Raw genomic sequence first — 137,243 nt, 5'->3', positions numbered from 1 at the left:
AAGGAGAGGGAGAGAGAATCTCACTTAAACTGCGTGCTGAGTGTGGAGCCCAATGTGAGGTGTGATCTCACGACCCTGAGTTCACGACCTGAGTAAAAACCAACAACAGACTTTTTAATTTAATTTAATTTATTTATTTGACAGAGAGAGATATCACAAGTAGGCAGAGAGGCAGGCAGAGAGAGAGAGGAAAGCAGGCTCCCTGTTGAGCACAGAGCCCAGTGCAGGGCTCGAACCCAGGACCCTGAGATCATGACCTGAGCCAAAGGCAGAGGCTTAACCCACTGAGCCACCCAGGCACCCCAAAACCAAGAATAGACTTAACCAACTGAGCTACGCAGATGCCCTGAATTTGGGAGGGACTTTGTAACAGCCACTATGGAAAGACTACCATGGAAATCTGACTTCTGAGGCTGGATCAGGACAATGACCCAGGTTCTCTCAGGATAATCGTTCTTAGAACTCAGCTGCCACAATGCTCAGGCTGAAAAGGAAAGGAAGGGACTTTAGGTAGGGAAAGACTAAGGGTCCCAATTAGGTTCTGAGGGTATTTCAGGTATCCGGACACTGGGACAGAACAAAAATAGAGATAAGGAAGAAAAACCAGAACCCTTATCCCAACTGCTAGGGGTAACATGTTTTTCTAGTAATTACACTGTAACCACAGAAAATAGAAATTAACCAGAAAAAATGATCGGGCCTCAAAAGAGACGTTAGATTAATCAGACCTAGCAAAATAGATCTATAGATCCCAGATGTCATAAGAAACAAAGACTCTCATACAATGTATAAATGTCATGTCTGGTTCCAGACCCACTGACCTAACTAACCACTGGCAAGTTTCCTGTGGCAAGTTGAGTCCTAATAAAAGGCCAGAGATGAAAAGCCCTCACTGGCAACCCTACCGGGACCCCTCTTGCTCTTGAGTGCTTTTTCTGTATCTTTGCTTAATAAAACTCCATTGCTTTGCTCACCCTCCTTTGTCAGCAAGACTCATTCTTCGACTCCGTGAGACAAGAACCTCACTCTCCCGCTTCAAGGCTGCACGTGGTACCTGCAGGGAGGTATTCCTGGGAACAGCCATGGTGTGGGTTTCAATCTACAACCAGCAGCAACTGACAAGATGTGTGAGGGAGCAAACCCTCAGAAGATTCCAGCCCCAGCCTTCCAACTACCCAGCGACCAGAGCCATGAGCTTTCCCTGCCCAAGTGCTCAAACTGTAGATTGCAAGGCAAATAAATGTTGTTTCAATCCTCAAAATCTTGGGGTGGTTTGGGACTCAGCCACAGTAACTGGAACAAAGTAAGTGTTAATACTTACATCTTTTCTTTGAAGGAGCTATTACAGTTCAAACTGCATTTTGTGTGTGTGACTATTTGATCCCTATCTTTCTGAAAACACTGAGACCTCTATGAGGGCAAGAGTCTTGCCTGTTTTGTTCACCATTCCAATCCTGACACAGAGCTTGGCAAACGATGCACTCCCTGCCAAGGTATTCTTAGCTTTCCCGCGCTTCCTCACATATAAAAAGAAATGCCATTTGGTCATTGTGTGAAAGTTCATTCATTTGATAAATGTTCACAGTTGTAGCTCTCTATCAGGAATCTGTGTTAGAGTTGAAGCACAAAAAGGAGGTGATGGGGGTGGGGCGCCTGGGTGGCTCAGTCGTTGGGCGTCTGCGTTTGGCTCTGGTCCTGATCCCAGGGTGCTGGGATCGAGTCCCTCATCGGGGCTTCCTGCTCACCGGGAGGCCTGCTTCTTCCTCTCACACACCCCCTGCTTGTGTTCCCTCTCTCACTGTGTCTCTCTGTCAAATAAATAAAACCATAAAAAAAAAAAAAAGAAGAAGAAAGTGATGTACTGGGGAGGGTGGCAAGGGTGGGGGGAGTAAATTAAGTTGTGCTTTGAAGAATGCATAGGACAGGGCTTCTGACAAGGGAAATGGTGTGTGCTGACCCATAGGGCCAGGGAGCAGCCAGGCTGGGCACACAGAGAGGGTAGGTGGAAAATTCCATAAGAAAAGATTTGTAAGGGCCAGGTTCTTACTGATGTGGGAAAGATGTTAGGGTTCAAGAAAGAATTTTTTTTTTTTTTAAGATTTTATTTATTTATTTATTTGACAGAGAGAGAGAGATAGCGAGAGAGGGAACACAAGGGAGCCTGCTTCTCCCTCTCCCAAGAAATAATTCTTGAGACAGCTTTGGTGCAAAACAGGTGAGTTTATTAAAGCATGGGGCGGGACCCATGGGCAGAAAGAGCTGCCCTCTGGGCCAGGAGGAGTGGCTGATTATACACTTCCAGGTTAGGAGGGGGTTAGGGATAGCATAAGTCTCTAAGGAATTTTTGGAAGCAAGTTTTCCAGGACCTTGAGGGGGCTGGCTATTGCTGGGAAAGTCATTTATTACATCTAATAGAATCTGAGTCATGAGACCCTTCAGATGTATATTGGTGGGTCATATGCTTGGGATGATTGCCTACATGTATCTTGGGGGTTAAAGATAAAGGAAGTTTCCAAAGGAATTTTTATATGTTAAAGTAGACTTACAGGATCCTGGGGATTAGGCTAAGACTGCTTTTTGCCCTTAACAAAGTAGTAACATTGAGACAGTTGAGTTCCTAGAGGAAGTTCACTCTGCCTGTTTCAAGGACTTGTCAATAGGCTGTAAGTATTTGAGAAATTTAGTAATTTTTCTTCTTAAGAGGTTCCTGAACTGGTTCACTGGGGAAATGATGTGATCAGGGCTAATGAAGTGAAGATAGGAGAAGGGAACTAAGTCTAGAGCCAGTTAGCAAAAAGTGCACTTGGCAAGGCCCTCTGTAGTACTGTGTGCCCCTGGCCCGTTGTCAGATCAACCCTTTATAAACCAGGGATCCACAAATATTTTTCAGTAAATATATCAGGGTCTGCACATCTTAGGATCTGTCACAGCTACTCACCTTGCTCTCATAGTGCAAAAGTAGCCACAGATGATAGGTACACAAGTGGGTGCGCCTGTGTTTCAGTAATATTTTAGACACCGAAATTTGAATTTCAGAGATTTCACGTGTCACGAAATAGTCTTCTCTTTTGAAATTTTTCTATCTTTAAAAAATGTGAAGACCGTTATGAGTTCGCTAGTGGAGCTGGGCAAAAGCAAAGGGCAGGTCTCAGTTTGCTCAGTTGCACTATATAAGGAATTGGTTAGCATTTCAATTTTGGGAGTAAGACCCCGGAGCAAGTCCTACAAGGAGCCACGCCCCTCGTGACATCATCAAGCCCCGCCCCATAAGGGGCGGAGCCTGCGCGTGCGCGGCCGGCCCTCGAGCGGGGGCGGGGCGGGCCGCGGCTCCGACTTCCAACATGGCGCACGCTGGCGGCGGCGGCGGCGGTGGCGGCGGCGGTGGCGGCGGTGGTGGCCCCGCGGGCCGGGGGTTGAGCGGCGCCCGCTGGGGTCGCTCGGGCTCCGCGGGCCACGAGAAACTGCCGGTGCACGTGAGTGCTGCCCTCACCCTCCCTCAGGAACCCTGTCGTCTGGCCCCCGGGCCGATGCCCCTAGCCCGGGCCCCGCCCGGCCCCGCCTCGGCCTCTACTCCGCACGGCCCCGGACCCCAGACCCCTGACCCCTTACCTCAGCTCCTCGGAGGCTCGGCCCGTTTCCCTCCCCGCCAGGGACCCTTGTCCTCCGTCTCCTCCTCCGCCGACCCCCGCCCATCGGGACCCTCCCGCTCCCCGCAGGTGGAGGACGCCCTCACCTACCTGGACCAGGTGAAGATCCGCTTCGGCAGCGACCCTGCCACCTACAACGGCTTCCTGGAGATCATGAAGGAGTTCAAAAGCCAGAGGTACCCGCGGGACCCCTCCTCACCCCGGGGGGCCGCCCTGGGCCGCGATCCGGCTGAGCGGAGTGGGAACCCCCCATCCCGGCTGCTTCTCCGCCCCAGTCGGGTGACCTTGCGCAGGTCGTGGAACCTCTCAGAGCCTCAGTTCTTTCTGAAGAACGGGAGTGGAGAGTACCCCCCTGTGGAGCTGTTGTGGGGATTCCTGGAAGGAGAGCAGGGATGGGGTGAGGAGAGAGCAAGAGAGAGAGAAGTCCGCAAGCAAGAGAGTCTGGTTCTGTCTTTACTCAAAATGATTTTTAAAGGAATTTTGTTCACCAAGGATCTTTAAAATTAATTTTAATTTTTTTAAGCACTACATCAGAATGTTATTTGTCTTGAGTATTGAGTATTTTGGCGCTCTCTCCCCATTAAATCTTGTCAGCAAGCTGAGTGCCTCACCCAGGGGCACCCCAGTGCCTGGCCTGTTGGACAGTAATGCGCATAAAATGCTCTGTAAGGGGCCTGGCACATAGAAGGGGTTTAAAACACATTGGCTGATTTTGTAGGCACACAGTCAGGAGGGTTAGAACTAGGTGGGAGACCTAGTTCTAACTAGGCATGATGGGGGAGATCATGCCGTCCTCTGACAGGAGGCTCACTTAGGCTTAGAGTGGGCCAACTGCTTGCCCAGACCAATCTTAGGGGCAGTCAGGACTAGACATGGGCACTCTGACTCTTAGATTCTCAGTGGTCACATCCCCAACCAGGCTGCCCCCCCCCCCCACACACACACACTCTGAGGAAACGTGGCAGGGCTGGCCTGGTTTCCTTCCAGGAGAGACAAGCTAAAGCCTTGAGAGGGGTCTCCCCTACAGCCATAAGGGAGACCACTGGCATTGTTGTGCAACCCCTGCTTGCAGGGCCTTTGATATTTATGCCTTGCTGTCACTTGCTGGGATTAACGCCTGTGTCATAGTTCATCACCTTGCTTAGAGGGCCTCCTGCCACTGCTTGGAGTCCCGGCCTTTCCCTTGGTCTCCTGGCATTTTCAGAACTGAGGGTGTGTGTGCTTGGAGTGTCTGGGGGAGATGTGCCATGCAAATGTCCTGTGGTTCTCGCTAGGAAGGCACAGGGAGCCCGAGCCTGGCAGCTGGGGAAATAGATGACACATTGGCTGAATCACACTGGTCACGTTGCAGGGTGCTTTGTTGTCCTTCAAGAAGCTCATTAGGTGGCACTCTCAAGCGAGTTGGGAGTAGATTTGGCTTTCCGTGTGCTCCCCAGGACACTTCTGCCCACTCTCCCTCTTTTTCCTTCCAGCATCGATACGCCTGGAGTCATCCGACGCGTGTCGCAGCTCTTCCACGAACACCCTGACCTCATTGTTGGATTCAACGCTTTCCTTCCCCTCGGGTACAGAATAGACATTCCCAAGAACGGCAAGTTAAACATACAGTCGCCTCTGTCTAGCCAGGTATGCCGCTCTGGTGGTCTGAGGGATGTGGTCCTGACACTTCAGCCCTGGTACTCAAGTTACCTAGCTCAGGCAGCCCGTCTTGTGTCTTACTGCCGGAAAGGCAGCGAAGATCCAATCTTTGACTAGACACAGTGCTCGCTTCTAATGCAGGTCAAAATAGATCAGAGTCCCTACCCAGCCACCTGTTTACCCCACACCAATCCCTTTGGAGGATTCAGATCAAGAGTGGATGTGGTTGTTTGTGTCTGGGGGGCATTGTCCTAACAGTTCTATGTCCTGTCAAAATAACCACCCACCGTCATCGGCTCTTACCCTGATGCTCTCCCTGTGAGTGCGCCAGGCAAGCCGCACTCAGACTCGGGCGTGGGGTCTCTCTGATCATCCCAGGTACCAGCCACACAATAAAGCAGTTGAGATGCATGTGAGAATAGCCGTTTTGTCGTTGTTGGGCTGCATTTCGTTGCCAGTGGGGTCCTTGGCTCAGCTTCGGCTTGTGGCTTTGGTTCCTTCTGTCTCAGGTGGCGGCTTGCTGCTTCCTCTGTCCGTGCAGTCCTTTCTTGCCCAAGCCCACCAGATCCCCTGAGAAAACAGAAGTCTGTGTGAGCTTTACTCTTAACAAAGTAGCCACTGCCTTTCCTCCCCCTTGGCCCCCGTTGCCGAAATGCTGTTGGGGGTGGGGCGGCTATCCAGTGCGCCTGGAGATGTGTACAGCATCCCTGACTCCACCCACAAGGCCCTGGCCCCGCGATGGCAGCCGGATACATCCCCAGACATTGCCAGATGACTCCTGGGAACCACATCGCCCCCATCGAGAGCCCCTGGTCTCCGTGAACCAGCTCTTTCAGCCTCATCTGTCTCTGCTCCAGGGCTTTGGGTTTTAGCGGGGAATATTAAAAAAAGCCTACCCCAGGAAGCGTTCTGTCCATTTGGCCTCTGATGAAGGAGATAGCAGTTTCCTATCAATGCAGGAGTCAAATTTGGAAGAAGAATGGCCACAGGCAGTGTGACCGTGACCGCCCCCTCTCTCAGAGGGACCTGCATGTAAATTCTGCCTTCTCTCTATGCAAGGCAAGCTCTGCCACCAGCATGTTGCCTCATTAAAGCCAAGGAGAGCATCTCCGTTTTGAAAAGGAAATCGGAAGCGCGTGGCTGCTGACCTCCAAAGAGCTGCTTCCATTTCACATTTACAAGTGGAGCGCCATGATCCAGATGTAGGGCTCGTTGCTCCAGAAGATCAGCAGCCTTAGCGGGGTTCACCTGCGGAACCATGGCGGCTGGGAAGAAGAGCAGGCTCCTTGGCAGCGGTGCGCAGGGCTGCGCTTGGACGAGTCGAGTCTGTACAGGGGTGGGTCATGACCATCGCTCCCTAAGAAAGAGCCAAGGTCGGAGACCTCACTTGTGGAAATTGCCTTGCTCGGTCCCCAGCTGTTGGAGTAATGCAGCTTGCGGGGCTGGATCTCAACGCAAACTGCTCCGAGGTCTCGTTTTCCGGTCAGTAGCCACAAGGCCCCTGCTGTTGTGCTCACTCCATGGAGACATGCTACGGACCCAGCGAGACGGGACCAGCCCTGTCTCCCCCTGACTTCACCACACAGCCATGTGGTCTCGCCAGAGCCCCGAAGCCACGACGTCTAGGGCCCGTTTCCTGCTGCCCACTCCATTTCTGTCCACATCAGTTGACCTGCTGGTTTTCCTGCCCGGCTTTCAGCACTCCTTCCTGCCAGGCATAGACGAGATGTCCTGGAGTCCTTGGAGAGGCCACAGTAGCCCGAGAACTTCTCAGGCCTCCCTACGTGCCACGCCCCAGTGACTTTTGTTTTGTTTTGTTTTACTGGTTTTTCTAGCTTCTGTGTTTCGATGTACACCTTCGATGTTTTTTTTTTTTTTTCATTTCTCATGTCCTCGTGAGTCCTGTCAACTCCAGGCAGGGAGGGAGTAGCTCTGAGGTACAGAGGAAGAGAAGTCAGGGGAGTCCCCGGCTGTGGGGAGCCCTTGGTGCAGGTTTCTCAGCATTGGCTCTGTTGCCCGTGGGACCAGATTGTTTTTTTCTGGAGCAGGCTGTCCAGTGCCCTGTATGGGGCTGAGCAGCAACCCCGGCCGCCTCTGCGGCCGTGTGTCAACCTGGAAGTGTCTCCGCACATCGCTAAGTGCCCACTGCGGGACAGAATCAGCCTCACTGAGAACACAAGTCTAAGAGGAAGACAGACGTGTGCCATGATGTGGGGCGTGTGCCCCCAGGAAGGCCAGGGCGGCATGGTGGGAAGAATGTCCCCTTGCTGGGGTTACAGCCTTCTGAGTCAGCATCCTCTTGGAGCTGGTCAGCGGGCCTCAGTTGTAACGTCACTCCCCAGAGACCCCTCTGCTCCCACTCCCCGTTGTTCTCGTGTCACCCAGCTTTGTATATTGTAAAATGGCAAAGCTAGGGTTTGAAATTCAAAACCTGCTGTGTCTTGATCTGGCTTGCCTGGCAGACTGAGTCCAGATCAGGCAGGACCCTTGTCTGGCTGCTTCACAACCGTGTCCCTCTTCCGGGGCGGTGCGTGGCAAGTGTTAGAGGAGCAAGACGCAGCGTGTCGGTGGGAAGGTGACGGCTTTCAGCTCCGGGGTTCCGTTCAGAGCCACCCCTGCCTCCTGGGAGCCTGTTCTCCCAGGGTCAGCTGCAGCAGCAGCCAGCTTGAACACAGATAAATGTTAAACCCTTAGCTCGTCCGATAAGTGATCCCTTTACATTCAGAGGCTGGCCTGCCATGGGGAGGGTCATCTGGAAGTTCAGTGAGTCCCTGTTGGGTCGCCTCTTGTATTTGTGTCTTAGTCTCTCACGGAGCCGGTGTCAACCACCTCTTCTGCTTCAGGCCGGGGTTTATCCAGAGTCCCTGCTCTTGGGCATGCACACATCAAAGCAGGGACCCTCAAGATACAGGTAGACATGGGGCACCTGGGTGGCTCAGTGGGTCAAAGCCTCTGCCTTTGGCTCGGGTCGTGATCCCAAGGTCCTGGGATCGAGCCCCACATCAGGCTCTCTGCTCAGCAGGGAGCCTGCTTCTTCTCTCTGCCTGTCTCTGCCTACTTGTGATCTCTGTCTGTCAAAAAAAAAAAAAAAAAAGATACAGGTAGACAGACCAGAGATACATGAGGGACTTTAGTGAGGGAAGGGGGCCAGGGCTTGAGGGGCTGAGGGCAGAGGCCATGGGAGAGATCAGAACCCTGCCTGTGTCTTGGGGCAGGGGTTTCCCAGGCCGGGTATGAAGGCCTGAGGTGATGAGTGAGTGCTGCTTAAGAAACAGCCAAGGAGCCTGTGAGGTTGGGGGAGGGGGGGATACAGGGGTGAGTGTAGGGGAGAGAGTCAGGAGAGTCTGGAACCCGTGGAGAGTTCCAGAAAGGCCACTCTGGCTGGGGTGCCAGAAGTGGACTGGGGGGCAAGAGAGGATCTGGGGGCCAGGGAGGGGTCCTTGGTGATCCAGGCAGTGGGCAGCGATGTGGCCCTGGGGACGAGGAGTCCGTGAGAGTGGGAAGTGCAGGGAGATTCCAGGATGCCTCAGCCTCTGGGTGAAGGTGGCAGCACCTGCGGTGAGGGAGGCCTGGGAGCAGTGGGGGCAGCAGGGAAGCTGCTCTGCGTTTGGAATGTGCTCTTTGATGAGGGGTCTCACACGCGTCCAGGTGGGGCTGCGGCCACTCAGAGGGTGGTCTGTGCACGGTTGCTCCCTGGTGTCTAGTAGGACTATACCAGACTATGCTTGAATGAAGCCACTCCCGGCAGACACTGATGAGAAAAATCTGGATTATTCTGGAAGGTTTAGAGCAGGGTTTGGCCCAGGAGCCAAAGCCAGCTTATATTTGTATGGAGAGTGGTTTTTACATATTCCAGAGATTATATTAAAAATTTTTTAAATTGTGACAAGATTCATGGTAACATAAATTGTTTTGTAACTGAAGTATATAATTCGGCGGGTTTGCGCATACTTACGTTATCTTACAACCATCCCCCCCTCAGTCCCTGAACATTTTTATCACCCCGGAAAGAAACTGTATCTCACAGTTCTCCTCTCCCACCAGCCCCTGGCAACCACTAATCCACTTTGTCTCTGCAGACTTGCCTGTTCTGGACATTTCGTTTCAGTGGAATCCTATGTAACTTCTTGTGTCTGGGTTCCTCCGCTCAGCGTCATGGTGTCGAGGCCTCACTGTGTCACCCTCACTGTGGCTTGTGTCCGAGCTACATTCCTTTCTGTAGTTGAAGAAATGTCCATCGCAGCGATGCTGCACGTGGGTTTATCCATTTCCGGTAGCCGTTTGAGTCGTTTGCACGGCTGTTTGCGATTCTTGGGTCCATACCTGAAAGCGGAGTTGCCGGGTCACATGGTAACTATGTTTAACTTACAGAGGAACTGCCAGGCTGCTGGCCAGAGCAGCTGCCCCATTACCGTCGGGTCCTCGTTGCCAAGCCCTGGCCGTGCGGAGGCTTCTCCATCTTGTCCCCACGCTTCGGTCCAGGGTGTGGGAGAGGGGTACGCGGAGCTTGAAAATGCCCCCCAAGGAGGGGTGTGGAGCTCCAACGAGCTCTCAGCCTCCTCTGAAGCAAATCTCCACCCCAGGGCTGCTCCCTCTCCCACCTCTCCCTGGCTCCTTCTAGCTCTTTCTGCTGCCAGGCCAGCACACCTGGAAGGAATGTGGTAATCAGCAAGACAGTCCCCAGAGGGCCTTAGGATGTATCCCACTGCCAGGGAAGGTGGTGTTTAGAGTTGTAGCTGCTGTGGGTCTTTTGTGTCTCTGCTTGTCTTGCCTCAGATTTTTCTAGAACGTCTCTGTACCCACAGTTCAGGCTGAATTGTGCCCTCTCCCCAACTACCGCCCCCAATCCCAGTTCATATGTTGAAGTCCTAACCCTCAGTACTCAGAATGTGATTGTTTTTGGAGACCTTCACAGAGGTCATTAAGGTAAAATGAGCCCCTTAGGGTGTCCCCTGATCCAGTCCGACGGGTATCTTTATAAGAAGAGGACATTTGGACACATGGACCGACCCGACCCTCCAACAGAGGGACAACCATGTGAGGACACAGAAGATGGCTGCCCACAAGCCACCTCTGCTGAACCTTGATCTTGGACTTCAGCCTCTAGGACTGTGAGGAAATACATTTCTGTCGTGTAAGCTGCCCAGTCTGTGGTGTTTCCTTATGGCAGCCTGAGCACAGTCGTACACACCCACCCCGGTGAGAGTGAGTGTGCCCAGCTAGTGCATCTGTCCTGATGACAGCCCTGCTCCTTTGTGCCCGCCGTTCCCCATCCTGCTGGAGCCTTCGGGTCCGAACTTGGTGCCCTGTGCCTTCCAAGCACGAATGGAAGCACCAGGCTGTTTGTTCCTTCATCCGTGCGTCTGATGATTCCCAGCAGTGGCTGGGGCCCACTCTGTTCCAGACACTGTTCTGGGCATCTGGGCTATGGCAGTGAACAGTGTGGATATTTGCCGTCTGGTCAGGGGTAGACAAGACGAAGACAAAATATGTGTGTGTGAGAAGGTGACATGTGCCACAGAGGAAGATGGAGCAAGAAAGGGGCTCGGCGTGCTGGCAAATGGAGGCCATTTTGGTTTGGTGCAGATCGTTCTGGAAGACTTGCTGAGAAGGTGCCCTCTAACAGACCCCTGGAGCTGTGCTGGAGGGTCCCTGGCCTGCTCCAGAACCAGCCCCTGTGTGTGTTAGACCTGCAGGATACTACGGGAGGTGGGGGGCACCCCTGACAGCCCAGTTGTGGTTTGCAGGGAGTCATTAGAACCACACATGAAGATTCAGTTTAGAAACAAACACCCCCTCCTTCAGGGACAGTGGGGTCAGTCCCACGCCAGATCAGAATTCGGGGTGTCTAGGAGAGAGACGTGTGTGTCTGTTTTCTGTCTTTGGCTAGAAAAGACTGCAGAGGGAGGGCAAGCACGATGACCAGTCAAGGCCTGTCTCTTCTCTCCAGTGACTACCCCTGATTTAGCACTGCGAGTCCCATGGTCCTGGACAACCTGGGCGGTGGGGGCCCCACTCACCTCCAGGGTCCCCACTTGCCCGGCACTGCTGACAGCAGGAGCCCCAAACTCCACTCCAGGGGGATTAAACAATCCACTTGCCGTGTGTTTCTACCGCCTGCTCATTGTTCAAGGTGTTGGGTGTCATTCGAACTTCATGGTCTTGGATCAGGTGGAGGTGGGCTGGTGAGACTCCCCCAGGACAGTGCAGACGCACAGTGTGGTGAGGGAGGCGTCATCTGCCTCTGTGTGTGTGTGTGTGTGTGTGTGACCACCCCCCCAACTTCCCTCCCTCCAGGCCCCCACAAGGAACGTTCTCCTGCATCTCATTAAAAACCTTGGCTCTGTGCTGGGTGCCACTTGCTCCCAGGTGGGCCGGGGCTCTGTCCGGCATTCCTCACATCTGTTCTCGGGGTCAGGACTGCCAGTAACTCACTGTCGTGCTGTTGTCAGGAGAATTCGCACAACCACAGCGACTGTGCGGAGAACTTCAAGCCGCAGATGCTGTATAAGGAGGACAAGCCCCAGGTGCCCTTGGAGTCGGATTCCGTGGAGTTCAACAACGCCATCAGCTACGTGAACAAGATTAAGACCCGTTTTCTAGACCACCCAGAGATCTATAGGTCGTTCCTGGAGATACTGCACACTTACCAGGTAAGAGGCCCACGTGACCCTGGCCGGGGGCCGGTGGCGCCAGCCCACTTTCAGGGTGCGTTGGGGGCATTCACATTTTCCGGTCTGAATTCATGAAATCCTGTACAATTCCGATGCGTTTTTTATTTAGCCTGTTTGTTTTTTCTTTACTGTGATAAATTGTACATAACCTAAAACTACATTTTAACTCTTTCAGAGTGTCGCATTCTGTGGCATTAAGTACTTTCACATTGTGCAACCTTCCCTGCCATCCACCCCCAAAACTTGTTCATCGTGCAAAACCGAGACTCCATCCCCATGAGACAGTAGCTCCCCCAGCCCCTGGCACCCACCATCCCACTTCCTGTCTCTCTGAATTTGACAACTTGAGGGACCTCCTATAAGTGGAAGCATACAGTACTCGTCTCTTTGTGTCTGGATTCTTTCACTCACTGTGATGGCCTCAGGGTTCATCCATGCTGTATCCTGGGCCAGAACGTCCTTCCTTTTTAAGGCTGGAGAACGTTCTGTGGCGTGGATGTACCACGTGTGTTTATCTGTTCCTCCACGGGTGGGCACCAGGGTTGCTCCCATGATTTTGGCTCTTGGAAATAATGCTTCTGTGAACACGGGCATCCAAATACCTGTTGGAGTTCAGTTTTGTCAGGATTTTAATTTGCTCCGTGAGGCACCCCTGCATCCCAGGAAGTACTAGGAAACGCACGGTACGGGGATTTAAAAAGAACCTGAGAAGATGGTCTTCTCTTTGTAAGATGGCTTCGCCAGTGTTTTGACAACACAGCAGCCCTCTGTTGATGCTGATTACAAGTGGATTACAAGCGGGCTCCACGCCAGGCAGTGGGGCAGCAAAGATGAATGGTTCAGTCTGGCGGTGGAAGAGACTTAAGAGGCGTGGGGTGGGAGAAAAGGGAAGCGGGTAGAAGTCTGCCCAGATTGCCAGCCCTGACCACGGACTGCAGGGTGTCAGGAAGGGCAGCATTGGCCTGAGTCCCGAGAAATCAGGCAGAGCCATCAGGCAGATGAGTATAGACAAAGGGTGGACTTTCTTAGTGCTGGGAACATCCTGTGCAAAGTCCCGGGGGTCAGAGTAGACAGCCGGCTTCCGGGGACCTGAGGAAGGGGAGGGCAATATTATGGGCCCTTGATGGGTCGTCTCATTCCCTTTACAGCCGTGGAGTGGGAAGCCCGAGCTGTGTGCTCGAGCCCCAGCTCCACCACCTCGTGCTCTGTCACATTCTCGGGTGTGAAGCTGACAGGGACTTACTTCTAAAGTTGACAGGGACTTCCATCCTGAGTTCCTGCCCTCCCGACCTGGGTCCCTTTTGGTCCTCATCTCCTTTTTGTCCTTTCTCCTAGTGGTAGCAGGCATGGGCTCTGCCAGCCCATTTTTTGTCTCGTGAGTCATCCCTCGGTCTCCTCCACAGTGGGATGCCTGAATGTCAGCAGCCTGGGGTTCCTCTATCCTTGGCTAACTACTCATTTTCCCTTTCCCGAATTGGCAGAAGGAGCAGCTGAGCACGAAGGGGCGGCCTTTCCGAGGCATGTCCGAAGAGGAAGTGTTTACCGAGGTAGCCAACCTCTTTCGGGGCCAGGAGGACCTGCTGTCCGAGTTTGGACAGTTCCTGCCTGAAGCCAAGCGGTCCCTGGTGAGTATAGAGGGCCCACCCCGGCCTGAAGGCCACCTTCCTCTCAGCTGGGACCCTGTTTCTCAGTGCAGCCCCGAAGACCAGGCTGGGCTTATTTGTGCCCGGGACATGCCAGCTTCCCCCAGAAGCCACACAGCGTGCAGACACCCCTAGGTCCCCTGTGCAGGCCCACCGCCATGTCCTGTTGGAACAGATCCTGAGGGGGGCCCCTCTTTCAGACAGTGTTCGGGGAGGTGAGGGCCAGCTGGGAGGAGACCTGTCTGTAACCAGTGCCCTGTGGGAACGTGCCTGTCGGGCACTGTGAGGCTTGCCAGTGACCGCAGGGTTGGGGGTGGAGGGCAGAGAGGATGAGGAGGGGTCGGGGTAGGGGGGTCGAGGGTGCAGGCTGCATCATCAGCCTCGTGCCCCCCCACCATCATGGCCTGAGGCCTGCTGGGTTGTGCTTTCCATATCCTTTCCCTTGTATTTTCTCCATAGCTTTCTTAGAAGTAGAAGCGAAATTCACATAACATGAAACACACCATGAAAGGATAAAGGATATAGGTCAGCGGCATTTGGTACATTCACCGTGTTGTGCAGCCGGCACTTCTGTCTAGTTCCAGACCATTTTTATCACCGCAAAGGAGACCCTGTCCCTGAGAGCAGTCACTCCCCACTCCCCCTCCCCTAGTCCCTGGCAGCCACGAATCTGCACCTGTTCTGCACAGGTCACACACGGGGGCTCCTACACCATGTGGCCTTAGCGACTGGCCTTCACTCAGCGGGCTGTCGGAGGGTTCACCCGCGGCATGGCGTGCGTCGGTATCATGTTCCTTTTCCCAGCCGAGTCCTCCTCCGTTGTGCAGATGGACCACAATTTGCATATCCCGCCATCCATTTGCGTTCATTTGGGTGGTTTCTTCTTGGTGGTTTTGGGTGAGGCTGCTGCGAATGTTCGTGCGGGAGGCTGTGTTGGAGTCCGTGTTTCCAGGTCTTTGGAGTCTGTACCTAGGAGTGGAATTGCTGAGTCAAGCGGGGACTGTGTTTCACTTGTTGAGGAAGTGCCGGACTGTTTCACAGCAACTGCGCCATCTTCTGTTCTCACCAGCAAGGTGCTCCACAGTGTCACCGACGCTGGGTGTTTGGGTCTGTTTTTCAGTTATGGCCTTGTTGTTGTGAAGTTGTATCTCACTGTGGTTTGGATTTCCATTTCCCTGATGACTAAGGATACTGAGCATCTTGTATGCCTTTTGGCCTTTTGTGTATCTTTTTTGGGGGAAATGTCTATCCTTTGCCTATTTTTTAGTTTATCTTTTTATTATTAAGCTGTAAGCGTTCTTTATATATGTGTGTGTGTGTATATGTATATATATACATATATATATATATATTCTGGATACCAGGCTCCTATTAAAATTTTTTCTCCTTTTTGTAGGTTGTCTTTTCATTTCCAGTGTCCTTTAACATACACAGGTTTTTAGTTCTGATCAAATCCAGTTACCTGTTTTTTCTTTTGTTGCTTATGCTTTTAGGTCTCAGAATCTCTGCCAGATCTGAGGACAGGAAGGTTTCCTCCTGTATTTTCCTCTAAAAGTTTCTATAATTTTAGCTTTCATAGTTAGGTCATTGGTGCATTTTGATTTAATTTTTTTGTGTGTATGGTGTGAGGTAGGGATCCAACTCCATTCTTTCCTGAGGGGAGAGCCAGTCTTCCCAGCACAGTTTATTGAAACGACTTTTCTGTTCCCGTTGAATGGTCCTCGCACCGTTGTTGAAAACCAGTTGAGCATAGTTGTATGGATTTATTTCTGGACTGTTCAGTTCCAATCCATCGACCACCCCCCACATGTCTCTTCTGAGGGCAGCACCACATTGTCTGGATTACTGTAACTTTGCCCTAAGTTCAGAATGCGATTTGAGTTGTGTTCTTTTTCAAGATTATTTTAGCTAGTCAGGGCCCCTTGGAATTCCATATAAACTTGAAGATCAGCTTTTCCATTTCTGCAAAAAAAGGGAAAAAAGCCATTGGGATTTTGATAGGGATTGCCTTGAATCTTTAGATTGCTTTGGGGAATATTCCCATCTTGATAATGTTAAGTCTTCTGATCCGTGAACATGAGGTTTCTTTGCATTTATTTAAATCTTTAATTTCTTTCAGCAACATTCCTGGTTTTTGATGTACTTGTCTTGCACCTCTTAGGTTAAATTTATCCCAAATATCTTATTCTTTTTTTTTCTTAATTCCATTTTTGGATTGTGCATCATGAGTGTATACAAATACCACTGATTTTTGTGTGTTTTGCTTCCTGCGACTTTGCTGAGTCTGTTTATCAGCTTTAATAGCCTTTGTATATTCACGAGGATTTTTTTATATGCATGTTACCATGCCATCTGCTAATAGAGATGGTTTTCTTTCTTTTCCATTGTGAATGCCTTTTCGTTCCTTGTCTTGGCCTAATCGCTGCAGTGGAGCCTTTATTACTGAGCTGAATAGAAATGGTGAGAGGAGGCATTCTTGTCTTGTTCCTAATCTTAGGGGAAAAGCTTTCCATCTTCCACCTGAGTGTTCCGGGAGCTGTGGGCTTTTCGTAAACACCCCTTTGTCAGATGGAAGAAACACGCTTCTGTTCAAGTTTATTGGCTACTCCTTTTCCTCTTTATGTTCTTCTCTGCTTTGGATGGTGGTTTGGGTCCTGTGCACACGAGCGGTCCTCCCCCACTAACGCCGGCCCAAGGGCATCACTACCACCTCTCCTGGTTCTGCTTCTAAAGGAAGATGCGGTGCAGGGGGGACAGGGCTGGGGAGCAGCAGGAGAGGCTTGGTGGGTGCGTACAGGAGTCTGGGTTTGGATCATCAAGAATCACTTGGCCTTCCAGCGCCCATCAATGCCACCTCAAAGTCAGGATGCCACCCGGAAATACTTCCTGACTCAAAGTCAGAGAAGCTCTGTGTCTCTCCATAGGGTTGACGTCTGGTCCTGGAGCTGTCGCCTGTCCCTTCACCCAGAATGTCCTCTGGGGCTGGAGGGCTAGGCAGGGCCCTGGGAGCACACAGCCCAGGCTGAGACGCTCACTCCGTGTCCGCAGGCGCTCAGGAGGGCTTGAGCCAATGCCCTCACTCATGTCCCAGGCCTGGTTTCCTTCTCTTTCACGTGGGGATGAAGGCCTTCCTGCTCCGACTCGGCAAGCTGTCATCCTCTAAGCGCTTTTGCGTGCAGCCCAGCACGTGTGCAGTGCTCCAGAAAGAACAGCTGGGAATGTTCAGGAAAAGCAGGCGGAGGATCCAGATGGATTGTCCCCATCCCCTCCCAGTGCCAGTGTTGTCCGTCCCCCCGCCGGCCTCCCCGAGTGTCCACCCAAGCGGCAGGGCCTCCCTCTGCTTCCCCAGGACCAGCCAGCCTGTGGGAGGCCCCTGGGGAGTACCTGGGGAGGGAGGGCTGAGCAAAGCCCTAGTGTGGATTTCCCGACCTCCTCCCCGGGGAGGGGGGGCGGTGCAGGGAGCGCACCTCCACCAGAGGTGGCTGCACTTCCAGCTGAGCCTAACTCCTCATGTCCCCACCCTCCCGTCCACTCTCCGCCCCCTTCCCCCCCAACCCAGCCCCGAAGCACAGTGTCCCTCCTTGGGCTTGGCCTCCTTTTCCCAAATAATGTTCTGTGCCGTCCTGGCATCACTCCCATTTCTTTCTCTGCTTGCCAGAGAGCCTCCTCGCAGGCTCCAGGGTCACAAAGACAGGAGCGGAGGACTCTCACTGTCACTGCCTCCTGCCTGCCACGCACCCTTGTGTGGGTTGCGGGCCCTCAGGCCTCCCTCCACGTCCCCCAGGAGCTGCATGGCGCCACATGCCGCCTGGCCCTGACTCTGAGAGGAGGAACTGAGGCTCAGGGAGGTGACCTGCTAGGGCCCCTCAACCATGCACCCTTGCTCCGACGGCTGCCCCCCGCCACCTCCTGTCCAGGCAGGGCTGCGATCTCCAGCCTCCTTGGGGTGTGGAGAAAGGACACGCTGCTGGCCCCTGATCTCTGTCAGAGAGGGGAAAGCTGGCCTGAATTTGGCCAGGCCTTTCTTTCCCCGGGGCGCTGCCCATCTCCCCTGCTGGGATGGAAGAGGTAGATCCAAGGGGACAACGGTCAGACAAGCCCCAAACACGCCATCCCAGCTGCAGCCTCTGATGGCGCTCTTTTCCTGAGCCCAGTCAGCAGTGGTTGGCCTGGGTGAGGCGGGCCGAGAGCAGAGCACCTTCGGCCACAGCTGTGGGGGGCCGTGTATAGCAGATACTCAGGCTTGGGAGCTCTGCGGGGTCTGCTCCAAGGGCAGCCTTACTTAATTCCCTCTGGAGTTTTCCTATCAGTGGTGGCCAGGTTGCCGCAGGGGGGCAGCTGGGGTCGCCTATCCTCTGATTGCTGTGGTCGCTGCGCCCCCTGCTGGACACCCAGCACTTGCGAGGCTGGACCCCGACAGAGCCGGCCTGGGAAAAACAGGGGTCTCCCTCAGAAAAGCTCCCACTGCCCAGTTACTCGCAGTAGCTCCTGTTACCTATTCAGCAGAGTGCGTTTACTGGAGCATCTTGGACGTTTTTAAGCGATTGAATCAATTTTTTAAAAATTATTAAAAACACCCACATAGAATATGTTGTATAATTTGAGCTTTTTTTCACTGCCCTTTATATTAAAATTTGAAGTTCTATTAAAACAGAAGGAAAAAGGGACGTCGGGGGGCTCAGTTGGTTTAGCATCTGCCTTTGGCTCAGATCATGATCCTGGGGTCCTAGGATCGAGCCCTGCGTTGGGCTCCCTGCTCAGCAGAGACCCTGCTTCTCCTCTGCCTGCAGCTCCCCCTGCTTGTGCTCACCTTTTCTCTCTCTGGCAAATAAGTAAAATCTTAAAAAAAAAAAAGGTAGGAAAAAAAAACCAAAGATGAAATTTGATACTTTCCTAATTAAACATGACCACTTGGCTTAAGTCGGAGTTGACAAACTTTTTTGTTTTGTAGAGGGCCTGATGGTAAGTGTCTTGGGCTTTGCAGGCAATTGGATATCTGTTACAAAGACCTGGGCGCACGGTTATGGTGGGAAAGCCCCTTTGGCTTGTGAGCATGGCTATGTGCCAATAAAACTTTATTTAATAACAGGCCCAGCATGGTGAATATGTCAGCCCCTGCCCAAAGGGTCTTTGAGGGTCCATCTAGCTCACACGTTTACAAATGGGGACATGGAATCATAAAAAGTAAGAACTGTCAGAAGTGTCAGGAAAACTGATAATCTGGGTATCCGGGTCTCTCCCTTAATCAACACGGACATCTCAAGAGCCAGAGTCGCCTCACATGCAGACAGGGTCCCAGCCTGTGGCAGGCAGCATTCACTGGGGCCATGGGCTGAGCCTGAGGTGATTTTGCACACCCATACGCACCAAGAGCCAGTACTGAGGCGCCCAGCTGTACCTCTTCAGCACTAATCACCTCCCGTGTTTGTGTTCTTAGTTCACAGGAAATGGGCCATGCGAAATGAACAGTGTCCATAAGAGTGAGCATGAGAAGAACCTGGAACACAGCAAAAAGCGCTCTCGGCCCTCACTCCTCCGTCCGGTGTCTGCACCAGCCAAGGTAACCGTCAGCTGTGCACATAGATGTCCCCCTCTGTGGACCCCCAGCAGCCTCCCCTCTCTGTAGATGACCTAGGGAGCAGTGTGCAGGAGCTGTAATACTAGTTGGCTTTCTACCCTGAAGAAGAGCTTTTTCTTCGTCTCTTTTTTTATTGGGTGACCTACTCTGGGTTGTAATCCGTGACTTGTTCATCTTGGCGTCTAAACTGGCTCAGATTTGGCCGGTGGAACCCCTTCGAGCTGGCTTCTGTGTCCTCTAGACATATGCCCTGCATTGGGAGATGGTTTTGTAGGGTCTTCAGTGCCTCAAGCAAGCAGCCAGGTTCTGGTCCGAGTCCAGCTTAGAGACAAAACTCTTCACAGAGATTTAAAACCAAAGTTTCTCTGGGCTCATCTTGTTCTCGTCCTGTTCTTGCCCTTGCCACCACCGTCACAGCTTACAGGACAAAACGGGCAGGGGGGAGAGGTTTCTGATCCTTCTTCAAGGGATACCGCTGCCTTCCTCTCCCAACTTCACAAGGCTCCTGCCTAATACCAAAGCCCTAAACTGCTGAAATTTAGAGCCCAGGTAGTGGGTGGCACGGAGCCTGAGGGGGTGGTCCCGAGATTTCCTCCACAGGGGTCCTGGGCAGACCCCAGCCAGTCCCTCATGACGGCTGCTGTCGGGAGAGCTCAGCGTCGGTGACGCTGTAACTCTTGACAAAGACGCCCGGGGCCTTCACAGCACAGAGTTTCTCTCCACAGAAGAAAATGAAACTCCGAGGTACCAAAGACCTGTCCATTGCTGCCGTGGGGAAGTACGGCACCCTGCAGGAGTTCTCCTTCTTCGACAAGGTGAGCCGTCGAGGCTAGCCTCAACAGCTCGGGTGTGCAGGACGGGAGCCCCCGGGGAGGGACCTGGTAGGCTGGGCAGCGGCTGGGGCAGGCTGGGGACAAGGGACTGGCACCAGTTCGCACGGTGGGAGGCGGTGCCGGCAGGAGGCAGCAGAGCTTGGGGCCCACGCAGATCTGAAGGCACACTTTGGTCTCCCCGAAGCTGTGCGGCTTTTCTAAAGGCCGGTGGCTGTGGGGCTCCCGCCCGGGGTCAGCTCGTTGAGCCCAGTAGCTACCAGGAGGCAGCGAGCCAGTCTCATGCTCATTCCCTCCAGGCTGTGAATTAGTTGTCTGGAGACATTGCCTTGCTGACCGCAGCCGTCACTTAAGAGCACGTGCCTCGGTGACTCCGTGTTCACCTAGTGGGGCCTGAGCCAAGTGAGGGCAGGGGGTGGGGAGTGCGGGTGGGGCTGGCCCTCGAGGGGCCCCTCACCCGCTCTCCCTGCAGGTTCGCAGGGTGCTGAAGAGCCAGGAGGTCTACGAGAACTTCCTGCGCTGCATCGCGCTCTTCAACCAGGAGCTCGTGTCCGGCTCCGAGCTCCTCCAGCTCGTCAGCCCGTTTCTGGGGTGAGTGGCCCTTCCCGGGGCTTCCACGCAGGTGTGTGTCCGTAAGCTCTGTCTACCCTTCTGTTGCTTGTTGCTTGTGGAAAACGGTAAATGCTTTCTTTGATTTCTGTTTGTAAGTTGCCGTGGTGGTGGAGGTCATTCTAGATTGAGCCGCAGTAGAGAGAGAAAGAACACAGACAGGTCCTGGCCCTGTTCTCCCATCGTGGCGGCCCGGATGCTGACGCTGCAGAGTCCGCCCGACTTGTCAGGTTTTCCCCTTGCGTGCAGCTCCGTCCCCTGCGAAGTTCCTGCGCCCACCCCAACGGTCAAGATACGGCTTCAGCAGCACAGGGATGTTTGTGTTGACCTGTAATAACCACACCCATGTCCGTCCGTCCTGCGCGCCACCCGGATGTGGGTCCCACACCCCTGGCAAACCCCCGATCTGCGCTCCAGCTCTGAAACTTACACAATGGAAGTGTTCCGTGGGAGGAATCGCACCGTACAGAACCGTTGCAGACTGGGTTTTCTTCACCCAGCATAATCCTCTAGAGATTCCCTTTGATACGTGCTTTTAAAAATTCTGCCAATCAGAAACTGCCAGGAAGAAAGAATCGGCCACTCGGCACCCCTGTGGGCCTCTTTCTGGCCTGCTGCCGGTAGCCTGTGCCGTAGGGTGTGAGCAGGTGGACAGACCCCGGGGGCTGGGGAGGCTGTTGGGGGCGCAGAGGTTTTCCAGGAGGTGGATGCACGGGCACTGTGCGCTCTAAGAAGGGAGAGGCCCCAGCACCGCCTCCTGCTCCTCAGCTCTCACATGTCGGACAGGTTTCTTAGACAGTCTTAGTTTTCCTCTTACGAAATGGGGATTTCTAGAGCTACCACACACAGCTTCACAGCGCTGCAAGCAGGCCCTATACATAAGACCTTTAAAACCGCGTCCAGAACGTGGTGCGTGCGCGGTATGTAATGACTGCATAGGACCTTTATTCAGCCCTAAAGTCATCCCCAGGGACAGGTGCGTCCTGAGCCCTTTACTCTTAATTAAGAAACGTTTTTTAAGTTTTCTTTTTAAATATAAAATAAAGCACAGGTTCAGGAATCCGAATGACGGATGACTTCAGTCATTTTTAGGCAAAGCCCCTTGTGCCCACCACCCAAGTCCCACACGGACCTTCGCCACCCCTGGGGAGCCCCTTCCTGTGCCGTCACATCACGCTCCCTCCCCCCTCAAAAGGATCCCTTGGAAGTGAGCACCTCCCCCCACTGAGGTTGGCTCAGGTGCTGTCCAGCATGGGGCTCGCTCTGGCCGCCTTGTCTGGGTTTGGTTTGGTTTTAGAACATGTCCGTGAGTCTCTCCCTCCCACCTCATTGCCTGCTGTCTCTGTGCTGGCACGCCCCAGCCCTGCAGTCCTGTCCTCCATGTCCCTCTGTCCATCAGGGGGCGGTGGTGTCCACATTCTTTCTGTGGCTCGATCGTGTATTTATATGTTCTCTGCGGGTTGCAAAAGAGAGAACCTCAACAGCATTTTTCACCTTCTGGTGGCCCAGAGTAGATGTTTGATTTCTCCCTTTATTATAATGGCTGGCTGACGAGTCACACTCCTGTCCTATTCGGATCCATTTTTTTTTTTTTTCTTAAAGCATCATGTGGGCTCATGGACACATTTGATGTGTTTTGATTTTTTTTTAAGATTTTTTTTTTTTTTTAATTTATTAGAGCATGAGTGGGAGGGGCAGAGAGAGAGACTCAAGCAGACTCCCTGCTGAGTGCAGAGCCCGAGTCGGGGCTTGATCCCAGGACCCCGAGATCACAACCCGAGCCAAAACCAAGAGTCGAGTCGGATGCCTGACCAACTGCACCACCCAGGCGCCGCGGTTTTTTAGTACATTCTAAGGATGAGGAGCCTAAGGCTCAGAGTGATACTTCTCACTTTGCTGAGAGACCGCTCTTCAGAGAGAGCTTTGCCGTGGTGATGGGGGAATCTAGGGTGGCCCAGCCCAGAAGCCGGCGCTCTGCCCTCAGGACAAGATGCTGTCAGGCTGGGCTGCAGCGGCCTCTTTTTTTTTTTTTTTTTTTTTTCTTTTTTAATTCGGTAGATCTTGGATGTCTTTCTCGAATGTCTTTTGGTGTCATCCGTGAGCCTACGTGATTCATAGCGACTGCGTGCTATTCCCTTGCTTGTACGAATCGAGGTTTTCTCAGCAGGGTCTGTAATGAAGGACGTTTGTCTCCAGTTTCTGCAGTCAGTGCTACGGTCATGCTCCATAGGTTGGGATATTAGAGGTTAAGTTAGGGTCATCAGGCAGTGCTTCCTGAGATCTGGAGGGGGTACACACGTCAGGGTGTCCCTTTCCCTTGGGTTCACTCTCCCAGGCTAGTGAGGATCTCCTGACACTCTGAAAAATGGCCCCAGCAGCACAGTGCCGTTACTCACCCTTGGCTGAACCGTGGCTGGCTTTTTGTGTGGACTTGGATTATGTGCTCGTTCCCCACAGCAGTGTGTGTGTGTGAGCTCAGAGGCAGAACCCTGGGTGTGGGTCCTGGCCGAGGAGTGGGCGCGGTTGCTGGAAAGAGGACATTCTGTGGCGGGCGAGGGGTCTGGGGATGCCTGTGCGGGGCGGGCGTGCCGAGTTGGGTGCATCACCAGCCCCAAGTCTGGATTGGGACCCTGCTTCCTACCAGCACATCAGAGTTTCTTTGTTTGCAGAATGGCCAGACCTAGCTCCTGCAGTTGGCGGGGGCAGGGGTGATGATTAAGGGAGAAGAATAAAGGAGCTCGGAATTTCAGGTGCTGAGCAGGGGGGCAGTGTTGGGTTGGGGTCCGCGATTCCCATTTCCACATGCCGAGAACGGTGTGGGGGGAGGGCCTCGGGTGTGCGGCGAAGAACTACAGCGGGCCTCTTCTCACTGCCTTGCTGTGACGCCTGGCTGGGCTAGCAATCACCCTGACAAGGCCTCTTCTCGAAGTGTGAGCCTCCATCTGGGTCTGCGCGCCCAGAGGCAGCCAGGGAAGGGGGTCTGGAGATCGGCCACCTGCCGACGGCACAGCCAGGGTCAGGACTGGAGTGGGCTGTGTCGGAGGGACCGTTCCCCCTTGGAGCGTTCACAGTTGGCGTTTATCACAGCTGCAACGTCAGATGTCGTCTGCATGGGTTTGTTGATGTCTTTCCACCCTGTGTTTCTGTTTGCTCATGGGTTTTCCTCATGAGTGAAGTTGGCATGGGGTCCCCACGGCCAGGGCACAGTGGACAGCCATCTCAGGAGGGGCCTGATCGTTCACGAAGGAAGGGAGCTGCGGGTGGCAGGATCGCCGTGCCCCTGTCAAAGTAATGCATCCTTGCAGTGGGATTATTTTATTTTTTTTAGATTGTTTTAAGTAATCTCCGTACCCAGTGTGGGGCTCGAACTCAAAACCCCCAAATCAAGAGCCACACGCTCCACCGATGGAGCCAGCCAGGCGCCCCTCAGTGGGATTTCATACTCCTTTAATCACAAATCCAGGTGACATTGGGGAACAGTTGTATGAAGACCTTCCCATTGCATGACCATGACATTGTGACTTGTGAGATCGCGTCTGCAGGGGGTTTTCCTGGGAGGGACCTCCCTCAGGGAGGAAGACTCCGGAGCAAGAGTTGGTGGACTTTATCTGTCGAGGGCCAAGGGGCAGTACTACTGAACCCTGGCCTTGTTGTGCAAAAGCAGCCACAGGCAATAGTAAGCAAATGGACACAGTGGTGTACCTATAAAACTTTATTTGCAAGGACAGGCACGGGCAGCTTGGTAGTAGCTTACCGACCCCCAGCCTGATGCCTGGCCTTTTTTCAGCGAAAAAAACCTCACTAATCCAAGCTTCTGCCAGTCTGAGTTGTCTATTCCAGCATGTTTCAAGGCTCGCCTGTTAGTGTTGACACGTGGCAGGTGACGGAGGGGTGGGAGGCAAATTTACTCACACATTTGAGTATAGGACACACACCTGATGCTTGGTTCCCCCTCACCCCTGACCACCATTCCCAGGTGTCTGCAGGAAGCCATTCTCAAATCGCTAGGTCCCTCCCAGAAAGCCCCAGGGAAGCCAACTTACTGTTTGTCTTTGTTTCTGAAGGAAATTTCCAGAACTCTTTGCACAGTTCAAGTCCTTCCTGGGGGTGAAAGAGCTGTCATTCGCCCCACCCATGAGCGACAGATCCGGGGATGGAATAAGCCGGGAAATTGACTACGCGTCTTGCAAGCGCATTGGATCCAGCTACCGAGCGCTCCCCAAAACCTACCAGCAGCCCAAGTGCAGTGGGAGGACGGCCATCTGCAAGGAGGTAGTGCTCCCCGGCGGCTCCTGTCAGCTTACGTGGTGCATCACACCCATGTTTTACATGAAAGAACTAAGCTTTGACCCCACCCCACCCCCCAAATACTGAGTAGTAGGTGCTGGGATGTGGTAGCAGACAAAATGCCTGAGCTGAGACGATGGCTTCTTCCCTGCGGTAGCTTTGGCAAACCACAGAGCCTTGGCTTTGGCCTTGGCTTTGGAATACTCCTCCCTCTAGGTTTACATGTATTTCTGCTAGGAGCCTGCTCTGTCCCAGATTTGGTGCCCTTGGTATGTCTCCGTTTAGCTTCACCATTTGAATACCTTTTCAGGGTTAATAAGCTGTTACTCTGTTTCCAGAATTCAAGAGTTCTTGCTGGATTTCAGGATACATAGTCCAGGGGTCAGCAAACTAAAATCCAGCCCTATGCCTGTGTTTGTAAATAAAGTTTTATTGGCACATAAGTATGCTCATTCATTTACATAGTGCCTGTGGCTGCTTTGCCAGGACAAAGGCAGAGTTGGATAGTCTGCCGACAGGGGGTTGGCCCACAAAACCTAAAATACTTACTATCTAGCCCTTTACAGAGAAAGTTGGCCAACCCCGGAAATAGTACAGTTTGTTTACTTGACCAAAGTCCTGTTTTCTCCTTAAACTACTTTCAAACTAAGGTTGCTCTTGGTTTGAGAAGCTAATTTCCTGTAAAATCCGGATTATATGACTTGTCTTCATATCTTTGATGCTGGACGGCATAGTAAATGGTTCTAGCCACTGAAGCCTCTGCACTGGTCATAGCATTTCCTCTTGGTGCAGGTTCTGAATGACACCTGGGTCTCCTTCCCCTCGTGGTCAGAGGACTCCACTTTCGTCAGCTCCAAGAAGACGCCCTACGAAGAGCAGCTGCACCGCTGTGAGGACGAGCGTTTTGAGGTGTGTGTGCTGGTGTTGCTGGGATGAGGAGGCGTGGGGGCCGAGCCTGTCCCCTCTTCTCCACTTTACTCTCTCTCTCTCCACCCCTGGATGTACCCCCGTCATCGTCCCCACCCACCCTCCCCAGACTCTTTTCGAGTATCTGGGATTCCAGCAATTTCCAGCAGGGGGCGGCACCCAAAAGTATTTCCCCCCCCCCTTTTTTTTTTTTGGTAGGCAAATTCTGCCATTTTTTTTTTTTTTTTTTAATTTAATATTTTTTCAGTGGCCAAAAGTGTCCCTTTTCCGACTTGCTAGCCTTCGGGCTGGCTAGGCAGTGGTACTATTTGTTTCCGTTTTAAATAGACCTACTTATTTTTCCATCGGAATGCTTACTGAGGTCTTGTATATTCACACGCAGCAAGTGATCCCGGGGAGCCTTCTTCCCAGTGGTCACAGCTTGTAAAATCACGGGCACAGTGACACACCCTGAGATCTTATTCTCATCTTCACAGTTGAACTTATATTTGTGTGTGCGCACGTGTCCACGTGTGTGTGGTGTTCTCCACCACCAAGATACCGCACTGCTCCCCCAACCCCTGGGATCCCTCCTGCCGCCCTTGGTGGCCCTCCCTGCCTCCCTGCTGACCCCTGGCAACTACCTGTCCTCCATCACTGTCACTTTGTCATAAGTGGAATTCCAGTGTTACCTTTGGGGACCAGCTCCCCATCAGCCCTGTAGAGTCATCCTCAGGGCTGTGAATACCGCGAGTCCTCCCTTTTTTATAAATGCCATCGATAGCTACAGAGTGGGTCAGCCTGGGGCCCATTGCCCTCCCCAGATGGGTCCATCTGTGTTCTGGCCGCTGGATGTCTGTGCAGTGGTAAGGAACCCGCAAGTCCTTGTTCTGTGGGCCCAGCCCTGTAACCAGCCGTGCTCGCTAAGGGCCCCCAGAGCCACCGCATCAGGGCCGCCATGGCCTGGCACCCACCATCATCTCCTCAGGGACGCAGAAGTTAATCAGTTCTGTCCACACATCTCTTCTGCCTACTCAGGCCGGTCCCCAGGGCCCCACTGCCCCCCGACAGCTGGCCCCTGCCTTCCTTTCCATAGTTAGATGTCGTCCTGGAGACCAACCTGGCCACGATCCGCGTGTTGGAAAGTGTGCAGAAGAAGCTCTCGCGGATGGCGCCTGAAGACCAGGAGAAGTTCCGGCTGGACGACTGTTTGGGGGGCACGTCGGAGGTGATCCAGCGCCGCGCCATCCACCGCATCTACGGTGACAAGGCACCAGAGATCATCGAGAGCCTCAAGAAGAACCCAGTCACTGCCGTCCCTGTCGTCTTGAAAAGGTGTCCTCCAGATGCCTGCTGCCCCACCTGCCATGGGCAAGCCCCGTGGAGCTCATTAGTGTGTTGTTTATCACAGTGTGATTGGGAGGGGCTCCCCAGAACCTCAGGCTGGCTTAGTGTGGTTTCCAGTCCTTCTTCATTGCCCCCATTCTACTCCCAAAAGAAAAGCACAACTGAGCAACTGTCTGTGTCCTTCTAGAACTTTCCACCATGCACATAATCATATCTGAACATGAAAAGTAACTATTTTAGAGCACAAATAGGATTGTCCTAGCTTGCCATTTACTTAGTTACACATTGTGGGAATCTTTTGTGCTAGTGAGCAGGTATTAATTATTAAGTGGCTGCCTTTGACCATGCGCTGTCCTCAGCCCTGGGGTTGCAGAGCTGAGACAGGCTGACAGTCCCTTTTTTGTGGGGCTTGCAGTCAAGCGATTAAGCCTAGTGACGGATCCAGTACCTACCCAGAGTGTGTCAGTGCCATGGGCCAGGCCAGGGAGGAGGGCAATGGTATTTGAGAAACTAAACCAGACATTGGTTCTACAGAGCCACTGCTCCCTCCCTCCCTCTTTTCTTTAGCACGGAACCCATGGGCCAGGCTGGGCACCGGCTGTCCCGAGTTTGGAATGCGTTTGGCAGGGCCTGTGGGTGGATGACAGACTGCCCCTGCAGGGATGACGGGTGGGGGCCTGGGGTTGTCCCCATGCTGAGCCCCTCTGGCCCTGCAGGCTGAAGGCTAAGGAGGAGGAGTGGCGGGAGGCCCAGCAGGGCTTCAACAAGATTTGGCGGGAGCAGTACGAGAAGGCCTATCTCAAGTCCCTGGACCATCAGGCCGTAAACTTCAAACAGAACGACACCAAGGCCCTTCGCTCCAAGAGCTTACTCAACGAGATCGAGAGCGTCTATGACGAGGTGAGGCTCTGCCCAGGACAGAGCGGACCAAGGATCCTGGCTCCGCCTCTGGCTCTCCCAGTGTCAGGCAGGCTGCCGGCTGTCTGTGCCTCTGTTTCCCCAGCATCCGTCTTGCAGGGCTACATAGGGGCCGAGGGGATGTTTCTGTGGCACTCAGCCTTGAGTGGGTCCAGGGGGAGGACTGTAGCGTTTCCCCTGTGGCTGGTGGGGGCTCTCCCCTCCCTGCTTACCCCCGGGGCCTTGATGGACCTTCCTTCCAGTGACTTCAGCTTTCATTTCTCCGCTGCCAGCTGTGTGCCCAGCACAGGTAGACCCTGAGAAGGAACATTCCATCTGACCCATACTGACAAGACCTTGTTATGCGGCACCAGCATCCTGGGTTTAGCAGCGATGAAACAGGTCTGAGACGTGGCCACTTACCGAGGCCAGTTACAGGAGACCAGGGCTGCGGACCCTAGGGCTCTGCCTCTGGCCTCGCCCTGCACCTTCTTGCCAACTTGCCAACAGTCTGGCTCTTGGATACTGAACCACAGAACTGAGGATTTAGGCTTCGAAAAATGCGTGCAGGGAGTGAGCTACTTGCGAGAGCCTGTGATAGGAAGCCCCTTCCCCCCTGCCTCCCTGCCGCCGGCCACCCTCAGCCCTGCAGGGCCCACCTGCTGCTAAATTGGTTTCTTCACTTGAATCCTCGAGTCGGTGGTCCAGGCCTGAGAGCGCTACCGCCACTCCCCCAGATCGGGTCCGTGGGATATGATCAGAATGAGAGTCGGTGACGTGACCCGTGAGGCCCATGGTCACCACTGAGTTCCTTTTTCATGGGAGCCAAGAGGAAAGGGGCACAGCACTGTTTGGGGCCAGACGTTAGCCCATCAGCCTGGCGAGCCCTGCACGTGCAAGTCCTTTGCGCATAGGGAAGTGAGCCCCTCGCCGTTGGCCGTTAGCAGTGTACAGCTCTGGATTCCGTGCCGCAGAACTTGCTCTGAGGAAAGGACTTAAAAAGGTTTTCGAGGGCATTTGTGGCACAAATGAGATGGGAACTCAGAAAGCAGTAGGAAAGAGGAGGTCACGCCAGAGCCAGGAGCCGGACATGCCAGCTCTCCGGATTCCCTGCCTGCAGGGGAAGGAGGTCTCGGGCTGCAGCAGAATTCAGCGTCGCTGAGGGAGCGCGATCTCTGGTAGAAAGAGAGTCGCCTACCCTAGAAAGCTGAGGCCCTGGCCTTGCACCTGTTTTCTGTCGGTCACTCCTTTCGTGGCTGTTGGAGGAGTCCCCTCAGTGCTGTGCCCTGGGCTGGTCACTGAGGGGTGATGGAGACCTGGCCCTGCCCCTGTGAGCTCCCCGCCCGCGGGGATGGCATCCACGCTCACCTTTTCCAAAGTGGGTGTGTGTAGCCTTCGTGCCTGGTGCTGGTGATCGGTGCCACCCAGGAGAGAACGTCATCCGGCCTGATTCAGCAGGCAGTTCAGGGTAGTCTGGAGGGAACATGATCATCTACAGATTCGCAGGAAGCAAAGTCATGAGCTGGATAAAGACTGAGCAGAGGCTGTGGTTTTCCAGGGCCAAAGAGCAGAGGGACACGTGCAAAGGTCCTGCACGCAGCAGGAGGGAGCTCAGCAGCCCTAAAGCTTTGAAAGAAGTCAGGTGTGGGGGCTGCAGGATGACATGCCAGGGACTGGGGTCCTATCTTGAGCAGTGCAGGAAGGTCTAGGGGGCTGCAGTAGGGGTGACTGTGCTCCTTTAAGTCCAATCACTCTAGACCCAGAGAGGATAGTGGTTGGAGGGGGCCAGGGAATGGGACCAGGTGGGAGGCTCTGGGCTGCACCCAGGACCAGAGTGTGATGCTTTTAGAGCCCTGTGGCCTTGGGGCCCCCATCTCTTGAACTTCTCCCAGCTGGTCATTTGTGCCTAATGGCTGCCTGTCCCTCCCACCCACCCACCCCCCAGCACCAGGAGCAGCACTCTGAGGGCCGGAGCGCCCCCTCCAGCGAGCCACACCTCATCTTCGTGTACGAGGACAGACAGATCCTAGAGGACGCGGCCGCCCTCATCAGCTACTACGTGAAGCGGCAGCCAGCCATCCAGAAGGAGGACCAGGGCACCATCCACCAGCTGGTGCACCAGTTCGTGCCCAGCCTCTTCTTCTCCCAGCAGTTGGACCTGGGGGCGTCTGAGGACTCCGCCGACGAGGGCCGGGGGAGCCCCCAGGGTCAGGGTGCCGACGCCGGCGACCGAAAGAAGCCGGCACCGGGGCCGCAGAGCAGCCCCCCAGAGGAGAAGGGGGCCGTGGGCGAGACACCGGCCGCCGAGCAGCCGCCGCCGCCACCACCGCACAAGCCCCTGGATGACGTGTACAGCCTCTTCTTCGCCAACAACAACTGGTACTTCTTCTTGCGCCTCCACCAGACCCTGTGCTCCAGGCTCCTGAAGATCTACCGCCAGGCGCAGAAGCAGCTGCTCGAGTACCGGACCGAGAAGGAGAGGGAGAAACTGCTCTGCGAGGGCCGCCGGGAAAAAGGCAACGACCCTGCCATGGAGCTGCGGCTGAAGCAGCCAAGTAAGGCCTTGGGCCCCCGGGGGTGACGCACGGGGGCTCCCCTCCACCGGCCGGGCGGGGACGCAGGTGCCGGAACCTCGGGCCGAGAACGAGGACGTCCGTGGCGGGAGGCGGCGTGCCACAGAGATTCGGATTCATCCCGGGGAGGGCCACGCGTGTCTCCGGCCCTGGGTGACCGCTGTGCCCGCCCCTCAGGTGAGGTGGAGCTGGAGGAGTACTACCCGGCCTTCCTGGACATGGTGCGGAGCCTGCTGGAGGGCAGCATCGACCCCACGCAGTACGAGGACACGCTGCGCGAGATGTTCACCATCCACGCGTACGTGGGCTTCACCATGGACAAGCTGGTGCAGAGCATCGCCAGGCAGGTGAGCGCGGCGGCGGGAGGCCTCGAGCCCCTCCGGGAGAGACCCTGCCTGCCCCGGCCCTGCCCGCAGCCCGTGCTGTGCGGAGGGCCCCGGGGTCCCCATGGTTTTTTCGTTCTTTTAATCGAAGTAGAATTCATGTAACACAGAATTCACCGTTTTCAAGTGAAAATGAGTGCAGTGGCATTGTCATACCTGTTTCTAGTTCCAGAACATTTCCGTTGCCTCAGAGGAGACCCTGTCCCCATGCGCCGTCACCCCTCCCTCATCCTCCTCCCCCAGCCCCTGGCAGCCACCAGTCTGTCTTTTGTCTTACGGATTTGCCTGTTCTGGACGTTTCACATAAATGGAGTCTCAGCAGCGTGTAGCCTTCCCAGTTTGGCTCCTCTCGAGCTCAGTATGCTGTTTCCAAGGTCGACCCACATCTAGCCTTGTCAGAAGTTCATTGTCTTCTGTGGCCAACTCCCACGCCATCCTGTGGATGGACCATGGCTCATCCACTCACCTGCGGACGGGCACGTGGTTGTTGCCACCTTTTGGCGACCATACAAGGATTCATTTGGCTCCTTGTCGACACACCGTTCTCGAGGGTAGCAACATGTAAGGAACCAGAGCCCGCTCCTCCTGGAGGGAGACTGTCGGCCGGTTACCCGCAATGCTGAGAACAGGAGAAGGTACCACAGCTGTGTCCACGGGAGGAAATCAGGCACGTGACTCAGTCGCGTTATTATAAACAGCGAAGCCTCTGATGAGGCAGACGTGGTCTGGGGATGTGAGTCCTGCTCGGTCACCAGAGTTGTTACTGGTCAGCCTGACTCGGTTTCCTGTTTACCCAGGAAGGCTATTTATCATAAAGCAAAAAAGCCGAGGAAAGAGTAGTGTCCTGACTCTCCCACCCAGATACGGCTGCTAGAAATGGCATTTCCTTTCAGGTTTCACAGACTTCTCATCAAGGCAGAAACACACAGGAGCATGCAGCTCGGTGGGTCTTCCCAGACAGCCCCAGCCCTGCCTCCTTCCAGCCCTCGCCGCCAGCAGGCCCCTGCAGCCTGGTCTCTGGCTCGGGGACACTCCCCTGTGCACCGGCTGTTACGGGGCTGGGCGTCCAGTGTGCCCCCAGTGGGGCCCCCATTCTGGGGATGGCAGCTTCGTCTGTAGCACCCCGACAGTTGGACCAGATCGGACACTCTGATGCACGTTGTTTTTTCTTTTTAATTCCCTGTTCCACAAATATCTCCTGTAGAACTCATTTTTTTTTTTAAGATTTTATTTATTTATTTGACACACACACAGAGAAATCACAAGTATCAGAGAGGCAGGCAGAGAGAGGGGGGGAATCAGGCTCTCGGATGAGCAGAGAGCCCGATGCGGGACTCGATCCCAGGACCCTGAGATCATGACCCGAGCTGAAGGCAGAGACCCACCCCACTGAGCTGAGCCACCCAGGCACCCAGAACTCATTTTTTTATATTTGATTTTATTTTTATTTATTTGCAAGAGGCAGAGAGAGGAGCAGATTCCCTTCTGAGCAAAGAGCCTAATATGAGACTCGATCCTAGGACCCTGAGATCATGACATGAGCCGAAGGCAGACACAACTGACTGGGCCACGCAGACGCCCCGAGAAGTCTTTTTTTTTCTTTTTAAAAGAAAAATGGAGCTATTTAGCTGAAGCCCTGGTTGGGCCAGGATGCCCTGCCCTTAGCTCTCCACTTACCAGCAGGCCCGATGCTTGTGGAGCCCCATCCGTGGTGCCATCGGCAGCCTGCAGGGCCGAGCTGTCGCCCTCTGCCTCTTTCAGCCTATTTGTTGAGCATTTCTTCTTTTTGGTGACAGCAGCCAGTGCTTACTGGGATCTCGCCGAGTGGCCACACATTGTGTTTATTCACCAGAGCAGCCACAGGGAAGGCCCTGGGTCTGTAGGAGCCTGTCTTGGGGCCACGGGTGGTGCCCAGGGGTGTCGACTCCCGCCCGCTCGGCCTGACCCCGCTGCCCGGCTCCCTCGCTGCTCTCTTCCTGCGTCTGCGTTTGTAGGGATTACGGGAACTGTGTTTACAGCCGAACGCCTGGGGAGAAGGTACTTGCCACGGTCACATCTTCAGGCAGTCACTGTCCCTGTTCTGGCGCTTGTGCTCTAGTACTTTCTCTGTGCGTTTCTCACGCCCAGGCAGGGCCTGCTGGTCCAGTCCGGTCTGCTGGGGTCTGTGCTGCTTTCTGATGTGGTCTGGTGCCATCAGCCCCCGGCGCGGCCCCGCGGACCGACCTCCCCTCGAGGCCTTGGCTGACCTCCTCTCCGGGCGAGGTGCGGCCTCCGGCGAGAGGTGGGCAGCAGCTGTGCCTCCCCCCTCCCAGGGGGCGTGCGCGCGGGGCACCGACTGGCTCTCCCTCCCCACAGCTGCACCACCTCGTGAGTGACGACGTCTGTCTGAAGGTGGTAGAGCTCTACCTGAACGAGAAGAAGCGGGGTGCCGCCGGGGGGAACCTCTCCTCCCGCTGCGTCCGCGCCGCCAGGGAGACCAGCTACCAGTGGAAGGCCGAGCGGTGCATGGCAGATGAGAACTGCTTCAAGGTGAGGGGGTGCTGCTCTCTGCCCCCCCACGAGGCTGGGGCTGCAAGGAGGGCACCCGCGACGGGGGAGGAGCGGCCTCGCTCGGTGTGGTACCCCCACTCCTCTTACTGGGCCCCTGCAGGCTGGGGAAGGCCGTCGTAGGTGACCCGTCAGCCTCCGCCTGGCTCCCCCCGCGGCTTCAGCTGCTCACCCCTCCCTTCCCCAGGTCATGTTCCTCCAGCGCAAGGGGCAGGTGATCATGACCATCGAGCTTCTAGACACCGAGGAGGCCCAGACTGAGGACCCCGTGGAGGTCCAGGTGAGAACCCCCGTCCGGACTCTGCACCTTGAACACACTGTGGGGGTCAGGGGCAGCCACAGGCAGCCCTGGGGGGCTCCCCACCCGCCACAAGCCCTGGGCACACGCTGGCCGAGTACAGGCTACAGAACGTCCCACCCGGAGCGGCCTCACTTGGCAGCCCCAGCGCGGTCTGTGGAAGCCTGACGGGGGATGGCAGCTGCACGTGCGCCCCCCGGAGCCACTGGGGTGTCCCGGCGCAGGAGGCCATGTGAGAGCCCGGCCGCCCTCCCCCCACAGCCCTGTGCCTGCCGCCAACACTGTGATGTCCCCCTGGAGTGCGTGACCCCGCACTCCCCGGGCGCAAAGCTCAGAGCCCCAGCTTCCGGTCATGCTGCCCTGGAAGAGTTCTCTAACTCTTGAGTTGGGGAACTCCTCCGGCCCGCACTCCAAGATACACAGTCCACCTGGGGTCCTGGGGCTTCAGCCCCCAGCCAGTGGGGGCCCCCCCACCGCATCCTTCCCTGCGTGCTTCAGGGCTCCCCCCACATGAAGTACTTTCCAAGACGAGTGTGGGTCGGGGTCTGTACATCCTGCCCCTTCCAGAAGTTTCCAGCAAATGTGGTTTGGTTAGGCATGAGTCTGGAGGAGCCTCTGGCTTTCGGAGGGTGGCAAGCAGGTGAAGCATCCCCCAGACGCTGCAGGCTGTACCCACCCCAGCCCTGGGCAGCCCCTGCCAGCCCCGTCTTCTGCTCACCCCCATCCCCTCCCTGGCCTTGCCCTGCTGCATGGGCCCTGGCGTCGATCCTGCTCCCCGACCCGGCTCTCTATGCGGGGGCCCTGTTCCCCACGGGCGCTTGTCACGTGAGGGTGGTACGAGGGAGGGATTTACCACGGGCACGAAGGGCCACAGCTGTCGAACTCCGGGCTGTGGACCGGCGGTCCGTCCAGAGCTGCCGTCTGGTGGTTTCGGTTTCGCATCCCCTCCCCCGTGGCTGCCATCCTCCTAGAGCTTTGGGGAGCAGGGATGAAAACACAGGCCTGTCTCCCTCCGGCCCCACAGCACCTGGCTCGCTACGTGGAGCAGTACGTGGGGACCGAGGGGGCGTCCAGCTCGCCCACCGAGGGCTTCCTCCTGAAGCCCGTGTTCCTGCAGAGGTAAGAGGACCCGCAGACGCGGTTCCTCCCCGCGGGCCCAGGGAGGCCCCTCCGGCCGCCGGCAGCACGGGGTCTCACTGGGGGTCTGACTGGGTTTCCCGTGGCGCCGGTGGAGGGGTTTGGGTGGAGATTTCCACTGCTTCCGCTTGCTTTTCTCCGACCCCGGGGAAGTGGGACACCTTCCCGATGCTTACGGGCCATGAGGATTTCCCAGTCTGCAGCTCCTCCTCTCCCCCCAGGAACCTCAAGAAGTTCCGCAGGTGGCAGTGTGAGCAGGTGCGCGCTCTGCGCGGCGAGGCCAAGAGCTCCTGGAAGCGGCTGGTCGGGGTGGAGAGCGCCTGCAACGTGGACTGCCGCTTCAAGCTCAGCACCCACAAGATGCTGTTCATCGTCAACTCCGAGGACTACATGTACCGCCGCGGGACCCTCTGCCGGGCCAAGCAGGTGCCCACCTGGCTCCATGGCCCAGAAGCCTGGGGTCTGGCCATGGGCCTCAGGGAGGGAGTGTGCCCCCAGGTTCCCATCCCCGACCATCTAGGAGGGGTGCGCTCCCGGGTTCCCACTGACCCCCCACCATCTGGGGCTGCCCTGACTCCACACCCGTCCCCCCTCAGGTGCAGCCCCTGGTCCTGCTGCGCCACCACCAGCACTTCGAGGAGTGGCACGGCCGCTGGCTGGAGGACAACGTGACGGTGGAGGCGGCCGGCCTGGTGCAGGACTGGCTGATGGGCGAGGAGGACGAGGACATGGTACCCTGCAAGACGCTCTGCGAGACAGCGCGCGTGCACGGGCTGCCCGTGACCCGCTACCGTGTGCAGTACGGCCGCCGCCCAGCCTCGCCCTAACCCCCCGCGTGGCTACCGCCTTGGCCCGGAGCAGCCCCGGGGCCTTTTCACGAACAACCCGAGGGGAGCAGTGTGTCCCCCAGCCTTGCTGCCACAGGCTGCGAGCGCCGGAGCGCGATGGGGTCGTGTTGGCTTGTGGCCCTGTGCCGCCATCCCTTTCGGCTTCCCTGCTTCCTTTGGGCCTGTCCTGTGCCAAACCTGAGCCCCTCCTGCCCTTGATCTCTGGGGGCTCACTCCCTGCTGGAAGGAGGAGGAGCCACACACTGGCCCAGGAGCAAGCGATCGCCTTTATGCACCTGCTGGGCCGCTTTCATCACACGTGCCAAATCCCAAGACGGGGGCACCATTGGTCCCTTTGTGCATACAGTGTCTGGAAAAGTCTGTGCTGAACCACGTGCTTGGTTGGGGGTCGGCGTTCAGGAGACCCCAACATTGAAGGAGTTGGGCCAGGGTGGATCTGCTTGAAAAGCATGTCCTTCCTGAATGGTTCTGAAAGCTTCTGGAAACTTCCCGAGATGGGCCCTGCCTGCATCTGTTCGTTGGGGCATGGGCCAAGTTCAGCTGATGCTTGGGGTCCTTGGTCACTTTGAAAGCAGGAGGGGCCCTTTCAGCCGAACTGTTGAGATTCTGCTCCGTTGTCAAGATGTGGAGTGGGCAGGCAGCACCAGAACTGTCGAGAAGACCCCGCTCTGGGAAAAAGGAGACTCCAAACCTGTATTTTCCTGGCCTCTCAAGGGGAGGGGGCTCAGCCTGAAACTCCCAGTGAGCTCAAACAGCCCACACTGAGAGGGCCCAGGGGTGCCCTGTACCTAAGAAGGACATTCTAGAAATATATATATGCACACATATTTATTCATAAGCTCTCTTAGTGGTTGTAACTTCTGTAACAGCCAAGTCCCTTGGTTCCTTGGGCAGTGAGAGCCTTCATGGGACTCTGCAGATCTGCCCTTGACATTGCCGTTGCTACAGCCAGTGCCTGGACCCGGTATGGGCGTGAGGGACTGAGGCAACTGTCATACAGAGGTGTGCAAGGCTTTCTATGCCAAGAATGCCAAGCGGTTCGGGCCGGGGACCAGCTCTTTAGAATTCTTGCACCCTGAGAGGCCCTAGCTGGGCTCCTGGCACCCTCACAAGGGGATCGACCAACGGGGGGCCCAGAACCATCCTTGTGTGCAGCCTTCCCCCCGCCCACCCAGTGACAGCCCTCACCCTCCCAAAAACTGAGCTGTGCCAAATCCGCGGTTCTGGGAAGTGGAGACTTATTTCTAGAAGTTACCTGTGGAACTCAAGATTTGCAAAGCCTTTGACTTGGGGTCTGGGTGATTATAGGGCCAGTGTGCCCTGCCCAGGGTCTCCTAGCCCGTTTGCTCAAGTCTACCAGGCACTTTGTCCACATCCTTGTTTTGTAAGAAGGGAACTTACCGGAATTCCTGAACCAGACCCTCCCGGCGCCATCCTCGGGAGCCCGTGGCCCCTGCCGTGCCTCCGTGTGGGCCTGGGGTGCGGGCCACACCCCACCGAGCCCCACCCTGCATGCTTCTAGGGAGCCTCTCTTCTGTTTTTGAAGAATTTCTGTTCTGGGGCTTGTACTTCCTTTGCAGCTGTTTTGAATGTAGTTTTCCTTTTCTATTTATTTGCACATTAAAGTTAAAAATTAAATATTGACCTAACTATGTGAGGTCTCTTGGTTGTTCCTTGTCTCTGAATCCCCATATGCACCTGCGCCCCCGCGATTCCCAGACCCCCATGTGCTGCCCCCCTGTGGCGACCCCATGCCTCTACAGGAGGGTCCTGTCCCCATTCACAGTTTTCTGGAATGTTCATTCCCAGCTCAGCTTTTATTTTCAGTAGGAAGGAGAGATGTTGCCCGTGGGGAACCCAATTTAAAGACGTGTTGGCTCCGAGCTTTCTCCGCCTGCCCAACACGGGGTCTTTCCCTCCCACAGCCCACAAAGCCACCCTCCCTCCATGCGCCCTGACCCCTGCTCCCAGCCGGGCCCCCCTTCTCAACACACCTCCTGTGACTTTGTCATCACCCCTCTGAACTCACTCGGGCCCCACCTCCAGGGAAGTAGGAGACCACAGCTCTTCCTAGGGTCCCCTTAGCAGATAGCCCGTGAGGCTCCTGGCTGGCCTTTCTGCCCATTGGGCCTGTGGTCCTCAATCTCCCCCAAGTGGCCCCTGCTGCCTTCCAGGAACCATGTCATCCATGGGCACCCCACACACACACACAGTGCCCCCCCCCCGTTGTGCACACTCCCCTCCAGAGAGTCTGGGCCTCCCAGGGAGTTCAGTGAATGAGGCTCAGTACTGTCCCAGATTCTTCCTTGCCTCGAGCCCATATCGAGGATGGGTCTCAGGGCCCTGTGTCCTCACAGACTGGCCTGCTTGGAAACACTGGGAGGGGTGTCCTGGGCTGCCAGCCCTGGCCAGGCAGCATCCTGAAAGGGAAGGGCATTGGTCTGAAGAGTGGGCGGGGCCTGTGGCTGTGATGATAAATGGGAAGGAGGGTCACCTGCTGGTCCTGTTGGGAACGGGGCATGACCTGGCCCTGTGGACACCAGGCCTGCAGCCTGGTGAGGTTCTGAGCAGGGGACCAGCCTGCTGGGCCTGGACTTACCCACAGAGGTCCCGGATCCTAAGGGCCTATAGTGCTAAGCCACCATCTGCCGCATTTGATCGCCACACAATGAAGAACGGCCCTGAAGAACACAGCAGTCCTCCCTCCTCCCCACCACGCACCTCCCTTCCTCCCTCCTCCAAGTTTGGGGAGGGACCAAGCCACAGGACCCCGGCAGGCGGCCCTCCCCTCCCTGCGTGTGGTGCCTGGGGAGGTGAGGGGGTGGGGGCTTCCAGGGGGGCCTGGTGCCCATTCATTCCGTTATTATTATGTTACTATTGTATGACTTCTCTCTTCTGTTATCCTGTTACACCTTTTGCAAAGTATAACCGCACCTTACCCTTGACATTCTGGCTGGGAAGGAGGCCACCTGTTCTGAACAGCCAGTTGACCTCAAGGCAGTCGCAGGAGGGCGTGGGGTGGGGACTGGAGGACTGGGACCTCTCAGTAGGAGGCCAAGGGCCCTGGGTGTGGAGTAAGACCCGAACCATCGAACCGCTGGCAGCTCGCCCGAGAGTCTCCAGCACCTTGTCTCACCGCCCAGTGTCCCCGAGCTCCCGCACATGGCCCGGTGCAGCAGCTTGGACCAAGGTCCCAGGGAGGAGGTATGGGCCATCTGGAGTTGGGAGAGGCGGACCTCAAACCCGGATGGGGTCAGAGCAATCTCCTCTCGGCCAGAAGTGGGTTCATGTCCCTGCTCGCTGGCTGGGGCCCAGCCGGGGAGTAAGGGGAGGTGGAGGCACGGTCGTGGGAGTCACCTGCCTTCAGAGGACATCAGAAGGAAATCATAATCTCCACGAAGACGGGACCCCGAGAGATGTCATACTGGAAGGACCCGAGGAGGCTCTACCCGTTGCTCCAACCTCCATCTAACACTGGAGACAGTGAGGTGGGCCAGGATGGACTCCGGGGACTTGGGGCAGGGGCTTTCAGGTGAGGCTGCAAGCCGAGGGCACCCAGCATTAGCTGCTGACTCGGATCTGATTGCCCTTTTCCCCCACCCTTTTAAATAAGTTTGTTTGTTTGTTTGAAGATTTTATTTATTTGACAGAGAGAGAGAAATCACAAGTAGGCAGAGAGGAGGGCAGAGAGAGAGAGAGGAGGAAGCAGGTTCCCTGCAGAGCAGAGAGCCCGACGTGGGGCTCGATCCCGGGACCCTGGGATCACGACCTGAGCCGAAGGCAGAGGCTTTAACCCACTGAGCCACCCAGGCACCCCTTAAATAAGTTTTTAATGGTGTTAAAATACACATAAAATTTAGCCATTCTAAGCAGCCAGTTCGGTAGCTTTAAGTACCTTCACACGGTTGGTGAAGGTACTTCCTCTCCCGTCCCCACCGTCCATCTCCAGGATTCAGCATCTTCCAAACTGCAACTCTGTCCCTATGAAACACGGACTCCCCACCCCCGCCCCCAGCCCCTGGCACCCCCTCCCACCCCCGCCCCGTCTCCTTCCTGTCCCTGAGCATATGACCCCTCAAGGGGCTTCATAGTTTTGATGCTTTCGTGACTGGCTTATCTCACTCCCATTATGATATCCTATCATGGATGAGTTTGTATCAGGTTTTCCCTCCTTTCTAAAGCTACTATTCTGCTTTTTTTTTTTTCCCCTTAATGTGAGTTTTTGGGACACCTGGGTGGCTTGGTTGGTTTGAGTGTCTGGCTCTTGATCTCAGCTCAGGTCTTGATGTCACGGTGGTGAGTTCAAGCCCCACGTTGGGTTCCATGTTGGGCATGGAGCTAAATAAGTAAATAAAATGTGAGTTTTTATTCAAGTAACGGATGATATAGAAAATCCCAATAGTACAAAAAAAAAAAAAAAACACGGAGAGAAGCAGGCACCCAAGTACCTCTCCCCAAAGGCACCTGCCCCCAGCATCCTGCAGAAACTGCCTCGCCATGACAGGTCACCCTGCACCTCCAGTGTTGGGGTCCCCCGCCACCGGCTGGCACAGGGTGATTTCTGTGATGGGGAGGTTAACAGGCATCCCCGCCTCTGTGCAAGGGGAATACCCCTGTATGGGTGATTTCCTGTGCACATGTATCTGCTGGCAATTCCCAGACGCGGGACTCCTCAGTCAAACCATCCTCCCGGAGGGGGCTCCTGTCCACCCTGCCCCAGAGTTGCCCAGCTGCTAGCCCCCCAGCCTTCCCTGCACAGATTCCCTGTTCCACTCCTGGAGAGCAGCAGGGGGTCCTCATCTGGGTTCCCCTGTGTGCTGAGAGTGACCTTGGCCACAAGCTGCCAAAAGACATAGGTGTGGCTGAATTTGTCTCAAGTGCTGGTGGAAACAGACCAGAAATGTGGGAGGCTCCTGGCTAGGACCCTGTCTCAGCCGGAACTCTAGGCCTTGGTCCCCCACCCTGGGCTGGGGGCAGGGACCTCGGTGTCTCACCCTCAGCTGCACTGACTCTGTCCAGGACTGCTCGGTCACTTCCTGGCTGGTCCCTGTGACCTTGAGTGTGTGGCTAGATTAAGGCTCCCAGAACCAGGACATGGCCACATCACTCCCCTTCTACCACCCCTAGTTCATTTCTCCTTCCTTGACCCCCCACCGCCCCCTCAGGGTCCTCCTCCCCGACCCAACCCTGACGCACTGGTTGAGAACCTCCAGGGCAAGATACTCAAGGCCTCTCCCCAGAGGGACATCAGAGGGGATTGTGTGCAGAAGACAGAAGCAGTCCTCTCCCCCCTGAGGCCCTTGGCTTTTTTGCAGCTACACAGCAGCCCCATCTGAGTGCAGGGATGTGGAGGGCCCAGAGGAGGGTGGTGGTGGCTCAGCGACCCTCTGTGCCCTCTGTCCTGGGCTGACCTGACCACCACTCTCAGGCTGAGGTGTGGCCATGACCATTCCCAGCAGCCCCGGGCTGAGGATAGAGCCAGGACCGAAGGGGGACGAAGGGGCTCGTCTCCACTCCCAGGATAGCATAGGTCAGCATCAGGGGTCCGGGCCGAGGACTAAGACCTCTTCAGATACCTTCAGTGGACTACAGCCTCACAAAGTGCCTCCCCTCTCTGTACCTCGCTTTGGGCCCGCCCGCCCAGGGCAGCGTGCCGGGGAATGAGGGAGGCCACAATAAGGCAGGCGGCCCCCAGAGGGGACCTGGGGTGCTCGAACAGGGAGAGATCAGTCACGTGCTCTGATCTATGACCTGGGAGGCAGGGCTGTGATCCAGCCAGGCACAGACAAGAGATGGGGAGAGGTTTCAGGAAGGGCCAAGAACCCCTGAGTACGTGACCTGGCGGGCTGTCATGGGAACAGGGGCTGCAGACACGACTGGGCAGCAGGAAGTAGCCACTTGGCCCATAGAGGCTTTCTGGGCTGGACAAAGGCTGAAGGAGGGAACTGCAGCCTGGAACTTCCTCCCCCATCTCGCCGGCCCAGCACCCAGACCTCGCGTTGTGTATGACTCTAGTCACCAGGCCTCCTCAGCCCATACCACGGCTGCCACAGGCTTGTGGGGGCAGGGGCTGGTTTATCTCCCTGGGCCCTGTCCACTCCTCCACTGGCAGTCAGGAAGCTGGGGGTGGGGGTCAGCCAGGCAGGAAGCCTGAGGTCAGCGGCCATAGCCCAGAGCAGCTGGCTGTGCCGAGCTTTGACAGCATGTGGGCACTTGCACTGCTGTGGCCTGTGGTGCTGGGGTTCAGCCTGGAAGATGACAGCCAGAACACTCTCACCTACGATGAGATGGGGAGCGCGGGAGGAGATAATGGTGAGTGACCTTGGGCCTGTCTTGGAACTGGAGGGAGGCCTACAGTTGAGGAGTAGGAGACAGGGAATTGGGGAGGGGGGTTCCTCCAGCCCAGTCCTGAGCCCACAGGGCTGTGTCCAGCTCTAACCCACCAAGCTGAGGGCTCCTGAGAGTTGGGGCCTGGACTGTAGCCCCCCACCCAAGGAAGCATCAGGGGTTTGGGGGCAGTGTAGGTGGAGGAAACTCCCAGACTCTCAACACCTGTATCCCCTTTCCCCCAGATGGCACACTGGGGCCCTTCACCGGGCCCCAGGAGGAGACCCCTCACTCCCCGCACCCACGCAGCTTCCCGGGTCAGCTCTGGGCCAACAACAGCAACATTCTGGAACTCCCAGACAGCTCTCGGGCACTGCTGCTGGGCTGGGTGTCCACGAGGCTGGTGCCTGCGCTCTACGGGCTGACCCTGCTGGTGGGGCTGCCCGCCAACGGTCTGGCGCTGTGGGTGCTGGCCACCCGGGTGCCGCGGCTGCCCTCCACCATGCTGCTGATGAACCTGGCGGCCGCTGACCTCCTGCTGGCTTTGACGCTGCCGCTGCGAGTCGCCTACCACCTGCAGAACCAGCACTGGCCGTTCGGCGAGGCCGCCTGCCGCGCGACCACCGCCGCGCTTTACGGCCACATGTACGGCTCGGTGCTGCTGCTGGCGGCCGTCAGCCTGGACCGCTACCTCGGCGTGGTGCACCCCTTCCGCGCCCTCACCCTGCGAGGCTGGCGCCTGGCCACCGGGCTCTGCGCCGCGGCCTGGGTGGTGGCCGTCGCCCTGGCGCTGCCCCTGGCGCTGCAGCAGCAGACCTTCCGCTTGTCGCACTCGGACCACGTGCTGTGCCACGACGCGCTGCCCGTGGGTGCTCAGGCCTCCTACTGGCGACCCGCCTTCCTCTGCCTGGCGGTGCTCGGCTGCTTCCTGCCGCTGCTGGTCATGCTGCTGAGCTACGGGGCCACCCTGTGTGCGCTGGCGGCCGGGGGCCCGCGCTACGGGCACGCGCGGATGCTCACCGCGCTCGTGCTGGCCTCGGCCCTGGCCTTCTTCGTGCCCAGCAACGTCCTGCTGCTGCTGCACTACTCTGACCCGCGCCCCGGCGCCTGGGGCGACCTGTACGCCGCCTACGTGCCCAGCCTGGCTCTCAGCACCCTCAACAGCTGCGTGGACCCCTTCATCTACTACTACGTGTCTGTGGAGTTCAGGGACAAGGTGCGGGAGGGGCTGCTCTGCGGGGCTCAGGGCGCCTCCACAGCCTCCAGGGAGGGGGGAACCCAGGGCACACGGTCCACCTCACTCGTGTGACGCCCCCTGCAGAAGGCGCGGCAAATGGAGAGGTGGGTTGTAGGGGGTGGAACGGGGGATCTCCCTCCCAATTCACATCTATGGGGAACCCTTGAATGGGAGCTTATCTGGAAATAGGGTCCCTTTGCAGGTGTTATTACAATTTGGTCACACTGGCGTAGGGGGAGACCCTAAATCCCCTGTGACCAGTGTCCTTATATGGAGAGGCCACACATACACACAGGGAAGGAGGTCATCTGAATCCGAAGGCAGACATGGGGGTGACGCAGCCGCAGCCAGGAAACAGGACGACGGCTAGCAGCCACCAGAAGCCAGGTGGGCAGCCTGAGACACCCTCCCTCGGAGTCCCCCTGAAGAAGCGAACCCTGCCCACCCCTTGATCTCAAGCTTATGGCCTCCAGAACTGTCAGAGAATAAATTTGTTGTTTTAAGTCACCTGTTTTGTGTTTTTTAGTTAGAGCAGTGCAAAAAAAATTAATATGGGGGTTAAATGCATATTCCCAGGACCAGCCTGCTCCATTGCGTCCAAGGTGGGGTGGAGGCAAGGCTGATGCTCGTGTGCACCAGGTGCAGGACCCCTCCCAGGAGAAGGCTTGGGTCCCCACTCCCTTATGGCCCAGGTGACCAGGAGGCTGGTTGGCAGTCCTCCTTCCCCATAGCCCAGGGTCTAGCTCTGGGATGGGCTTCAGGGCGTGGGGAATCTCCTGGACAATCACTGTAGAAGCCCTCATTCTTCTCCCCAAAGGCCTGGTGTGGCCTGTCATTGGGACACACAGGACTGTCACCCTCTCTGTCACCCTGGCGGCGGACAGTACCTCTTCCTCCTAACCCAAGGTCTGACTCTTCTTGATGTTAATGTCCCCCACCACCCCAGGACCAGGTGGGTGGGCAACTGCAGAGTGGATGGATGGGCCTGGTGGGAGAGAGGGCTATAGCCGCCCCCTCCCGGAGCTGTTTACCCTGGGTCTGAGCTGTTTCTGAATGCAGGGGAAGGGTACCTACCACGTGGGGAAGGGGAGCCACTGACCCCACCCTGGAGAGCAGCATTGAGCACTGTGTCCAGAGTCATGGAGGCATCAACTGTGGGAGTAAGCAGGCTTCCCCAAGACAGAGGGAAGTGGGGGCCATTCTTGGGCTCCCCATCAGGACCCATATGTATCTGGCTTAGGGAAAAATGAGCCAGTGGGCAGGGAGCCCTAGGACACACGCACGTGCCGGCGAGCCTGGGGAAGTGTAAGATCAGCGCAGTGTATCCATGTCAACAGCGTGGTTGACCAAGTAGGAGTTTCCCAAGATGTCACCGCAGGTGGGGGGGCGGCTGGGTGAACAGTACCCGGGACCTCTCTGTACTGGCATAATTTCTTACAAATGCATAGGAGCCTACGATTATGTTGGGGTGCAGGTATTTGAAACACTCCTCTCCACCGGCTCCAAAAGGCCGAGCTGGAGACCGGAGAACAGAGGTGCCGTGGGGCCTGATGGGAGCTAGGGCTCCCACCCTCTGGGCTGCCCCCTCCCCCAGGCCAAAGCCTGTCTGTGACTCTGGAAGTGAGCTTTTATTACAGGAGCTTTTATTACGGGAGTGGCCTCCACAGCGGGCAGGGGTGCGGGTGGGGGTAAGGGAAGCGGGAAGTGGCCGGGGTGGCACACCAGGGACCCAGTGGCTGGGTAGTGCCCTCAGGGTTTCTGTGCTGTCCCTGCTGGAGGTCAGAGATGAGCAGTGTTGGCAGCAATAAATACCACCGCACAGGGGAGAAGACAGGCCATGCCATTGCGGGACCAGAAACAGTCGTCCCCTGAGGATCACAAAAAGGAATGTGACCACAGCTGAGAGGCACAACCCCCGCACACACCCCCACCCCCACCGCCCCCCACCTCCCCCACTGGCAGAAGGCAGGTCTGGTTGCAGAGCTGGTCTCCCCCTCCAGGATGCTGGGAGAGAGCAGTCCCCATGTGGGACGCCAGGAAGTCAGGGGCTCAGGGGTTGAGGCCCTGAGGCTTTCCCTGAGGGCCTAGTGCTGTCAGCACCAAACATTCGGGGACCCCTGGGGTAAGATGGAGGGGTGTGGGGACTGTGATCATTAGGGGACAATTCGAGGTCTAGGTCCAGGGGCTCAGCAGCCCAGGTGCCCCAAAGGGAGCCTAAGCTTTGCATTTTGGAGAAAGGTGGCCTGTTTCACTTCGAAGTTGGTGATGAGGGGATGGATGCCATCTATGTCCCTGATTTGGTTAAATGTCATCGTGTCTCTTTCATCAGAGGCCTTTGGCCACAGGTCCTTCTCAGGAACATCCTGTCTCCTGGAGCGGGAGCTGCTCTGGCCCGAGGAGTGGGTTGCCCAGCCCCAAGTGCAGCTGGGGAGGCGGGGGGGATCGAGGCCGACCCTGCTGTTGACAGAGGGCTGGAGGAGACCCGTCATCCATCGAGGCAGGTCTTTGCGTTCTGGGCATCAGGTTCATTTGGAAGCCAGGGTCACCAGGGGCAGAGTCAAGAGAGCTCTTCCATCAGTGGCCCCCCTCTGGGGGTGCCGACAGGGACAGGATGCAGCCAGGTCAAGTCCTCCTGCTCAGAGCGTTAGGAAGAGAAGCCGCTCTGACTGGAGAGAGGAAAAGAGAAAGACAGCGTGGCTGCCAGGCCTGCGGGGCACCGGCATGCCCTTTGCTAAACCCGCCTCCACGTCAATGGCCCAGCCTGGCTGCCTCTGTCCATTGGAACAGATGCATCCGCCCTGGAGAGGACACTCAGGACCCTGCCCACCCCTACCGGGTCACAGTGCTGGGACAGCTTGTTTACTTCTGACCCGCACAACGTGGGCGGATGGCAAGGGAATGCTAAGTGAGAAAAGCCAATCTCAAGAGGATTCCGTTTACACAGCATTCCCAGAATGACAGACGACTCTCCGGTGGGGTTGGGGAAGGGGGGGGTGCGGCTCTCAAAGGGCAGCTGTTGCATATCTTGTCTATGGTGGTGATGACCCAAAGCTCTCCGTGGGGGGAAACTGCAGACTCAGTTGTGACAGCAGGGAAATGAACAAGTAAACTGCAAACTTTAAGGGTGTATATTCTAATCCCCGGAACTGAATCAAAACAAAATGCTACAAAAGTATTCCATAAGTGCAAAAGGGGCACGTGAAAGAAAAAATGGAACAAATATTGAAACAACAGCCATCAGCCCAGTTCTACCCGTCATTATCTTAAGTACACACGGACCAAGTGCCGGTGTCCACTGACACCCCCCTCCCCTGGCCCTTGGCTATAAACCCCCACGTTTTCTTGCAGTATTCAGAGCTGGGTCCTGTCTTCCTCTCTATTGCTAGACCCCACCGCAGGATCCTGCTTCCTATCTCCAGTCCCCTCCCTTGAACAGTCTTCCCTGCCATCTTAACAAGCATCGTGAATAATTTCTTTCTTTAACAGGGTCCCAGGGTGCCCCATGGGGAAGGTGTGTCCTTGGGTTGTGTCCTCGGGAGACTCGGCCTCACCATGCTCATACAGGCTGTTCTCTGATGTGTGTTGGACTGTGGGGAGAAGAGAGAATGGATCCCCCATTGGTTGTTCCTGGAAACCTGCAGGCTGACCTGTCTAATGGTCACTGTCACTCCCTGTTAGGTCCAGGGCAAGTAGGGGGAAGGCATTGGTGGGGGGGGGCTTGGTTCTCACCTGTCCTCTGCCTCCCCTTCCAAGTCCATCACCTCATGGCCATGGCCGGCTGCCAGGTGCCCAGCATCTGGGAGAGCTGGGTCATAGTCATAGCTGTAGGAGGCAGAGGCTGGTGTCAGCTGCTCTGGAAGGAAGGTGGGGCTAGGTCGGTAGGAGCGCACTGGAGGGAGACGGGGGGGGGGGGGGGGGGGGGGTGTGTGTGTGTGGACCGTGAAAAGGAGATAACAGGCAGGAAGTGGGAGGTCACAAGAGTGAGGGAAGGGGGCACAGAGCTCAGAGATGGGTAGATGCAGAAAGGCACAAACTTTGGGTGGAGGTGGGGAGAGACTCAGCAAGACTGAGGAGCCACAGAAACCCAGACACAAGGAACCAGAGATGGGGGAGGACACAAAGCCTAAGGAACAGAGACAGGAAGACAGAGACTGGAGGAGAGATGCAGGGGCCACCATTGTGGGGAAAGCTGGGAGGATCAGGGAAAGGGAATCAAGGGCTGTGAGAGAGGGAGGGGTGGGGGTAAGGGGAGAGGAGAGGAAGAAGAGAGTGATGCTAGACAGGAGGGAGGAGGTGATGGGGAGGAGGAGGAGGTGATGGTGGGGAAGGGGAGAAGGTGTTGGAGAAACGGAGGAGGAGGAGGTGATGGGGAGGAGACGATAGGCAGGAGGGAGAGGTGATGAAGAAGATAGGGCAATGCACTATGTCCAGGGGGAGCTGGGGTCCCAGATGCCAGACCCAAGGTGGGTCCTCACCGAGGGCACAGTGGCTAGGGGACACGGGCTCCAATCTGGCGCGGCCTAGGCAGGCAGCCTCCTGCAGGTGGCAGGCGCTGGTGTAGACGACTCCATTGGAGCCGCACACCGGGTCCCCACCGGCGCTACAGTCGCGGGCGCAGCCACAGCGCGTAATCTTCGCCCCCTCCTCTGGGGAGGCCACAGGACCCCGCTCAACCGGGGACCAGCCTGAGGGCGAAGCGAAGTCGGCAGGGTCTTCGGGACCCCAACCCCCAGCTGGTCGGCGCTGGAGTGAGGGAAAATTCCCTCGGGGCAGGGATTACCACCTTTCACAGGGTGGGGACTGGGGCGCGACAGTTACTGGAGTCCATGAGCCCTGATCTGGTGGAATTTCATGCAAAGTATTTGCCTACTATTTGCGAAAACAAATAAAAGTTATCAACGAAGGCAGTCTAAACTTATTTCAAAATGTTTAAAAAATAAAGAATAGGGTCCCAGTCCCACCCAGAATTTTGCTGTGGCCACTCACTCACTTCATGGCCAGGGACCTGCAGTTCCTACACCTCTGGTTTGTGGAAGAAGGGGCACCACGGGTTCTGCTCTGGAAGCGCTCCCACCCCAATCGGCCCCACCCTCTCCCAGTCTCACGTACACCCCAGCTCGGCCCTGTCCCTCCTCACCGCCCGCCCACAGCCCGCTCGACCACGCCCCTTCCCACTGCCCGCCCACATCTTACTCGGCCCCGCCCCTCCCTGCTGTTCTCCCACAATCCGTTCGGCCCGCCCCTGCCCCCTCCTGGCCCCGCCCCCTCCCACTATCCGCCCACAGCCCGCTCGGCCCCGCCCCTTCCCATCGCCCGCCCAACAGCCCTCTCGGCCCGCCCCTGCCCACCTCCCGGCCCCGCCCCTCTCTGCCCCGCCCCCAAAGTGTGCTCCCTTGACCGAGGTCTGTCCTTCTGCCTTTACCAAGCTGTCCTCCTCGGCTTGGGGACCCCGCTTCCCCGCTCTGATCTGAGCTCCAAGAGGACGGTCGAGGTGGCTGGTGGTAGGGGAGGCAGTGGCCCGCGCACTCACCCGGGCCCTGGGCGGGAGCGCGCTCCACCTCGTTGCACGCCGGTCCCGCGCAAAGCTCCTGGGCAAGCGGACTTCGGGCACTGACGTTGTAGAAGCGCGTGGCTTCGAAGGCTGCGGGACGAGGCAGGGGAAGAGTGACCAAGTGATGGGGTGACAAGATGAGGAATCGAGCTGGGGGTGCGGGTGAGCGCGGGCCTACCAGGCTCATAGTAGTCGTACACAGAGACTGGCAGCGCGGATGTCCTGCCCACCACATGTTCACGCAGCGCCCGGAACCGCACGCAGGTCAGGCACCGGCTGGGGATCTGCGGGGTTAGCAGACCGGCTCGGACCTGGCTGGGGCCACTGGGTTCAGGGATAAGCTACAGCCCCTATGCTCTGCTATGCATCAAAGCATGGGCCCCCAGAACTGGGGTACCCAGGAGGCGTGAAACACAGAAACCTGATTCCACTCAATCCCGTGGGTCCTTCCATCCTACCTGGGAAAACATCTCTGCTGGTCTTTGACTGCCCACTCCCGCCCCCTCCCCCCACCAATTTGCTGTGTGTTTCTATGGATTTACCTGTTCTGGACATTTCATATACACGGTGTTACACACTACCAAGCCTTTTGCGTCTGGCTTCTTTCACTCCGCATGTTTTCCAGGTTCATCTATATGCATCCGCTCTGCATTCCTTCTTTGTGTCTGAACACTATCTCATCCCCTCCCAACTTTTTCCACCCAGGTGAGCTGGCTGGGGCACTAAGCCACCAGCTGCACCATCTCTACCTGGATGGACTGTCCCCGTTTCTTTTTCATGCTATGAAATGGTTGCCAAAACCGCCCTGACAGCTCTCTACCCTCACCCACGTGGGTACTGTAGAAGCCTCCACCCCTGCCCGCGCCCCCACCCCAGAACAGTACCTCATCAAAGTAGAAGAGCACTCTGCGTCCGGCCACCTCGTACCTTTTCAGCGTGAAATGCTTGTCAAAGAGCAGCTGGCAAGGAAGCCAGAGGTCAGGGTGCACCCAGTCCCTCCCCCAGTGCCAGCTTCCTCCTCCCCCACTCCCGTCTCTGCGGGGCCTGCACTGGTCAGTGGGAGGTGGGCCAAAGCCCCAGAGGCTGGCCACTTGCCTGTGGTCATCCAGCAAGTCCCCATGGGGGTCGGGGCCAGGGCCAAGGGATGGTGGTCAAAGCTCCCCAGAACTTGACAGCCCACCCAGGGCTGGGGAGAGGGGATGTGAGGCTGGTTACCCCTCCCCCAAGCTCCTGCCTTCCCTTCCCTCCCCTTCCCTTCCTGCAGCCTCCCTGTACCAGCCCCAGCTCTAGTGCCCGGCTGAGCCAGGCCACCTGCTTTGACCTCAGCCGCGACATTCAGCCACCATCCAGCCTGGGACATCCCCATTTTTGATGTAAAAACCCAAGTCCTCTGTGCGGGCCCTTCTCCTTACCCTGGTGCTCTGCCCAGCCTCCCTGATCACCCCCACCCCCTAGGGGCAGCCTGCCTTTCCTTCTCCATCCTCCCCACACTGCAGACCTCCTCCGGCCTTGGGCACGACAGCACCGCCCTCTTTGTGCCTCCCACACACAAAAGGGGACATGGGACTGGTCTCCCTGGAATTTGAGGGCAGTGGCAGGTTTCTGGAGAACCAGGGTGTTGTCCCTACAGCTCACCCATGTTTGCTGAATCCCCCCTCCACCACCTGGATCCCATTCCTCCCCACCTACCCCTCAGCGGGTGACTGGCCCCAAAGAACCAACTCTGCCCAGAAAGGCAAAAAAAAAAAAAAAAAATTAATTATGAAGGACTGGGAATTTGCAACCTGGACAGGGCAGTCAGCTAGAGACTGCCGGGCTCCCGCCTACCGGCGCCACCTCACCTGCTCCAGGCTCTCGCGGTCCACCCGGAAGCCCGAGAGTAGGGGCACCTCCAGGACGGCCATATTGGAGGACCCCGCATGCAGCCACCTTCCAATGAGAGGAGAGACAGGCCCTGGAGCTTAAGCCCCGAGATGGAACTCACAGTCCCCTCTGACACTCATAATCCCCACAGCTGAAGTCCTAGGGAGCCCACCCTGGGCCTGGCCATGTGGCCCATCAGTACAAACACAGCTGGCTGGGCGACCGGTCAGCCCATTTCACACCCGAGACCCTAAGACCGTAAGGAGAGGGCTTTGCGGAGGGCTCTGAGCCTGAGGCCTGCTGACTCTGGGCCGTGCTTGCCCTGAACCCCACGCTATGTCCCCAGCACAGGAAGCGGCTCTGTGGGGCCACGGGAGCCGCAGTGAACAGGGATCCCCAGTCACTGCCCAGGGACAGCCCTTCATGTCCCCTTCTGTGACATGGGGTGTGCATAACTGGCCTCTGGGGCTTGCTCCAGGCCAGGCCCTCCTGGTGCCAGGTGCTGGTGACAAGGAGGGTGGCTGACCTTCACAGAGGGACCTCCAGACTGTGGACCCAAGGGCCATGGTAGCCACAGCCCCTCGGGAGGCTTCCTGTGGGGGTGTGGCCTGAGCACGCCCATAACTGGATGGCACACAGGGGTTCTTTCTGAAACATCTGAGAGAGGAATAAAGACGTCCCCAGCAGGCCTGATGGGGCCAGAGAGCTGGGGCCAGCCCGGCTGCTTCCTGCTCCCCCTACCCCAGTTGATGGCAGGTTGAAGGTCATGGCAAAGGAGGGCAGCCTTGGCAGCTCCAATGGGCTTTGGATGCCATGACAACCATCCACCTCTGGGCTCCCAAATTGTCACCAAGGTAACGAGCATCCTCTAAGGGAAGCTGCCCGTGCCCTCCCCGAAGACCCTCTGTGACCCAGGCACATCAGGCAGAGGCCACGAACAGCGGTCCCCACCTGGGCCACCTGCCTCACCTGTCACTGGGGTCTGCTGCATCAATCTTGAAGTTTCCATCTCCCTCCTCATTTTAAAACCCATCTGCGGTTAAGTGCCTGACAGTAAGCATTTGATTGCAAAAGCATGCATCCCAAACACATCCATCTTGGATCAACATATTGCCAGCTGTGTGACCCAGCTACAGATAAGCACCTAGACAAGGGAGCCAGGTGCTCCCCGCCCCCGCCATGAAGTTCCCCTTTTAGAAAACCCTGGGTCCCGAGATAACTGACCCGCTTTTCCCTTCCCGCTCCCTCATTCCTGTGTATATCTTTTTAAAATTTTGCCAATAAGAGGGGACTGGTGAAACCCTAGGCCCCCACTCTCTGTCCCAATAAAAGGCAAAGCCCCACCCAGGTCCAGACTTTCTGCCTGTGACCTCGCTGTGTAGCCCCGGGTGTGCCCGGTAACCTCCAGGAGCAGTGGATATGGAACCCCGTCCCTCAAGGTTCCCTGATGGCTCTTGCTGACCTATCTTGCAACCACAGCAGGAACCACCAGGGCTGGTCCAGCCACCATAGTGGGCCAGAGCTGTGCCGCGGACATTCTAGCTGACAGCATCACAATCCACAGGCTCAGACTGAGCATCTGCTCAGCGCCTCGGTCCCTGGAGGCCATGCTCCTCAAACATGGCCCTCCTCGGAGGCCCAGGCAACGGTGTCGGCCAGTGGGGAGGTGGCCTTACCTGGTGCACACCTCCAGGGTCACCTGGTACTCCTGCTGATGCTGGTCGGCTGCCGGGTCATCATCATCAGCGGAGGAGGCGGGAGCGGGGGTCCGCCGTGGTTCAGCCTCAGGCTCCTGCAGGCTCACGAACAGCTGGAAGGCTGGCTGGGTCACCGGGTCTGGCACGTGGTAGGTGACATCAATCTGGGGAGTGTGCGAGGACGGAGGCTTAGGGAACCCGGGGTGGGGGGAGGGGAGAGGCAGCAGCATGGCCAGAATAAAGATGGAAGCGGTATACGCAACAGACATGGGGACCACTGTTCACTTCATTTTGCCCTACAACTGCCCAAGCAAGTGTAGATCCGACTGCCATCCCCTTTGCACGATTGTCAAGCCCAGGTGCCGCAGCCTCCGGGCCTCTCCCACCTAGCCACCGTGTTGTCTTGGCTCCCGTTTTCGAGATGGGGAAGCTGAGGCTTCCAGGGTCTTCAAGCCGACTTGCCCTCTGCCCTCTAGCCGGAGCCCACAAGACCAGAATGCAGCTTAAGTCCCAGGGCCTGGCGACTGGGTGGCTGCAGGGAGGGCGAGGCTCAGGCATCCTGGACCAGGGACTGAGGGAGGCGTGCCTGGGGGAGGCATCCTGGTCCCAGCAGCAGCAGGGAGAGTAAACATGGGCCACTTCCGGGGGTGGGGAGGGTGTCTGCTTATGGTCAGAGACCCTGGATCAAGTGCCAGTCAGGTGGATTTTTGTGGGGGAGGGGGGCACACCCAAGAGGAGGTACAGCCACAGCTGCATGGCAGGGGGCGCAGTCTGAGCCTGGAGCCCCCAGGTTCCAGATGCCCCCACGAGCACCCGGTGTCCCCACAGACTCACCTGCATCAGGCAGCAGCCTTCTCCCCTGGCGCTCATGAACAGCCCCGTGGGGAGGCTGGGGATCTGTAAGAGCGAGGACACCGTGATGCCCTCCGCAGACACACCGCAGTGGGCGGGCAGCGGGGTGGGGCCCCCAACGTCCGGTCCAGGAATACACACCGCCGCCGTCTGCAGAACCTTCTGGTTGGCCCTATGCAGCTCGAAGGTCTCCTGGTAGTCCAGGTTGGTGGAGGCCAGGGAGATGGTGAGGTTGACACTGCCAGCATGGGACAAGATGGCATACTCGGCCAGGGCCTGCAGAGCCACGCAGGTGTCCTGGGGGTAGACAAGGAGGTGCTGACAGCCCCGGGGACAGGTCAGCCCGCGGGCCCCCTGCCCCCACCCTGGGACATGTGGCCCAAACTGGAGGCACCAGGCGTGGACCCTCTCTGACAGCCAGAGACCCATGTGGCTGGAATGGAGGGTGAGTCTGGTGCAGACATCCGTGGACTGGGGGTCCTAATGATGGGTTGGCAACTCCGCAGAGGCAAAAGCTGGGTCCCAGTCCCAACGCCAGTGCATCAGACCCTCAGGCTCCACCCCCTGCCTTCCCCTGGACTCCATGTCCCCCAGGAGTCACCCTGGGACCTGAAGCAGGCAGTGGCTTCCTGGTGAGCTCTGAGCCTCGAGCCTGAACCTCAGTAACCCCGCTGGGAGCTGAGCCCCATCCTTGGGCCCTGCTCAACTTACCTGAGTGGAGGAGAAGCCCCCAAGCGCATTCCGCTGCTGGGACAGCCACTTCACCACGGGCAGGGCAGTGGCCACATCACCCAGGAGGGTGTAGGTCAGCAGCGCGTAAGCCGTCATTTCCACCTCAGCCGAGACCACTGCAACAGACGAGGCTGCCTGGGGTCTTCTCAGTGCTGGGACCCAGGACCCAGCACCCAGCACCCAAAGCAGCAGGCCAGTACCTGATCGAGAGACTCCATCGCTGAAGCTCAGGAATGCATCCTTGTCCGTGTCCCGGGAACCCGTCAGGCTCCAGTGGGTGACCCCATCTGCAGGGGGCCAGGACTGGTCAGGGGCCACGACCCAGTTCAGTTTGCGGCCTGGCATCCCTTGGGGAGGGTCAGTGCATATGGCCTCAAGAAGAGACATCGGGGGCGCAGGTGGGGATGGACATCAGGGGGAGGAGGGTGCCAGGGGCGGAGGGCTGGGGCAAGAAGGGCCTTAGGGTTGGGACGCCTGGGTGGCTCAGTCGTTAAGCGTCTGCCTTCAGCTCAGGTCATGATCCCAGGGTCCTGGGATCCAGCCCTGCGTCTGGCTCCCTGCTCAGCGGGAAGCCTGTTTCTCCCTCTCCCACTCCTCCCATGTGTGTTCCCTCTCTCGCTCTCTCTGTCAAATAAATAAATGAAATTAGAGAAGGGCCTTAGGGCTGTCTCCCATCTGCAATTCCATGACAGACCCCATCCCTCCCGCATCCCTGGCAGACATCAGCGGCCTCTCTCCTGACGGGGCCCTGATGGGGCTCCAGCTGTCCTTACTCAGGACTGAGGAAGCCACTTGCTACTTGCAAAGGCTCCAAGGATTCGGAGCTCACATGAGTGCAGAAGGCCCTGAGACCCCAGAGAGATCAGCGCTCCCCTGGCCGAGCAGGGACTCCTAGGCACTGTCATTCAATTGGGTGGTTTTAGAATTTTGCTTATTTTTTTTTTCTTCCTGGCAATGCAAGCATTCTTCAGGTGACATCATAAGCCGAGAAGCTGCTGGGGAAGGTGGGGAGTGTGATGAGGGCCGGAGGTGGAGGGAAGGGGCTCCGTCTGAGAAGTCTCTGCGACCCGGGGCTCCCCAAACATAGTGGGTAGTCATTTGGTCGATGGAGAGACCGACATCTTGAAGATGGAAAAGGTTTCTCAAGGCTCACCCAACGGTGGAGGGCGGGGGCCCTCCCTGGGGCGGGGGTTGCCACCCCTTATTTTACAAGGGAGGAAAATGACATTCGGGCTCAAGTCATTTCATCAAACGGAGCCACTAAGGAGATGTGACAAGTAACAAACTGAACAGAGTGAGCAAAGTGTGCCTCCTTAGAACCAAGCATGTGTCCGTGCGCTGCCTCCTGGGTGCGCCGTGGGCCGGCCCCACAGTGGCCTCCGGGGTGGCGGTGGGGGGCCCTACCCTGCGTGATGGCCAGGCTGCGGAGCTTCCGCAGGGCCGCGGGGGCTGCTGGGCTGCGGAGCAGGGTCAGCGCGTAGGTGGTGAGGGCGCTGCTGTAGGGGTCCGTGGCCAGGGGCGCACTGGACTCCAGGAAATGCCGCGCTCTGGCAATGGCGCTCCTCTCCTCCTGCAGGATGAGGGGGGGGTAGTGGAGCCCTGGGAGGCTGCTCTGTTCCCCCACCCACCCGCCCACCCACAGATTCCTAGGGCGCACCAAGGGAGAGACTGCATGGCTCACAGACTCTCATTTTGCCTCCTTCTGGGGCTCCCACAGCCTTAGACCTGGCTTTCAAAACACCATCCCCTTCCTGTTGGGGCCAACTTTTTCCAAATGGGGTCTGAGAACAGCAGATCAGCTCAGAGGAGTTCTGGGGGAAGTTGGCAGAGCCCTGACCACCCTGTTCCAACTATTCCATCACCGAGTTGGCTTCTGAGACCCCCTGCCCATTCCCACCTCACCCTCTAGGCCTCATCTCGATGGTCACCACCTCCAGGAAGTCCACCAACTCTGACCACACTTTCCCCCAGCCCACCATGACCCACTGGAGGACAGAAACCAGACACGACAGAGCAGGTCCAGCAGATCCCTGGCCGGGCCCACACAAGCCCAGCCCCGGCACGGGGCCGCACCATTGCAGTAAGGACTGAGGTCCCCCTAAGAAGAGTGAACACAGAGACGCAGGCACGAGGTCATGGAGAGGCTGGAGCAACACGGCCAGGAGATGAGAAACGCCAGGAACTCCCCAGGAACTGAAGAGGCCTAGAAGGATTTTCCCTTCGAGCCTTGAGAGCTCTAAGCCTTGCTGGCCCCTTGACTTCAGACCCCTGGCTTCCCAAACTAGGACAGAATAAACCGTGGTCGTAAGCTGTTGTTTGTGGTTCTGGTGACAGCAGCCCCGGACCCGAATCCAGGAGCCTTCAACTTCTTGAGTGAACGAAGACAAGCATGGCCCAGCTCTAAACACATGACAGGGTCAGAACGACCAGAATGTCCATATCATTGAAATAAAAACCACTACCAGAGCATGGAGGAGAGGGCCGCCTCAGGAATGTTGAGGGACCCAGGTCCCTGAGGCTCAGAGGGGCAGGACCCCACTGGCCCCACATCCTGGGACCCCTCTGACCCGGCCAACCAGGACAGCTGGTCATCTCAGTGGCAGCGTATATGGGTTTGCTTGGGCTGTGTAACAAAGTTCCACGAAGAGGGAGGCTTAAAAAGTAAAAACATACTGTCTTGTGGAAATCCGAGATCAAGGTGTGGGCAGCGTTGGCTCCTTCCAAGGGCCCTGAGGGAAGGATCTTTTCCAGGCCTTTCCCCTGGGCTTGTGGCTGGCTGTCTTCCCTCTGTGTGTACCTGTGTCCTACGGCCCCTTTTTATAAGGACACTAGTCATACTGGATTAGGACCCATCCTAACGGCCTCATTTTAACTTGATTATCTCTTCAAAGGTCCTATCTCCATATATGATCACATTCCAAGGTCCTGGGGTCCTATGGACCGAATGCCAGCGCCTCCCCACCACAATATGTTGAAGCGCTAACCCCAGTGTGATGATATTAGGAGGTGGGGCCTTGGGGATGTATCGGGTTTAGGTGAGCTGAAGTCCCCACATGGGATTACGGTCCTTCCTTGAAGAAGAGACACACCAGAACTTGCTCTCTCTCCACATGTATGTACCAAGGAAAAGGCCTTGTGTGGACACAGCAGGAAGGTGGCGGTCTCCAAGGCAGGAAGAGTCCTCCCCAAGAACTGAATCAAACAGAACGTGGACTTGGATTTCCCAGTTTCTAGAACCATGAGAATTAAATGTCTGTTGTGTAAGCCACCCAGACTGTAATGTTTCATTATGGTGGCCCAAGCTGATCTGAGCTAAGATAGGGATTAGGATTTGAGGATAGGATAGGGATAGGGATAGGATAGGATAGGATAGGATAGAATAGGATAGGAAGACACAATTGAGTCCTTTAACCACAGGGCAAGGGGCCCTCTAGGCAAAGTGCATGGGGCATGGAGGATCTTGGGATCCTCGGCAAACCCCAGACCCAGGGATTAAATCTGGATCGGGAGGCCAAGAATGGCTGAGAAACGTTATTACTCATAATTCATCATCAGAGGACGCAGAACTGACACGCTGTTAGGAATGCTAGGGTCCCTACCCCCAGGGCTGGAGTCCACCATGGACACCCCCACAGCAGGGGGAACATGCTTCCCACACCCCTGCTTCACAGAAGCCACAATGGCTCCCGAGTCCCCCGGGACACCTAACCTTGACTGGCTCCAGTGCCAACTGAAAACGAAGGTTCTAGAACCCTTCTCCCAAAAACTTTCCCAAGTTTTTATATAGGACTCCCTGACCAGCCAGGACCCTGCTCGAGCCCCAGATGACTGCCCAAACAGGGATGGAGGCATCAGATCGTCCTGGGAGATCTCAGGGTACAGCTCCCCCAAATCCCCTACAATTATCACAGGAACCTCTCAGTGCTCAGGCTGCAGGAAGGGAGACATCCAGGAACCACGGAAAAGCAAGAGAAGGAGTAGCAGGAGGGCATCAAGGAAGAAATAAAGCCCAGCCTACAGGGGAAAGCCGCCCACCGCTCCCCAGCTGCGGCATGCTCACCTCCGAGGCCAGGCCGGTCTCCAGGAGCGCAGCCACCACGTAGGCGGTCAGCGGGACGGTGCCATGAACCCCACCCTGCGAGAGGACACTTGAGCCTCACCCTGAGCCAGAGGGGACCGCCCCCGCCCCCCCCCCCGCTGGGCCCCAGACAGCAGCGGGGAGCAGGGCTAAGGTGCCAGAAGCAGGGCCGAGGAGCCACTCACCTGGATGTCCTTGTTCAGGATCCTACCCACAGCCGGGAAGGAGCCGTCCACCCGCTGCTGCCTGACGATCCAGACCTTGGCAGCCGCCAGCTCCTGCGGGTCGATGAAGATGAAGCTGCGCGCCTGCGCAAAGGACTTCAGGACAAAGGCTGTGAGCCTGAAATGGGACGAGGCAGGGGCTGGGAGGGCCAGGGGCTGGAGAGGTTGTGCGGGGAAGGTCACCTCCCGCCTGCCCCCTGAGGAGTTGTGCCTGCTCCCTGCAGGGCCCCGAGTCTCCGCCTCCTCACCTGTGACACGGGAGGGGTCAGCATGTCCTCGAAGGGCTGCTGTGAGTGCTCCAGGGAAGTGTCTGGGCACCCAGCAGGACCCAATGGCAGAGACCAGTCTCCCTGCCTGGACCCTCCCCGTCCCCTGGCAGCGCCCCAGTCTGGAGCTCAAGGCCTTCCTGGGAGCTGGTCCAGCTCTGCCTCCCCTGACTCGTGCAGAAGACGTTCCTTGTCGCCTCTCCACTGCCAATCCCCAAGGGATCCTCTGCCTTGCAGATCTCCAGTCTTTCCTGGGACCTTGCAGCCAGATGTTTAGATCCTTGGACCCTTCTGTGGCCCTAACTGGACAGAGTGAGCCGACCCGAGTGTCTAGATTGATGAAGAACTTCACAAGACGGGGTGCCTCCACACACTGGGATATCATTCAGCCTTAAGGGGGAGAAACGCTGACTCCTGCTCCGGCAGGCGCGAACCTCGAGCGCACTGTGAGCCGAGAAGCACGCTGGGCAGGAAAGAATGCTAGGATCGCACTCACGTGAGGTCCCGAAATTCAAAGGGACAGAAACTAGAACAGGGGTGTCCGGGGGATGGAGCTAGAGGTGGGGAGTCCATGCGTGTAATAGAGAGAGTTTCAGATTTACGACATTAAACAGAGTTCTGGGGACATACAGTGGTGACAGCTGCCCAACAGCGTGAATGTACTGAATGCCACCAGAATGGACACTTGAAAATGGTGAAGATGAGGGCACCTGGGTGACTATCAGTTAAGCGTCTGCCTTGTGCTCAGGTCATGATCCCAGGGTCCTGGGACTGAGCTCAGCAGGGATCCTCCTTCTCCCTCTCCCTCTGCTCCTCCCCCTGCTTGTGCTTCCTCTCTCTCATAAATAGATTTTAAAAACTTTAAAAAGTGGTGAAAATCATAAACCTTATGTTATACTTACTTCAACACCAACAACAAAAAAACCCAAAACAACAAAGAAGTTAAGAGAATGAAAATCAAGGCTCTGTTTCAGTGAATTGCCAAAATGTGAAACAGCCCATAACCCCGAGGCTGCATGCACCTATCCCAAGGGTCTGCTCATCCCGGCCACTCTCCCTCCCTGATCCCCAAACCCATCCTTTCTCTTGCCCTTGGGGCGCCTGCATCTGCCAGAGCACTGGCTCCCACCTCCGAAGCACGGGGAGCCAGAGGGCGGGGCCAAACACCTTGCGCCAAAGCAGGCAGCCCAGGGCGGGGAGGCCACGACAGAGCGGGGGGGGGGGGCCCACAACGGAGCGCGGGGACCGTGGAATCCCCACTCTGTGTCTATGCTGTCTCTGGGCAGTTCGGCTTTCTAGAGCCTGGTGAGCATCACTGCACACGGTGGGGCTCAGCCAGCTGTGTCGCTGCTGCTGTGCGGTAGACACTGCGTCAGCTTCACAATGGGGAGGGCAGTTTTCAGGCCCACAGACCCCGCAGGGGCTCCCGGGATGGCACAAGGGAAGAAAAGCCCCATCTGGGGACAGGAGTTGGGGTGCCCCCACAGTATCTGCAGGCCCCAACATGGATATGGCAAATCCACTATCATGCGAACTGCCCACCTCTGAGGATCCCAGGGAACAAGACCCAGGGGCACGCAGCCCCACACCGGGCCCTCCCTGGCCTGGTCACCCCAAAGCCAAAGGGAGCCACTTGCAAGAGAAACCAGACTCTAGGCTGCTCTGCCCACATGCTCCCCAGACCTCAGCCTCTGGGCAGTGGTACGGCCTTTCCCGTCCCCTCCTACTTGCAATCACCCCTGTTTCTGGATCCACTGAGCTTTGAAGAGGCCCCAAGGCACCCAGGACCGGCCCCCGAGAGGCTGGAGAGCAAAGCTTCTATTTGGGGCAGTGTAGCAACAGCACCAGAAAGACAACTATGAGAAATCATCACTGTCCCTGCCACCCTACTCCCCCCATTGCCACCCTCAGAGGCCAGCAGAGCTGCCCACATCCAGCCCTCTGAATTCCGGGGGGCTGGGACTGTGGCAGTCTCCTGGTCACCCCAGGGATCTGGCCCCGAGCTTCTTGGCCATGTGGTGCATCATGGGAGGCTACGGCTTTGGGTTAGAGAGCCACAGTGGCCGTGCCCCTGGATTGGGGACTCACCACATGCTCCCCGAGGCGTCCCGCTCCCCGAATGCACTGTAGGAGCCGTCTGGGTGCCTGTAGGTCAGCTGCCGCTGGTAGCCTGTGGGGGAGGCAGAGGGATCAGTGACCTGGGGCCGTCCCTGCGACCCCCACCCCGTGATGCAATACTCATATCCCGGGTCGCCCACATCTGGAGTCTGGAAAGTGCGCTCCACCAAGGGTGTGGATGAAACCTCTACTTTGTTCCTCTCATTTCCTGACCTGGCCTCTCTGTAACTCCTGGTCACACACAGGCCCTCAGTCACGGGGGTCAGTGACCTGCACCATCTCGAGGCAGCACCCTCTGTCCCCACAAGTGGGGACTACTCCACGAGAGCCTGGTGTGCTCTGAGAACAGAGGGCACCAGAAGGGCCAGAGCAGAACCAGGGGGCAGGGGAGGGAGGTGAGGCACCCACCCAGGCCACACTAGGTGTTCAGCCTTATTATGAGGCCAGCAGGGGGCACGGGCTGGGTAAGCTGGGGAGGGCTGTGAGGGGACATATGTAGTGGGTGGTCTGTAGGGTCCGGGGAGGAAGCAGGGCAAATGGGAGGTGGGCACCGTCCAGGCAAGCAACGACAATGGGCCTGTACCGCGGAGTACTAACAGGTAGGGAGGGTTTCTGTGGTATGGGCAGAGCTGCTTAGCTGGGCCAGGTCTAGGAGGAAAGAAAGATCCAGAGGGCACCAAGGTTTGCACCTCACCTGCTGGAAGGATGGTGCTCTGCCCCGGGAGATGGCAAAAGCAGCTGAAGGAGCTCTGTGTAGGTGGACAGTGACCCCCCCCACCCCCGCAAGTTCATGTCCACCTGAAACCTCAAAATGGGACCTAATGGGAATAAGGGTCTTTGCACTTGTGATCATGCTGAAGACTTCCAGATGAGCTCATCCTGAAATAAGACGGGGCCTAAATCCAATGACCAGGGTCCTTAGAAGAGAAGAGACCGCAGAAGCGCAGAAGCACAGAAGTGGATGCGGGAGGACGTCCCATGAAGGTGGAGGCAGGGAAGGGCGGGAGGGACACATCTCCAAGCCGAGGAATGCCTGGAGCCCCAGAATTCAGGAGAGAGGCAGGCCCAGGACCGTGTCCCTCAGAGCCTCCAGATGGAACCAACCCTGGAGCCTTGATTTTGGACTTCTGGCCTCCAGAGCTACGAGCAGATACAATCTCGTTGTTCTAAGCCACGCAGTTTGTGGTACTGACATAACGTGGGAAATGCTGTGGGTTTGGGTCCAGGTCAACTTGCGATAAATTGTGCCAAACAAACGTCTGGGTTTTCCAGTATGTGTAAAGTTACGCTCACACTATACTGTGGTCTATTACGTTTGCAAAAACATCACATCTAAAATAACAATCTAGGCACCTTAATTCACTTGAAAATATTATGGCTAAAAATTGCTAATCATCATAGCAGCTTTCAGTGAGTCCTTATCTTTTTTTTTTTAAGTATTATTTATTTATTTATTTGACAGAGAGAGAGAGAGAGAGATCACAAGTAGGCAGAGAGGCAGGTAGAGAGAGAGGAGGAAGCAGGCTCCTCGCTGAGCAGAAAGCCTGATGCAGGGCTCAGTCCCAGGATCCTGAGATCATGACCTGAGCTGAAGGCAGAGGCTTAACCCACTGAGCCACTGAGACTCCCTGAATCGTTGATTTTTTTTTTTTAACTGGTGGAGGGTCCCGGCTCCACACGCTGTCTGCTGACCCACTGGGGGGTGGCCACTGTGGCAGTTTCTTAAAATAAGACTCAGGCCTCTCACACCCTGAGGCTGCCTTATCAGCTCCATTTCTGGAATATTCTAAACCCTTGGTGGTCATTTCAACAATCTTCAAAGCATCTTCACCAGGAGTAGATTCCAGCTCAAGAAACCACATTTTTTTGTTCATGCATAAGAAGCAATGGCCCCTTTGTTCAAGTTCTAGCATGAGATCACAGCAATTCAAATAAAGTAAGAATTTCAAAGCTTGGGGGGTGTCTGGGTGGCTCCATGGGTTAAACCTCTGCTTTAGGCTCAGGTCTTGATCTCAGGGTCCTGGGATTGAGCCCCATGTAGGGCTCTCTGCTCAGCGGTAAGCCCGCTTCTCCCTCTCTTTGTGCCTGTCTCTCTGCCTACTTGTGATCTCTCTCTGTCAAATAAATAAATAAAATCTTAAAAAAAAAAAAAAGAATTTCAAAGCTTGGAATATTGAGGAAATTAGCAAAATGTGACAATAGAAACAGGAAGTGAGCAAATGCTGTTCGGAACATGAAGCTGATAGGCTTGCACGCAGGGTTGCCAGAGACCTCAAATTTGGGGAAAAAAAAAAAATGCCCCATCTACAAAGTGCACTCCAAGAAGCCATGCCTGTGTTTGTTACCACGACCCCAGGAAACGAACACTAGCAAGCCTGGCAGAAAACCGGGGAAGGGGGCTTGATGGGAAGCTTGTAGAATCTGAAATGCCCACTGGCTGAAGGGCACAGCATCTGGCTGTTCAGGGAGCGTCTGGCTGCCATGGACGACTAGGGAGTCATCAGACTGGGGGCGGCGTTCAAGGCCGGAGCCCACATGGGTTCAGCAACATGAGCGTCCCCAGCCACAGACCAAGTGGGCTTCTTGGGGTTCCTAGCAGTCTCTGGTCAGCCTTTATCAAGTCAGATTTTGGGCCCATGGCAACCCCTGCCTTTGCCTTTCCATCCAAGAGTTTTCACATTCACCATGAGCTCTTGCGCTTTCCTTTCCCCATTGAGAACGATGGTTCTGGATCATCAGGACTGCTTTTGGAGATCTTCTACAGGGAATCTTGACAGGCCAGGAGGGGGGAACTCCAGACGCCTCAGGTATCAAGGCTCTTGCTTGCCTCAGTTTCCCCATCTGGGAAGGACCTGACATCCTCTGAGTCGGGCACACTCTGGTCCTTCTTAAAGGCAAAATTTCCAAGGTGGTGCTTGGTAGGCTCTCCTCTCACTCTGGCTGGGACCTAGTGCCCTGGCCAGCCAATCCCACCCAGGCAAGCCTGGGGTCCCAGGAGACCCCACCACTCGCCCCTGCAGGGCCCGAGCCTGGCTGCTTCCAGGAGCCTCACTTGGCTCCTGTGGGAAATGAGAACTATTAGCCTGGGGGTTGTTGGGAGGACAACTTGGGGCCGCACGGTGGAGATGCATGTGCCTGCTGTGACCACCAGCTACACAGCTGGGTCAAATACTCGCCTTCCTCCCCTTTGCTCCAGCTCCTGCCCAAGGCCAGAAGCAAACCTCAGAAGGCCTCAGGACCTTGGCATGAACTGATGAACTCCCTTGCTACACAGATAGGAAACCGAGGCCCTGAGAACAGGCTCTACCTGAGGACGTACAACAGGTGTCCATGACAGAGGTGAGGCCACAGCCTCCCGGGTGCCCCTCCTATGGGGCCAAGACATGGCAGAGGGGGCGGGTCAGGGCACTCAAGAGGTCCTACACCACACACTTGTAGCTGTACCCCATCCTAAGGCTCTGATTCCTGGTGATGGAAGATATTTGATGCTGCTTGATTTCTGAGGATGTTCCGTGCTGTCTTATTTATTTCTGAAGAGGTTCGGTGCTGTATTGTTGATCGCTGAAGATTTTTTTTTTAAAGATTTTATTTATTTATTTGACAGATAGAGATCACAAGTAGGTAGAGAGGCAGGCAGAGAGAGAGGAGGAGGAAGCAGGTTCCCTGATGAGCAGAGAGCCCGATGTGGGGCTCAATCCCAGGACCCTGGGATCATGACTCGAGCTGAAGGCAGAGGCTTTAACCCACTGAGCCACCTAGGTGGCCCCATGATCGCTGAAGATTTTCAATGGTGCATTTTGTAGGGGAGAAAAACTAGAAATACCCCCCTCCACATTCAAGAGAAAAGTTTTCCGTAAATGTAAGTGATGGACAAAGAGTGTAGCCTGGAAAATGACTGTGAGCACATCCTGACCCAGCGATTTCACCTCTGGACACCCACGCCACAGAAATTCAGATGTTTTCACCAGGCACGGGGACAGGATGCAATTATAGGAAATTATTTTTCTTTTCTAAATGTTTTTTATAATGCTTATATTGCTTTTTTGTTTAAAGATTTTTAAATTTATTTCTTTGACACACTGAGAAAGAGAGAGAGCACAAGCAGGGGGAGCGGCAGAGGGAGAGGGAGAAGCAAGCTCACCGCTAAGCAGGGAGCCCGACATGGGGCTTGAGCCCAGGATCCCAGGATCATGACCTGAGCCAAAGGCACCCCCTTCACCAACTGAGCCACTGAGGCATCCTATGCTGCTCTTCATGTTAAAAAAAAAAAAAAATCTGCATTTCTAATAGATACCATTTCTCTCCCCATTGCTGACTCCTGGCATTCAGAGCCGTGTCCCAACCGGGGCAGACACTGGGTTCCTGCTAACAGTGACCAGACAGGGCCACCCCGAGTGGCGTCTTTCACCCACCTGGGTCCCTTCCACATCTGCTGTGCCGGGCATATGGGCTGCCTCCCTCCCCATGCCCTCCCCACCCACCCGGGCACACCCCCCCCCAACCCCTGGTACCTTGTACCAGGTAGTCCGTGGTCTCTTGCTCCACCTCAGGGCTGAGCTGCCGGGTTTTCTGCAGATACTTTAGGACAAAGATGTTGGGTGCAAAGTGAATCATGTTTTGCTCTCCGCAGCCAAAGGGCAGCCGCAGGAGGTTGCTGAGGTGGTTCAGGGTTGGCCCCATGACATCTCCTGGAGGGGAGGAAACAAGGGCTAGACTGTGGGCCGGCCTCAACTGGGGCCCTGGCTGCCCTGGTGACAGCTTTCCCCAGGGCAGTCTAACGCCTAACACTGGCCACCCACTCTCTGACCGCGGGTGCTGCCTTCGGGACCAGACTGTGCCCTGTGCCCACTAAGCCCACAGGGGACCCTGGCTTTGGCGGCCATCCCCTGGAACTCTCCTACACACCTCCCTCTCTGTCCTTTAGTCTCAAGTCGGTGTTCTTTCTCTACCGCTTCATTATGCTGAATGCTCATTTCTTTGTGGCTTTTTTTTTCCAATTTATTTATTTTCAGAAAAACAGTATTCATTATTTTTTCACCACACCCAGTGCTCCATGCAATCCGTGCCCTCTATAATACCCACCACCTGGTACCCCAACCTCCCACCCCCCCGCCACTTCAAACCCCTCAGATTGTTTTTCAGAGTCCATAGTCTCTCATGGTTCACCTCCCCTTCCAATTTACCCAAATTCCCTTCTCCTCTCTAACGCCCCTTGTCCTCCATGCTATTGGTTATGCTCCACAAATAAGTGAAACCATATGATAATTGACTTTCTCTGCTTGACTTATTTCACTCAGCATAATCTTTTCCAGTCCCGTCCATGTTGCTACAAAAGTTGGGTATTCATCCTTTCTTATGGAGGCATAATACTCCATAGTGTATGTGGACCACATCTTCCTTATCCATTCATCCGTTGAAGGGCATCTTGGTTCTTTCCATAGTTTGGCGACCGTGGCCATTGCTGCTATAAACATTGGGGTACAGATGGCCCTTCTTTTCACGACATCTGTGTCTTTGGGGTAAATACCCAGGAGTGCAATTGCAGGGTCATAGGGAAGCTCTATTTTTAATTTCTTGAGGAATCTCCACACTGTTCTCCAAAGAGGCTGCACCAACCTGCATTCCCACCAACAGTGTAAGAGGATTCCCCTTTCTCCACATCCTCTCCAACACATGTTGTTTCCTGTTTACACCAGTTAGAATGGCCAAAATTAACAAAACAGGAAACAACATGTGTTGGAGAGGATGTGGAGAAAGGGGAACCCTCTTTGTGGCTTTTAAAACAGGTACATTTAAAGCTATACATTCTCCTCTAAGTACAACTTTGGTTGCACCCCACAAATATTGATAGATCAATCCAGCCATTATGGTTCCATTTTAAATATTTTTTAAATCTAATTTACAATAGGAAATGTGATTTTTCTCTTCAACCATGAGTATTTAGATTTTTTTTAAGTTTCCATACAAATTACATTGTTGGTATATTTTTCAGTTCCTATTTTCTATTTCTCCTGTGCTTTCCTCCCTTCAGCACTCTGTGTTCCTCTTCTTGGCTTCTCTGCACCATACATGGCTGATGGGCTCTCCAGAACTCCTGCCATTCCCTGAACACACCTCTCTTCCTTCCTTGGCTTTTCCTCCTGCCCCACTAAGGCTGCCACTGCTCCTGAAGCCTCCATCTGTGGCAGAGCCTGCCTACTTTCTCATCACTTTCCTCTGGGCTTCCCAGCTTATTTTCCACCTTCCATCCCACTGTGTTGAAAGCACTAGCACAGGGGTCCTGGCCTTTGCCCGATCTCCATCCCTGCCCATCTGCTTGCTCCTCTATGCCACTACTCAGGTCACTGACCCCTGAAGCCATCTCTTACTTGATCTCCTGCCTCAGAAATCGCAAACTCCCACAGCCTCTAATCTGGCTACAACCACCAACCTGTCTAAGCCCCAGGACTTCTGTCTTCTGATCTCAGAGAGACCCAAGACCCCCACATTCAGGTATGTGTGCCCCTCCTGGCCTCTTGCCCTCTCTCTACCCTTCCAACACCCAGCACTGTTTTGACCACACAGTCCCCACTTTCCATTCCTGGGGTACAGGAGACAACCCACACCTTACAGACTCCCAGTCATAGCCACTTACTCCTGCTCAGCAAACATTCTGGATGTCTGTCCCTCTCACCAGGACCCCCACCTTCCACCATGCACCTCATTGACTTCACCCAGACTTTCTGCTTTCTCACCCATCACTCACACTCACTGTCCTCACAGAATCCACTACCCACCCCTTGGGGTTGCCTCACACAGGGCTTGGTCAGGCTGGGTCTGGACAAGCCTCAGGCAGACTGACAAGGCCTCAAAGACAGGGTTGGCGTCATCTCTGCATCTGCCCCAGCATGGAGAAAGCACCAGAAGCTGCTTATCGGGTGAGTGGGTATGGGGCTGGAAGCAGATCCCCTGTAGAGGCTGATGTGAAGCCAAGTTTGGAGTGGACACCTTGCCCCATGGCCTGAGTCCTTGCCCCCATTCTCCCCCAGCCAGGCTACAGGGCAGACGCACCTATGACGGAGGCCACTGCCCGCTCAGACCCAGGGATGGCGCTGTGCGGGACTCCCAGGGTAAAGGCCTCACTGTAGCTCTCGTCCACCTCCACCTTCTTCCAGATGCGGAACTCACCCACGGAGCCCCAGCCAGTGGAAAAGCCGATGAATCGGACCTCTGGTGGCCTGGGGAGGGTCCAGGCCATGATGACAGACTCATTGGAAGGCTCTGGACCATGGCCAACCTGGAAAAAGAGGCCAAGGCTGCTGGATTGCTGGAAGGAAGCACACAGCGGTGCTCAGGCAGCAGGGACACTGGCTACAGGGGTCAGAGAAACTGAAGGTCACCTCACACATTCAATGAACAACAGAGACGCAACTATGGCATCTACAGGTTCCAAAGTCATCGGGCTCCCAGGAATCTCTGGGCCTTGGTACATGCTATTCTCTCTGCCTGGAACATTCTCCAATCCCCAATTTGCCTGGTGAACTATTCATGTTTCAAAACCCCGTCTGACTATGTCCCTCCTCTAGGAAGCTGTGTTAGCTGCTCCTTCTCTATGTCGCCTTTGCTTGGCCCCTAAAATACACCAGCCCCCATTTCACCTGCTTATATCCACTTTCCTTCTCCATGACCACCCATCATCCCTCAGATCCCAGATCCCTACACCCCTATAAGTGACTCCAGGCAGACTGGGAGCAGCCTGAGGTGGTGCCCTGTGTTTACCCTGCTTCCTCTCCACCACCTGTCACAGCTGGACACAGAGCAGGAGGCAGCAAATGGGAGCATGAGGTTCCCACGTCCACCCCCATCAGCCCAGCCATGCCTGGATGAACCCGCCATGCCAGCTGATCCAGAATGTTCTGAATTCATCCCAGGAGAGGATCTTTGCCGTATGTGTGCTGGCCACAGGATCGCCCATCTTGCTGGTGGAGATCCAGGATCTGGTATTCTGGTGCCCCCCAAGGACGATCTCTATCATGCCTGCTGTGTCCTGGGGCCCAGCAGACAAGGCCACGCGGGCATCATTGTGGGCTCGCACAGCCACATCAAAACGGGTGAGACACAATGGCCGCTGCACGTACTGGAACTCGTACTTGTTGGGTGTGGAGATGTGGACTCTCTCTGGATGGAGGGAAGGAGAGAGGGGTTTGAGGGCGCCCCTGGAGGCATCCTGCCTCTCCCTGTCTGTGCCCAGAGCTTAGAATCAGGACCACAGGAGGCCTGAGGAACAGCAAACAGAGTTGCTTAATGACAGCTCTGCCAACAGCATGCAAAAGATGAAATGCTCACAGGGTTAAATCCTACAAAAGATGTGCAAAGACTGTATGCAGGAGGAGACTGCAAAAGACTCTTGAAACTGATGAAGACCTAAATCGGAGGAGAGCTAGACCACGTCCGTGGGTCAGAAGACACGGCAAATGCATTCATTACTCGCCAAACTAATGTTCAGATTCGCTGCAATCCCAATCAAAACACAGCAGGGTCTTTTGGGGGAAATCACAAAGCTGATTCCACAATTTATATGAAAACTTCAAGAATCTAGAAGCGTCAAAACAACTCTGATAAAGAACCTCTGACATTGAAACTTGATGGAAAGCTGCAGAAATCACTACAGTGTGGTACTGGTGTTAACACAGCAGGTGCTCAACAGGACAGAGTAGGGAGTCCGGAATGGGACCCACATGTGCATGAACAATTGATCTGCAACAAAGGCATGAAGGCAATTCAATAGCAAAAATCTTTCCATCAAATGGTGCTGGAACAGCTAGTTACCCAGAAGCAGAAAAGGGAACTCCAATCCATACCTTGCATGGTCCCCAAATATCAACTCGAAATGGATCAGAGCCATTTTATAAGCATACAACCTAATACTACAAACTCTGAGGAGAGAACGTAGGACTTGGAGATTTCTCAGGTACAACAAAAGCATAATCTATAAAAAGACAGATTGATCAACTGGACCACATCAACATGAGAAACTTCTGTTCTTTGAAGGACACTATTAAGTGAAAGAAAAGAAAAGCCACACACTGGGAGAAATGTCTTTGTGAAGCGTTTATCTGGGAAAGGACTTGTAGCCAGAATATATTTTTTTAAAACTTCCAAGACTCATTGAAATAAATGTTAAAAGATCTGAATAGACACTATACTGAAAAATATATATCTATACACCAATAGTAAACAGGCACATGAAAAGATGCTTGAATGATGGAAATGCACATTAAAACCACAACGAGATACCATCAGACACCTATTAGAAGGGCTAAAATTAATCAGACGGACAACCCCAAGTGTGGGTGAGGAGAATGAGGAAGTGATTCTCACCCACTGCAGGTGAGAATGCAAAATGGTACTACCACTTTGGAAAACTGCAACAGTTTCTTAAAAGGTTGAATGCACACCTACTGTTTGATTTCACTATTCCACTCACAGATACTGATTTAAGAGAAAGAAAAACATATTACTCACACAAAAACTTGTCCACAAATATTCATAGCAGCTTTATTGGAAATAGCCCCAAACTGGAAATAGCTCAAATGTCCACCAACAGGTCAATGAATAAAGAAAGTGCAAAGCATCCATTCTTCGGAGTCCCACTTAGCCTTAAAATGACTGAATTATTGATACACACAACATGGTTGCCTCTCAAAATTTTTATGCTCAGTGAAAGGAACCAGATAAAAAGAGTACATTCATATGATTCCATTTATATAAAAGTCTAGAAAGAGCAAAGTAACCTATAGAGACAGAAGGCAGGTCAGTAGTTCCTTAGTGACAAGTGTAGACAGGGGTGAATGATGACAAGGGAGCATGACTTAGGGTTTAATGGAAATCCTCATTATCTTAGTTGTGATGGTTTCCCAGATGTACACACATGCTAACAATTACCAACTGTACACTTAAAATACGTGTGAGTTATTGTAGTCAATTATACCTCCATAAAGATGTTAAAAATACTGCCGACTTTACTTCAAATACAAATATATATTCAGCCTAGCATAAATTATGATGTGAAAATAGAAACCATATATATAAGTGTCCAACAACATTTCAAAACATTCCATAATGATCAAATTATCGAGCAGTCTTTTTTTGTTGTTGTTGTTTTGTTTTGTTTTAAGATTTTTATATATTTACTTGACAGAGAAAGAGTGCACAAGCAGGGGGAGCAGCACACAGAGGGAGAAGCAGGCTCCCCACTGAGCAGGGAGCCCAATGCGAGACTTGATCCCAGGACCCTGGGATCATGACCTGAGTCCAAGGCAAACGATTAACCGACTGGGTCACCCAAGCGCCCTGGGAGCAGTTGTTTGATAGAACATACTGAAACTGTTTTGGAATGCTGTTTATAAAGACTCTATAATAACAAGGGAAAGGGCTTGGGATGTGTTAAATGAGCAAGGCAGAACACAGAATTATATAGTTCATGAGTTACAACTATGTTACAACAAACAACAATCAATCCTACGAAACCAAATACAACAAAATGTCACAAGAAGAGATATTTTTTCCTTCTTTCTAAGTTCCCTATATTACAAAGGTATTGCTTTGTCTTTTCCCAATTTTTAAAATTGTGGTAAAATATACATAATTTAAAGTTTGTCATCTTAACTACTTTTAAGTGTACAACTCAGTGATATCAATTACAGTCATGTTGTGCAAATGTCAGCGCTGTCCACCTCCAGAACTCTTTCCAACTTGCAAAACGAAACTCTGTCCCCATTAAACACTAAGTCGCCAACCCCTCCCCACAGCCCCAGCTCCCACCATTCCATTTTCTGTCTCTATGATTCTGACTTCTCTAAAAACCTCATTAAGAGTGCAATCATAAAGTAATTTTACACATGTATCACTTTTTGTCATAGTTGTTGTTGTTTTAGAGAGGGATGTGGGAAGGGGCATATGGGGGGAGAGAATCCTGATTTAGGGCTCAGTCTCACAACCCTGAGATCATGACCTGAGCCAAAATCAAGAGCTGGATGCTTAACAGACTGAGTCACCCAGGTGCCCCACACCAGTATCACTTTGGTTAGGCCGCTGCCTTCGACTCAGGTCATGATCCCAGGGTCCTGGGATCAAGTCCCACATCGGGCTCCTTGCGCGGCAGGGAGCCTGCTTCTCCCTCTGCCTCTGCCTGCCTCTTTGTCTGCCTGTGCTCGCTCGCTTTCTCTCCCTCTGTCTCTGACAAATAATAAATAAAATCTTAAAAAAAAAAAGTTTTTAATTTAAATTTTACTGAGGTAATTATAGATTCACAGATGATTGTAAGAAATAATACGGAAAGATCTGTGCCCTCCTGAGCCAGTTTCCCTCAGTGGTATCTCACAAAATTCTACCACAGTATCACAACTGGGATATTGACCTTGATACAATCCATCATCCAATCTTCTTCAGATTTCCCCGATTTTATTTGTACAGAGTCCCTCCTATTGCCCTTGATCACCATATCCCCAATCTTCCTCCCCATCTCAGCAAGGACTAATACGACCTCTATTTCTAAAATTTTGTCATTTCAAAAATATCATAAATGGAATTATTTATGGACTCTTTTGGGATTGAAGGGGTTTTTTTTTCCCCTCAATCCCCTTCATCCAAGTTGCTGCATAAATCATTAGTTTATTTCTTTTTACCAGTGACTAGAACTCCAAGGTATGAATGAACCATAATTTGTATAACCATTCATCTGCTGAAGGACACCTAGGCTATTTCCAGTTTGGGGCTATTACAAATAAAGCTGACATGAATGTCTGTGTATGGGTTTTATGTGAACAGAAATCTTCATTTCTCTGGGAAAAATGCCTAGTAGTGCAATGTCTGGGTGCAACACTTGGAGCATGTCTAGCTTTTTAAGAAACTACTGGCAGTAGCCATACCATTTTACAATTCCCAGCAACGTATGAATGGTCCCTTTTCTCCACATCACAGCCATCATTTACTGTGGTCACCTTTTAAAATTTTAAGTCATTCTGGTAAGTGTGCATTGATAGCTCATGGTGCTTTACTTTGCATTTTGCTAGTGGTTAACGATTTGAACACCTTTTCATGTGTTTATTTGCCACCAATATATCTTCTTGGGTGAACTGTTTATTTCTTCCCCCCCCCTTTCTTTTTTTAAGATTTTATTCTTTGCTGCTAAGGCTTCCACTAGAGATGCAAGAAAAAAAAAAATCCTCGTGCTTTCTGTCTGTCTCACTGTGGCAGTCAAGATTAAACAGGAGAGTACAGGCTAAAATGAGGGAAATTTCTGCACCTTAAGTAAACCTTGTCAACAATGAAAAAAAAAAAGATTTTATTCTTAAATAATCTCTACACCCAACATGGGGCTCAAACTGACAACCCTGAGATTAAGAGTCGCATTCTCCACTGACTGAGCCAACTCTCACTTTCTAATTGGATTGTGTTCTTTATATATTCGAAATACTAGTCCTTTGTCAGATCTGGGTTTGGAAAGATTTTCTCCTACAAGTCTGTAGCTTGTGTCTTCTTCCTCTTAACAGCATCTTTCGCTAAGTAGTTTTTTTCCTTTTAAGTAGGCTCCACACCCAGCATGGAGCCCACCAGAGAGGGCTTGGACTCACCCTGAGATCAAGACCTGAGCTGAGATCAAGAGTCAGATGCTTAACCAACTGAGTCATCCAGGTGCCCCTTGCAAAGCAGTTTTTCATTCTGATGAGGGTCATTCATCAGTTTCCTTTCATGGGTCATGCTTTTTGGTATCATATCTAAAAACCCTATGCCTAGCCTTAGAGCCCAAAGATTTTCTCCCAATTTTTCCCCTAAAAATTGTATAGTTTGACATTTAAGTCCACAATCCATTTGAGTTAATTCTTGTATAAAGTGGGACCTTTAGGTCAAAGTTCATGCTTTTGCCAATAGATGTCCAACTACTCCAGCACTGTTTGTGGAAAAGGCTATCCTTCCTTCATTGAATCGCCTTTGCACCTCTGTCAAAAATCACTTGAGCATATATGTATCATATTGTTATTTAATATAAAAAAAGGGGAACAGATCAAGGAGGAAGTCTGTGTCCAGAGTGGGCGGTTGCAGGACCTGTCATGCTAAATAATTTGGCAATGGCGACCCCCAGAGACTCCAGCTTAGATCTTCAGCTCTGTCCCCTGCCAAAGCCTGCTGGGTGACTGCCCAGTGCCAGGCCAAGCCTGAGCTCCAAGCTAAATGGTTCCTCTGGGAGGGACTGGACAGGGAGAGGGCAGGCCCTCCCACTGGCAGCCTGGGATCACGTTCTGCTTAGCATTTCCCTGACTCCACCAAGGCAGGGGAGTGCACTGGGCACTCTGTCCCCATTTCCTTTTCATGGATCAGGTGCAAGTACAATGTTGATTTCAGGGGACTGAAGCAGACTCCAAATCCCACACCTTCCAGAACCCGCTTTAATTTCCTATTTTCTCTAAGGCCCCGGATTCTGGGTCAGCCTTGCTTCCCACGGCTCTCCCATGATGTGACTTTAAGACCTCCCTTCCCTGGATCCTAGGCCCCTCACCCAGGGCCCTACAGACAGCCTTATTCCTGCCTGCTCTCTCAGCCCGGACATCTCAGTTCTCCACTGCTGTGTCTTCTGAGCCCAGGAAGGGCGGGCAGCTGCTGAGTAAGGGGAGAGCTGTGACAGTGTGGGGATAAGGGCCAAAGTCCTCGGCAGGGTGGGTGCAGGGACTCACCGTTGGGACAGAAGAAAGCACTGTAGGTGTACGCACGGGGCGCTCCTTCCGGCTGAAACAGAGAGACGGGGAGAACTGAGTGCTGAAGGGGCAGTCGGCACAGGGGAGCAGCCGCCTTCCCACGCCAGCGGCTCCAAGTCTGGACCCTGCAAGGTGATGCTGATGTCACAAGTACACGGTATCAGGTACCAGGCTGCCTACCTCCCAGGCCCAGGTGGGGAAACTGAGTCTCATTCTCCTTCTCCAGGCTCCAGTCAAACCAATGCGCCAATTGCTCCTAAATTCATCATACTTGCCGCACACTCCGACCTTGCCCTCCCCGTCTCCCGGGCTAACTGCGGAGCCTGGCTCCTCCTCCATCCCGTAGGTCCCAACTGTCACCTGCTCCCCCACTGTACGCTGCTGTCATCTGCACTTTCCTCCCCAGCAGATGGCAGGCAGTGTCGCATGAGTGTCTGCCAAATAACCGATCCAGCAAACCACCCATGCACCCGGAGCTCTCCTGCGGGGAGGGGCGGGAGAAGGGTTTTTTGCCGCTTTATCGAGCCACACATCGGCCACCTCCTGCTTCAGAAATCCGTTTTTCCGGTTCACGCTTCAGTTATTTGCATTGACCGCTCAGGTCTTCTGATGCTTCAATGTCACCTCCTGTGCCCAGCACGGCCTGCACAGGTTGTACCAGCAGATGCTGCAGAGAAAGCAGGCTGCCCAGCGGCGTGAATGGGAGGAAGGGCCGAGGGAAAGGGCGTGTGCCGAAATGGTGTGTGCTGCGTGCCGCCGCCGGGACCACAGGCAGAAGGGAGGGCAGCTGTTTGCAGCTGGGCCACAGGGGAGGGGCAGACATGCCGAGGAGCTTTATTGGCACTGCTTGCCACTCTTGGTGTAGCGAGAGAGTCCCGATGTGTCCAAATACGGCGCATCGCTGCTACCGCACGCCCAGCACTGCGAGGGATCATATGCGTTCTCCCCGCGCCCCCGACCCCCGCCACGCTGCGGGCTGAGTGTGAGCACCCCCGACTTCGGGAGCGGCGCTGGAATATCAAGACAGGAGCCCAGCCCACACTAAGTGGCAGATCCTAGATTCCCAGCCGGGGTGGGGGGTGTCAGTAAGACCCCAATCCCTGGGCCCCTCCGCTCTAGGCTCTGTGTCCTTTCTGCATGGGCGTTCCAGTGACAGCCCTCCAGATACCAGGTCACGATCCCCATAATTGACTCTGACAAACAGGAAGTCGGAAACCGAGGCACACTGTCCTCTAAGACGGTCAACGTGGGGGTCAGAGGACATTTCCCCGCAGCCCTTGCCAGTCCCAGGCCACTCTGCCAAGCCCCACTCCACACGGGAGGAGGGCCAGACGCTGCAGTCCCCCAGCGAGGAGATGCAGAGACCCCTCACCCACCCCCAGACCGAGAGCAGGACCCACGGGGGCTGCCCCAGCCCTGGGCGGGGACCACACACCCCAGTGAAGCCAACACCCCATGGTTGATGGAATCAGGCCCTGGCGAAGGGCCCTCAGCAAAGACATGGGCTTACCTCAACCGTCACACTGCGCTTGATGTGGTCCCTCCCAGCAGGGACCCGCCTGTCACCGAAGCTCTCCTCCAGGTGTCTGAGGGCCTTCCCGTCCCGGCAGCAGCTCGCTTCTCCATATGCTAGGGCTTTGGCTGCAGAGATCGGAGCGCTCAGGGCGTGCTGTCAGAACAGGTGCCCACCCCCCGCCCCAGGGAACCGTACAGTCCCTCCCCCTCAGGCCACGTGATTGCGTGTGCAGGCATGTGTGTGCACATACGCGCGCTAGGCTGGTGTGGCACCTAAGCTCAACTTCCCCCCAGATGAAGCTTCGGGTCCCACCCGGGGGACCGCCCCACCTTATGCCCTGACCAGTACCTGCCCCCCAGCCTGCTTCCCCAGCTGCCTTCCTGAGCTCATCTGCTGCCCTGCCCACCCCTCACCTGTGCCTGGGCTCAGCTCACAGACACCTTGGTGGCCCAGAGGGGGAGAGGCAGGACACAGAACAGGGCCTCACCTGTGATGTTGCTGGATCCCAGGTCACTGAAGGACAGAACCACCCAGGTGGGCTCCATCTCCCCAGAGGCCACACACATCTTCTTGGTCAGGTGGCGTTTGCCAGGATGCCCGACAAACCGGATGCCCTTGGGAACCGAGATCTTCACGTACACCTGCAGGGGTGTACAGCCCTTCAAGGTCAGCCCTGAGCCCATCCCCTCAGGGTAGCTGTTATGGGTTCGAGGGTGGCTCCCAGAAAGTATTTTGAAGTCCTAAACTCCGGGCACCTGTCGACGTGATCCTACTTGGAAACAGGGTCTCTGCACAGTGGTTAGGCTCTACCTACTCCAACAGGACTGGGATCTTTCGAAGAGGACCCACAGACAAGATGTTCATGGAGGGAAGACACGTGAGGGAAGGCCACACGCAGACAGACTGGGTCTAGGCAGTGGGAGGCCCTGGAGGGAGCCGCCTCCCCGAAAACACAGCTGCCGCCCCTCCCACGGGCCCCTCCCCAGTTACAGAGATGCTCTGTCCCCTTCCAAGCTGCTGAGGCTGACCCCCCCGATCCTGGCCTCCTGACTTCATGGGTGCCCCAATCCCCCACCCAGACCCCCAGGCACAGGGAAGGCTGTGGGGGGAAGGGCGGGTTTAGTACCTCGGCACAGGTGCCCATGTAGTTGTAGACGCTGAGTGGGATCTTGGCCTGCTCCCCACGGACCACGTGGAGGGGCAGCGTGAAGTCGACAAAGAAGGGCTTGAAGGTCTTCAGCAGGGCAGGTGCGGCGACCCCCAGACCCCAGGCCTCGGACAGACCCACGGCCTCACCCACCCAGCTGGTGATGGAGTCTGGGACCTGCACGCTGAGCGTCTCCTCGCCAGATGGGTCACTGCAGAAGGATGAACAACCATGGGCCCTTCTCTAGGGCCAGGCCAAGGCAGCCAGGAGGGGCTGGGGTCTATAGCAAGGCAGGGGATGGGGGGCGGGAGGTGGCCGGGGAACTGGGCAAAAAGCATTTATGCACCACATGGCGTGTGACAGGAGAAAGCTGCCCCTCTGCCCAAACTCATATAATCAGAAACACGAATGGCCCTCAGGACAGCTGGAGACACAAGACCACGGGCCACAGGGGTTCAGCTGTGGCGACTCTGGTAGTGCACGCCCCACCCGGTTCAGGGGGAAAAAGGCACTGAATTGAGGGCACCGGTCATTTGAGACATGCTTGTGTCTCCTAGAAAGACGCGTCCAAGCCCTAACCCCCAGTACTCGAGAACGTGACCTTATTTGCAAACAGGGCCTTTGCACACGAAATTAGTTGGAAGGTCAGGCTGGAGGAAGGGGGGCCCCAATCCAATGATGGGCATCCTTCTCAGAAGGCGACGACAGAGAAGACGGAGGCGGAGATGGGAGGGATGTAGCTACAAGCTTGGGGGATGCCAGAGCCCCCGGAAGTCAGAAGAGGCCCGAAGGGATTCTCCCCTCGAGCTTTCGGAGGGCGCACAGCCCTGCCCACAGCTGCATCTCAGACGTCTGGCCTCCAGAACTGTGAGAGAATCAGTCCCTGTTCTGAGTCACCCAGTCTGCGGCTCTTAGTGACAGCAGCTATCAGAAACTCACGCCGCACAAAACAAAGGCAAAATTATCAAGAATTTTTAGATCGATCGCCTGTGGAAACGATAACATTTGCAGCTACCTATCGGGTTAAGTAACATACATGATCCGAGTGCACGCTGCCTGTTTCTTTTTGCCCTTTGTAATGGGGCACTAGGGATCGGAAATTCCATATGTGGCTCGTGGTCTCTTTTTTCTTAGACAGCACTCGTGGCCCGAGGATCCCCCGTCCCCCGCCAGGGGCACCCCTGATCACTCCGGAATGGCTCAGGAGGACAAACTCTGTGGTCTCCTTTGCATTTCCAGAACGGCCTTTTGAGATTTATCTTAGTATTTGGTATAAGAGTCCTTGGGGGGAGACGTGAAGCCCAGACAGCTCCCGGCCTAGCAGGGGTCCGGCTGTCTCTTACTCACCTGCCTGGCCTCGGTCTGCTTCCCAGGAGCCTGACCCAGGTGGCCCTCATTGGGTGGCCGGACCCCCCACCCCCAGCCCAAGGCACACAGCAACCCCACAGGGCCTAGGGCCTCCATCCTCCCCTCTATGAAGATCACCCGCTATTGTTTTTTGGTCCTTAAGGAAGGACATTTTTAAGTTTCATATGGTCACAGCCCACTTCTCCGTGGACACTGGATGCTACCAGGTGGATGCTACCACCCTACCCCCCCCACCCAGGGGACACCCACTCACCCTGTTCCAGCCTCCCTGTCCCACAGACTCCAGTGGAGCTCAACTCCCAGTTAAAAACACTTTGATTCTTTGAGGCCTGACCACAGGCCATTACAAAGGCTTTTCTCTGGCAGCCACCAGGGGACGCTGCCTTCCCCATCAAAGGCTTGTGGCACAGCCAGTGAACTGTGGCCTCTGAAGGGACCTGCCTAGGCCCCAAGGTCATTAGGTCTGAAGACCATGGCCAAGGTCTCCTTATCAGTGGGAGGAAATCTTGAAGGCATTTCTTGCCACTTTGGCTCAGCACCCAGTACTTTCCCACTCTGAGCCCGCCCTCCTCCCTCCATTCCTTCGACGCCAGGGTCCATAAAACTGTCAGATTCTTTTGCCCAAGGCTCCCTCTGCAGCAAGACAACCCCATGTCTGACCCACCTGTGAGGTGTGACATTCTGTAGGGAAAGCAGAACAGGAGGAGTCTGGCTATACTCTCATGGCCATCATGAAAGACTTCACCATTACACTCACTGCAACTCCTTGTCTTGCTTGAATTGGCCACTCTGACACCTGACAGCTCAGCTCTCCCTCTCTCCAGCTCATCTGAGCTCTTGAAAGCTCCAGCCTATCCCACCTTTAAGGCATCCTGACCCTTGAGCCTAGCCCAACTGCTCAGGGTTACCCACTGCTTTCCCACCCACACCACACCTGGCTCTGCCCACCAAGCTCTGGCTATTCCCTCTGCTGGAAATAACCAAGAAACAACCACAAGAATGGGAGCTGCCTGCCAGCCTGGCTGGGCTCTTGCTATGGACAGGGAGCTACAAGGTGCACTACGACTACCCCCAAAAACTCACAGAGAGGAGATGGGCAGAGCAGAGGATGGAACATCCTGGGTGCTGGAACCAGAATGCCATCCCTGATCCCCTCGGTGTAGACTGAGCTAGGTCCCCTGCACTGTGTTGTCATCTCAAAACTGCCATAAATCACAGAGAAAACAAACAGCACAATGACAGATGTGAGGCCCTCCTTATGAGTAATTACATTAAATGTAAATGGATTAAACTTTCCAATCAAAAAGGCAGAGATCAACAGAGTGGGTTAAAAAACATGACCTGACTATCTGCTGTCCACAAGAGACTCACTTTAGCTCAAAGGCAAAAGTAGGTTGAAAGTGCAAAGACAAAAGTAGGTTGAAAGTGAAAGGATGGAAAAAATATGCCAGGTCAATAGTAACCAAACATGAGCAGGTACGGCTAGCCTGATATCAGATATAATGGACATTAAGTCAAAAAGGGCTACAAGAGACCAAGAAGAACATTATATATTAATTGATTAAAGCTTCAGTACAGTGAAAAAAATATAACAATTATGAACATGTATGCACCTAATAAGAGACCACTGAGATATATGAAGCAAACATAAATGGACAGAACTCAACAAGAAATAAATAGCTCTCCAGTAATAAATGGGAGACTTCAACATCTCATTCTGAACAGACAGAACAACCAGACAGAAGATAAGTAAGCAAGTAGAAGACTTAACACAATAAACTAACTAGATCCAGCAGACATTCACACAACAGTCTACCCAGCAACAGTACACACGTTCTTCTCAAGTGCACATGGGACAGTCTTCAAGACAGACCGTGTATTAGGCCACAAATGAAGTCTCAGTAGTCAGAAAGAAAAGGAAAACTGGAAAATTTACAAATTTGTGAAAACTAAACAATATATTCTTCATTCACCAATGGATCCAAGAAAAGATCACAAAAGAAATTGTAAAATACCCAGAGATGAATGAAAACAAAACATAACATCTCAAAACTTATGGGATGCAGCAAAAGTCATGTTAAAGTGGGAAATTTATAGTTATATGGTCATTAAAAAAGAAGAAATATCTCAAATATACAACCTTATTTCACAGTTTAGAGAACTAGAAAAAGAAAAACAAACTAAACCCAAAGCTAACAGAAGGAAGTAACAAATATTGGAGCAGAGATAAATGAAGAACAGATAAATAATAGAGCATCAATAAAACCAGAAGTTGGTTCTTTGAAAAGATCAATGGAACTGACCAACTTTTAATTAGACAAAGGATAAAAAGAAGACTCAAATTACTAAAATATGAAGGTGGAGACATTACTACCCATTCCCAGAAATAAAAATATTATAAAAAAGTACATGAACAACTGTACACCAAGAACTTGGATAAACTAGTTGAAATGGGCAAATTCCTAGAAACGCAAAAACCAATCAAGGCCAAATTACAAAGAAAACCAAAATCTGAACAGACCTAGAGCTGAACAAACCTGTGAGGAGACTGAATCAATAACCAAAAACCTCTTTACTAAAAAAAACCCTGCACCTGATGGCTTCACTGGTGAATTCTACCAAACATTTAAAAAAATTTTTTAAAGCTTTATTTTATTTTACTGGTGAGGGGGATGGGAAGAGAGAGAGAGAAAGAGAGAGTCCCAAGCAGACTCCAAGCCAAGCTTGGAGCCAAATGTGGAACTTGATCCCATAACTCTGAGATCATGACCTTCGCTAAAACCAAGAGTTGGCGCTTAACAAGTGAGCTACCCAGGTGCCCCAAAACATATCAAATATTCAAAGAAGAGCCCTAGTGCACTGTTAGTGGGAGTGTAAAACAGTGCACCCATCGTAGAAAACAGGATGGTGGTTCCTCAAACAATTACACATAGAATTACCATATGAGCCAACAATTTCACTTCTGCGTATCCACCCCAAAGAACTGCAAGCGGGGTCTCAAAGAGATCCTTGCACACCTGTGTTCACAGCAGGGTTATTTATCAGAGCCAAAAGGTGGAGCAACCTGAGTGTCCACCTTGTTCCAGGTGTCAACCCTGGTACCAAAAACATCACCCAGCACCAAAAACATCGGCCCCCAGAAAATGTAGATACATCTGACACCTCTGAATGGTAACGGACAGCCCGTCTTAGATTTAGACCCCTAGAATGGAACTCCATCCTCTGGATCTGTTCTGACCATGAGAAGTCTTCCCATAATGGCGACACACACATCTTTGCGAAAGCAGACTCAGGAGCCCCCCACTGGGAGCTCAGTTCTGTGATGCCCTCATGCCATGCTGTCTCATGTCTAGAAAGGGGGCCCAGCTCAGCAGTAAGCCCACCCACAGACCAGGAGGGTATCTGACCTTCCTGCCTAACCAGTTTCCCAGGGCAAGCCACCATGACCTTCTACTGGTACGTTGGTGTTCTGACACGAATCATGAGCACTGAAAGAAAAAAATAAGCCAACGGCATCTGGCAGGAATTTGACACAGCAGGGCGTTTTCAGAAAGGACTGAAACGGGGGGAAAAAAGTGGAAAGGAAATATGCTGAGAAAAGCAGCCTGTTTAGTGGGCAGGAGCCCGAGTTCCCTGAGGAGTGAGCGGGGTGTTGGGGGGGGGTCAAGTTCATGTTCCAGGGAACTGTAATCATTTTAATGAGCTCGTTATGCAAACAGAGCAGATAGAGTTACCCCAAGTGGGAGTCGTAAGAGGCACAAAGACCCTGCATTTCATATTTCCTGAGCAGATGTCCAAGGCCACAGCGGGATTTGGGGCGGACTTCATGGCGTTGAGTTTTATGTGTTGGAAAAGGATGCCCAAAGTCTGACTCAGATGCTGATGTCAGATCTGAAAGCAAACCCACTGGGAATGATCTGGACTTGCCTGAGTGCCTCTGAGTCAGCCCGTAAACACAGCGAAGAAACGGCATCTTACTGTAAGAAAAAAGAAAAGCTCACTGTACCTGATGTTCAGACAATGCCAAATCCATGTTTCGGGGAAGAAGGTCCTTTTCCTCTTCTCTGCTCTATGAAAAATTAGAAAAGAAATGAGAAAGTGTCGTGGGACTTACCTTAATTCCGAACCGGACAGGTAAACTTCTACCGAAGTAAAAGATAACACAGGAAGTCTTACCTGGAAAGGTTAACACTGGACTCGGTTATAGGGTCCTGGCTTAATTCTCTTGGCTGTCAATTAACACTCTAGTTGATTAGGATAGAACCTGCCAGTTCTTTTTTTTTTTTTTTAAGATTTTGTTAGTTTATTTGACAGAGATCACAAGTAGGCAGAAAGGCAGGCAAAAAGAGAGGGGAAAGCAGGCTCCCTGCTAAGCAGAAAGTCCAATGCGGGGGTCAATCCCAGGACTCTGAGATCATGACCTGGGCCAAAGGCAGAGGCTTAACCCACTGAGCCACCCAGGTGCCCCAAACCCACTAATTCTTTTACCTGGCAGGGTTAACATTCTACTTGATAAGGATTTGAACAAGTGGTGCATCAAAGGTTTGACAGAATCACCCTAACTCAACAGTGGCACTTCACATCCTGAGTTTAGAAGGTAAGAAGGGTCACAGGGACACCCCCCCTCCAGTATCCTCCCCTTTGCTAAATTGCCCCTGCCCCGGGTTTGCCATGTTTTTCCATATCTCACTTTGAGCCCCCAGCCCCTCCCTGTTTCCTAAAGAGCACCTGCCATTCTGGGTTCATTCACAGGAGCCGCACAGCCCACCTTCCTCAAGGACTGTCTTCTTCTTTAAAATAATAATTAGAAAAAAATAATAATAGGATGCCCAGGTGTCTCGGTTGGTTAAGCATCTGTCTCCGGCTCAGGTGATGATCCCAGAGTCCTGGGATCAAATCCAGCATTGGGCTCCCTGATCAGTGGGGAGCCTGCTTCTCCTTCTCCCTCTGCCTGCCACTCCCCCTGCTTGTGCTCTCTCTCTGGCAAATAAATAAAATCTTTAAAAATAAAAATAGTAATAAAACCGAGCCTCACTTGAAGTTTGGCAGAACTTCTCAAATTAAAAATGCTCCACATCTTTTCAACCTGCAGGATCTCTCCAAGGATTGCATCCTGGAAATACTCATGGACACAGGCCCCAGGACAAAGGGCTGGTTTGTGGCGGCAAACAGCCAAAAATCTCCATCAGGAGGGTGACCAGGTTAATCGGCTGGTAGTACGTTCATGCTGCAGAATGCTACATGTCAGTCTAAGGGAGTGAGGTCAGCGGAGGTGCACTGAGATGGATCCATTTCCAAGACTTATCGTTGACTTTGAAAAGGAAGACTCAGAATAGTCGTATAGTGTTCTCTCATTGCTTTTTTTTTTTTTAAGACTTGATTTATTTATTTGACACAGAGAGAGAACAGCAGGGGAGCAGCGGGTAGTGGGAGAGGAAGAAGCAGGCTCCGCAATAAGCGGGGAGCCAAATGTGGGGCTTGAGCCCAAGACCCTGGGACCATGACTCAAGCCAAAGGCAGACACTTAATCAACTGAACCACCCAGGCGTCCCATCTCTCATTGCCTTAAAAAAAAAAATCCTGGGATGCTTGGTTGGCTCAGTGGGTTAAGCCTCTGCCTTTGGCTCAGGTCATGATTCCAGGGTCCTGGGATAGAGCCCCAAATCAGGACCTCTGCTCAGCAGGAAACCTGCCTCCCCTCCTCCCACCTGCCTTTCTGCCAACTTGTGATCTTTGTCAAATAAATAAATAAAATATTTTTTTAAAATCCCCATATAGGGGCACCTGGGTGACATAGTTAAGCATCAGACTCTTAGTTTTGGCTCACGCCATGATCTCAGGGTCCTGGGATCAAGCCCTGCATCAGGCCCCACACTGAGCACTGAGTCTGCTTGGGATTCTCTCCCTCTGCCCGTCCTGCTCATGCACTCTCTCTCGCTCTCTCTCTCTTTCTAAAATAAATAAATAAATCTTAAAAAATATCCTTGTGTATGCACAGAAAATTTCTAGAAATCTAAGAAATTATTGAGCATCGTTGTCTCTAAACAAGGGAATGGAGGATCTAGAGACAGGAGACTTATATTTAATTATGTAAACTTTCACACTGCTTAAAAAGTTTCAACCACTGCACGTGGTTAAGAAAAATATCTTGTCCTCAGAATACAGATGTATGGATGTGTAAACCAATTACAAAAATGCATGGACACTTCCCTTTAAAGGCATGTCTTATGCCTTTCTGCACTGGGATTTACAATTGCCTTCATGGTTTGAGGTTTCAGAAAATTACTTTCATGCCCACTCTAGGCCAACCTCTTGGGGTACCTGCCATAAGAGGGCAGGGACCCCGAGGCGGTGTCTGGAGGGTGAAGGCCCTCACCCAACTACGTACTAGAAAAGCCTCCATATGTATCCCAAGTACCCAATGGGGAGACTGGCCTGCCCATGCCATGATGTGGAGTTTAGAAACTAGGACCCTCGTGGGCCTGCCACACTCTTGCTAAGTGTGAAGCCCAGGCAGGAAGAACCCAGGAGAACAAGGTATCCAGGACCTCAGTCTAGATGGAGAGGGTGTGAAAGATGGAGAGGGCTTTTGTGGACAGGCCTGCCAGGGTGGGAGGTCCCCAGGCCACTTCTGGCTCAGAACAAGGACTGAGGAGTGTGGGGCCCAACCTCAGGGTTTCCAGAGATACCAGATCTTGTGGCACTACTGACCACACAGACCCCAACCCCAGCCCCTTGGTTCTGCATCCCTCTTGCAGGAGTGAGCAGGAGGGAGTAAAGCCAAGCCCTGCCTCCCCCATGCCAGTCCCTAAAGCCAGCGACAGTGGGGAGCCAATGTCTTCAGAACACTCCCCCTTCCCTAGCTAGCTGGCTGACAGCTGGGCTTGAGAAGGGAGTGAGAGAGGCAGCCAAAGAAGGGGGTGGGAGAGAAGGGAAGGAGAAAGAGGAGACAGGAGAGAGGAGAAACACACCACCACCTGCAAAACAAAGCTTTCCAGGACAAGGACAAAGCCACAAATCTTAAGGGGAGATGTGAACCCCTCTCTGTCATCGATAAGTCAGCGAACAGACAAATGAGAAGTGAGCAAGAACATGAAAGATCTGGCCTTCCCCATCTGTAGGCTTGACTCAAGTATGCATGAGGAGCCTTGTGCAGAGTGGATGGGGCCTGGGATCTTCTTTTCAAGAAGACACACGCCTTTACAAAATCTGGCCACACAAAAAGCCTCCAAAGGAAGAACCAGACAGTGGGTAACAAAGACCACGTTCACCGGCCATAATGCGTGATTGACACAAATTTATAAAACAAATTAAAAATAATTTAAATATCACTCTGAAAGTTTAAAACAGATCCACTTCTGGATAAGTCCCAGTGCAAAAAAAGTTAGCACCTCTTTGGAATCAAGCAGGAACGGAAATGCTTCACAGCACAACTTGGGTGCTGCAACAGCGGCACTCTGAGGGAAATTCATAACCTTTGAAAGGCTTAAATGTGTTGAGTTAAAACAAGACACTGAAAAGCATTACTTGGTGTCCAACTCAAAAAAGCAGAAACTTGAAGGAAAAAAGGGGAGAGAGAGGAGGAGAAGGGAGACGAGGGACCAGGTGGAGGAAAGAGGTAAATAGAAAGAATTTTCTAAGCAGAATCCCTGGGAGAGGAAGAGTCAAACCCCACCTTACCTCTCCACCCCAAACCCTCTGTCCCAGGGAGCTCTGCTCCTGATGCACCTTCCTCCCTCTGCACCCCCACCCCCTACATAGTCAGGTGTGGCCAGGTGTGGTCAGTAGTGACTTTGCCCCCAGGGGACAGCAAGCATTCTCTGAAGACATTTTCCATTATAACAACTGGGGAAAAGGGGTGCTATAACCATCCAGCCCCCGAGGTCCACAGGACGAGGTCAGACAGCCCTGCGCGAGGTGGCAATTACCTGGGGGGTTGCCTAGAGGAGCTTGCAGCCCCCAGGCTCCCCGTGTGGGGTTGGAAGGCAGGGACAGCCTCGTCGGTGTACAGGCTGCCATCCTGTCGGTGGTTCAGGCTCACCAGGTCGGTCATCACCACCAGGCCTGTTTCCTAAGCAACAGACAATGCCCAGAACCCAGGTGGGCAAGCAGACAAAACGGCCCCAATGGTTCCATCCATTCGGGGCTCCGAGCCCGACATCACCGCTGCGTTGTGGCTCTGGGGGAGTCAGGCCTCTGCTCTGGGCTTGGTGACCAGGCTGGGGGGGGGGGGTCATGGGACCCAGTGACTATGCAGAGCAGAGCAGCAGGGAGGCCAGCACATCCATGACCCAGACAAAGAGCCACATGTAGGACTCCGTTTACCGGAGACATCCAGAACAGGCAAATCCACAGAGACAGAAAGTAGATTCGTGGTTGCTGGGGGCAGGGAGTGGCCACTCGTGGGGATGGGGTTTCCTCTTGAGGGGATGAAAATGTTCTGGAATTAGACAGAGGTGCTGCTTGCCCAACATTGTAAGTGGCCTAAATGCCACCCAATTGCCCACTTTAAAATGGTTCATTTGGGGGCACGTGGATGGCTCAATCATTAAGCGTCTGCCTTCAGCTCAGGTCACAATCCCAGGGTTCTGGGATGGAGCCCTGCTCTGGGATCGAGCCCTGCGCTGGGCTCCCTGCTCAGCGGGGAGACTGCTTCTCCCTCTGCCCCTCCCCTCACTTGTGCACACGTGTTCTCTCTCTCTCTCTCTCTCTCTCTTTATCTCTGACTCAAATAAATAAAATCTTTTAAAAACTGAGAGCAACTCAATTGCTGGTCAGCTCTCCTTCAGGAACAGGGAGTGTAAAGTCCGAGGCATCACCTCTTAATTCCAAAAGCTGCCAGGCTGTCACCAAATGTGTGGCTGATATGCAACTCAATACAGACACAGACAGAGATGTGGAATGCACTTTCTAGCTACAGCAGCAAAATGTTAATAGTGGGATCTAGGTAGTGGGCATACAGGTGTTTGTTAATTTGTTCAAACTTTTCTCTAAGTCTGAGTATCTTCCATAATAAAAACAGGAGAAAAATGATGCATTTTAAATGATTGTAAAACTGGGATGAAAAGCAGCCACAATGGGCCATGCATTCGAGTGGAGACAGCCAGCGGGCTCCCGGCATGATCGAGCATGATGCTTGCACCCCTTGGGGTCCCCAGCCCCCACAGCTCAGAAGGAGGAGGATGGATGTGAGCTACAAATGTTGGGGTGGGCCCCTGTCAGCTCCCAGGGTGAAGGTTTTCCTTCCAGCAAAGCACCCTAATGTCTTTGCTCCTTCTCAAGTTCAAGTTATAGGTCAACACTCATACCGTTCTGCACCCCGTCTGCTGTGCAAACTGGGAGGATCCATCTAGGAGAGTCAAACATTAGCGCTGCCCCAATAAAAATTTGGAAACACCTCCCCCCTGACCATCTCTGTGGCCCTTCTGTGTTCCATAGTGAGAGGCGCTTGGAAGGGGGTGGTGGGTCTAAAACCACCTGTCCTTACAGCGAAGGCAGACCCGGAGTCCTTGGTGCTGCCCCAGGGCCATGGGAAGATGGAGGAGCGCCGGCGTCGTCGGGCTGCCAGTCCGGGCCACCAGAAAGACCCATCATCCCGGGATGCCCCGAAGGCATCAGAAACATCATACTCTTCCAAGTCCTGGAAGACCTACAGGCAAAGGGAGAGAGGGCCTGGTTGACTGGAGGTTTCTTGTCAACCCCAACCGGGTCTCGGGGGTCTGGCATGCTCCTATCTCAACCTCCTTTCGCGAATATCACTTGGAGACCATCTTAGGTGTTGGGCACCGGGGTCACCGGCCCCTTCTAAAGACGGGCAGGGGGGCTGGAGAGGTAGGGCCTGGACGATGTTACATCGCAAGAATCTGAGGAATTTGATCCCGAGATCTTTCAACTCACAAAGAATCCATCAGGGACTGGGCTCCCCAGTGAAAGAAAGAATCTAGACTCATATGAGCCCCTTCACTTACTGGAAAGGGAGAACCCCACCCCCAACCCCGCTGTGGGGGTGCTGGACCCACGCTCGAGGGCCCCCACGCACCTGCGCCGGAGTCAGCTGGAATCCAGACCTGAGCAGGTAGACGCTCTTGTCCACCACAGTGACACACACACAGCTGCCCCTCGCAGCCCTGACCCTCAGGTCCACAACCTCCCCAGGCTGGGTCTCGTTTGCCGAATATGTCAGTGAAACCTGGACCCAAACACAGCAGAGAAATCCAGAACTTGGCCAACCTCTCCACCTGCCAGTGAGTGCTGGCCCTCACCAGCTCAGTGGGGACCATGGCCTTGCTGCCCAGGCAAGGACAAGGCCAGGAGGCAGAATGCTAGGAACAAGGCTGGTGTGACTGGAACATTCTATGCAGAGGATGGGAGAGGAGGGGAGAGGTGGGGGAGACAGGTGCTGGCTGAGGGCTTGGGGCAGCCATTTTCAAAGGATGCAGAGAGGTGGGGCAGAAGGCTGAGCCCACTGCTGGGGACTGGAACAGTGTCCCTTAGGTTTGGAACCCAGCGGGGACAGAGAACAGTGGACCGCTTTCCCTTTGTGGGTTTAATGCAATCCCCCTCTGGGGGACTTTCCGAGAAGTAAAGATGCAACTTATGTCATAATTACTCCTGAAGGCAGGGCAGCCCTTGCAATCCCGCCTCGGACACCCTCTGGGATCCCAAAGGCAGCCATGTGCAGCCCACCTGGGCACAGACACCCCCGGACAGCGCTTCCCTGTCCCCGCCCCTCCTGCTTCCCTGGCTAGTTCCCCATGCTCTACCCGGTTTTCAAAGAAGGTCTCAACGGCAAACTGGAGGCTGTCGGCAACCCCTTCTCCATTCTCCCTGACGTAGAAGACGAGCAGGCGGCCCAGGGGGACCATGCTGGGGCTCACGGCCAGCCGGAGGGAGGTCACACACACGTTGACCTCGGCTGCAGGGGCAGGAGGAGGCTCTAGGACCAGTCAAAGGTGGGGAGAAGCATGAGAATCCAGCAGCCCATGATGGGACCACCAATGCCTCAGGCTGCCCTGAAGGGGACATGGGGCACCGCAGGGGGAGGGGCTGGCCCCCGGGCGAGAGCTCCATGGATACTCACACCCCCATTACTTCACCTAGAAGGGAATGGAAACCTAAAAGGATGGGGGCGGATAGGATTCCCGAAGCATCACGCCGGTCACCAGTTCTCAGCCAGGGCCGTGCTACCGCCCCAGGGGACACTTTGGGGTGTCACGATTTGGGAGTGCATCTAGTGGGCGGGGCCGGGTGCTGCTCAGCCCCCTGCAGAGCGCGGGGAGAGTGATCCAGCTGAGCCCTGCTTATCCCTCCTTTCCAAGGTGACCTGCCCCTGTCTCAGTGGTTCAGAAGGAACGAGGAACTCCTGCCGGAAGCTGGGCTCACCTGTCTCAGAAAGGTGCATTACGCGGATGGGGGTCCCTGGGGCAGCACGCCGGCTTCTCTGCAGGGTGACGGGGGCGGGCTGCTGGCCTGAGAGCACGATGTTGCCCCGCGCAGCCACCTCGTAGTACAGGGTGAAGTTGCAGGGACACGTGGACTTCACGGGGAAATGGGCTTCCTCTCCCACCTGGGGGAGACACGCAGCATGGGGAGCCCTGCCTGGCACCCCACAGCCTGGGACAGTGGGCTGCTCTGGGGCCACGAGGAGGCCAGGACATGGCCAGGGCAGGGTCTCTGGCCTCAGACCCGAGAATGGAGCATCGTGGCAGTGGGCAGTGGCCGTGCCCCCGTGGCAGCCTTAGCCGTGGCTCAGCGACCAGGGCTATAGAAGGACGGAGCGTTCTACCAGTGTGGAAGCTCTCGACGAGGTGGGGTGCAGCAAAGAAGTGACCCTGGCCCAAAGAGAGGTCTGGCCTTTGTCCCCCAACCCATCCCCTCACCCCCCAGAGGGGAATCTCTCTCTCTTTTTTTTTTTTTAAGATTTTTTATTTATTTATTTGACAGAGAGAGATCACAAGTAGGCAGAGAGGCAGGCAGAGAGAGAGAGAGAGGAGGAAGCAGGCTCCCTGCTGAGCAGAGAGCCCGATGCGGGACTCGATCCAGGACCCTGAGATCATGACCTGAGCCGAAGGCAGCGGCTTAACCCATGAGCCAGGCGCCCCAGAGGGGATCTCTTAAGTCTCTGAAATGCCCTGCCTGGTAAGCATCTTTGTCTACTCAAGGCCTCAGGCCACACCAGATACTGATAATATAATTGATGAGAGCTGGGGCAGGGGTGCTACATCACATTGTATCAGTGTCACGTCTGGAGGGACCAGGACTGAGGTCGGCTATGCAGGTGGTCACCCAGGGCTTTGCAACTGCCCATCCCTGCCCCCCAGTAAAAACCCCAGACCCCGAGCATCCCTGCTCATAGATCTGCTAAGGGTTTAGAGTCCAGAACACATAAAAAAAACTCTCACAATGCAACAGTGAAAAGACAATTTCCTAAAACTTAAAATCAGCAGGGAAGCTGACAGTAGGATATGCAGGATCTCTCTGCACTGTCTGAGCAACTCTTCTAAAAATCTTAAAAGTTATTCCAAAATTTAAAATAAAGAAAGTAGGGTAACAAATTAGAACATATTGAGCGATTTTTTTTTTTTAAGTCCCTAAGTCAGTAACATACCCTGAACCACTGCACAGCAACAAAAACAACCGTAGGGAGGAGGGACAGAAAGTTCTTTCTTTGTACAGAGGAATACCAGCTAATAAACGCAGAAGGAAGGACAGAATTCAGAGCCGCCACCACGCAGCGCCTCTGGCGATAATGGACTATAGCAATGGATTGTCAGTGACGCTAAAGGCACGGCACGGGGGTGGGAAGGAGTTTGCTGGGGCGTCAGGACATTGTGGCTCGGATCTCAGATGGTCACCCCGATTACTCAGCAGACTCCCCCGCAAGGGGAAAGAGCGGGAGGAATCAGACCCGACCCCAGGGTAAAATCAGCTCCAGCAACGGTGGTGCGTTCTCAATCTGTGCCTCTTGCCGGGACCCCATGAGAGCAGCACAGATGTAGCCATTCTGCCTGATTCTAATGCAGAATGTGGGATCCTCTACAAGACCACGGGCCTGAATTCTTCACAAAAGTCATGGCGATGAAAAGGCAGAGGTAGGGACTGTTCCCGATCAAGAGCAACTATGGACACAGGAGAGCCAAACGCAACATGTCAATGGATCCTGAAATGCGTGCACACACACGTGCACACACGCACACACACACACGCGCACGCGCGCACATGCACGCATGCACACACGCTCATTCCCAGAGGCACATGCAGATGGCGGCACACTTACACATGTGTGCACAAGACTGTGTAGTCGTGCACGGGTGTTCACACGCAAGATATAAGTTACATCTTTGGGGACATCTTCGAAAATGGGAATATTGCCTGTGAATTAAACTGCATCGTGAGTTAACGTAATTTTCTTAGATACAAGAGCCTTGAGATCATGCTGAAGAATGTCACTTCTAGGACATGTTATGCTCAAGGATTTCAGAGTGAAGCATCATGGTATCTGTCACTTATTTTCCAATGTTGCAGCAAAAAAAAAAAAAAGTCTAAGGGAATAGATGGATGGCAGGTGGATGGGTGGGGGGATGGGTGGATGGACGGACAGGTGGACGGCTGGGTGGGTGGGTAGGTGGACAAGTGGGCGGTGAGTGGGAGGATGGATGACAGAGGCAAAATGTTAATTCATAAATCTAGGTGAAAGGCGTGGTTATACCATTTTTTATTATTTCTAAGTTTGTATATGTCCACCTTATAAAAAGACACCTCAACAAAAGTCCCCTTGGGTTTCAGATGTCGGAAAAGAGAAAAAAGCATGGCATCACAGTAATCCTGAAAGACTGGCTTGCGCTTCGGAGCTGAAGGAAGGGGAAACCAGAGCCCAGGCTGGACCCAGCAGGGCCGCTCTTGTCTCAATGCCCTGCAGTTGTGCCCAGGGCCCCTCGGTGACAGTCGTGGGGGTGAGGGGGCCGGAGCCTGCTGACCCCACTCAGGCAGGATGGAGATGTCCCTCCGAGAGGAAAGTCTGAGTGGCCCAGCCAAGTCCCTGCTAGCAGGAACTGCAGTCCCGGCACCTGGGGACAGGCTAATCCCCGCCCCCGCAGGACAGCGGCCAAGGTCAGCACCCCCTCAACGTGCTGCTGCTTGAATAGCGTTACAACAAGAACAGCATGTCCAGCCCAGCCAGGCACAATCTCATCCGAGTTTCTCATTCTCATAACCCCTGCAGAGGGCCATTAAGCCCCCAAAATGGGCAGTCCTGGTGCCATGATTCCTCTGAGCTGTACCCCAGCTGCCTCGGCTCCGGGCAGCGGCTCTCGGAAAGGGAGCGCCAGAGGTCTACAGGACTGGCGAGGCCTGGGAGCGCAAGGTCGAGAGGACTCTCAGCTAAGGGAGCTCAGAGGGTGCTTTATGACCCATCTACCCTTCAAGAGATGAGGGCGTAAACCAACCACCATTCGTCCACATCATACGACAGACAGGCAGGGCAGAACCCTCTATGCACGGTGTTAAGTGAAAGCAGCAATGTTTTCATCAGAAAGCAGAAAGCTGCGTGCGGTACGGCTCCAACTACAGCCATTCCCCTTATCCATGGTTTCAGTTACCCGCCATCCACGGGGGTCTGGAAACAGATGCTCCTTCTGACATGTCATGGGAAGGTCAGGGGCCGCCGAACGCCACGTCACAACGCCCTCCTTCATCCCCTGGTGCAGACCTTACACCACGGTGGGATCACAGGCGGGCTGGGCACAGTACAGTATATTTTGGGAGACAGAAGCCACAGTCCTGTGACTCTTATTACAGTATATTATTACGCTGGTTCTGTTTTATCATGAATTATTGTTGGTAATCATCTCACTGTGCCTGATTTGTAAGTCAATCTGTGTCGTAGGCACATATGTATAGGAAAGAACATACAGCTAGGGTTTGGTACTATGCGCCATATCGGGGAGCCACTGGGAATGTAGGGATGTATCCCCACGGTTAAGGGGGGGATGACAGTCTACATCGGATGGAAAACAGCTGTTCTGAGTTGCTGCCTGGGCATCTGATGGCCTGACCAGCTGCTCACACGCTGAGTCTGGACATTCGGATGAGGACCCGAGCTTGGGATTCTGGCTCCATCATTTTCCCCCACGTGCCTTTTAAAATAACCACTTAGCACTGACCCCCAAAATGTTAGTGACCTCCTCCTCAGCCACCTATGAGTCACAGGCACTTTGCTGCCCTGCTGTCCATCTCCTGCTGCCGTGGGACCTGGGGCAAAGGCCTGCCCTCCCCGAACCCGCCGAGCTCGCTGCGCACCCACCCACCCCACTCTGCGATCTGTATATAAATCTCGTGACCTGACTTCCTATGTGCGTGTGTATCGAAACTCTGCCTCCAACCCAAACACAACCCCAGGGGGTTCCACTTCTCCCAACATGATATGACATTCTGGAAAAGGCAGAAAGATAAAGACCGTGAAAAGACAGGTGGTTACCCGGGGGCTGGCGGGGAGGGAGGGATGAATGAACAGGTGGGGGGAGGGGGGAACCCAGAGGATTTTCAGGGCACTGAGTCCATTCTGTATGATACTATAATGCTGGATGCGCGTCATTCTACGTTTGTCCAAACCCACGGAACCTACAATGCCAGGAGAGGTCCCTAACACGCCCTGCAGACTGCCGTGAATCCAGCGGACGCGTGGACACTGACTCATTGACCGTAACAGGCGTGCCACCCCGTAAGGCAAGCTGCTAATCTTCAGGGACAGCACCCCGGGGGCCAGGTTTATCACGGTAAACCCCGGGCCACAGCCTAAGTGTTCACCATAATGAAATGACAGGCGGGCATTCATCCCGAGGAATTCCGCCCTTGCTGGAGGGAGGCGGGGCTGCGGCATCAGTCCCAGGACCCTGCTCACTGCTTCCCACCTTCCCGCCCTGGGGGGGCAGGGTTGGGGGAGGACACGCCTGCAAGCCTTACCTGCAGGGGGCGCGAAGGCGGCTGCAGCTGCAGATAGCACTGGCTGGGGGAGTACCAACTGCTGAGAGACAAGTAGCTGGGCAGGTAGTGGACCCCCACGGGCTTTCCATGGAGTGCCGTCACCTTGGTCTGAAGAAACAAGGGTACTTGGTCAAGGCCTGGAGGCTTGGTGGAGGAAGGGGGTCTTGAGGAATGCCTCTGCCTGCTCTGGCCTGCAGCAAGACCCTCTCATGTTCCCATTTGCCTTTGGGGACCCCCCTCCCCAGTTCTCAGAGACTAGGGTCCAAGGTGCCTTAATGTGCTGTTTCTCAGCTCCAGGAAGCAAGTGACCAAGACTGGTCCCAGGGTGTTGGGGTGGGGAGAGGGCGTTCACGCAGACGCAGGTCACTCGTGAGGCCACCAAGAGCCAGTTTCATCACGGGCATATTAGGAAGCCCTCCCCATCCCCTACCCCCTCTCTGGCTTGCTGGTGGCCCTGGTGGCTTCTCAGAGAGGATAACAGGCCTGGAAAGGGACCACAAAGAAAGTAGACAGAAGGAGCAACCGTGTGGGACAGCAGCCCCGGGGCTCTGGACCCTGACGCTCCCTGAGCTCAAGCCCTTCCCCCCCAACCCTCCAACCCCCTACCCCACCCCACTAAGCCCTGCGGTTACACAGCTCTTGTTCCCGTGGGCTTTGAGCCTGTTCCCTTCACGTGCTGCTGAAAGACTAGAGGGCAACACAGGGAGAGGACAGAAGTACAGATCGAAGATTTCTGTGGGATCAGGAATAAAGAAGTTGGTTCACTTTGTCTCTAGTTTCCGGGAGGTAGACTTTAAAGGCCCCGGGGTCTCCCAACCGACGAGAGCTGTGTTTTCTTAAAGGTTTTACTTATTTATTTGACAGAGCAGAAGCAGGGAGAGTGGAGGGAGAAGGAGAAGGAGGCTCCCCACTAGCAGGGAGCCTGACACAGGGCTTGATGCCAGAACTCCGGGATCATGACCTGAGCCAAAGGCAGACGCTTAACCCACTGAGGCACCCAGGGGCCCCTGCCTCACTCTCTTGGGTCCTAATCTGTCACTTCACTGTAATAAAACTGTGATTGCCAAAGACACAAATCTCCAGTGAAAAAATAAGCCTCGGGGAACGCATGTCCAGCGTGGTGACCATAGTTAACGATATCGTACTATATATTTGGAAAGTTGCAAAGAGCAGATCTCCAAATTTCTCACAAGAAGAAAAGAAAGTGTATAACGATGTGTGACATGGGTTGTTGAGCACACCTACCATGGTGACTGTTTCATGACAGGAGGGAATATGGACGGACTCAGGCGTCCACCCGAAACCAACATATAGCGATGTGTCAGTTACACTCCGTTAAAAAGTAATTAGCGGCACCTGGGTGGTGCTGGCGGTTAAGCGTCTGAATTGATTTTGGCTCAGGTCCTGATCTCAAGGTCCTGGGATAGAGCCCCACATCAGCTTGTTCCTCTCCCTCTGCCCCTCCCCTCCACTCATGCTCTATCTCCAAAATAAATCAATACATCTTTTAAAAAACAAAGAAAGTAAAAATCATTAACAGTTACCATTCGTTTTCCGTTTAAAAGAATTAAAGACCTTTTCCTAATCAGTATTTAATAACATTAACAGAATACCTTTCTATTAAAGTGCCATTTTGGGGAAAAGCTAATTTTTAGACATGTATCTATGAGACAGAAAATTTATTCAGCTAATTCTGGTATTTGTAGTATTTCGGGGCTTTGCGGCAACTTAATTGCTAGGGGACTAATGGAAACAAAGGGGTGTCTTTTGATCATTGAACAAAAAAAGCTGTAATTGTAGTAACGAATTTGTAGCCCATTGGAGAGCTGTAGCCTAGAGACCCCTGAATGTGCAACTTGGATGGTTAAAAGTCTGTAAGAACATGCCGCCCCACAGAGGACACAGTCACCCCAAGTGTCCTCGGCTCCCACCTACACATTTACTCTAGGCTGCCTCCCACCCCTTCCCTGCCACCCAGAGCCCATGAGGCCGCCACAGAGCCAGGGCAGGGGGTACTGGGACACCACCTTCTAGCACTCCTGCTCCTCCCTCCCCTGACAATGGGACCTCCTATTCTGCCCATTCTACCTTCACAGCTCCAGGCTTGGTGGCCTCTCTGTCATTGCGTCCTGTCCACCTACCTGTGCTACTCCCAGGTACCCTCCCATGATGGTTACCAGAGCAACCACTGGGTATTCAAAGTCAGATCAACTCTGTCTCCCTGATGCTGCCTTCTGAGTAAATCCCAAGTACCCTGGTGAGGTCAGGGGCACCCTGCCAGCTCCCTCCTCCTCCAAAACTTCCCAAAGGACTCAGCCTGGCCTCTGGCTTCTGCATACCGTCCTACCCTCCCAGGAGCAGCCTGGATGACCCTCCCCAAGGTCAGGAGTCCACAGGATGAGATCCAGCCACCTTCAGCATGACAGAGCCAGGAGCACTCACCTGTCCTTGACCTCCCATCTTGCCCTGGGATGGGCTGGTTATCCATCCTCCAGACTCCCCTCAAAGGCTGTAAACTCCCTCAGGGCAACTGTAGGTCACAGGTCCACCGAGATGGTGCCCAACCATGGACTGGGGAACGCACCAAGGCTGTGTCTAGTGGCTGAATGACACAGGTCCAAGCAACTCACCCACCTCCAGCCACACGTGTTGCGCTGACATGGGGATGAAGGGGATTTCAAACCCCACCAGACCTCCCCGGGACACAGATTCGATGGTGTAGAGGTTGTCCTTTGGTGTCAGCTCTGCTCGGATTTGGACCGTCACCCCCTCGGCTGGGCTGCCATCCGGGTAGGACAGCTCCACCTGGAAGGGTCACCAAAGATTCAATACGGTCAAGGCAGCTCTGCTCCCCAAACTGATCTAATCCCCCAGCCAACTTCCCCCGAGAAGTCAAGCTGACAGTAAAACTCACAGGGAATTGCACGGGTCCCCAGATAACCAAAATAATCAAGCAAAAGAGGAACCAAGGAGAACTCACATGTCCCAATTTTCTTCTTTTTTTTTCCTGAGATTTTATTTATTTATTTGAGAGAGAGACCACAAGTAGGCAGAGAAGCAGGCAGAGAGGGAGGGGGAAGCAGGCTCTTCGCTGAGCAGAGAGCCCGATGCGGGACTCGATCCCAGGACCCTGAGACCATGACCTGAGCCGAAGGCAGCGGCTTAACCCACTGAGCCACCCAGGCGCCCCCTTTTTTTAAATTGTAATTTTTTATTTTTTATTTTTTAAGATTTTATTTATTTATTTGACAGAGAGATAGAGAGATCACAACTAGGCAGAGCGGTAGGCAGAGAGAGAGGGAGAAGCAAGCTGTCCACCGAGCAGGGAGCCTTATGTGGGGCTCAATCCCAGGACCCCGGGATCATGATCTGAGCTGAAGGCAGTCAATTAACTGACTGAGCCACCCAGGAGCCCCCGTGTCTCAATTTTCAAAACTCACTAGGAAGCTACAATAATCAAGACAACGTGGTATTGGCATAGAAGAGACATAGCGATCGATGGGACAGAACCAAGATTCCAGACACAAACCCACACATCCATGGTGAATTGGTTTTCAACAGGGGTGCCAAGACCATCCAATGGGGAAAGAAGTTTCCTCAACAAATGGGGCTGGGACGACTGGAAACCCACACATGAAAGAATGAAAGTGAACCCCTACCTTACCCCATCTACAAAAGTTAAAAATGGATCATAGACCTAACATGAAGAACTAGAACTTTGAATCACTTAGAGATGGGTGGGCCGGGTGGGAGGACCGTCACAACCCTGGACTTGGCAAATGAGTCACAAGGTAGAAGCCACCACGTGCTGGCCGCTAGCCTGGGTCCTCGTGGTGAAGTGGACCTCCTGGGCCACGTGGTGTGGAATTAAATGAAGACCACCTGACAGAGAATGGGTAAAGGGTATTTACTCGGAGCCTGCTGCAGGAAGAGAGTCCCAGCCAACACCAGTGGTGTTTGGCTGAGCCAGAAAAGCAGGTGAAGTGGGAAAGCCTTAGAGCGAGAAAGAGGGATGGCTTCAGGTGTGTCCCAGTTGGAGGCTACTGGTGTGGAGAAGCTGTAGACAGCTAACCGGAAGCAGGGTATCCCAGGCACCGGTGAGGGGAACATCCGGGGACTCAGTATCCATCCCGGGTGTGGATTTATTTCGGCGCTCTGAATTCTAGCCCACTGGTCTCCGTGTTCAAATCACAGTGTAGGAATCACCACGTGCTGGCCATTGGCCTGGGGCCACGCCAGGGTAGGAACAGCACGGGCAATGCTACGAACATTCCATGTGATGTTCAGACCTCATTCAGACAGGCAGTAAAGGGAGTTAGAACAAGGGGTTCAGGACTGGGATGGTGGGGTGCCTTGGGGGCTCAGTGGATTGGGTGCCTGGGGGGCTTAGTGGATGAAGCATCTGCCTTTGGCTCAGGTCATGATCCCGGGTCTCTGGGATCGAGCCCCCAGTTGGGCTCTCCGCTCAGCGGGAAGCCTGCTTTTCCCTCTCCCTCAACTCCTCCCCTCTGCACATGTGCGTGCTCTCCCTCTCTCTCAAATAAATAAAACCTCTAGGGCGCCTGGGTGGCTCAGTGGGTTAAGCCGCTGCCTTCAGCTCAGGTCATGATCTCAGGGTCCTGGGATTGAGTCCCGCGTCGGGCTCTCTGCTCAGCAGGGAGCCTGCTTCCTCCTCTCTCTCTCTGCCTGCCTCTCTGCCTGCTTGTGATGTCGCTCTGTCAAATAAATAAATAAAATCTTAAAATAAATAAATAAATAAATAAAACCTCTAAAGAAAAAAAGACAGGAATGGTGTGAAAGAAATATAGTCCGTGGGCCCCAAAGGACCCTATATTAGTCCCTCGCTTGTCTAGATACTTGGTGACAGAGTGACAGGGGCTTCTGCCTGCATGATCCCCACTTACAGCTCTGGTATTTAATGCCGATGGTGGAGGATCTCCAGGCTGTACGTGAAATGCTCCCTTTCATTGATCTGACAGCCCAAGCCCTTTCTTCATGCACATTCTGACCCTGCTCTTTGGGCTTTAGCTTCTTTACAAGCCGGGACCCTCAAAGCCAGGGGCACACAGGTGTGTCTCTGTGTGCGGACAGGAGGGACTGGGATCCGGGCACAGAGAGGAAGGAGATCTCAGAACAGAGAGGGAGTAGCAGGACACAGCATGAGGACAGACCAGCAGGATCCTGTGAGTGACCCACAGAGGGCAAGAGGGGCCAGAGATGCAGGCGGTGGGCAAGGCTGAGGTCAGGGGTGCCACCAGCTTCCCTCCCTCTGGGGTGACACTGGGCGCCAATGGCCTTTCCCCCGCAGGACACAAATGCCCAGTGCAACAGTTAGGATAAGGATCTTGGGTTTCTGGTCACCTAAAACCTAACGGTGTCTAAGCATGGCATGGTGGGTGGGGGTAGGACGTGGGAGTCTATTCAAAATGTCACTTCCCTCCCCGGGGATCTGAGTCAGTTGTCTCAGGGGCAGAAGATCTGCTTTGGGCGGGGAGCATTCTTTTGGATGCTAGTTTGTCCAGAAAAAAAGTCAACCCAAGTAAGAAAGGCACTGTCTTCGAGAAACTGACTTAACAAATGGCTATGCCAAGTCTTGGTCTGGAGAATATCCTTTCAGGCAGAGCAAAATGTCCAGAGCCCCTCACTCTGGGGTACCGGCTTTTGCCACTCTCTGCAATGCAGCCCTCGGACACCAAAAGCCAAGGTTACACAGTGTAATTAAAGGACCCCGTCTTCACCGGCGTACCCACTGTGGACCCACAGTGTCTCCGCAGAGGCTTCACCGTGGTCCTTGAGTGGAGCTGGGGGGCAGGCAGTGCAGAGCCCGCATGCTCCGGTGGCCCCCCACCAGGCGCTGTCCCCCCAGCGCTTACCTTCCCCACGTAGGACAGGCCTGGCTTGAACTGCTTCCTGGTGTCCTTGGAGTAGCGGACGTCCACCAGCTGCCTCTGGACGGGGGTGGAGGCATCAAACGCCACCTGCTGGCTCCCGTCCACACTGGTCACTGTGGCCCAGATGCTGACGGTGCCCCGGAAGTGTTCGGGGACATCAGTAGGGATCATGTCCTTCACACAGATGTCAAAGTCCTGGGAGCCGTGGATCTGGAGGCAGAAGCGCATGCAATGTGCTCACTCGGGGTTGGAAGGGCTTCAAGGCACAAGTCTCAAAACCCCATGTGAAGCGCAGGACACACCAGCTGCTGGAAGGCTGGGGGGACACGCGGGGACATGGCCAACCTGCGTCGTGGGTCACTGCATCCATGGCTGGAGATACAGCATGTTCCGGGGACTAGGATGTTGGCCCTCAGCAGGCAGCGGGGCAGGGATTTGAACCGTCACCCTCCCCCCTTTGGGGCACTCACTCCACTCCCACTCCCAGGGCACAGAACACCCCCATTTGACCCCTATCTCAGGACCCAGCCAGGGGCCTGGCAAACAAGCCCTTTCCAGAAACAGCTTCGGAGACCACTACTCAGTAAGCCAGAGAATCAAGGCAAGGGCCGCTGCCAGCAGAAGGGATGACAGGGTTCCAGGGCTGGAGGCCACAGAGGCAGAGGACCTCCAGGCTCTACAGACACGGGACTGTGAAGTCATGCAGCCGCTTGGGAAAACAGTCTGGGAATTTCTCAAATGGCTAAACTCAGTTACCCCTAAACAGACCATGGCAGGACCATATAGAAAAATGGTCAACCCATGATCAACGAGCCTCAAAGGAAGTCTGACCCCGAGGTCTAGCAGCTAGTAGGAAGTCAGCCCCATAACAACCAAACCCAAATGGCTAGAACTGGGTTAATAATAGACAGTTTCTCTGATTTTCATCCCTACTTCTTTTTCTTTTCTTTTTAAGATTCAAGTCTTCGTTATGCCCAATGTGGGGTTCCAACTCACAAGCCCAAAATCAAGAGTCGCTTACTCTACTGACTGAGCCAGCCAGGCACCGCTTTTTATTTTATTTTATTAAAGATTTATTTATTTATTTCAGAAAGACAGAGAGAGAGCATGTGCACACTAGCAGGAGGAGCAGAGGGAGAGAGAGAGCGCCTCTCAAGCAGACTCTGGGCTGAGTGCAGAGCCTGATGCAGGGCTCAATCCCATGACCACAAGATCCCAACCTGAGTCAAAACCAAGAGTCAGATGCCCAACCGACTGTGCCACCCAGGTGCCCCTAGGCACCCCTTTTTAAGAAAAAAAAAATTAAGTAAACTCTACCCCCAAGGTGGGGCTCAAACTCATGATTCCAAGATCAAGAGTCGCACGCTCTACTTACTGAGCCAACCAGGTGTCCCATTTTGCCCTGACGTCTTAGAACCAACTGAGAAAACCAAGCATGCATCCCTAACCAATCTTAGGGAATGCTTCCTTCTAGGTGCCAACAGCCTCCAGCGGGGACACACCTGAAGCCTTCCCTCTATCTCACAATAAAGCTTCGAGTCTGCTAACTGGGGATGATGGCGGCTGACTCCCTTTACTACAGCGAGCTCCGAATAAATACCCTTTGCTCATTCTTATGCGGGCAGTCTATTTAATTCCACACCACACAACCCAGGGATGCCACATCCAAGAGAAACGAACACGTCTGGCCTCACACAAACCTGTATGCGAAATGTTCAGAGCAGCAGTATCTAGCATGCCCCAAAAGTGGGAAAAACTCAAATATCCATCGACGGGTAAACGGAAAAACCCAATGTGGTCTGTCCATACAATGGACTATTACTCGGCTGTAAAAAAGGAACCAAGCTCGGACACCTGCTATGAGGGGGATGAGCTTTGAGACATCATGCCGGGCGAAAGAAGCCAGACACGAAAGACCGTATAGCATACGATTCCGTGTATACAGAACATCTAAACCGGGCACATTCATAGAGACAGAAAGCAGATCGATCAGTGGTCGCCCGGGGCTGGAGATGGTAATAGACAGATTACAAAAGGATGTGAGGGACTTGGGGAGGATGGTGGAAATACCCAAACTCTGGCCTGTGATGGCTGAATCCTATGAACCCCGAATCCTATGTTCTATGTGTGTATTTGAATTGCATGGTCTGTGAATTGTATCTTTTTTTTTTTTAAGATTTTATTTATTTATTTGACAGAGAGAAATCACAAGTAGATGGAGAGGCAGGCAGAGAGAGAGGGAAGCAGGCTCCCTGCTGAGCAGAGAGCCCGATGCGGGATTCGATCCCAGCACCCTGAGATCATGACCTGAGCTGAAGGCAGCGGCTTAACCCACTGAGCCACCCAGGCGCCCCTGTGAATTATATCTTAATAAAACTATTTCTTTAAAAAACTTTGCACATACTACCCGGGGAGGACATACATCAACCTATCAATAGTGGTTTTGTCTGTCAGAGAAGAAATCACCTTTATTTCTTCTTCTTCTTTTTTTTTTTAATATTTTTAAAAATCTCCATGATCAGCCTGCAGGAATTTTATCACTGGGAAAATCCTCACTGTATAAACTGTTTTAGAAAGTAAAATAAAGTAAATGATCACGGAGCTGAACCCAAGGGCAGGCCCGGCAGGAATCCACTGGATCCACTGGAAGAGCAGCATGGAAGTCCCTGCTCCTCACCTTTGTGGTTCTGAGGACGGGGCGCCCCACCTCCTGGCTGTAGTACCCCACGCCATTTACAGTCATATTGATCGTTAAGGTCCCTGAGACAGGTTTTCCAAAGGTATACCTGGAACAAAACAAAGGGGGTTAATTTCACACAGGAGCAGCAGGGGAGGGGAGGGGCCAGTCTCAGGAAGGCCAAGCCCCTGTGGGATGTGACCAGCTGATCCCAGAATGCTTCCCCCATCCTACATTCTAAGCTTACAGCCCTTCCCACAGCCCAGAGTTAGCACAGACAGACCAGCATCGGCACCTGCAATCCTCTGCTCTGGAACTTGTATTTGACAGAAAAAGAGACCAAGGGTCAGAGAGGAACTCTGGACCCAAGAGCGGGAGGGTATGTGAGACCACCACTGGGCCTGGCACTTGTTGAAGCAGGACAGCAGAGGACTGAACAACTGTGGGCATCAGGGAAGCCTGGGCCTAAGTGCTCTGGTGAATTCAACTTTGAATCAGGGATCATACTGCTTGGTTTCGTCACCCAGAAAATGGAAATAAAATTATCCTTTCAGAGGTGCTGGTAAGACTTAAATGTATGTTTGTCGAGCCTTGGGCAGAGAAGACACCTGCTTACAGGGGCCCAGGAGCAAGAAGACAGATCACAGTGAATACAAAAATAACACCAGCCATTTTGATAGTATTTTCTAGTCTACAGAAAAGGTGTGTGGATTTTTTTTTTTTTTTAATTTGAGTATAGTTGACAACATCCTTGGATTTTCAAACACACGTGGCAGGAGCACCTGGATGGCTTGGTCATAGAGTGGGGCACTCTTGATCTCAGCCCCACGTTAGGGGTACAGATTACTTAAAAGAAGAAAAAAACAAAAAAGAACCCACACAGCTGGAGGAGCAGAGGGCAAGCAAACGGCCTCAACCACAAGCTCCCGGTGAGAGAGCTGAGCGGGAACACAGGCCTTGGAGCACTCTCCCTGGGGGACCCCAGAAAGGGACAGTGTCTCTGGACACCCTCTGGTCAACGCTCACTTTGGAGCTGGTGATAAGCCTGGTCATGAGACAGGCAACCCCTTCAAGAAATCCCTTGCGGGTCACCCCATTCCCTGTGGGAGGTGTTTGCAAGGAAGAGGGTGACACAGGAAGGGGAGCGAGACGGGTGTCCCCCCACCCAGGGGGAAAACAATGTGGGAAGAGGAGGATACCCCACCAAGGGGACGAATCTGAGGGAGGAAGGGTAGGCCCATGGGGGAGGGCGTGCCCCAGGAGGGTGTGTCCCGGGGAGGGGCGTGTCTTCAAGGGGAGGGGCGTGTCTGCAAGGGGGCGGGGCTCGCCCATGCTGACCACCTCTTTCTCACCTGGCCTGCACAGAGCCCTTCTCACAAACGTCCAGGTCCCGGATATACTGGGGCGGGTCAATAAGGAGCTCAAATTTCGGCAGCACTGAAAGGAGAGAGGGCAGAGGAGGGAGAGGCAACTTCCACCGCTGGGGTGGCCTCAGAAAGTCTTGGCGCTGTGGGAGAGGTACCAGCAAGGCCACAGCCCAGGGCCACCCGAAGGCAACACCACAGGAATCCACAACCCCATCCTTCCTTGATCGCTGGCAGCTTTCTGGGGATTTTGCTGGCCCACAGTTATTTCCTATTTGGGGGTGGGGGGAAGCACACTCCTTTTCTCCCCAGAGGCCCACATTTCATCACTTTTAGGCCACGCGCTCTGAGTGCAGGCCAGCCCAGAGGTGCTCAGCCCTGAGAGCGTCCAGCCACCTGACCATGCTGGGCAGCTTGGGGAGGAGGGATGGACACCGACAGCCGGAAGCTGCACGGAGGAAACGCGAAGAAGCCGGTCCTTCGAGTTTGCAACGCAAGGCCATAAATTCCCTTCCTTTTACTTCCAGAGTTTGCACTGGGCTTGTCCCTTGCAACCAACGGCCCTGTCCTCTACAGCCTTTCCTCCTCTGGTCCGTTTGTTCCCCAGCTCCTGTTACTTGAGCTATTTCCTAAATGCCTCTCAAATGCTATTTCCTAAATGCCTGTGCCTCAGCTCCCCCATCTGTGCACAGGGTTGGGATGAGGTTGAAAGAAATGGACTTAAAAAGGAAGGGAAGGGGCGCCTGGGTGCCTCTGTCAGTTAAGTGTCTGCCTTCGGCTCAGGTCATGATCCTGGGGTCCTAGGATCGAGCCCCGCATTGGGCTGCCTGCTCAGCAGGAAGCCTGCTTCTCCCTCTCCCTCTACCGGCTGCTCTCCTCCTTGTGCACTCTCTGTCAAATAAATAAATAAAATCTTTAAAAAAAAAAAAAACAATAAAAATTATAAAAAGGAAGGGAATTCTGACCCAGGCTATGACCCGGATGAACCTAGAGGACATCATCCTGAGTGAAATACACCAGACGCAAAAGGACAAACGCTGTACAGCCCCACTTCCACGAAGCACCTGGCCGAGTCAGAGTCCTAGAAACAGGAAGTAGGACGGCAGGCTGGCCCAGGGCTGGGGACGGGGCAGGGAGCTGGAGTTTAGTGGGGACTGAGTTTCAGTCTAGGAAGATGCAAAATTTCTGGAAATGGACGATGGTGTGTCTACCCAACAACCCAAAAGCCCTTAATGCCGCACAACCGTAGACTTACAAATAGCAAAGCTGGCCAAATTTGTTATGTGTGTTTTATGACAATTCTCATAAAAGAGAAACAACGAAGTGCCCAGCTCTCTGCACTGAGCCCCAGCGAATGGGGCTGCTGCTGACCTTTCCCATCATCGAGTGTCGTTGCCGGGTCTGTGGTCTCGCCCACCCAGAGGTGAGCCCCTAAGAGTCTCTGGCTTACCATACTTCTGAACTTCGAAGGACTTGTTGTACACGTGGCCTTGCATTTCGACAAAAATGAACCATTCTCCCAGCACCGGCTGGTCAGACAGGGGGAAGGTCATGTTGGCCACACCTGTGTGCAGAAACACGCCCGGTCATCCTGGGGCAAGAGTGTGTGCGGAGAGTCAGCCAGGCCTGATCATACTCCTTGGCTGTGGGCTGCCCTGTGCATCCCAGGACACTGAGCCCACACCCACTCGATGCCTCTAGCTCCTCCCTCCCAAGTCATGGCAACCCCAAATATTCCCATATAATGCTGGGACCTGGGGGCAGAACCCTGGGGGCAGAACCCTAACGGCTGCCCAAATCCAGCACAGATCCTGAACAGATTTTGAGACAAAACACCACTCTCCCTGCAGTTGGGCACCAGGAAATGCCACCAGTCTCAGGCAGAGAGAGGAGGAAGCCTTGGCTTTGGGTCCATTCCTCAGAACCCCGCAGGAGCTGTTTTCATGCTGGGAGGAGAGTTGGGGACCTGTCACTCCCTAGCGGGACTTGCTGTGCCTGTCCCCCACAGGGACATGGTGTGAGCAGCTCAGCAGGACTCTGGAGAACACCCAGAGACTACAACAGTCCCCACCGCTTCTCTCCATCACTAAGGAAGTGGAAAACATACTGGCCAACTGTCTCTTCCCTCACATATTCAGAGCCTTTGATGGTCAGAGGAGGTTTGGGGGTGCTGTCACCAACATACATTTTCTATGGGGCCTCATTAGCCTGTGGCTAACATTACCAGACACCACCCACCCCCAGCCCGGGAGGAAAATCGCACCAGTTGAGAAGCTCTGGTCTACACATATTCCAAGTTTTTTTAAATGGGAGGCTGCTCGTTCCCTTCCTCTGTGTTCTGAAGATCAAGTCCATGCACCTCCCTGGAGCCTGAGAGGCCCTCGGGTCTCACTGTTGCTTCTCGTATCAGCATTCCTGACACGTGGGACCTCCTTCCTGAGCTCAGCCTCACTCTTCCTGCCGTCCACTGGGCCTCCTGCATGCTGGGCCTTTCTCTGGAACACATTCCCTGGCCCCTCACTTGGCCCCGCTAATGTCTGCTCCTTCTCCACTTCGTTGCTGGAAAGGCTTTTTCCTCCAGGAAGCCTTCTAGGATTGCCTCTGCTATCCCAAGCTGGGCAAGAACTCCATTTTGCCCTCTCTGAGTCTGTACTTCTCCTTCCTAGCTCTCATCATGGCGGATGTTATGATGTGGTTTAAGTCTGTTTCCCACACTGGGCGGAAAGTACCCCCTTTGTCAGCATCTACTTCGATGCCCAGGAGATATGAGTTAGTGAGAGGGAGCGAAAGGGGCCGATGAGAAGGGTGGAGAAGGGGAAAGCAGGCTGAGTGCCCGGCAAGAATGTGGGATGGATCGCCAAGAGAGTCGGAGTACTGTCCTTGGCTCCACCGGAGGCCCCGCAGTCCCGGGCTCAGAACTCCAGGAAGGACAGTCACGCATGCAAACCCTGTCCCTGCTTGTCAGCCCTCCCTGAGCATCTCAGAACCAGAAAGAGGGCTCAAGGCCAGGCCAGGGGACCCGGAAGTGTGACATTGCACAAACCCACATGATCCACCTGCCTCCTAGTGGCCCTGAACTCACAGAGGCACTCGGGGTCCAGGAGCCCCTAAGGGGGTGATGGGGTAGAAGATCTTCAGTGGGAGAAGATGAGGGGGGTGCCAGCAAACAAAACCCGATGTTCCCCAAAAGGCCTCCTGTTATACGCAGGAGCCTCAGCCGGACGCCGGGACTAGAGAACCCTGGATAGGGTGTGATGCTGTAGGGAAGGGGTGCATCCAGAGCACATTCTAGTCTCCTGGAAGCTTTACTGCATCTGCCACCCAAAGGTGCAGCCCCCAAAACTGCAAAAGGAGAAAGGGGAGGGGCTAGGAAGAGGCTTACCACAGCAGAATGGCTCCAAGTGTCTCCACTCCATCATCCTCGAGCCCCTGGGGTCCTGCGGGGAACGAACCCCCATAGTCAACTCAGGCCACCCAGTATATGCCCGGCACATGTGTGCACGCTCCGAGCCTTCTCTCTACGGTGGGACAAGCGTGGAGGGCATGCCCCCCCAGATGAGCCATGTACACGGGAACAAATGAGAGCTGGGGCACAGAAGGGACTGGTCTGAGGACATAGGGACAAAAGGGGCCAGATCTGCTCCTCCTTTAGGGAGCTGTGTGCAAATCTACAGAGATAGACAGACATGCACTTAGCCTGTCCCAGGGTAATGCATCCAGTCCCAGGGCCTGGGATGCACCTAGTCCAAGCCTCGTGAGGGGCTGGGACAGGCACAGGCTACCTTGGCAGCAGACGGTGGGGGAAGACCGAGAGCAAGGCTAACGGCGGGCCCCCAAGTCAGAGCAGAAGGGGTTACAGGCCACTTACCAGAATGTAGGCTTCCAGCTGCAACACAGACAGACAGGCAGTGAGCACGGCCCCCTGCGGGTCCCCAGCCCTGCGAGCACACGCCACCCGCCCACCAGTGCTCTAGCCTCCCTCTGCCCCACAGACCTCCCCCTGGCTCCCCAGGGGACTCAGAGCCACGGGCCAAAACCCAGACCAGAGGTCGAAACTGGAAGGAATGAGATCAGCAGGAGACGGGGTGCGGGAAGGAAGACCAGTTGGTGGCAGTGCCCCAGGCCAGGTGGCCCCGGGCAGGTGTGTTCCAGGCCCGGGGTTTCCCAGGGTTTGAGAAGCCGATCTCACCTTCTGGCTGACGGGCCTCAGGTTTGGAGTGACAGTGAAGATGCTTATGAGCACTGGAAAGGAAGGAGACAATCGGACGGCAGCCCCGGCCACGGCTGGCCCTTCCCTCCCTCCACTCCCACGCGAGCCGCCCACCTCGGTGTTGCGGCTTGTACACCGGCTTGTCGGTCTGGATGAACACGGAGGCGCCCCGGCTGTCCACCGTCACGGAGGTCTGGTTGTGGAAGAGGGGGCGCTCCTCCGCCCACCCGCTGCGGCCCCACACCTGCAGGAGGGCCTGGCCCCGGAGGCCCGTGGGCACCTGCAGGCAGACCACAGAGCCTTGCAAGCGACAGAGTGTTTCTCAACGTTGGCACCCATGGACATTTAGGACCGGATCATTCTTTGTGGTGGGGGCACCCCCTCATTGCATCGTGTTGAGCGGCATTCCTGGCCTCCGCCCACCAGATGCCGGTAGGAACCCCCCCCCCCCCCCCGCCAAATGTCTCCAGCCACTGCCAGTGTTCCCTGAGGGGCCAGAATGCCCCCTTACCCAAGCTGAGGACTGCTCATCAGGAGCTATTCTAAGAGTTAAGGATCCCAACACCTTTCTTGGAGTCTCTCATCTAGTCTGAAGATCCCCCGGCTCCCTCTCCTAGAATTATACAGCCCTTCCTGGGTCTGGTCTGCAAATCCACGGCACTGATCCCGGAAAAAGTGCTTCCGACGTGCAGCCGCCAGGGATCCAGCGTAATCTTAACCACTGTCCAGCGCGGCCCTGCTTTCTGATTCACAAGCAAGCCAACCTGCTCCAAGGGCAGCTCTAGGGGACTTACCAAGGGCTTTCCAACTACGGACAGCTGGGACTGGCTCTCTCCTGGTCATGGGGCCTGCCCTGAGCACTGTGGGGTGCTCAGCACCCACGAGGTGCCCTCCCCAGCTGTGACCACCAAACAGGTCTTCAGACACTGCCCGATGTCCTAGGGCTGCGGTCGGGGGAGAAGGCAAACCTCTCCACCAGGTGAGAGCTGCTGCCTTAGAGAAAAGGTTCTCCCATCATCGGTAAGGCAGGCAAGCCTCTGTCCCACAGCTCTCAGGCACTAGGGACACCCTGTAGGGGAGAGGAACCGCTTCTGGGACTTTGTACGGATCACTGGGGGAGGACATGCTGTCATTCAGGATGACTCTCCGTGTCACCCATTCATTCCAGGACTCCTTGGAGTGTCTGAGAAAAGTTAAGGAACAGCTAACTCAGAAAACGCCTACAATTTCAGGGCTGGTGAGCCCCTTGAAATCCAAGGACTCCAGTTTAAAAACCCACATCAGAGAATTGCCTATGATGTGGTTTGGTTCATAAAATAATTTTAAAGTAGTAATATTCAATGCCGGTGAAGCTGTGGGAAATTGGGTCTCTACCATGTCACAGGTGGTGCTGTGAAGGGGCACTGCTGTGTCTTCAAAGACAAAGCAGGACCAAGGAAGAGGCTTGGTTCCTAACCTGGTCAATCTTCTTTTGCGGTGTTCAGTCTAAGGCAAGCATTCAGAATGCTAAGACATCGTTGGGGCCCCTAGGTGGCTCAGTCGGTAAAGCGTCTGCCTCTGGCTCAGGTCACGATCCTGGAGTCCCAGGATCGAGCCCCACAACAGGCTCTCCCTCTTTCCCCCCACCCCCACTCAGGCATGCACACACTCTCTCTCACTCTCTCATATAGATAAATAAAATCTTCAACAAAAAAGAATGCTAAGTCATCTTTATGCACAGAGATACTAGCAAGATTGAAAACAATCTTTGAAAAAATCTAAGCATGTATGAGGTGGAAAGGGTTAGTAAACTAGTACGTAAAAGAGACAAAATGGGCTGTGGTTAACAATAGAAGGCAAATGATAATTATAGAGATTTGAACACATGGAAGTATGTTTACACAGTGTGCTAAGAGAAAATGGCAGGAAGCATGAAGAGGTCTACCATCTAATTTCAACTTGAAAGAAATGTCTTTACATGGATGAGGATTTATGGGGAAACAGGAGAGAGTGAAAAGTATGGGGAGATGGGATTACAAGTAAATCTTCTCCTTTTCTCAATTTTTTCTTCGTTATTCACTGTTGACATCACTGTTAATGATTTTTCTCACCACACATGAAACTTCTCTTATTCCATTCCAAATCAATTACTGCCAAGGTAGGGTTCATGAAGATGTTAAAAATTCAAAGCTTACCTTCAGTTTGATTGTCCCTTTGTCTAAAAAATAAAAATTAAATGAAAACAGTTAAATTGGGAGCTGAGTTTCCCTGCCTCCCTGAGTTGCAGCCTTATAACTGGGGCCTTCTCAACCTAGAGGGATTGTCTGTGGACAAACACACACACTGGGTCATTCTGATCTGGCCTGGGCTGGGTTGGGATTGGGAAAAGTGAGAGGTTTCCTCTAAGCTGGTGAGAGCCTGAAGGCCAGAGGGGATAGACGAAGCCAAGCTACTCAGGGGAAAGTTGGCCAGCCTGCGCACTTAATAATTCCCTTCATTCCTGGCCCCAAACCCAAGGTAAGCTGTGAAGGGAGCAAAGAGAAAATTCTCTTTGGGAGTGGAACCAGAAGGGGGTAAAGAGAAAGAAGAGGAGATTGAGGTCCCCAGTGGACCTCCCTCCAGTAATCTAACTGCTTTCCCATCACCTCTCTCTTGACCTAAGCTGAACCATTCACCATAGTAACACCTCTCTGGCTTTCCAGCCTCTAAGACTTGGTTTGGCATCTACTGTTTTTGCCTCCCAGTATCCGTTCCCCATTTTTTTACTGGCAAAACCCCAAATTCCTCAGGCAAGTCACCTACCCAGATCCCATATGGGGAGGTTTAGTGGGGCTCCACCCATCTCTCTTCTGCTCTATGCACATCTACATAGGCCCTCCCCCACTGCAGTGATTGGTTCGGATCTGAGCACATGACCCAAAGTGGGCCAATCAGAGGATGCTGGGACATTTCTCATTGGTCTGGAGAACCTGTCACTCTATCAGCTTGCGGGAGACACAGTCCCATTCAGAAGTGGCGTTGGGAATCGACAGCCAGTGATGCCAGTGGACTTTCCTAGTTATGACAACCCATAGACACTGTTGCTGAAGCCAACCTGATGTGGGTTTAGGGGTAGCCCCAGAGTCAGGACGGCCTGCACTCTTGCCTACCCAAGCCCTCTTCTGGTTTCCACTCAAGGCTAGCCTCTCCCTCTTCTCCCTGGGGGATAAGAGCTGACTTGCTGGCCTTAGAGTCCCGACTTCCTCTCTCTGTGCCTCCTGTGGCCAAATCCCACTCTGCGTGAGGGATCAGGTGTCTGCCCTGCTGGACTACAGGCCCTGAGGCGGCCCTCTGCTCTCACCACCTGTGTCCAGGAGGCCTCCCCTGTTGTTATCTGCTGTCCAAGGACAGCAGGGTAGAAGCTGGCTGGGGGCCTGAGCCCCAAAGACCACTTTGCCGAGGGAGAGGAAGCCCTGGTCAGGCACCCCAGGGACCTACCCAGGATAGCTCCCTGGCTCCATGCCACCGCGTCGCCCTGGGCCACCAGCTGAGCCTGGACCATGACTTCCCGGGGGGAATTAAAGATGGTCACACTGATGACTTCCTCCACTCCCGAGCGGAAGACAGAGGGTGCAGCAATCAAGTAAGCCCTGTAGGAGAGGAAAACCTCAGTGAAGGCCAAAGGCTGTCTGACCCACCTCTGGCCACGTCACAGTGCTCCCTTTGTGGTCTTCCACCTACGCCTGCCCACACCGTGATGACACTGTCATTTTGTGTCTGTGTGTCCCCCACCGACCTGTGAGCTCCCTGTGACCAGGGGCTGGCTCATTCATCTCTGAAGCCCCTTTTGGATCTATCCAGCACCACACCCCTTCCAACGTCTGTGTTCCGGCCTCTGGCCTCTGTAGTCAGTGCATTCTGCCACAGGACCTTTGCGAGTGCCACACCAACACTGAACCACTCTCCTGAATAACTGGCAGGATCCCACTTCATCCTCACAGCCACTCTGTGACAAGTGCCAAAAAGCCATTTACAGAGTCAGAGATTAAGCGCTGGAAAGCCAAGTCAAGTGCCCAAGCCAGTAAGAGACCAGAATTCAAACCCAGGAAGCCAGACTCCAAAACTCAGTGGAAAGAAACAAGGAGCTTCCTGCAGCATTAATCTTAAGAACAAATCTAAGAACTAAATTTGTTCTTAAGAACAAATCTAAGACCTAAATTCGTTTTTTTTAAAGATTTTATTTATCTATTTGACACAGAAAGAGAGAGACATCACAAGTAGGCAGAGACAGGCAGAGAGAGAGGGGAAGCCGGCTCCCTGCTGAGCAGAGAACCCAATGCGGGACTCAATCCCAGAACCCTGAGATCATGACCTGAGCCGAAGGCAGAGGCTTAACCCACTGAGCCACCCAGGCGCCCCTAAATTCATTCTTAAGAACAAATCTTAAGGGGCGCCTGGGTGGCTCAGTGGGTTAAGCCTCTGCCTTCGTCTCAGGTCATGGTCTCAGGGTCCTGGGATCCAGCCCCCAATCGGACTCTCTGCTCAGCAGGGAGCCTGCTTCCTCCTTTCTCTCTGCCTGCCTCTCTGCCTACTTGTGATCTCTCTCTCTCTCTGTCAAATAAACAAAATCTTAAAAAAAAAAAAAAAAAAAAAAAGGAAAAAGATCAAATCTTAAGAACAAAGCCCTGAAAATGAACCTGAAATGGCCTGAAACAAGAAAACTCTGTGAACAGTGGCACCCAAACAGGCCTTTCCTGGAAGATAGAGAACAATTTCTTACTTTCCAGATGGACAAGGTGTCGCTCCAGAAGAAGGAGGAACATGCCACAGGTCCCAGTCACACTGGGGAAAGCTTTGGGGCGCCCTTAGGGCACCTGACCTAAGGCACGGACGGGTCCTCTCCACCTGGGCTTCTGCCTCTGGTATTCTACAACCTTCCATGGATCATCAGAAAGTCTCATTCAACTTTACGAAAACTGCTCCCAGTGCAACAGCAAAGCGCCAAGAGCCCAGACAGCAAAGGCGGCAAAAACCCAGCTGTGCAGAGAACTACAGGCACCAGAAGGAAACAGGCGAAAGAGAAGCCAGGCCAGGCAATGACAGTAGGGGAGATTTTCGTGTCTCTAAAATTCTCTCCAGGACACCCGGACATCCCCACACAAACAGACGAATTTAGACCCTGACTGAACACCGTGCATTGAGGTGAACTCAAACTGGGTCAGAGATCTAATAAGTGTAAAACTCTAAAAACCCTGGAAGAAAACAGGAGAAAGGCTTTGGGAGCTGGGGTTAGGCAAACATTTCATGTGTGAGATAGCAAAAGGACGACCCATCAAAGAAATCATTGATAAAGTGGACTTCATTAAAACTCCATGAAAGGGGCGCCTGGGTGGCTCAGTGGTTAAGCCTCTGCCTTCGGCTCAGGTCATAATCTCAGGCTCCTGGGATTGAGCCCCGCATCGGGCTCTCTGCTTGGCAGGGAGCCTGCTACCCCGCTGTCTCTCTGCCTGCCTCTCTGCCTACTTGTGATCTCTGTAAAATAAATCAATAAAATCTTAAAAAAAAAAAAAAAACTCATGAAAAATCTGGCATTTCAGAAGACACACTGGGCTCCTATTGGGTACTGTCCAGCCGCAGCACTGACCCTGGGAGCCCGCTGTGCTCTGTCCAGCTTGAACAGTGGCCAAAGTTCACGCACTCTGGTTTTCTACGTGGACTGTCCTACTTCAGGACTGCCCGGAGCCTGCCAGGACCCCGGGACATACCGTGTACTTCCTCGGTAACTCCAGCACCAATGGGAATGTGCAAAGACCCTTGTTTTATAGGTATGCAGCCCAGATCTAGCAATGACCGGAACCGGTAACGCCAGCACCAACAACCACCCGCAATGACAGAGTTTCTGTGCACAGCTCCCGGCCTCGGCCATGCACAGAGCATGCATTCATCCTGGGCATGTGACAGCAACATCTGGAGCACGCAGTGACCCTGGGGTTCATGAATGCACTGTCCAGATCCAGCACTGACCAGAATATATACTAATCCTGGGTCTTGTGCATTTCTCGGCTTCTCATGCAAATGGGGTGTCACTCAGCGGCAGTGGGGAGAAACACATACTGCCTCAAGCACGTTCCCATGCTTTGTCCGTGATGTGTAGTGTCTGCTTGCCCCGGCACCAACCAGAGGGAGAGGCAGACTCCCCGTGCTGGAGGGAGCCCGATGTGGGACCCAATTCCAGACTCTGGGATCATGACCTCAGCCGAAGGCAGATGCCCAACTGACCATGTCACCCAGGAGCCCCAGACAGTACTGGTTTTATGATAATGTGCAAATCCATGTTGCTTTCTGGGGTCAGGGATTCCTCACGCAAAAATCACATGGGTCAGGGCGCCTGGGTGCCTCAGTCAGTTAAGCGTCTGCCTTTGGCTCAGGTCATGATCCCAGGGTCCTGAGATGGACCCCCCCAAGTCAGGCTCCTGCTCAGTGGGGAGCCTGCTTCTCCCTCTCCCTCTGCCTCTCCTCCCTGCTCATGCTCTCTCTCTCTCTCAAATAAATAAATAAAATCTTCTTTTTTTTTTAATCATAGGGGTCACAGAAGTGGGTATTCTATAGGCAGGCGAGAATTCTACCACTGAACCACCAATGCGTGGGTATTCTATAGGAATAGGGGCTATTCCTAAACTGGAATCCCTCTAGTGGGTGGTCTATGTCAGGCTTAGAGGCAGGCTAATCTAGAAACCCAGGTTAGTAATTTTGCAACTTCCCTTCCCAGCATGTCTCCCCCAACACAAGGATTCCATTTCCCTTGGCAGAAGGTAATATCCCAGGATGACTTTAGTCAGAGGCAAACACTCTTGAGAACCGTTGGAAACTCTGCAACCCAGAGACTCTAAACTTGGTCTTTATAAGGTGGGTCTGTAATTTAGGGCCCAGTCAAGCTTTGTGGCGGGGGTGGACCTGCAGATGCCCAGATGTTTCGCAGCATCCCTGGCCTCCACTCTGTACATTTCAGCAGCACTGACTCCCCCTCGATCTAGACCAAAAATGCCCCTAGAATTGCCCAATGAGCCCAGGGAAACAAGCCCCCCCCACCCCCCCACCCGGACAAAAACCTCCATTTTAAAGGATGCCTACTTGGAAAGATCAGGACAAAAATTTTCTGGATTCCAATTTCACAAGGCCCAGGGGAGGTAAATCCCACTGCTTAAAGCGCAGAGGATCTTACTTTTCAAACTGTGATTCCCAAAGCTACCCCACCCACCTGGTCCCACGGTGGGCATGTTTTCTGGAAACTGCTAAGCAAGGGCCTCCTGAACAAGCCTCCTCAACAAGGCCAAGGATGGACTACCCTACTGAGCTTGGGCAGCTCCAGGAGGCCCCCCCGAATCCAACAGCCTTGCAGGGCTCACCCCAACTTGGCAGGTCTGGAAATATTCCCCGTGAAGCCAGCTCATGGGAAATTCTCCCTGGCAGCTAGTTAGTTCACCTCCTCACTGTGTCAACTCACCAGAAGCTCTGTAGTCAAACTTCAAGAAAAATGTGGAAGCAAAACAAACACTTCCTCCCCTCCACCACGCCCTCCCAAGGAAAACGGAACGGTGGGTCTCTCCTGTTTCCCAGCCAAGACACGCACCTCTTGCCTCCACGCCTCGGACAACTTGAAATCGCCACCCATGACGACAGCCACCCCCCCGCCCACCCCCCCACCCCCAAGGTGGTGAATGAGGAGGAGGCGCTGGCCTCGCAGCCTTAGCTGTGGGGACTCCCTGCACCTCCGTGTGGCCACCTCTGAAGGTTCGCAGTGCCCTCTTCCCGGTCCGACCCCTGGGAGTCAGGGGACACGACTCTAGGTCCCGCCCGGCGCACGGAGGCTGTGTAGCCTCGGCCAGGTCGCTGCACCTCTCTGCGCGGATCCCCGGGACCCCCACCCCGAGAAGACAGCCAACCTCCTCCGTCGCCCAGAGCAACTCACGGGGCCTGGGGCGCAGCGCACACGCCGTCCCGCGGCGATAGCAGCAGAAGCAAGCGCCACAGCAGCGGGACGAGCAGGGCGCCCCACATTTTTCGGCTCCGCCGGGGCGCCGCGCCCAGGGAGGGGGCCGGGCCGGGGCTGGGCCAGGGTTGGGGTCCGAGCTCCACGGTGCCCCCTGAGCCGCCGGGGGCCCTTTGTTCGCAGCCCCCGCGCCGTGCGCTCGGCGCCATGCGCCCCGCTCCGCGGCCGGCCGAGCTGGGGCAGCCCCGGACCAGCCCCCTCCGCGGACCCGCCTCGTCCCCGGGCCCGCCCCGCCCCCTCCCCGGCCCGCTCCGCCCCGCTTGCCCCCTCCCGGCCCGGCCCGCCCCGCCCCGCGCTTCTCCTGGGACTCATCCTCTCCAAGCCCTTTCCCCCAACCCCAGCCGGGACGCCCGCCCCGACCCCTTCCCGGACCCCTGAACGGATCACCCCAGACCCTGCCCACGGCCTCTCGGCTTCTCCGACCCTACCGGGCCCCTATTCCCCCCGCCCACTCCCGACACCGCTCCCCTCCCATCCTCCCGGCCAGGCCGCCCGCCCCGCCCCCTTTCCGGACCCCGACCCATCCCCGTTCCCTTCTCGGGACTCGGCGCCTCCAAGGACACTCTCCGGACGCACCCCGCCCCCTGCCCGGGCCTGACCCGACCCTGGACCCACCCCCAAACCAGGCCCAAGTTCTCCCCGTTCCTCGGACCCGAGCTGTCCTTTCTTTCTCCCCCCCAGCCTCCGCTCTCCTTTTTGCCAGGTCGTCATCCTCCTGGGACCCACTTCCTCTCGGGGCTGCCCTGTCTCCTCTCCGGCCTCCTCCCCAGTCGCCTCCGCAAGGCCCCCTCTGCGGACTCGCCCCGCCCCCGCCGCCCCGGTGGCTGCTGCATCTGTGCTGCCTTCACCCCTCTACCCGCACAATCCGGCAGGGCGCCCACCCCAGCCAGGGCCCGGCGACCTGTGCAGTGCACGTGGCGTCAGGAGGGGAGCCCTCTGGGGAGACGGGTCGGTCAAGGGGTGAATCTTCCAGATTTGCAGCTGCCCCTGGGACCCTGGCTGCCAGTCCTCACTAGTACCCTCTCTGCAACCCTGCCACTGTCCACAAATGCCCTCTGCCGGGCCCTTCTCTCTCGGGGCCTCCCTTTCCCCTGCACACAGCAGGATTGGGCTTCTCAGAGTGTCCCCAACTGAGCAATGGGCCCTTTGTCATAGGTCCCTCCGGGGAGGGGGGAGCACCTCCTTTCTATATCATATCCACCTCTCCTCCCCCTCTTTCCATCACACACCCCCCAACTGGCACCATCGGCCCCTCTAGGAGGACTACTCCAGCTACCAGGGCCCTCCTAACACTTCCCTCCTGCCCCAAATCTTCGGGGATCCCTGTTCACTGGGACCAAGTCCAAATTCCAGGCTGCCAGGAAGCTGCCATGATGGCTCAGCCTCACCCCAGCTTCTCAGAGGCTGCACACTGACCCGCCAAACTCTGCTCTTCTGCCCTTTTCCTTTGGCTGCCTAATTCCTGCCCCTCCTAGAAGCTTCCTTTGAACCTCCCTGCTCCCAGGCGCCCTGGGTCATTTAGGTGGCCTCTCCATCAGCCCTCTCTTGGCTTTAGGCCAAGCTCTGGGCCAGCTGTGGGGACCCAAGAGCCAATAGGCCTTGCCTAGTAGATGTGGGCGGGGCCCGCAGGAGCCTGGGTAGAAGGAGGGGCAGAGGCGGAACAGGGTGCTGAGACCAGGAAGAGGTGCAGGCCTCTGACCTCAGCCCATTCCCCAACCAGGGCCTTCTAGCATAACCTCCCTAATACCGTTCTGTCCTGCCCAGCCTCCAGCAGCCCCCACCCCCACCCTTGCCCTTCCATAAACTGGGCCCTGTCCTCCAGCCTTGAAGCCAGTTGCTCCCCGCTCCTCTGGGCTCTGGCCACACTGGCCTCCATGACTCCACAGACAACCACCCTCCACCACCACCACCGAGATGCCAGCTCTCCTCTTTGCCTGGGATGGTCTTCCTCCTGGAGTCCCAAGGCTGCCCACGGCTCCTCCTTCCTGACCACCGCTGTCATAAGACCTCAGATTTGACACGCTGCCCTTCCAGGTCCCCAAAGGCCTCACTGTGAGCTCCCCCGTCCTGCCAGCTACGCCCTCCACTTGGCAGAAGAATCTGACCAAGAGTCTGTCAGCCTGACCCGTTACAACCCACCAGTCCTGGGCCTAGCAGATCTCAGTTCCTCGTCTTTCAAATAAGCTGATCACATCCTCCCTTGGGAACCAGGGGCACCCCCCGCCACTTAATACAAAAATCTGCCTCCCACAGCCTCCCACGTTTCACTCCCCTCTCAAGTGCAACCCCTGATGTGGCCATAGGTGGCCAGCTGGGTCCTCCCCTAGCCCAGGGCTGTGAGTGTACGGGACTAGCTGCCGTCCGCCTCACCACACCGGTGTTGGATGTCAAATGTTTGGCCATCTCAAACTATTCAGGGCAGGAGATCCCTCCTTCATGAATGGGGTGAGTAGGAGGCAGCCAGACATCGCCATGCCCTCATCACCCAGTCTGACCCTCTGGTGCTCGACACAGGGGTCACGATTGTATTATCCCATGGGCACTTGCTTCCCGTCTGTCTCCCTTGGGTTGTAAGCCCCATTCGCTGCTGGACACCAAATCCCTGGCTCTAAGTAAGCGCTCCGTACCAGCTGCCCTGGGGCACTGGGGAAGAGATGGTTGATCCGTATCTAGGAAACGTGGGAGCCCTTGTCTCATAGGGCCATTGCTAAACCCTGAGTTGTACAAACTTGCAATTAAGTATAGGATATTAAAAATAAAAGTTGTGGGCGCCTGGGTGGCTCAGTTGGTTAAGTATCTGCTTTCAGCTCAGGTCATGATCTCAGGGTCCTGGGATCGAGCCCCATGTTGGGATCTCTGCTCAGCAGGGAGTCTGCTTCTCCCTCTTCCTGCCTCTCCCCCTGCTTGTGCTCTTTTTGTCAAATAAAGTATTAAAAAATAAAGTAAAAGTTGTAAGTACTCTAAAGTGATTGCTTCCTCACTTCCTTGCATCTTGCTGTTCTCTGTGCTCCTGGGGATATCACTGACTCTTGTCTCTGGTGGTGAAGAGACTCTAATACTCCATGCCCCTCCCACCATCACCTTTAGTGACTTCTGGCTGGTAGCTTCAAGCTGGCAGGAGGTGGGAGGGGGAGTCCCATTAATTCTGCTTTCATTTGCTTGAAAGCGCAAATTTGTTCCAACATGATGGATACGTCCGAGATGGATTTGAGCATGATGTGATTGAACGCTGTGTTACTTATGCAGGGTTTTGCCCAGGGGCAAGGCTGGATGAATGCAGAAAACTGTGCCTAGCTGACCTGAGTTGCCTGGGAATACACAAACCCCCACCCCCCCCCACCATACCCCCCACCCCTCCCTCAGCTCTTAGGAGCTACCGTGCCGTTCCCCATCTGGAAAACTGACTACAACCTCCCCACTCCATGTCCACCTGTGGACCTCAATTCCCTTCCAAAGGTCAAGTGCTGTATTATTTGCTGTAGAAGTCACGTCCTTTGAGGCCACTTAACGTATGTACAGCAGTCCTTCCATTTTTAGTAGGTGCCTCTTTTTCTAATGTGTCAATGACAGCTTGTGAGTTGTGCCCTGACCTCGTTTTCCCCATAAGCCCTGTCGCTGGCACCACTTTGCCGAGTGTGGTCATTTTGTAGGAACGTCCCATTAAGGTAGAGCTGGCCGGGTGTGTCCCACCAGGAGACTGTTAAACGTCTCTTAGCAGGTTGGAGATGAGCTGCGTAGCGGCCAGGTCTGGGTTGGTGGCCAAGGGAGGTGGTCCTATTCTTGAGAAGCGTTTTGTTCTCCCGCAGAGCCAGCCAGCGCCTAGACCTACTGAGGGGTCAGAGTCTGGACTTGGCGCGGGAAGGCAGACATGCAGACACATCGCCCACAAGGTACAGGGTTTCAGCCCAGCACAGCGGGGACCCCGAAGTCAGAGCAGGAACAGGGCGTGCCTGTGAGCAGAAGCACCTGTGGGGCCGCCCAGGAGGGCACCGTAGTGACGTCTGACCTGGGGACCACTGGCCACACTCCCCAAGCGGAAGCTGCGTGTGACCTCTGACCCTACTGGAAGGACACAGATGCCAAGGCATCTAGTGAAGAACTTTGACAGCAGCCTTGTTAGGGGCGGTGAATAACCAGGAGCAGCCTCCGTGTTCATCCAGGGGATGAGGGACACACTGAGGAAGGAAGGAGGTGTCGTGTTCGATTCCCCCCAAAGCAGGGAAAATGGGGCACCGCAGCCAGGGAAAGGGTGCAGGAAGCCCATTTTGACACGACCCGGGCACTTTCACTTCCTGCTGCCTGGGGAAGGGGGCTCCAGACCAGGTGGGGAGAATTCCTGTACCTCATGTCCTCTCTGCTCGGAGATGTGAGGACCAGGGGTTGGGGGCTCTGCAGAGGACCACAGGTATCTCCCCACTGCCCCCGTGAGCCCACTCCCAAGGCTTGGGGTTCAGAGTAAGCGTGGGGGAGCCTCCTCAGCCGGCCTTACCTGCTCTCACTCAAGAAAATAGCCAGGAAGTCTTCTTGGTTTTCCCCAAACCTGGGGGGTTGCTGCAGGGAGCCCACTTCAATACCTTTTGGCTGGACTAAGTGGTTTAACTGGGGAGAGCCAGAATTACAGCAGACTTAAGAGCTGGCATGGGGGCCCTTCTTCTTGCCAAAGGGGTCACGACATTGACTGGTTGCTCTGCCTCCAGCTCTTGGCCTGTCTTCTTCTTTTTCTCTTTGGCCACCTTGGGAATCTATCCTCTTACTACTGTCCCAGTGCGGGCCAGGGAACCACGGGCTTTACCTCCAAGCCTGCAGCCAGCTACGTGCAGACCGGCCACAGCCTCCCCTCCACGCTGACTCAGGGGAGCCTCAGCTACGAGGCTATGCCTTGATCTGGGTGACCAGAACCACTAGAGCCAAGAAGGAGTCGAGACAATAAACCCAGGTGCGTTCACCCACACGCCCTGCTGCGTGGCCCAACCTCAGCATCTTCTCTAGGACTCCCAGGTGTTTAGAAAAGATGCGCACAGAGAGCGGGTGGGAGAAGCTGCTCAGAAGCAAGGTGCCAAGGCTGCTGGGAATGTCCGTGGAGCAGGAAAGCACCTTCCAAGGCGCCCTCACAGATCAGGAAGAATCTGGGCTGAGATTGCCCAGCTGTCTCCCTGCTGCCCACAGAGAAGAGCGAGCATTCACCCTCCCCAGCAACAACCAAAACATTGGGGGGGGGTGCACATGTGTGCCTATGCATGCATCACACATGTGTTCCGGGCCAGCCAGGGGCAGGAGACGAAGAGCACCATATGAGTTTCCTGTGGCTGCTGTAACAAATTAGCATAAACGGGTGAATTATAGACAAACCACAGAATGGGAGAACATATGTGCAAATCATGATTCTGATAAAAGATTGAGACCCACGATATGTAAAGAGTACCCGGAGCCCAACAACAATAAAAAGCAAACAACCCAACATCCAAATGGGCCAAGGAGCTGAACAGGGGTTTCTCCAAAGAAGACACACAGATGGCCAGCAAGCGCACAAAAAGATGCTCATCCCTAATCGTTAGGGAAATGCAAATTAAAACCATAATGAGATATCACTTTATACATATTACACCAGTTTCTTCTTGTTTTTAAAAATAAACTGTGAACAACTAAGCTGGTGTCTCCGTGCCCGAGCACTCCGTGCTCGCTTCCATTGCTGGTCAGATTTTGGTGGTTTCCCCTGCAAATGGACCCCATGGCCTGACATCCTGTCCCTGCTACCTGTGATCAAGCCTCGAGGCCCGTGAGGGGTCGCCGTGGAAATTTCCAGCAACCAACAAGCAAGGGCATGGCAGCGGTCCCCTCCTGCCACAGTCTCATGACCACCCAGGGCCATTAACATTATCTGTTTCCAGGAACAGCTCCCACAGAAGTGCAGAGTACCCTGGGGAAGCTGTGCCTCACCACCCCGGTCTCCCCAAGGCCCACCCAGGTCACTGGTGGGCAAGTTTCTTTTTCGGGAAACCTACTCTCCCATACATGGCTACAGTGTTAGAGTCCCCAGAACGATGGGCATCCTCCCAGGCCTCCAGCAACACCATCCCCTGGGACTTGCCTCTCTGGAAGCTATGAAGAAGCAGCTTGATGGTCAGCCTGACAAAGCCAACACAGGGGACCCCCAACCTGAGTGGCCACCCCCAGGCTTCAGGAGGCGCTGGGCTCTTCAGAGCCCCACCCCCCAGACAAGGCAGGCTGCAGCATGAAGAAGCAGTTGGGTTCTTTTATATCAAAATAACCGAATGCCAAAAAAGAATTTGAGAGAATCCCACTCTTTACTATCCAAGCCCCACCCAAGCCTTCCTGACGCTCTGGAACAGTGTGTCTCACCCCAATTGGAAAATAAACTTGAAGCAGCTATTAATTAATTAACTAATTAATTAACCAACCAGCCACAAGTTTTGGTGAGAATGTGGGAAAATGTGTGCTCTGCTGGTGGAAATGTAAACGGAAAACAGTCTGGTGGCTCCTTGAGAAGCTAAACTTAGACTTACCATATGATCTGGCAACTCCATTTTGGGGTATGTACACAAAAGACAGAAAGATGGTAGGTAAGCATGGGGCTAAATAACAATGTTTTCAGCAGAGAAAAGACATAAATTAGGTGTAGGGTTGCCAGAGTTAGCAAATAAAAATATACTTACATCTGAATCTCACATAAATGGCCAAAAAAAATTTTTTTTGAATTATTAAAAAAAAAAATTTTTTTTAGTATAAGTATATCCCATTTAATATCCGGGATATACCAACACTAAATATAAATGTACTTGTTCCTTATGCGGGATTCACATTTGACAGGGTGCCCTGTGCTTTACGTGACAACACTAATTGGCTTTGGACAGAGAGTAAGATCTTCATTATTGCCTTTATAATAACCTCAGAAAAGGAGAAAGCAGTTGCTTCGAGTTCCTTCAGACTTTGCACGGGAGACCCAGCAACTGCAGTGTTAGGCTTATACCCAGAGGATTGAAAGCAGGTGTTCAGACAGATTGTACACACATGTTCACAGCAGCACTAGTCACGATCGCCAAAAGGCAGAAGCAATGCAAATGTCCATCAGCACATGAATGAATAAACAAAATGTGGTCCATCCACGTGCCACGTAGTATTAGCCGTAAGAGGAACAGAGCCCTGAATCTCGAAATCATCACGCTGCGAGAAAGAAGCCAGATCCAGACAGGCAAACAGTGGATGATTCCATTTACATGAAGGATCAAGAACAGGGCAGGGCCCCTCCACAACGACAGGAAGATGAGTGTTGCCAGGAGCTGGGGCCGGGAGGTGAGGAGTGACGCTAATGGGGACGGGGTCTCCTGCGGGGGTGATGGAAATGTTCTAGAAAGGACCGTGGTGACACACGGTGTCACGGTGGTTGCACAACTCTGTGAATATACTAAAAACCAGTGAATCGGACCCTTTGAAAGGATGAATCGTAGGATAGGTGCGGTAGAGAGAGGAGCCCCAGGCGTGCACTCTTCGCCAGCCTGGCTTGGAGAGTCTGGCGCTGTGGCCACACCCAGGCCCTATGTACCTCTTGGGCAGCAACTTGAAGGCCAAGTGCGAGCTGTTGAATTTGCTTTGGAAGTTTGGAGCGGGCAAGTCCATCCTGCTCCAGATCCCTGTGCTTGGAGCAGCTCCCCCCACGTACATCCCCAGCTCCTTGTTCCCCCACGTTGGCCCCCACCGGCCCCTGAATGCCGGAGTCACAGGCTTTGCTTGTCCCCTTGGGGAGCATCTCGCTGAGATGTTCAGCATCATATGAACCCGGACAGGCCCTGGGGGACAGTACTGGTGTGTGCCCAGCAGCAGCGTGGCTCATGGCCAGCATGCCACTGCGGACATGGGGAATCATTGGGAAGTGGAAATTGTAGGGTAAGACCTGGGATTTCCTCTCTAGCTCCAGTCCATGAGAGGGGCAGGGGTTTTGAGACCTGATGCACAGAGCCTGAGAACCTTCTTCTAACACTGGGCGCCCTGCCAGGGAAGGGCGGGCAGGCGCACCCCTTAGCCTGTGCAACAGGGACAGATTGGAGTGGGGGGCGGGGTCACACTGGAAATCTAATTGCTGGTTACTTTCAGGACCCAAGGAGGAATGAGGAGTGACTGTTAATGGGTATGGGGTTTCTTTTTTTTCTTTTCTTTCTTTTTTTTTTTTTTTTTTTTACTTATTTGCCAGAGAGAGAGACAGAGAGAATGAGCAGTGGGAGCAGCAGGCAGAGGGAGGAGAAGCAGGCTTCTCACCGAGCAAGGAGCCTAAGGTGGGGCTCAATCCCAGGACCCCAGGATCATGACCTGAGCCGAAGGCAGGCGCTCAACCCACTGAGCCACTCAGGTGTCTCAGGTGTGGGGTTTCTTTTAGGGGTGGTAAAAATGTTCCATGCCAGATGCAGGTAATAGTTGCCCAACATCTTGAATATACTAAATGCCACTGAACTGTCCCCTTAACAATGGTTAACTTTACAGTATGTCAATGTCACCTCAATAAAAGAAAAAAAAGAGAAGAAAAGAAAGAAGAAAGGAAAACCCATCTTGCTGCTGAGGAGCCCAGGACATCCAGAGTGGCCCGGATCTCAGAAGGACCACTGCACAGGGCAGTGCGGTCAAGTGGGCAACTTTATTTTGGAGCCACGTGCAAGTTCAAATTCTGACTCTAACATTTACGAGCTGTGTGACGTGTGAGAGGTTGCTTGACATCTCTGAGCTGTTTCACTGCCCCAATTACAAAGTGGAGATCACAACAGTTCCTTGCAGACAAATTTGGGGATTAAAACTGATTTTGGAGATTAAACTTGCTGGGACAGGGTCTGATATACAGAATGCATTTGCTAGAAAGGAATCATGCTCCCCCAATGAAATACCACCACAAAGCAATGAAAAAGAAAGAAATATTAATGGGGCAGAAACGAGGATGGCTCTTAAAACCATGAAGCGAAGCAAAAGAAGATAAAAAGAGTATGCACTGTACAGTTCCACTTACAGAAAATTCTAGAAAATACAAATTAATCTAGAGTGGCCCAAAGCGGATCAGTGGCTGCTTGAGAAAGAGAGGGAGGAGCAGGCAGAAGGGATGAGAAGGGGTCCTGCTATTGTTCTTGTTATTGTGAAATAACAAGAAACTGTACTTGGTCTTTGTTCTGGGTTCCTGGCTCAGACTCTGAACACCCTTGTCATTTTCTATGTGATGAGAGATAGAAGCATTGTTTGTAGTATTGACTTTCTGTCCCTGGTTTCTGAAAGAGGAGCATCTTTTGTTATTCATAACGGACCCCTTCCAACCACACCTGACTTTCTGTTAACGGGGTGACTAGGGATAGGGGCTGCTTGTCGGTGATGTGATTCCGAAGAGTCGGGAGAGGGGCTGAAGACAGATACACAACCCACGATGACCAGTGATTTCATCAGTCATGACTACGGCTTGAAGCCTCTGTAAAAACACAAAGTAGGGGGCTCAAAGAGCTTCCGGCTTGGTGAAGACATGGAGATGCCAAGGTTGGCAAGGGCGAGGGGTAGACATGGAGATCCAAGTCCCTACCCACATACATGCCCCGTGCATCTCTTCCTCTGGCTGTTCCTGAGTGCCATCCTTGATCACAAAGTGGTAACAGGAAGTAAAGCACTTTCCTGGGCTCTGTGAGCAGTTCTAGAAAATTATGGCATCCAAAGGTGGCGTCATAGGAACCCCCTGATTTGTAGCCAATCTATCGGAAGTCCTGGAGACCCGGCCTTGTGGCTTGCATCAGAAGTGGAGGCAGTCTCGTGGGACTAAGGCCCTCACCTGTGGGGTCTGTGCTAATTCCAGGTGGTGTCAGAATTCCTTGGGGGTGGAAAACCCACTTTTGGTGTCAGAAGTGCAATACGGGAAACGGACGTTTTCTTTTCGGACCCAGGAAACTTTCTGAGGGTGTCGGCTGTGTTCACGGTCTCCCTTTGGGGATGATTTTACAGGCAAGAACATAGGCCAAAACCTAGCTAATCCAACACTTGGTACAGATATGTGCAATTTATCGTAAGCTAGCTAGCCTCAATAAGTCGGTTTATAAAAACAGAACATAATTTTTAAAAAGATTTTATTTATTTGAGAGAGAGAGAGAGAGAAAGAAAGAGCACAAGCAGGGAGAGCAGCAGAGGGAGAGGGAGAAGCAGGCTCCCCACTGAGCAGGGAGCCCAGCGCGGGGCCCAATCCCAGGACCCCGGCATCATGACCTGAGCTGAGGTGTCCCCAGCGGCAGCCCTTCTCACCAACACCAGGGCGTGGCTGGGAGTCAGAAACCTCCAGGCACCTTCATGTGTCCCTTAGGTTGCCACGAGTGCCGAACATGCATTCTTTGAGGCTTCGGAGAGAGGAGAGCAGGGACCAGCCTCTGGCGGCACTGAGGCCAGTTCTGAGGTTGGGTGGAGGAGAAAACGGAAGGCCACACAATTCACCCCCAAATGGGCGCCCTGGCTGGCTCTGCCTTCTGGGCAAACAGGCTGGAAATTAAAGCTCCACAGTAAACGCCCTGGCCCGACTCGGCTCCGCTGGCCACTTCTGTCCTGGGAAAGGTGCCAGCTCAGTGCCAGGAATGTTCCGGACACACCCTGGGCCAGGAGGAAACTCAAGAGGTACCAGGCTGCTAGCGGCTCTGGGCATCCTTGGCTCCCTGCTAGTGGACTCACCCAGCCCCACAGGAGACTATCTCTGCAGGGGACAGAGCCCAAGACAGCCACCTGGCCAATGGCAGGTCTGACCCAGTTGGTGTGGACAAGGGACAAGGTCCCCTGGGTCAGGTGGGCAGGTGCTGACAGCCCTCAGTTGAGGTGACTGCTTCTTCATCTCTCATCAGCTGTCGTGGGACACCACCCACTAGCCAGGTGCTCAGAGACGGACCACACCGGCCCAGCCCTCCCGACGTTAAGGAAGATCAGTGTGAACAGGTGAGTTCTAGAACCTGTGATGGCAGAACTCACCTCAAGGGGACCAATGGGACTAGAACTGGACATGCAAGGTCAGCTCTAAACCCAAGATGTGTTCAGTGTGGGGGAGGGCGGGGGGACGAGGCCCCCCAGGTGTGACACCAGGAGACAGGTAGCCTGGGAGCGGGAGGAGCCATCTCCCAGGAGGGGGTGGGGGTGTTGCAGATGTTGCCGTGCAAACCTTCCAAGGCTTCCTTGCCATGCTGGCTCCCCAGGCTTCCGTCCCAGCCCACGCTGGGGGCTCAGCATCTGCTGCCTGGGGAGCCGGGGCTGTCCTTCCCACCTCCCCTGCCCATCTCTCATCACCTTGTCTCCAACGGGCTTTAGCCCCCAGGCCTCACCACCCTCCACCTCTCCCGTGGCTTGATTCTTTCTCTCTTTCCTTTCCTTTCTCCTTTTTTTTTTTAAACAAATAACAATCAAGATATCATTTACTTCCCGTAAATTTTATCCATTTAAAATGTACAATTCAACCATCTTTAATGTATTTACAGAGCTGTAACCTAATTCTAGAATATTTCCATCACTCCGAAAGGAGACCCTGTCCCCGGGGGGAAGCACCTTTCCCTACCCACTCCCTTCCCCACCCATCTGCTTTCTGTCTCTCTGGATTGTTCTATTCGGGACGTCTCGTGTCAGTGGGATCCCACTGACTGTGTGGCCTTTTGGGACTGGCTTCCCTCACTCAGCACGATGTTTCAAGGCTCATTCCTGAGGCCCTCTTCGCAGCGTGACAAACTGGTGGAGAGAGCCACCTGTGGCTCTGCTGAGGACAGGAACGCGTCCTTGAGTCCCTGACATGAAACAGGCCAACAGCAGCAACAATAAAACCACAGTAACAACATCAACTGGCCTTTGCCTCATGAGCATCACGCACTAGGAGTGAATGATGGAGTTTTTTTTCCCTCCAAACCACCTTCTGCAAGGAGGGCTATTGTCTCCAGTCCTCAGCCAAGGAGGCTGCATCCCAGAGACACTGGCTGCCCAGGGGCAGAGCCGGGATCCCACCGCGGCCCCCCCTTCGCCCACATCCTCCAGCCACACTCTGCTCTTCTGCCCCTGGCCCTGCTCTCTCGGCCTGGAACACTGCTCCCAGCAGCCTTTGCGTGGCTGGTTCTCTCCTGGAGGGGGGGGACAGGGGGCTGTCAGCTGCCCTGCACCTCTGGGGTTCCCCAACACGGCAGCCTTGGCACTGCACCTGGCAAAGAACTTGGCCCCAACTTAAATCTTCTCAACAAAGAAAAGATCTGTGAGGATCTCAAAAAAAATTGGGGGGGGTGCCTGGATCTCAAAAAAATTGGAGCAGTTAAGCATCTGTGTTTAGCTCAGGTCATGATCTCAGGGTCATGGGATCAAGCCCCACGTAGGGCTCCCTTCTCAGCAGGGAGTCTGCTTCCTCCTCTCACTCTCCTCTGTGGCCTCTCTTTCTCTCTCCCTCTCAAATAAATCAATAAATTCTTTTAAAAAAATGTTAAACCTCAAAAAATAAATGTTAAACCTCTATTGGTATTAGTGCTCTGACTACATTTTGCATCTCATAAGTAATTTAAGTCATCCACCAATTGTTTACTGGGAGAGTATAACTGGGTTCCCAATCTAATTTATTTTTTTATGAAGTTTATTTCTTTCAGTCATCTCTGAACCTGATGTGAGGCTTGAACTCACAACCCCGAGATCAAGAGTCGCACGCTCCTCTGAAGGAGCCAGCCAGGGGTCCCCTGAGTTCCCAATTTAAATCTACGACACTTCCTCTAAGAATCAAATCTCCAAGAAAAAAATTATTTACCATTAATAATCCAAAAACGATCTGTTTTATAATATCACAACGGTTTCATTTGCCGTTATGTAAGTTTCGTCAGTAAAAAGTTGAGCGCAGTTAAGATCAGGGAAAAAAGAGTTCGGCCTCTGTAGTGAGCTGAAGGGTGTCCCTCCAAAAATATTATGTCCAGGTCCTAATTTCTGCCCCAGAACGGGTGAACGTGACCTTATTTGGAAATAGGGCCTTCAGGCTCCATCACTCACATCTCATCTGCCTGCCTCGTTATCAGGGAGACCCACGGAGACCCGAGATGCCGAGACGTTCATGGGGGTGAAGAAAAATTACAGGAAAGAGATCAGGAGACCGGGCTGCATTCCACATGTCTTCCCCGCAACCCCCACCCCCACCCCGGCCCCATGTGTCTTCCCTCCAGCTAGGAGGTTAGAAAGGAGAGCATAGAAAGGTCTGTTATTCTATACAAGGGATACCATGTCATTTCACATGCCTTTTTGTCTAAAATGTCTTCAAAGCTCTCCAAGAAATGTCTGATTCCGCTTCATAATTGAAGAGTAACGGCAAAGCACTTTGGCTCGGCCACTGCTCGGGTCCCCTTGGAACGCCACATCTCCACCCTCCCTGTTCAGCCCCGACACCCTATCTGCCGATGGGACAGACTAGGATGTGGATACCGGAGCCCTGGGGTCCCTGCTCCTCTCCCAGCAGCTGAGGGAGGCTGCTGTGGATCGGATGCTGCCGTGTGACCCCAGGATTGCTGGCCCGTAGCCAGGGCAGGCCCTGGACCCAGTGGCCAGCAGCTTTCAGTTCTCCCGAGAAAAGCGTCGTGCCGACAGGAAAATATTTGTTGAGTTTGTAAGTTGAGCTCACCCGCTGCGGAAGTGATCGAAGAGACAATAAAGATAGAGACCCGTGTGCTCACAATGTTGGCAAGGCTCCCACCTCAGCTGGGCCGGGCCACAGGGCGGGTGCGGTCCTGGGGGGGCTCTGCACGGAACTGACGGACGTGACCTGCGACCCTCTCGCTTTCTGAAATCATCAAACATCTGCTGAGTGAGCTGTTTGGGAACGGGTCCCAGGCCGGTGGTGGAGGGAGCAAAGCCAGCCGTTGGGGGTGGGGGGGGAACGGATGAGCCCCAGGGCCCTTTTCATCAGGAACACACATGAGTCATTTTTAATCAGTCAAAAAAAGGGAAAAAGACCAAATGCAGTTAATGAACACCCGCATAGCATGCTGCAACGGGATGGGGACGACCGCGAAATCTTGGAGGGACCTTAAATGTCCACCAGGAGGGCAGAAGGACTAAGTCAACAAGGTCCACAGGACGTCCACACGATGAGACAGCAGGTAGTTGATATAAAGAACAAACGGGGGTCAGATATGCTGACAAGGGAAGACATGAGACAGATTGTTAAATGAAAGAACGACGTGCGGAACAATCTGTACGGTTGACCTTGAACAATGTGTATTTCAAATGGGTGGGTCCACCCATACAGTATAGGACTGTAAATGTATTTTCCCCTCCTTATGATTTTCTTAAAAACATTTTCTTTTTCTGTTGCTGACTTCATTGTAAGAATACAGAATAACTACAGGAATGCCTGGGTGGTTCAGTCGGTTGAGCATCTGACCGCTGAATCTCAGGGTCGTGTGATCAAGCCCCAGGTGTGGCCAGAGTGGGTCTGCTTGAGGGTCTCTCTCTCCCTCTCCTTCTGCACCACCCCCTTGCTCACATTCTCACTCTCTCTCCCTCTCTAAAATAAATAAATAAAATCTTTAAAAAAAAAAATACAGAGTAGGGGGGTGCCTGGGTGGCTCGGTGGGTTAAAGCCTCTGCCTTCAGCTCAGGTCACGATTCCAGGGTCCTGGGATCGAGCACCGCATCGGGGTTTCTGCTCAGCAGGGAGCCTGCTCCCTCCTCTCTCTCTGCCTGCCTCTCTGCCTACTTGTGATCTCTGTCAAATAAATAAATAAAATCTTAAAAAAAAAAAAACACAGAGTATAGCGCACCTGGGTGGCTCAGTGGGTTACAGCCTCGGCCTTAGGCTCAGGTCATGGTCCTAGGGTCCTGGGATCGAGCCCCGCATTGGGCTCTCTGCTCAGCAGGGAGTCTGCTTCCTCCTCTCTCTCTCTGCCTGCCTCTCTGCCTATTTGTGATCTCTGTCAAATAAATAAATAAAGTCTTTAAAAAAATACAGAATATGATACATATAACGTTCAAAGTATGAGTTAATTGGCCATGTATGGTATCGGTAAGGCTTTCGGTCACAAGAAAGCTACCCGCAGTTAAGTCTTTGGGAAAACAAATTTTATCAGTAGACTTTTGACTGTGGGCTGGGGGTGATGGTCAGCAGTTAGGGTGGCTGAAATCCCGTCTTGTTTTATGGAATGTATCGAAATGTACCATGTATCATAACACAGTGTGTCGGGGATCAAGATGGGAGGTCTTGAGGTCTTTAAACAGAAAGATACAGGTACACTCAGAAATACTGTGGGTTCCATGCCCACCTGCAAACTAATTTTTTGGTTTCCCGGGGGATATAAAAGTTATATTTATGCCATACTGTAGTCCATCAAGTGTGTAACACCATTACGTCTAAAAAACAATGCATATACCTAAGTTTAAAAACACTTTCTGCTAAAAAATGTTAACCGTACCTGAGCGCTCAGTGAGTCACAATCACCCATCACAGATTACCACACCAATAATAATAAGAATGAAAAAGTTTGAAATATTGTGAGAATTACCAAAATATGACAGCCGGATAGAAAATGAGTGAATACTTTTGGAGAACGCGCGCTGACGATTTTCTTGATGCCACCAACCTTCAATCTGTAAAACACACAAGATCTGCAGAGCTCCATGAGTGAAGCTCGATGAGGTCTGCCTGCACAGGAAATTCACGACTCAACGCTGCCACGGGAGAACGAGAGCGGCCACAGTGCATCAGTGAATGAGTGCAGCTGTGTGCCAATAAAACTTTATTTACACAAACAGCCTGCAGGTGGGATTTAGCCTGGGAGCTATAGTTTGCCATCTCCTGGTCACACCACACAATCTGAAGATGATAATTCTATTTTTGTATGGAAACCGAAGAGCTGGACAAAAGCTGTAGTCCTGCTGCCTCTGTCTGAAAAGTTTCTAGAATGTGCCCATTTTTCTCCACCTCTGTTGTCCTGCTCAGGTGAACCCCACCATCACTGCCTAGATGACACAGCTCCCAGAGGACTTCTAGCCCCTGTCCTGTCAAACAAATGACAGAGAACTCACTCCTCTCCTCCAGAACTCCTGGAAGTTCCCCATCCCACCCGGGCACTCTTGCCTCAGGGCCTTTGCACTGGCTGTTTCCTCTGCCTGGAACACACTTCAGCTGGATACCCTCATGGCAAACCTCCTCACCACCTTCTCAGTGAGACATTCCAGGTCAGCTACTTTGGATGCATTTGGCTTTTACCTACTCTTTGAGCATCCTAGGGCCGCTGCATAAAGTACCACACACTGGGGAGCATAAAACAGTAAGAATTCAGTGTGCCTGGGTGGCTCAATGGATTAAGCATTTGCCTTCTGATCAGGTCATGATCCCGGGGTCCTGGGATCGAGCTCCATCGCGGGCTCCCTGCTCAGGGGGGACCCTGTTTCTCCCTCTCCCTCTGCTGCTTCCCCTGCTCATACATGCTCTCTCTCTCTTTCTTTCTCAAATTAAAAAAAAAAAAATCGTTAAAAATAAATAAATAAACAATAAGAATTCATTGTCCTGCAGTTCCGGAGGCCAGAAGTCCAGAATCAGGTGTTGGCAGGGCCGTGCTCCTTCTAAAGATCTAGGGGAGCGTTCTTCCTGGCATTCCTGCAGCTCCTGGGGGCTCCAGCGTTCCCCAGCTTGTGTCACGTGACCCCAATCTCTGCCTCCGTCTCCTTCTCTCTCCATCCCTTCACATTGTCTTCCCTCTGTGCATATCTCTGTGTTCATACTCCACCCCCCTTTTTAAAAGATGTTATTGATTTGTCAGAGAGAGAGAGAGAAAACAGGGCTTGATCCCAGCACCCTGGGATCATGATCCCAGCAGAAGGCAGACGCTTAACCAACTGAGCCACCCAGACATCCCATCAAATCTCCCCTTTTTATAAGGACACTGGTCATACTGGATTAAGGCCCACCCTAATGACCTCATTTTAACCTGGTGAAATCCAAAAGACCCTCTTCCCAAATGAAGTCGCGCTGGGAGGTATTGGGGCTTAGAATTCCCACATGTCTTTGGGTTGGGGTGTGTGTGTTGGGGGGAACACAGTTCAACCAGGAACAGAAGCGTGGCCTCCTCAAAGGGCAGCAAGAGAGGAAAGGCGCTGTCCTGCCTGTGGGGACAGCTGAGGACTGTGTGTGCCAGGCCACCATACCCACTCATCCTGCCCCAGCTGATGTCTCTTCTGTACCTCCCAGCCACACCCTGCCCCCGGCCCCGTCAGGTGAGTTAACCTGCCCGACTCAGGACACAGAACAGGCTTCCGTTGCAAACACAGTTTCCCCAGGGTCCCAGCCGGCCATGTACTTAGCAGCAGGGTGCACCCAGGAGCTCGAGGGAGACCCAAGGGCTGGGAGAATATGGTACTCTCGGGAAGTCTGATTTTGCTAAAATGTTCAATGGTGAAAAGAAAATTAAATGGATCTTTCAGGCAGCTGTGAACCGGAACCTAGCGATTCAGCACAGGGAGGAGGAAAAAAAACACAGAGAAAGACAAAGGATGGAGGGGAAACACAGTTCAACCAGGAACAGAAGTGTTCCTGGTTGGCTCAGGGGGGCCAACCCGGGGGCCTCAGTCAGTTAAGTGTCTGCTTTTGGCTCAGGGTCCTGGGATCGAGTCCCACATTGGGCTCCTTGCTCAGCGGGGAGTCTGCTTCTCTCTGTGCCCCTCCCCCTTGCTCAGGCACTCTCTCGCAAAAATAAATAAAAATCTTAAAAAACAAAACCAAGGGGCGCCTGGGTGGCTCAGTGGGTTAAGCCGCTGCCTTCGGCTCGGGTCATGATCGCAGGGTCCTGGGATTGAGCCCCGCATCGGGCTCTCTGCTCAGCCGGGAACCTGCTTCCTTCTCTCTCTCTCTGCCTGCCTCTCTGCCTGCTTGTGATCTCTCTCTGTCAAATAAATAAATAAAATCTTAAAAAAAAAAAAAAAAAAAAAGATAGACATGGGCCTGGGTCCTTTGGGAAGGGGGATGAACTGGATGCTGGGTTCACAAAGCCAAAGGCGGTCTGGGTCCACAGAGAGGGCGCCGGGCCTGAGGTCTGGTCTGCAGCGTCTGCTCACAATCCCAGCAAATGCTCTTAATTGTTCAGGGTCAGCAGTTCACTGAGCAAATCCTTGGGACCCTGGGGGGGTCTCTCCAATCACTGAGGGGGGCTTCCGGAACTCTCTGGAACCCAATCAGTTCCATTTAGCCAGCGAAGCCAGGAATGTGGGCCGGAGACAACAGTAGGGCTGGAAGGGCTTCTTCACAGGAGATGAGGCCCAGCCTGGGGGCTGGGGAGTGGGGGGCGGGGTGGGGGGCAGAGAGGACTGCACCATGGAAACAGGCAGGGGGAGGAAGGCAGGGAACCCAGGCCTTATGGGCAGTGGGGGCTCCCGTGTGACTTAGCAACACCACCGTTTACGGTTCATTTGTTCGTTCATAAGCTACGTTTCAGTGAACCAAAGAAGGACCGTACTGCCTGATTCTGCCTAGTCCCTGGAACAGGCAAATGCATAGAGTCAGAGAGAAGGTAGAAGAGAGGTTACCGGGGTCTGGGAGCAGGGGGGAAGGGGGACTATTGTTTACTGAGCAGGGAGTTTATGGCGGGAATGATGAAAAATTGAAGGCGCAGATTGTGGTGATGGTTACACAATCTTGCGAATGCATCTGTGCCATCTAACCATGAGCTGAAACAGTAAAAATGATAAATAAAATAGGGGCACCTGGGTGGTTCAGTGGGTTAAAGTCTCTGCTTTTGGCTCAGGTCGTGATCCCAGGGTCCTGGGATCGAGCCCTGCATCGGGCTCTCTGCTCAGCGGGGAGCCTGCTTCTCCCTCTCTCTCTGCCTGCCTCTCTGCCTACTTGTGATCTCTGTCAAGTAAATAAATAAAATATTTAAAACAAATAATAATAAAATAAAATGTTATGTGTAAAGTCCATCACGCTGCATTCAGTAAAGGAAAACAAAACAAAAAACAAACCGGATGCTTGTGCAGAGAAGCCGGCTTCCTTGACAGTGGCCGTCACCATCCCTGTGTCCGGGATGAATGTGTGGTCCAGGGGGACGGCAACATTTATCCCATGGTCACTGCCAAGCGTCGGCTCCACGGTCCCTGACCACGGGCCACGTCCACTGGCTACATCCACCGCCCCTCCTCGGGGTCAAGTGGAGCCTGCCTTTTGCCTGCTGCAGCCAGTTCCACTCCCCCTTGCTCCCCCCCACCCCAAGGCAAGTGCTCAGGAAGAAGTATCTGAATCTGAGTTACGGGAGGTGAGACCGGCAGATCCTGAGAGTGTCATTCCACCCTGTCCCAATAACGACCTGCCTCCAACTCCAACTGGTCAGGTTGGGGCGACCTCGCAGGTGGGGTCTATTTCTTCCCCGCAGCTCCTGCTTCATCCCAGTGCCCACAATGATGGCCACAGCTCCTGTCCCTGAATCAAGGCAGCCTGGGGAGGGGGTTGAAAACTGCTTCCTGTTCAAATTCACTGAACAATCTTAAGCCAGAGGATGCACTGCTGCCTCTCCCCACAAATCTGACCCCCTCCACAAGGGGGTCAGCGGGGTCCCTAGGAGCTGGCTGAGCAGCATGGCCAAGGTCACAGCACCCTCTCTTTCCCACGAAAGTCCCTCTGTGTCTCCAACTGGATCCTGTAGTGGATTCCGAGGACCGTTGCAACAAATAACCACAGATTGACTACTTAAAACAACAAAACTTGGGACGCCTGGGTGGCTCAGTTGGTTGGACGACTGCCTTCGGCTCAGGGCGTGATCCTGGAGTCCCGGGATCGAGTCCCACATCAGGCTCCCAGCTCCATGGGGAGTCTGCTTCGTTCTCTGACCTTCTCCTCACTCATGCTCTCTCTCACTGTCTCTCTCTCTCAAATAAATAAATAAAAAATCTTAAAAAACAACAACAACAACAACAAAACTTACTCTCTCACAGTTCTAGACATCAACAAGTGTGAAAGCAAGGGGTCAGCAGGGTTATGCTTCTCCGGAAGGCTCTAGGGGAGGGTCCTTCCTGGCATCTCCCTCCCAGCATCCTTGGCTTGGGACCCTAACACCCCATTCTCCACCTCCGCCTCCAACTCAAATCTCTCTGCCTCTCCTTCAGGGACCCCTGGCATCAGATTTAGGGCGCACACAGATAACCCAGGATGATCTCATCTCGAGATCCCTCACCTAACTACATCCGCAGAGACCCTTTTTCAGATCAGGTGACAGTCACAGGTTCCAGGTGACAGGGTGTGGATGTAACTTTGGCGGGGCTGCCGTTCACCCCACATAGGCCCCAAGCACATTCTTCCTGAAGACTGGGTGTCTGCCTGAGCCTTATCCATTCTTAGACAAATCTTGGTTTTTATCTCCCTTCCTGGTGGTGCTCCAAACAGACCTAGTGTCGCAATGGGGAGTTTTCTATGAAGATTAATAAACCCGGTATCAAAACTCCACCGCAGTGAACCAATGCTCGAATGTTCCATGTTACAGAGCTGAACAGACCAGGCAAGGCCAGGAGACAAACAAGAACGCTCAGCTGACGGGCTCCATGAGAGGGCTGGGGCTCACATCTTACCCCAG

General features: G+C 54.1%; 3 protein-coding genes across 9 annotated transcripts; 2 read left to right on the top strand and 1 right to left on the bottom strand.

Annotated features, from left to right (window-relative positions):
• Positions 1 to 3,341: 3,341 nt before the first annotated feature.
• On the top strand, positions 3,342 to 37,494 carry SIN3B (SIN3 transcription regulator family member B). The gene is made up of 19 exons (XM_044253990.1): positions 3,342 to 3,473; positions 3,717 to 3,823; positions 5,120 to 5,273; positions 11,738 to 11,938; positions 13,441 to 13,584; positions 19,040 to 19,162; positions 19,906 to 19,995; positions 20,483 to 20,601; positions 24,684 to 24,891; positions 25,699 to 25,815; positions 26,909 to 27,147; positions 27,876 to 28,059; positions 30,002 to 30,611; positions 30,807 to 30,976; positions 33,368 to 33,541; positions 33,747 to 33,839; positions 34,882 to 34,976; positions 35,216 to 35,420; positions 35,591 to 37,494. Exons 1-19 carry the CDS (start codon positions 3,342 to 3,344, stop codon positions 35,819 to 35,821), a joined length of 3,396 nt encoding a protein of 1,131 aa, XP_044109925.1. The 3' UTR covers positions 35,822 to 37,494.
• Positions 37,495 to 41,847: 4,353 nt separating this feature from the next.
• Positions 41,848 to 43,478, top strand: F2RL3 (F2R like thrombin or trypsin receptor 3). The gene is made up of 2 exons (XM_044255356.1): positions 41,848 to 42,154; positions 42,415 to 43,478. The coding sequence occupies exons 1-2, from the start codon at positions 41,848 to 41,850 to the stop codon at positions 43,476 to 43,478; spliced, it is 1,371 nt and encodes a 456-aa protein (XP_044111291.1).
• Positions 43,479 to 45,367: 1,889 nt separating this feature from the next.
• CPAMD8 (C3 and PZP like alpha-2-macroglobulin domain containing 8) lies at positions 45,368 to 116,831 on the bottom strand. Of its 7 annotated transcripts, none has more exons than XM_044253983.1 (42): positions 116,602 to 116,831; positions 112,131 to 112,282; positions 110,849 to 110,871; positions 108,789 to 108,954; positions 108,654 to 108,706; positions 108,333 to 108,350; positions 107,847 to 107,901; positions 105,915 to 106,028; positions 104,453 to 104,537; positions 103,101 to 103,209; positions 100,406 to 100,633; positions 97,167 to 97,337; positions 94,512 to 94,640; positions 89,934 to 90,117; positions 89,315 to 89,487; positions 88,591 to 88,740; positions 88,039 to 88,200; positions 86,480 to 86,622; positions 82,558 to 82,620; positions 77,163 to 77,394; positions 76,524 to 76,677; positions 76,031 to 76,161; positions 74,500 to 74,551; positions 68,646 to 68,944; positions 67,838 to 68,063; positions 65,299 to 65,475; positions 60,758 to 60,839; positions 58,365 to 58,521; positions 58,162 to 58,236; positions 55,506 to 55,671; positions 54,302 to 54,388; positions 54,081 to 54,217; positions 53,511 to 53,666; positions 53,352 to 53,414; positions 52,497 to 52,681; positions 50,799 to 50,886; positions 49,842 to 49,916; positions 49,136 to 49,241; positions 48,937 to 49,047; positions 47,882 to 48,091; positions 47,136 to 47,259; positions 45,368 to 46,072 (listed from the first exon to the last, which is right to left on the bottom strand). In XM_044253983.1, the coding sequence occupies exons 1-42, from the start codon at positions 116,829 to 116,831 to the stop codon at positions 46,051 to 46,053; spliced, it is 5,523 nt and encodes a 1,840-aa protein (XP_044109918.1). In that variant the 3' UTR covers positions 45,368 to 46,050. The 7 variants fall into 7 exon arrangements, with proteins under 7 accessions (XP_044109918.1, XP_044109920.1, XP_044109917.1 ...); XM_044253985.1 differs by having other exon boundaries at positions 47,136 to 47,228; XM_044253982.1 differs by lacking the exon at positions 45,368 to 46,072 and adding an exon at positions 46,519 to 46,993.
• Between the last annotated feature and the right edge of the window lie 20,412 nt (positions 116,832 to 137,243).

This window comes from Neovison vison, chromosome 6, assembly GCF_020171115.1.
Source record: "Neovison vison isolate M4711 chromosome 6, ASM_NN_V1, whole genome shotgun sequence".
Classification (NCBI taxonomy): Eukaryota; Metazoa; Chordata; class Mammalia; order Carnivora; family Mustelidae; genus Neogale; species Neogale vison.
Note: the sequence above shows the minus strand (reverse complement) of the source record. Positions and strands in the feature narration are given on the sequence as shown.

Coding starts and splice junctions, on each gene's coding strand:
- SIN3B (XM_044253990.1), top strand. CDS start 3,342: ATGGCGCACGCTGGCGGCGGCGGCGGCGGTGGCGGCGGCGGTGGCGGC. Junction 19,996..20,482: donor AGTTCTCCTTCTTCGACAAG/GTGAGCCGTCGA, acceptor CTCTCCCTGCAG/GTTCGCAGGGTGCTGAAGAG. Junction 30,977..33,367: donor TGCAGAGCATCGCCAGGCAG/GTGAGCGCGGCG, acceptor CCCTCCCCACAG/CTGCACCACCTCGTGAGTGA.
- F2RL3 (XM_044255356.1), top strand. CDS start 41,848: ATGACTCTAGTCACCAGGCCTCCTCAGCCCATACCACGGCTGCCACAG. Junction 42,155..42,414: donor GAGCGCGGGAGGAGATAATG/GTGAGTGACCTT, acceptor CCTTTCCCCCAG/ATGGCACACTGGGGCCCTTC.
- CPAMD8 (XM_044253982.1), bottom strand. CDS start 116,831: ATGGCGCCGAGCGCACGGCGCGGGGGCTGCGAACAAAGGGCCCCCGGC. Junction 108,955..110,848: donor AAGGGACAATCAAACTGAAG/GTAAGCTTTGAA, acceptor GTCTGCCTGCAG/GTGCCCACGGGCCTCCGGGG. Junction 89,488..89,933: donor AATGCACCTTTCTGAGACAG/GTGAGCCCAGCT, acceptor GACTGGTCCTAG/AGCCTCCTCCTGCCCCTGCA.